The sequence below is a fragment of the Anastrepha ludens genome, chromosome 4, assembly GCF_028408465.1.
Source record: "Anastrepha ludens isolate Willacy chromosome 4, idAnaLude1.1, whole genome shotgun sequence".
Classification (NCBI taxonomy): Eukaryota; Metazoa; Arthropoda; class Insecta; order Diptera; family Tephritidae; genus Anastrepha; species Anastrepha ludens.
Window position 1 is genome coordinate 110,042,969 of NC_071500.1, and position 144,179 is coordinate 110,187,147.

General features: G+C 37.1%; 1 protein-coding gene across 1 annotated transcript; it reads left to right on the forward strand.

Annotated features, from left to right (window-relative positions):
* The first annotated feature begins 1,548 nt into the window (after positions 1–1,548).
* LOC128861954 (uncharacterized protein DDB_G0285291) lies at positions 1,549–113,064 on the forward strand. The gene is made up of 4 exons (XM_054100328.1): positions 1,549–1,801; positions 49,878–49,913; positions 112,601–113,017; positions 113,060–113,064. Exons 1-4 carry the CDS (start codon positions 1,549–1,551, stop codon positions 113,062–113,064), a joined length of 711 nt encoding a protein of 236 aa, XP_053956303.1.
* The last annotated feature ends 31,115 nt before the right edge of the window (positions 113,065–144,179 follow it).

The window sequence follows — 144,179 nt, forward strand, 5'->3', positions numbered from 1 at the left end:
AGTTTTTATTATCAATTTTTTATTTGTTCTTCCTTTTTTTAAATGCCTATTAACCCTAAAATATGTTCACTTAGCCTATAAGAATCTATTATATTAATTGGCTTAATAATAATAAATAAATAAATAAAATAAATATAGAAAAATCAGGCTTTACAGTTGCTTTCAATTAACCATTGTTCCCTAAGAAAAAAGTTCAATATATGCCGCTTATACCTATGTATCAGCGGTGCTCTTAGAATCACATCCTCGTATTCTCTGAATACTCTTTTTTTTTTACCCCCTAGCACAGTATGCAGGATTGCCGCAACTAATCAATGACGCGATTTAGGTGTTGAGCACTCAGCCATAATCCCGTTGACAGTCCAACTAACTCCGTTGACTATTGTTTGAATGAACCATATTTTAAAAGGTTATTTAGTACTTGAATTTCAGCTAGCCAGGAGTGGGTTGACAACACACCTGCTCGGAAAAACTGCTGATGGTTCTTTACTTGAACCTTCAGTACGATAGCCATCATCTTGACAATAGAGTTGGTTTTGGCGTCTACTGTAAGAAGCCAAAAGTAAGCATTTCGGCTCATCCTCCTAATCACTGCAGCGTATTTCAGGCAAAAATTTTAGCCATTAATGACATAGCTGTCCGGCTAGGCAAAAATGTGACCACCTTTGCAGAAATCTATATTTATTCTGATAGCCAAGTGATGATTTAACCTATTGGAGGAATTGTCACTAATTCCATCATTGCTCGCTAATGCCGAGCATCTCATAAAGAGATGTCGGAATATTTCTGTGTCCATTTGATGTGGGTGCCAGGGCAAAGAGACATACCAGTTAATTGTAAGTTAGACTAAATAGCGAGAGAGGGCATTACCACTCGCCTGCCTTTTGGCATGGAGCTAGTAAGTATACTCCTAGTAAGTATCCCCCTACAAACTGCGTGGTACAAATAGCATTGTTACTTCAGTCAAGACGAGCTGATATTTGATAGTCTGACGGTTCATGGTCGGACATGCTTCTCGCTAAAAAGAGAACTTGACCAAAATGGGACTTAACCCTTTCGCGATATTGTTCCCATATGGCAACAGTAAACTTTAAAAGGCCGGCAACACTCTCTTGTAAAAAATATCAACTTTTTTGTTACATATTTTCAAAAATTGAAGTTTAATGGATAAACAAAAATAAAATAAATCATAACCGCCCATTATATATCGGTAATACAATATTTTTGAAGAAAGCCTTCAGGCATATAGCAGTTCACTCTGAAATTTGTATTTTGCATTTTTAGATTTTTGAGGCATTTTGGGCAAATGTTTTCAACAATTTTTGAATGAAGTATATAAAAAAATGTTCAATCTGTCATTTGGCATATAAATATTTTTTTGCTCGCAGCTTTAAAAGCTGTGCTAATTTTTAAAACTAAGCTTGTTGCCGTATGGCAACAAATTTCTCGTAAGGTGTTAACTTGCATTAGATTGCAGAAGAAGTTTATTTGCGATTGAAACTGGTAGCAGAGAGACGTCTTGTTGTTTGCGGAATATTATTTTCAAATATGGCAAGAAAAACTAGCAACAGTGTTATAGAAAAGATTTTGGAGAATTTCGAGGACTCAAATCTCTCAGACCTTGAGAATTCGGAATCGGAAGAAATATTAAAGGATTTATTTGAGGCATTTGACAATAATGAAACTTTTGTGATGGAGGAGCTTAGTCGTCAAGGTCCGTATGATATAAGCATTACAAATATCAACGGGGAATGTAATGACGAACTAGTTTTGGATGAAAATGGCTCTAGCTCAGAAGCTGGTACTGCGAACTATCAACCAAAACAAGTTAATGAATTTCGATGGAAAAAGACTTCGTGGGCTCCTCCTCAAGCTGAATTTTCTGAGTATTATTCAAGTAACGCTGTAAAGCTTCCAGTGCAGTACTTTTTGGAATATTTTACTGTAGAATTTTTTGAAGAAGTAGTGCAGGCGACAAACCAAGCCTCTCTTTTAAAAGACGGTCGATCATTTAACTTAACGAAAGAAGAATTTTTTAAGTTTCTTGCTTTGGAGGTTATGATTGGGACAATTGGCTATCCCAGATTGTCTATGTACTGGACAGCGCCCACAGATATTCCGGCATTTCGTCAAAATATGACAAAGAATAGATTTCATTCCTTACAAAACAACTTGAAGTTCACAACAAGTGGTCCAGGCAATGACAAACTTTTCAGGATTCGTCCATTAATAAATATCTTTACAAAAAAGTTGTATACTATCCCCAAAGAAGAGAATCTTTGTGTGGATGAAATGATGGTACCTTTCAAAGGAAAGACTGTCCTTAGACAATACATGCCGAAAAAGCCAATAAAATGGGGAATTAAATTATTTTGTCTATGTAGTTCAAATGGCATGTTGTATGACTTTGAAATATATCAAGGAAAAAATACCGTTATATCTGGACCAAAACTTCTTGAAAGAGATATGAAACAGCACCATCAGTTTCTGTCCGATATGATGGAAATCAACATTGGGTGGAGTGCACTGAGAAAAAAAAACAGATGAAAATTAAAAGGATGTTCAGGATTATCCAGATACAAATGTTCAAAGTGTTCGGTTCACTTGTGTCTACCCAACAGAGATCGCGATTGCTTTAAGGATTATCACTGCAGCGACTAAATTCTTGGTAAGATACTTCTTTCCTTTGTATTATTTTAGGTAATTTTTATAGCTATAGTTTTCTATAATACTTTTTATGATAATATTTTATGTTTTTAGTTTATATCCTTGTTCACTTTTTAATATGTATGTACGTGTATATTTATATATTGAATGGATTTTTTTATTTTAAATATTTTGTTATTGTTGGAACTTTAGTTTAGAAATCTTGATTTATAAATATTGTAAATTGAAATTTTGATGTCAAACCAAATTTTAATAAATGTACGAACCTTTATGCAAAAACCAAAAATAAACTGTTTTTCTTTACCATACAAAACATTTGTTGCCATATGGCAACATTAAAAAAAAAGCACTTAACAAAAAAAATAAAAAAAAAAATTTATTTGTATTGTTATTGGTCCTAAAATAAATACTCAGACAAAAATTTGGATTTTTTGGATGGCGTAATAAAAAGATGTAGCGAAAGGGTTAAAGCTTTCAAGAGGCTGCTTAAAAGGTCAAGGAAAAACGTTTCTATATTAGTTGCGTTGATCAGAGGCCACTGTATCCTAGGTCGACATGATCAACGATTGAACGTACCTCATTTCGATTATTACAGAAGCTGCAAGAATGAGGAGCAGGAAGAATCTGTCAGACATCTTCACTCTTATTGTCCTGCGTTGCTTGCCATTATTAATTTGGCTCATTTTTCTTGAGCGATACATAAGTTTATGACCTTAGGGATATAAGTGTCAGTCAGATCAATGGGTTTGCACTTAAAATGAAATGGTTTAGCGAGGAGTAGCAGTTAAACTGTATTTATATTGATACAATTTTTCCATATAACGAATGGTTTAATGAGGAGTAGCAGGTAAACTGTAATTGAATTGACAGAACTTTCTCCATTTAACGCGTGCTCGACAATTTTTTTACATGAAAAAAAGCTAAGAAAAAATTTTGTAATAAACGCGATTCTTGGGCTGCTTGGAATTTACACTCGACATTTTTCTATTTATTAGCAACTTTTTAATATTTTAAAAATTTTTCTACAAGCGCTGCTTAAACATTTTGAAATTTTGATTAAAATTTGAGAAATTTTGTTTTTTGGATGTTTTTTATATGATTTTTTTAGAAGAAAATTACTCAAAGCTTCTTATAAATTAATAAAAAAAAAGAATTAATAGCCAAAGTATTGAATAAGTTCAATAAATATTTCAAACATGTAAGTCCAGAACTAAATATTAGATCCATAAAATTACACCGGCAGACGCGATTTTCAGGCTTGGCTGCTGAATATTAAATTTTGGTTTATTTTACGTTTTTTATAGAGTAGAATAATAATTTTTTTGATCAAACTTATTTTTATAGCAACCAGAGAACTTTTTCGAAAAAATTATTTGTCGGAAAAATTATGACTTCTTTTATAATTTCAATATAATACTAATTACAATCACATAAATTTTTGAGGAACATTGGAGTCTAATGTTTAAAAAAGCATGAAAGTTTGAAATAATAAGAGACTCAGAAATTCTCAGCGATTTTCTTATGTTGCATGGGACTTTCTCCCTAAACGACGTAAAATAGGCAAAAGCTACCTTTAAAAGCTAAGAATTGATAATTCCGTGCTTTCCGATGACTATCGTCAGAATTTATGTAATAAAAAATAATGCCCAAAAACACAGTTTTTTATTATAACCCTGTATCATCTATAAAATAAAGCTATTTTCATAAATATTAGCAATGTTTTCATTTCATTTAAACTGTCTAGTCTCTCTAAAAAATGCCTTCTAAATGGTTTGTAATAAGAGGTGTTATTTTGATATTCAAAGAAAAATGCTATTTTTTTAAATAAATGAGCGGAAAGCATTTTCTAGCAGAACATTTGCTTTGCGGTAGAGGCAAAATATCCTCCCATTGCTTTCGGCAACATTTGTGAAACTCAGTAAACTTTAACTTTTACTTTCATCCGGTTTTCGATATTTGGGCGCGCTTCTTCTATAATACTACTGTGGGTAAAAAGTAAGGTGAATTTATTTGTCAAACTTCGCGGGATTAAAATTTCGCTCTAGTTATTTTTTTCATGAGTTGGCAGCACTGTTAATAATATCTGGGCCAACTTTCTTGTGAATGTCATTATCAGTAATATATTTACGTTTGTGTTTACCAAACGACCAAGAGTGAATTTTTCGATTTTTACAATGTCTGATTTGATTGAGCAGAGAAGTGCCATCAAATTTTGTTTGCGGAATGAAATTTCGGCTGCGGAAACGTTTAGCATGTTGCAGAAGCCATTTGGTGATTCGACCATGTCGCAGAAAAATGTTTATAAGTGGTACAAAGACTTCAAAGAGCGTCGAGAACGTGTTGATGACTTGGAGCGCTCCGGACGACCATCGACGTCAACAGATGACTAACACGTCAATAAAGTGAAGGAGTTAGTGCTCAAAAATCGTCGGTTGACTGTTAAAGACCTTGATATGATCGGAATATCAGAAGTATCTGTGAAAACCATTTTGAAAGACCATTTGGGCCTACGAAAAGTCAAATCTCGTTTGGTACCGAAAACTCTCAATTTCTTGGAAAAAAGTCGTCGCGTTGATGTGTGTGAAACAATGCTTTCAGACTATCGGAACAAGCTCAAATGCATCATTACGGGAGATGAGACTTGGATTTATGCTTACGACTCTGAAACAACCGACCAATCAAGCGAATATCGTGCTAAAGGCGAGGCCAGACCGGAAAGAGCACGTCAAAGTCGTTCAAAAATAAAGGTCATGATGACAGTTTTTTTCGATTTTCGTGGTGTGGTGCACTATGAATTCCTTCCACCTGGCCAAACTGTTAATAAGGAATATTATTTGAGCGTTATGCGTCGTTTACGTGAAGCAATTCGTCTAAAAAGACCAGAATTGTGGGCCAACAACTCTTGGTTTTTGCATCACGATAATGCATTGTCTCAGACTGCACTCGTTCCTCGTGACCATTTCGCCAAAAATTCCACGCATATCGTTCCGCAACCACCGTATTCGCCTGATTTGGCTCCGTGTGACTTCTGGATATTCCCAAAACTCAAGAGACCACTCCGGGGAACGCGTTTCGAGTCGATTGAGGAGATAAAAGCTGAATCGAAGAAGGTGCTGATGGCTATACCGGAAATGGACTATTTGGCATTATTTTGAAGGAGATGAAGTTGATTTACAAGAATAAATAAAGATTTTTAATTTTACAACCAAATTCACCTTACTTTTTGCCCATAGTAATTTGGCGCGCGCCTTAATATTGCTTCACAATTGGAGTGACCTACACTTTTGTGCCGCCTTCGAACGGGAAGTAGGCTTTAGTAGAAGTATTTTGAGGGCTGAAATACTCTCGGAGATTTGCCTGCTGAGGGACGACCGGTTTCAGAAACTACTTTTTCAATTATTTATTGATTCATGCCCGTCAAAGGTTTTCATTTGAGGACCCACCAAATGGTAGTCCCGAACAATTCCGTACAGCTTTGACGGCTGCATTGCATGTATTTCAATTAAAAAGATAATCCTGATGGATCTTATAAAGCACTGAAACCAAGTCTGCTACCAATCCTAATTTTTATGACCGCAACTGTGTAAATACAAAATGTAAGAAAGTAAACTTTTGGAAAAAAAGTTGAAAAATTTCAAACAAAAAATCAAACAAGTACTTACATATCTATTTAACTTTTCTTTAAACACACGTAAAAATCTTTTTTCCAAACACACGCGAAGGTAAGAAATCTTCTTTGAGTTGTGACGCTTGCTTGCTGTGGGCAAAGAATAACTTTCAGTTTCAATGCTGTGCTCTGTAATGCGATAAGTCAACAAACACAAGCAGACGAGAACAAAATAAGGAAAACAAGACGATGCAAGGACAAATGGACACTTTGTGTGCCAGGAAAGTCTGAGCACGCACAACAACTCGCCACCGGATGAAAGGTAAGACACTTCGCAGCGACGAACAGCATTGGCGGCTGGACCAATTGTAAAGCACTTGAAGTGAGGTCCACATTACGGTGGGGCGGCCGTTGATGAGGATGAAGAAAAACAACAGTAGCAACATGTCAGATGCGAGAAATTGAAACTCGCACTGCGGCCGGGTCACAGATAGATAGCCACATACCATATGCATGTATGTATACATATTTCGAAGGAGAGGAAATCTGTGGTAGATGGATGGACGGACAGCTACAACTACGCGCTCACTTCAGTTAGTTTTTGTACCCATCTAGCCTCAGCGCACTACTACACACAACGGCCATGCAGACTACTTTGTTTGTCTTAATTTTTTCTTCTTCCTCTGCTTCTCCTTCTTAGGTAAAATGATAATGTTAAAGTTTTACAACTTAAGTCGTCAAAGTCAAATACACTCTGGGGAAATTACAAACGCATTCAGGGCAAAAGCACATCAACAAACAATTGCAGGAGGAGAAGTTGATGCAATGTAATGTGAGGATGCGACTGTGTGCGTGCGCGCGTGTATGTGAAGTGCAAAGCCACACTTGATGACTGACTATCACCGCGCAAACTGGAAGGCTGTGTGGTAGACGCACTTTTCGTGAAGGTTATAAATGTGAACGGGGAGCAGCTGGTGGAGGGAGCGAAAGTGGAATATAAGAGACATATAAACAAACGCACGCACACACACACACATACAGCAGGAGTAACAAACGAGCGCTGTGTTGCTAGTAAACGATCGCTGCTGAACGGTACTCATAAAACTCTGTAAGCAGAGAGTCAGTCAGCAGCTGACAGCTGCTTGGCGCATTAGAAAGATATTTCAAGATGTGCGGTCAGTCATAAATTGGCGTGCAATCTGATATATACAAATGTGTACATATAAATATTTATTTCACATAGTGCGTGGACCCTTTAACGCCGTGTTTGTGAGCAACTGCCCCTCCAGTACGCCAGCCCTCACTTTGGGCATTCAACTTTTCCACCTTAAGCTAAAAAATCAACTTGACTTTATACGCTTTGTAATACTTCGCGGTAGTATTAGTGCACTACATTCGCCTAATGTACTCCTAATACTGCCCCCGCTCATAACCGTCCATTACTTCTCTCCACTTTTCTTGTATGCATCAACTATTGTAATATTCTTTACTTTATTTCATTTGTTGCAAGAAAGCTGTGAAACTGCTCACATTAGCATAAATAAATTTTTATATGTGTCTGCGGGCATGTGCCGCCGCTTAGCCCCGCTGCCTTATGTTTCCATTAAATGCGGCAATAAAGGTGTAAATATCGCTAATATAATTTCCATATCCAATGGATGCCTTTTGCAGTCGCGTTGGCGGTCATAAAATTTTACACACCATTTGATAAGAATTTAAAAAGAAAAAGTACTTTAAATGGCTGTACTTTGTTGGTTTTTGATAGCTGCAGCAAATGTCCATTCATTGGTGTAGGAGCAGAAAGCCAATTAAAATTTTGTATTTTAAAAATGCACTTACAATTTCATTTCTCATCAGTTGAAATTCTTAGGTGGTTGATAGAATGTGAGTATATCCAAAAAACCTCACGGAAAAATATTGCTCTACCTTGAAGAAGAAGGTCACGTATGCAATGGTGCCCTCACTCCTTTCAAGATATGAAGCAAGTAACACGAGAGAGTTTTTATATTCCAAAAAAACCTCGCAACTCAAGGTACAATATACCACATCAGAAATCGCACCACAAGCAGCAAGTATGACACTTTTCTATCTTCAATGTGCCATATGCATATGCTTCTTCTTACTCTTGATTGGCGCGATAACCGCTTACGCGATTTATGCCGAGTTCAACAAAGCGTGCCAGTCGTTTCTTTCTTGTGCTAACCGACGCCAGCCAAGTCCTTCTCCACCTTTCAGTCCTTCTCCACCTTTCTTTCCAGTTCAGAGGAGGCCTTCCTCTTCCGCTGCTAACACCAGTTGATGGCATCCCCTTGTCAACTTAGCCCCTGGATCTTTATTCGGTGCGCTTTGTCTATGTCGTCGTGAATCTCATACAGCTCATTGTTCCATCGCTTGCGATATTTGCCGTCACCAACGTGCAAAGGTCCAAAACTCTTCAGCGGATGCGCTCCAGATCAACAAAATGAGGTATCGCTAGGTAGGTTAAGTTAGGTGTATCTGTTTGAACTGAATAGATCTCACATAGATCACAAGGGCGCGTAGTGTAACCAGTGTTGTTGGAGTCGTATTAAATATAGTTCGTCGCACATATCTTGGTGAGTTTTAATAAACAGTTTAAACTTTTGTCAATAATATCCTTCAGTGCTGAAAAGTATACCCATCACATACCCTGTAACGTGTTCCGCCCAGAGCAGGGCAGTGGCAAAGGAAGTGTTCTAACGTACTCCTTTCTCTTTCGCAAAAGTTGCATGCGCCGTTCTGAACTAAACCCATTCTGGCTTCGTGATGTGGGGTGAGACAGTGTCCCGTCAGTACTTCAATCAACATTTTGAAGTATTCTCTAGAGACCTATAAAATAAAGCTTGTAGTTTTCGTAGTCCTTAGCATAATTTTGGCAGTTTTGTACGAGTTTAAGCCCTCATATCGGCTGAGTTTCCAAAGCGAGTTCCTCATTTAGATCTGAGTGGACGAGGAGCTGGTAGCCTGTGGTCAGTAGGTATTTAATTAAAAAAAGTCATGGTTGCAGAAATGAAGTTGGGCTCACAGGACAAAGCAGCAGTCTTGGGTTTAGAATATAAGAAGCTACCATAAGTTTGTGTTACAACAAACCCAAATATAAAGAAAATATTGATTTGAAAATAAAAGAACTTCATGAAGAAACCGAATATTGCGGCTTGTGAGAGTTCAAGCCGCTAAAGTTGGGAAGTTTTATTAGTTCAAGAATATTTCCATCATATTATAAATTTTCTGTATTCTTAAATACGCCCATAAATGAGCCGATACACTAAACAGTGCAACAGCCGGAAGCGGCCATCAATTGAGCCGGATTTGGCATTTGTTGAGCGGAGGCATTCGAGCACAGCCACGCATCGACTATAGGTCGGAAATTTCAACTGAAAATACCTCTACAAATTTCAGCCAACCAGCCAACCACGGAAGTGACTGGGTAAATGAGCTGGTGGGCGTGATGCAACGGCAAATGCTTAGCTGACTAAATGCAGCAAATTTGTTAAGTGGAACAAGCTTTTTGTGGCAGTACCCGGCAGGTGGGGCACGAGCGGCTGTTTTGGGGAAGGAAATGCTTTATGTAAAACTGGCAGGTATATTTTTGCTCGTACACACCTACGTACACAACTATATTCATACATATGCAACATACCGTAAGCGGAGTAACATGCAACAGAACCTGTCAGACAACCGCAACGCTGTAAATGAGGGCGGCAAGTGGCGCATGCGGGTGGACGTGGCGATGGTTTATGGTTTTTTGGAGTATGTGCTTATGTGCTTATGTTGCATGCCCCACTCATGTGTGTGTGGCTTTTTGAGGTTAACATAATTTAAATGAACGTTTTATACTTATTTGCCAATGTGTTGCAACTGCTAAAGTTGTTTGCCTGCTACCTGCCAATGTTGCATGTTCCATTTATTACAGTTATTGTAGTTGTTGCTGCTGCTACTGCTGCTTGGTAGCTCGGCAGCTCGTCATGTTGCCTACACATAATGTTGAGGTTATTTTGGTTACCTACCACTGTTTTTGTTGTACTCCATTTTTGTTGTTGTTTGCTTTATTTTCGTTATTGTCGTTTACGTTGTTTTTGTTGTCGTTGTTGAAGCCACTGCTTTATGGTTGGCATACAAAGTTCGATTTGCAGGGTCGTTTATTTCCATGCACAGCAACATGCACCGATGCTAAGAGGCCAATAGATGGACAGGTTAACTGGCAGACCGACAGACAGACAGAGAAATTTTTGTGCATGCATGCGTCCGTATGTGCGCGTATGCGTGCTTGTTTAATATTGGCTGTGTGTAGTGATACCTTTTAATTTAGTTCGCGTAGGTGCTTGCGCTGCATTCTCTGCCGCCCTCGCCCTTTTCTGATTGCACCAGCCACAACCTCATCCTCATCCCCATCCACATGGCCTCACTTCACCTCACATTCCAAGCCAGACACACTTGGCAAACTATGCGCTGTAGTTTTTATTGTAGGGTTATTTGTAGTTGTTGTTATTGTTGCGGCTGTTGTTTGCATATTTGTTCGCATATTTGGCTAAGGTATGTTGTCAAGTCATGTTTGCCATGATATACGACTTAACATATCCTACACAAATGTCACCCCGCACTACACCTCCCGATTTCATCCATCCATCCATTCACTAATTGCTGCAAGTTTTTCCGAAAATGGATGGTTGTAGGAGTATTTTCGTTGCTTTAATGTGTGCTTGTTTGCTAGTTGCCATATTTTTCGGAAGTATCTGTAGCAGCCCAGTGGCCGAGAGGGCTTGTGACTCGCATATCAGTTGCAGGATTCAAAGATTATAGACTCAATTTCCCCTACTTGAAGATGAAATATAAAAAATGGGTTAATGAGAAATCCCCAAGTCAAAGGCTTGTTTTCTTAAGAGGTACCGAAAATAAAAAAATAAAAAGTCTTAGTATTTTTTTTAATTAATTCATCTTAGATTTCTTATATATAGATTCTTTATATATATATATATAATTGGCGCGTGCACCCTTTTTGGGTGTTTGGCCGAGCTCCTCCTCCTATTTGTGGTGGGCGTCATGATGTTGTTCCACAAATGGAGGGACCTACAGTTTCAAGCCGACTCCGAACGGCAGATATTTTTTTTATGAGGAGCTTTTTCATGGCAGAAATACACTCGGAGGTTTGCCTGCCGAGAGGCGACCGCTATTAGAAAAAATTTTTTCTTAATTTTGGTGTTTCACCGAGATTCGAACCAACGTCCTCTATTCCAAATGGTAATCACGCACCAACCCATTCGGCTAGGGCGGCCGCAGATTTATTATCTACTAAGTCGATAAATAGTTGCAAATTACTTGTGAGCTGATACGGCAAGGTCTTATCAACTTTATTAGTGCTTTTTTAATATCACAATTCGCAATACAACCTAAAAACGAAAAGAGTAATAAAAGTGTTGAGCCTGCTATTCGAACAAAAAATCCGCCTATTTCCGCTAATTCTGATCCATGGAGTTTAACAGTCTTAGAAAATTCAATGAATCTACTTTAAGCTTCCTCCTAGAGTATCAGAGCAATATTTGCTGTTACACTTCACGCTAATTGTACGAAGTCCTGAACAGCTGCAGAGGAGTTGACTCACAGTTTTTATGCGCCTTGTGAGTTAGAACCACTCCCGTACCAATCCGCTTGGATGAGCACTGAGTTCTTAAAGTTTCTGTAAAAACAGCACTAAGCTGGAAATATGTTACCTATCCATTTTAGTGAAGCTTGAAGCTCGCTTTGCGAAATAGAAAGACACAAACTTCGCCAGCTCCTACATAATTTAGGTTTTTTTCATTCAAAATTCACCGTGAAGAAATTCACCAAAATTAAGAAGCAGAAGAAGTTGCGTTGATTCTGATACATCTGGAATCGATTGGTGTTATGCCAGTTCAGCGATTTTGCCAACTGTACCTATAGTATGAGCTTTATAGGACCATATGCATAGTACATAGAATAAAGGTCCAACAACTTCGCTTGTTATTCATGCCAGTCAGAAGGACGCTAACGCTCCCGACTAGAATTACAGTGACGCATGCTGAAGAATCAGTTAGGTCCGAATTAGGCAGGCCTTACTGAGGCACGCCTCAATATTACCTTACCAGGCCCACGTTAGGCAAGGCAAATATTGGCATGCCAGAACAATACCAAATTTGGTTGTGGTCACGAAAATCTGTGGCAGTGTCTCACTTAGGCATAAATTGGAATCCCTGACTGATTTGTAGAAGGGCATCCGGAGTATTACCCAAGTTCGGTTTTTCGAGCCTGCGCTTAATGAGGTAGATGTGTGGCGATACCTTTCGGGACTTGGGCCTAGTTTGGCTGCCTTATGAGGCGCAAATTTGGAATGCGGTCTGCCTTATTTGCGCCTAATCACCGCGTTACCAAAATTTCTAGTCGGGCTCTGGCTCTGAAAGTATTCGGTGTGGTGCCCTGCTTCTGGCATAGAGGAAGAAGAAGCCCTATTCTGCGTTGGAAAAACAAATGCCGAAGGACTACACTGTAATGAAAGTGGTGTTTTCGGTGGGCAGTTGGTATTTCTAATTGGCGCTAACGAAAAAAATTACTGCCTCAAATTGGGATAGAGGCTCGGCCAAAATCTGCTAGAGGCGGTCTTATGCAGACACATACATCCTACTATTATATGTAACTCCTCTGGTACTTCTACTATGAAATTAAGTCCTGGTAATTAATTAAATTAAATTGAATTGACAGACATATTAATAACTAATAAATCCTCTCTGATTCATTCAAGCCTTAATCACACATCTATTGAAATCCCATATTGCATATTGCCCACCAGGCTAAAATAAGGCGCATTATGACTTCAAATCAAATGCAATTTTCAACAAAATTCATTACTTATTAAAATCCTTACTTTTGTCTTGCGCCAAAATTAAAACTTACTTTAAATATCTAATTGCAATAAAAGGCACAAAAATCACTTCAAAACTCCCTACATTTGCTAAAATCGGCATTCGAGTACATTGTAAGTAATTGCAACATCATATATACATACATACATACATGTTGCAATAATGCAGCTATGCTAAATCACTGTTCAATTCATGCACTTACACACACACAAACAAACACATTCACTCACATGCACTCCTCCGCATGCACTCATCTACGCCCACATACTCAAACATTTTCAACGAGCACAAAATTAATGCAACTGTCATGTTTTATGTGCCACTCGATGTGGCACTCATGAAACTTATTTAGCGTATAATGCAAATACACTTTTGAGTGCCAAAAGCTCAATAGGTTGTTGTTGGTATGACATGAAGGCAAAGTGTTAATTCAAAGCGAGCAAATTCATCGGACGGAGATTTCATGGAAACAAGTAAAGACTGAATTAATACTAGCCATAAGCTGTAGATCTGTTTGTAAATGGCGGTAGATTGAAAAGCAACCTGCAGGAAAAATGTGAATTAATTTAATTCTTATTTTTGAATGCAAGTTTTTATTCGGCGATTGAAAAAAGTTCTCGTGTTTGACCAGCTTATTTGGTAACAAGTGGAAACTATCAGACGAGGCATTAGAATCAGCAAGTTCTTGTAGTATCTGGTGTACTTTTAAACTGGCGTTGTCTTGATTTTGCACAACATCCTTCCTGCTCGCTAGATCTGGTCAAACACTCGCATAAATTTGGTAATTTGTTGAGTATGGAAGCAACTAACTAATAGTGAGCTACTCACTTCTACTCCCACCAAGCGCACAGCAAAGCCTTCCTGATCGTTAATCGATGCTTGGCAATCATGCGGGCTGGTTCACTGTGTTTTAATCAACACATTTTTCGACTGTGATTTGAGCATCACTTTTCATCACCAGGTACCACCCGCTTCAAGAATAGGTTGACTTTGTTACGTTTTAGCAAAGAATATCAGGTGACAGTTTAGAACAAAAGTTCCTCTGCATCTATTGGGGGTCGAGCTTCTTCTTGGGACCAATGTGCAAATTGTTCCAATCAGTTTTCTGCCCAATTCTCTTTTATTGGAAAATTTGAAAAGCGCTCCCGTCCCTATCTGACTCTACGATTTACATAATTTCATCGACATATTCGGCATGTCTTCTCTTCGTCGTCAATATTAGCAGAGTGAAGTCGTTGGTATCATCATTTTACTGTTACATTCAATATACTATTGGATACATAGTTAGGTTAGGTTAGCCAGGTTGCTTGTCTAAGACAAACTTCTCGGTGTCCCCAAATTCCATTGTGATACCTGCATTTGATTTCCATCCCCTAACTAAGGGTGCTAAACCACTCAGATTATTTTAAGACGGTAAGTCCAGTGAGACATTTGCAAATTTTCCCAGGTCTTCAAAGAAATAATCGCCAAGAAATTTTAAACGACTTATTTGAAGTGCCGCACATTCACAGGGGAGTCTTTGTACCGACTCTATTTCTTCTTCAATGCCCCATATCCTGCAGAAGTCATTGTACAGCCTTTGTGGTGCCTTTAGTGCAGTGACCGATTATGATACCTGTGAGGGCCCTGGTAGTTAAGCTGAACGGACATTTTGTCCTTTTATGATTAAGTTTTGCCCAGAACGCTTTGAAAACCCTGTAGTTAGTAGTCAGAAACCACCTGCTATTGGCTTCCGCGATTACGCTCAAGTCAGTCGGAATGTACAGTTCGTTTAGAGGAATACTTATGTCCTCTGCCACTCACTGAAGACCCAGCCCAGAGTCTTTTCTTGCACATCTTTTCGTCCGATCTTTCCTTTCCCTTCACTCCTTCACTTTAGAGTGGTGGGGACCCAGCAAAGTATAGTGTTGTGTTGTAGGATAAGCGAGAGCGACCTTTTAAAGCAGCACTCATTTTTATCTTTCTTCTCCTTTTTTCACTCTTGGGGTGGGGGTACTGAAAGCTTAATTGAATTTTTTTCTTTCTTATCGTTATTTTTGATATGTGTAATACATAACATGTTGCACTAAACACAGAACTGGCGAACAAATTTGTTTTAAGCTTAATATTTGCTTTGGCTTGATCTAGATATAATGACTCGATGGAATCTAGAAAAATGGTCATAACTTCTTTCTTCGCTTTATACGATTGCTATGGGAGAAGAAATCAGTGCCCTGATTTGAACTAAACAGATGCAAAGCTTTTTCTCGGTTCGTTAAATCAAACACTTATCGAAAAGTTTGTTGGAGACGGTTCTTTGGAACTCTTTTGTTTTAGAAATCGGACTGTAAATAAATTTTTTTGAAGAATCTCCTCTCCAGACATTCCAAAGAGTTTATGTCCTTCTGAAATCTATTGGCTAACTTAGCAACTATTAGGATGACGGCAGTTACATGAACTTAAGTCAAATCGTATTTTTCATAGATAGAATTCCTCTAGATTAGCGCAGGATCAGCAGCCACACAGAAGAAATGTAGAGTAAGACAATTAGGACTGCCTTGGTCATCGAACTCCAAAACTATCGAGTTGCTTGCAGGGAGAATAGAAGGAGGAAGTGAACTAATCATAGTACTAAATTCACTAGAAGTTCACAAGTTCGCTACCAATGGATTTTCCTACAGGACATCTAAGGCTCTTTGTATTAGTTTGTGTATTCACGTGTGTGTGTATTTCTACATTTAGTTTTACTACAACTGGCAACATTGACGTTGTCGAACTTTGCTTGCAGGCTTGTTAGCTTATCTGCAACACATCAATCACTTCATATTTAAAATCACAAAACTAGCATTAATTTCTACAAGTATTCCGAACTTTTTAGTATTGTATTTTAGTATTTATTGAAGCTGAAACACTTTGTCGCCAATTGGTGTAGTAATTGAGTTGAATTAACAGTCGATAAATGTAATAATTTAGATGCAGAGATTTGTTTGCATTATTTACCGGTATGGAGGGAATTTGTAGCCTTTATATGCACTAAAGGACCAATAAGGATCTTACTTTATATGAGAAAGGGACCTAACGGAGTATGAAATTTTTAAGGTATCAGCACTTCTTTTAACCAAAAATCGACTTTTTGAAGTTTTAGCATTGCCCTTACGGGTTTTTTTGTGGATGAGATAGGGTTAAAATACTTTCGTACTTACAGCGCCTGTTATCCACTGCGTCGAGTAGTGTAGCCACTAAAACAATCGCTCCTCCTCTTCTGGGGGACTCCTTTTCCCGATACAACCTTCTAAATTACTTCGGAAGTTCCCGAAATGACATCCATCAAATGGACCAGTTCTATTCAGCTCACCAGCTTTATGCTTTAGGCTCGCTTTCTTACGTCTCTGCCTGTTGTTTTGTTATACTACGTCGAGGTCTATCTTTTTTCTCCGTAAGACAACTTCGACGTATCTTTTAACCGAATTCCAGTTATCTTCGCGTTCATATTGGTCGGCGCAATATCGCCAATCTGCTCCCGCAGAGCATTTCTTTCCACGAGCCATCTGTTGCAACTAAAAACGTAGTAAATACACTTGCGGTCTCTTACCTTACCCATGCGGTATTGGTATTTCCAGAAGTATTCGTGGCCCGAGAGGAACTGAGTTATGAATCCATTTGCGTATTGTAGGAGTCAGCTTTGCCATCCAACTGAAACCCGATTCAGTGTCCCTTTGGTCTTGCCACCGCTGCATGGTTTGGCATCTCGTTCCACGGCGTTAGTGGTGGCGTGTTTCTTCTTGGAGTCCCACGCATCCATTCGCTCCCAAGGCAACAGGTCAACGGATATCTTCCCACTGATCACAAAAATGCTTGACATTGCGGTAGACTGAAAGGACTCTGGGTGCCGCTGTTCGTTGTACAGCCTCCAGTGCTTTGCGCTTGGTTTTGTAGTTTAGCGCATCTCCCTATATTTCGCTGCCGTACAGTAGTATTGCGTTTTTGGTCGCATCGATCAGCCTTCTTTTACTATGTGTTGGTTCACCGATTTTCGCCATGAGTCTGCTTAGTATTCCTGAGATCTTCGCTGTTTTAGTACAACGTAAGAATGCAATCAAGTTGAATGCCCAGGTATTTCACTGTTTTTTGAGTTACTAAGGACGTGTCCCCTAGTTGAATGCTGACTTCGAGTGGCATGCGAGCTCGTGTCATCAGGATGACGTTGGCCTGCCTGACTGCTTCAGGTACTTATGTTGGCTGTATAGAGAGTCCTAGTCAATGGTTTTGGATGCTTAGTTGCTTTTAGTCAAATTTGAAACCATCAGTCCTTCAGCAGCTAAAAACACATAAAAATGCTTATAAAATTTCAAACAAATTCAAAAAAAAAAAATATTGCAATAATTGCAACTAAATAACAGCGTCGCGTCCTGATTTCATACAGATCAACTTAATGAAGTACTAAATAAATTGTTTTCAATTGAATTGGTCTTGCATGTCGTTTAACCAGAAAAAACGCAATTGCGTAAGCTGCTGTTGAGTGTTTGTATGAAGGGTGTAGGGGAAAAAGATAGAACTCCTGAGTTAGCGATTGAAAGAGTGGTGCGTGAGTGCATAAATGTGCGTATGTAATGCCAAATTATTCACTAGCGAAGGGATGCAACACATACATACGCTCCCAATTACACACATACATACACATATACACACAGTTATTTGCATTTATGTGTGTATACTCAAATGTATGCGAACATGAACAAAGGCCTTCATGTATATTAAATATGTACACTAACATGCGAGTGCATTTGTGCCGGTGTTGGTGTGAAAAGCCGCAACAGCGAAATTCCATTGGTGACCAATGGAACGGATGAAGTGCTTTTCGAGTGGCCACCACTACTCACTCACTTATTCATTCCCCACTTTGGTTCGTCTACGGCAAGTGACAATCCAAAAATACGCCGAACCATAGCCGCTGCTTTAGCGCTTGTTATTGCTATTGTTATTGTTGTTGTTAACGAATTCAAACATGTTGCTGTAACGGCTGATTGCCGATTTCAAGTGACATTGGTCATTGTAATTGCGGCTATAAATGGGCGGTGCGGCCATGGAATGTAGATAAATTTGCGAGTAGTTGTTGTAATTGGTGTTCGGCGTTGAATATGTAAAGAGACATACTAGTGTTGTTGCTGCTTGAATATGCAACTGCGGTAGCATGACACATATGTATGCAAAAACAACAACAACAGTACATATAATTACAAAAACAAAGTGACGCTGTTACTCGACTATAGATTTTTTTTGTATGTGTATATATATGTAGAGCAGATAACAAGTGCATTGGTCAATGCTTGTTTTGCTCGCGCCAACGATTGAGTACGCAACAGTAGACGGCGTCGACTTTGAAAATCAATTAACAACATCAAACAGATGCGATGTTGCAACAATGACAAACACAATTTTGGGAAGGGTATACAGTTGTGTTATTGTTGTTGCATTTGTTAATGGACTAACAAGAACGGCGCAGGCGAGTGGCATGAGAGGCACGCAGGCAAGCGGGAAGGGGACAGGGGAAGTGTGCACAGTAGTGGTGTCGATAATGATGCGCGCTGATGAACGCGGCGACACAACGCAGCCATCAATTTCAGTAGAACACACCCAACAACGACCACCACAAAAAATGTGAGCTGCAACAAAAACAACAATTTAAAATAATTTCAAATGCGCGCGGCAACATCAAAATGGTTCAATGCAACTCGACTGCGCTTCACTTCACTTCGCTTCCCTGTCATTGCTTGTTATTTTGCCGCTGCTTTTGTGCTGTTGTTGTTGTTGTTGTTGCTTTTGCTACACTTTGCTGCACTTTACCAAAAACGAGACGTGCGCAAATTGCAAATGTAAATCAAATAGAACATCAAAAGCACGAAACACATGCACACACACACACACTCACACGTACAGATTCGCACAATCACATCGCTCACACACACGTACAAAAATATTTACATTCATTTGCAAGTCGGTTACAATCGATTCTCCGCCGGTCATTGTCCATTGCGCTGCTGCAATGCAATTGTATCAATTTAAATGTGCTGCGACAACAAAAACAAGCACTTCAATAGCAACAAAAACGCGCACAAAACGTGCAACAATAACGACAGCAGCAACAACAAGCTGATTTTAGTTGTAAGAGCCACGCAAATGACATCAACAGCAGCAATTATTGTCAACTGCTACTTGTTGTTGCTGCAATAGCTAGCAACTGGCAGCAAAGCGCCGCAAAGTGGATGCGTAGGGATGCGAGTTAGGGAGCCTTAATTCCCTTGTGTCATTGCAGCTCGTCTGCCCAGGTGATAATGCACTGCGCTGATTTAAATTCATATTTTTTTTAGAGGAGGATAGACGCAAGTTAATATAAAAGCGTTTGAGGAAAAAATACCAGAGAAAAAATGAAATGTTTCGAAAAAATTTAGTCTACACTGCTTTAAATCGATTCTCCAAATTTAGATAATTCTTTAGTGAAAAGTTTTCTTACACGCCATTAAAAACCCTTTTCTGCCTTTTGAGAGTTGTAGAGAGAGAATAAAATTTAGGGTCGACAGTTCTTGTAGTTGTTGTTGCTGTTTATGTTCATGTCTCAATATGCAAATGTGCCATAAATATTTAGGGGATTCTGGTGAAGTGACAGGACACAGCCAGTTTTAATTCTGGACATTAATTCTTATTTTAACAGAATTAGAGCGGCAGCCCTCGGTCGGGAAAAATCCGAATCATGCCTGTACGTAGAGCCAGCTGTCATTGAAATATCCAGGCTATTGCTATTGTTGTTATTATTGTTTTAGGTCATTACTCTCCAGCATTGCTCTACGACACTGCGGTTTTAAACTTAATTTTGGGGCTTTAAATTTAGGTAAAACCACTTTATTTTACTTTTGAAACTGTTGGCTATCAACTGCTGGCTCAAAATCACCGATCTCTTAACCACCTCAGATGCAATTTTCAAAATTAATTTTAAGCCAATTAATAAAAGCTTTGGCTATACATTCTGTCAAACAAGTAACGAGAATCAATACTTCCAAAGTTTTATCTCAAGGTTAAACTCAAAAAAGCGTAAAACGGACGCAGTACGGCGTCAAAAAAAGAAAAATTAGTAAGAAAAACTTCTGGACTTCATATCGCGATAATGCACCATCTAACAGGCCCATCATTTTGAACGAATTTCAGACCAAGAACTCAAAAACTATCATCGCGTAACCTGCGTATTTGTCTGATATTCCGTGCTCCGGATGAGTTTTTTCTCTTCCCAAAACTTAAATTATAACGCTGCTTTGCGTTTAAGTGGGTAGTGACTTGGTTTCACATGTTTCCTCACTCTAATTTTATTAAACGAAAGTACAGGGAGGCTCGATTTGATCACAGATTTTCTTCTATAAATAAAACACAATAACGTTTATCGAAGTGTTTCTTTTTTATTTCATCATCATATATTTTAATCTATAGCACTTAGGCATGAAATACAATATCTGTGAAATGGCAGCCGCGACTCCCACGGCAATTATTGGCATAGTTCGGGACGTATATCTTTTATAACGGAAGTGATTTCGTTCTCCAGCTTTGCCATCATCTCGTGCTTATTTTCACAGACCAAGCTCTTCACGTAGCTACAGGGAAATAAGTCTAATTGTGTTAAATTTCAAGTTCTCAGAGCACATGTGACTTTGTTATTTCGTTAAAATTTGAGTACTGGGAACTACATGCACGATAGATCTGTTGTCTAATTCGTTATGTGGCAAGGGTCATCGTTCTGTTGAAACCTCTTATTATTCACTTATTAACTAAGGCTATGAAAGGTTTTTTTTGAATGACATGTAGATTTTCAGCACCCCAAATGCAACAGTTTTTCTTATTAACGTATAGATTTTGTGAAAATTTGGTACATCGCCCATGACCAAAAAATAACGCAATGCGCGAAATTCACTTCTTCCAGAACGACCCTTTTCGCAAAACGTTTGGAACCAATTATCTGAAAAAACGTATCAATAATAGTTACTAGCAAAGATCTGCATCACCCTTGAATCACCCTATATTACTATAGACTATCTTGCATCTGCCCTTAGCCAAAGATCCGACATCTGTAAAAAGCAGTCCATATCTCTTGTGACAGGGACCTCAATGAGATAATAAATAGTAATTTCTATTTTAGGTTCATATGAACATTTTGAAGGGCCATCAGAGACTTTCAAATATGAGCTGCTGCATCTTATTCGAAGGACATGTTTGTTTACTGAGCTGCTATTTAAAGATTTCCATCTGTTCGCACCTTCTTGGGAACTGATTATTTATTATTCATGAGCCTTTACATAACAGTTTTGGTAGTATTCGTCTACTCACAATTAGCTGGTCTTTCACACATTGAGTTCCAAGTTTCACGTTCTTGTAATTTACTTTATATTTCCTATGGTGCCATACCGTACGAAAGCATACGACAGAGATTATTTCACATAAGTCCTATCCTGTGCTTTCATGCGACACTCCGTGCAAATTTTTATGTTTTCGGAGTAGGCTGATATTTGCAAAAACTTTTAATTCAATTTCTATAGCGTTTTGACGATTGTTACGGCTTCAGTTCCATCATACAGGACCATGTCAGCACAGAAGGACAAGAGACACATAAAAAACAGCTTGGCCTCCAGTGAAGATTTTCATCAAACCCACTTGGCACTCAATGTGTTAAATGAATTTAGTTTACAAAGAGAGGATTCTTAGACGAAATCTTTCGGTAAACGAGAGCTGTATGAATGGAGATGGTAATGGTTGTATGGGTTTGGCTAAGGCCTTTGTGCACTGCGACCAGATTGATCTATTGTGCGAGCTGTATGAATAGTTGAAAAACAATAAATAAATAAATAAATAATTGGCGCGTACACTTCTGTTAGGTGTTTGTTGAAAAACAATAGCTTCTGGAAATCTCAAAGAAATAGAAATCCTTACTCTACTCGCGTGAACTGCTGCGTGTGTTACGATCAAACTGGTGGTTCCTAATTTGAAAAATCCAGCTGTGTTCCAAATACTTATTTGAGAGTAAAATCTTCTTAGACGGCATTGATTCTTGGTTTTTTTAGTTCATAAAGAATAAGAAAGACACTTTAGAAACGTTAGCTGGCCGCAAGGAAAATAATTGCAGTACCCATACTGGTATTTACACTTTTGTAAGAATTTGTAAAAATGTATACCTGTTTCGAAAATCTCAGTCAATCAAAAATGTATTCAGTAACATTTTTTTATCACTGCCTGCATTTGCTTTTTTTAGCTTCCAATATTTGTTGACTAAAAGCCATCGAAACGAGATTTCAGCCGGCCAAGTAAATAAATAAATAAGCAAATAAATAAATAAATAAATGAAAAAAAAAAGAAAAAAATAAGTGCACAAAAACCTGAAACGATGCAACAGTCTGGAAACACAAACACTAACAAGCATAAATCAACATGGCTGCAAATAAATGTAAATACGCGTATGAATGAGAGTGTATATGTGTATGTATATGTTTTGCAACAAACTAAATAAATAAATACCAACAACAAAAATGTAACATGTAAGAGAAAATATGTTGCATGCGGCAAATGCCAACACTGTTGTAGTAGCAACACGTACACTAGCAAGTCATACAAATAAGTCAACAAATATGTAGAATAACACGTACAACAATAACACCAAGGAGAACATTAAACATATGCTGGGTTGCATGTAAAATGACAAATAAATAAAGCACGAGCAGCTGAGTAAGTTGGAGTCGTGGTTTTGAGCAGCAAGAACAAAAATCATAGTTAAGTGATACAAGTTAGTTGCAACATGACTTGCATATTGCAACATGCGCACGCACACGTAGCATCATTCGAAGAGTATGCGCATGATGAGGCAACTTTTATGTGGCACAGTTGAAGAAGATTTCTTGACGAGATTTTTGCTTTGCTTCAATTCAGGCCTTTTGGGTCTTTGTGTGGAGTTTCAAGTGTTGCTACTGCTCAAAAATGGGGGGAAAAGCGGGTTAAGAAGTAACTATTTATATATTTAGCTGTTAAGTGTGGCATAAAATGAAAGTGATGCGAATATTTTCTATGGGATCATAGTTTCTGGAGTGGTTGAAGAATTGTGTGATTATCATTATTACGCTTTTTGGAAATCCATTTGTGGAACAACATAGAAGCGCATGCCGCAAATAGGAGGAGGAGCTCAATCAAACACCCAATAAACGTGGAGTTTCTCTTTTAACCCTTTGCCCCCAATTTCTTTATTAGTCATCTAAAACAAAAAGGTACCATTTTTAAGATTATTTGGTTCAAAGTTTGAATAGAACTTAATCAGGGAAACGACCAAAAAAAACATAAAACACAATAAAAAAACCGAAAAAAAAATAAATAATATATATTACATTTTTTGGCCGGTCAAAGTTGTACCTACTATATATTTCGCGTCAAGTCTAGAGAAGAGTGATAATTTGTATGACGTTTTTGGTACTTTCCCGTTTTGAACTTTCTATGAAAAAATCATATTTTCAGATAAAATTTGCTTTTTGTTCTTAATTAATCCCCGGCTTTGAGAAGTCCATGAAAGGCCAGAGAGATGGCTCTACTGGCGCGTAAACATAAGTACAACCCTCTTCGTTTTGCCAAGCGTTAGCAAGTGGCAAAAAGATGAAGCAACTGGTATAAATAAACATATCTTGGCAACGCTGGAATAAAAATAAATGATTAATTGCGCGTACACTTCTGTCAGGTGTTTGGCCGTGCTCTTTCTCCTATTCTGGGTGTGGTTTTTGGTTGAGGCTTTTCCATGGCCCAAATACACTCGGAGGTTTGTCATTGCCTGCCGAGGGGCGACCGCTATTAGAAAAAACTTTTTAATTTTGCTTTTTCATGCATGGAGATTCACTAGAATAGATCCATAAAATAGTGAATTCTACCAGCTTTATAAGGTGTCCTCACTACCGGCGAACAGAGAGATAAATTGGATCTTAAGCAAAAAATGGATTTGGCCCAAATTTCTACCAAAATCTGCACTGCCATCGTGTCAAAATTGAAGATTTGCTAACTATTGACCATTATTGATGATGTTGTCTACTCAAAGTTCATGCCGTCACGCCAAATAGGCAAATGGGAATAGTGTGTGAACCTTTGTGAGACCGACATTTTTTCACTGCCATGATTTACTGGCTTAGATACCTCAACTTCAACGCAAATATAGTACTACAACCAGAAGTTATACTCATTAGGAAGATATCCCTGCAGGGTTTGTGGAATTATTTTCAAGTGCTAAATACCGACTTTTAGAGATAAGTGGAAATTAATTAAATGCGAAGCGCGACAAACATTTTCAAGAGCAACCGCAATGTCGACCTAAGCAGTTTCAAGTAAATACTGGGTGTATATGTGGGTGTGCGAAGGAGTGAATAGGGATACTGAAGTGGGAACGCACACATATATAGATTTATAAACGAGTGCTCATTATGTAGGAGTGTAGATGGGTGGTAATTGGGAGGGGAAATTATTTGGCATGTAGGTTTTCGAAGCGTTTCAGGTGGTAAAGAATTAACTGGAATCTCATAAAAAATATTAAAACAAAAAATTGTCGAAACTTGTAAATAAGTCCCTTGTATTATGGCACTGTTTTTAAGGATATTAAAATAAATAATGTGGATTTATATAGTTTGCCACGAAGTTCTAAACAAATCTAAAAGAAAATACAAACCAAGATACAAGTAGAAAGTATCTACTACAGTCTCATTTGATTAAGTTAAGATAAATTTTATAGGTGAGACATACAGTCAGCATCAGTTAGAAAGCACATACCACATATTGCTAAGCTTTGACTATTTATTTGTGTGTTCTGTAATTTCAATTATTTTTTATATAAAAAAGTAGTTCACGGCGGCCGCCGTGGCCGAATGGGTTGGTGCGTGACTACCGTTCGGAATTCACAGAGAGAACGTCGGTTCGAATCTCGGCGAAAGATCAAAAATTAAGAAAACAGTTTTTTCTAATAGCGGTCGCCCCTCGGCAGGCAATGGCCAACCTCCGAGTGTATTTCTGCCATGGAAAAGCTCGTCGTAAAACTATCTGCCGTTCGTAGTCGGCTTGAAACTGTAGGTGGAACAACATCAAGACGCACACCAGAAATAGGACCAAACACCCAAAAAAGGGTGTACGCGCCAATTATATATATATACATATATATATATAGTTCATACTACAACAAAAATCATATAAAGTTCGAATTTTGTATAAAACTAAAAAACAAAATCCTAAATTTTCTTCAAAAATGTAAACCTTTGACTACGAATTTTTAGAAAAATTTTATGTTAGTAGGTTTATAGATGATGGGCCACCAATAGCGGTCTCAGAGTCAACTCTGACAAAACGGAGTTGATGCTATTCACCAGAAAATACAAGCCTCCACCTTTTAAGCTTCCTAGACTTAACAACCAGTGTCTTACACTTTCATCGGAAGTCAAGTATCTTGGTGTAATACTTAACCCCAAGCTCCACTGGAAGCTGCACATAGAAAATCGAGTTAAGAAGGCTAATATAGCCTTCTACGCCTGTAAATCTATGTTCGGCAAAAAATGGGGCCTCAAGCCGCGTGTCGTACTTTGGATGTACAACTTAGTGGTTCTGCCAATTTTGACATACGGTTGCCTAGTTTGGTGGGTAGCTCTTCAGAAGGGCTACAACACCACTAAATTAGAGAGAGCGCAGAGAACTGCATGTGTGGGCATCACTGGTGCCTGTAGAACATGTCCCACCGCTGCGCTCAACGTTATTCTCCTCTTAATTCCTGTGGATCTGCAGGTTAAATCCATTGCTGCTCAGAGTGCTATTAGACTGAAGGAGTTTGGCCTTTGGAGACAACTCCCTGTTGGGCATAGCAGCATCTTGAAGCAGATCTCCCCTTCCTTCTCTGATATTCGCACCGACCTCTCCATCCGCAAACTGTGCTTTGAGGGTTGTGCTAGGACTATCTTTCCGAGCAGGCAAGATTGGAAAGAGGGGAGAGTTGTTGCGGATATAGATGCCTCTGTTTTCACTGACGGATCCAAAATGGAGTCTGGAGTGGGAGCGGGGGTCTACTCCAAATCAGCCAACATTTCGGTCTCCTATAAACTGCCGGAGACAAGCAGCGTCTTTCAAGCAGAGGTCTTCGCGATCCTGCAGGCATGCAAAATGCTTCGGAATCGCTGTTGGGAGGGAGACATAAATATTTTTTCCGACAGCCAAGCTGCAATCAAGGCACTGTCGTCGCCGTATTGCAGCTCTCTTCTCGTGAACTCCTGTAAGGAGGAACTTAAACGCCTCGAACGTGCAGGAAACATCTCCCTCATCTGGGTTCCTGGGCACAGGAATATAGAGGGAAATGAAATCGCCGATGAGCTTGCCAGGAAGGGGGCGGCAGAACCGAATCCAGCTGCCCTCTTCTCAGACATCGGTATCCCCTTGGCCGTCGTTAAAGGGAAACTACACAACTTCTTTCTAAGAAAAGCGCAAGACAGATGGAGGTCTGTCTCATCGTGTGCCATTTCAAAAGCACTATGGCCTCAATACGATATAAACAGAACGCTTAAGGTGATGGGAACCCCCCTCCATTCAATTTCCAAACTCATTGCGGTGATCACTGGTCACTGGGTGATCGGCACTCACGCGGAGAAGCTTGGAATTCCGTACAACTCCCATTGCAGAAGCTGTGGGGATCCTACAGAGAAAGAGACTGTGGAACATTTTCTCTGCAGATGTCCGACTTTGGCGGCTAGGCACTTGAGATTCCTCAGCGTCCCCTTTGGGGATAACTTGATGAAATTCTCCAGCCTAGATCCCTTTTCTCTCCTCCGCTACATCAACAGCACTGGATGGCTGTAGACGGTATTATCTCCTCCCTTAATCCTTTCACAGGTAGTGGTCCACTTTATGGTATCAAAACGGCACGTAAGTGCTACTTGTAGTGTACCTGGGGTACTCTTGCCATCTTACCTACCTACCTACCTAGGTTTATAGATTATTAAATTTTGGTACAATAAAATGCAAGTTTCAAGTGGCTAAAAAATAACGTTGAATTTTGGCGATTTTTTCTGACGGTGTTGGATGTTTTCTTCCATATTAAAAAAAAAGTGGAGTAGGCTTTAAATGGAGAAAATGTACAAGACCACGGGCAAAAAAAAATTCACTGAGCTACAAAATTGCATACTTGAGGTTCTGAGTAAATTTTTATAAAATTGAATACCTGAATTTTTCAATAAATTCTGAGTAAATTTTTATAAAATTGCATACCTGAAAATTTTCCGAAAATTCTGAGTAAAAATTTTGATGAAAATTAGCCGAATTTTTTTGAGACAGAAAATTTTACATTTTATCAAATTCTAAGTCATCTTTAAGTAACCAAATTTCAAGGTAACCAAATTTCAAAGTATTTTTCTAAACGAACTTAAATTCTTAAAACAAGAATAAATTTCCTCATACTAAAGCATATTTTTACCCTTTCAAACAACTCTCCCGCACAAAAACAGTTGATTCTGGTATGCCACATTTTAATTATTCCTGCTTGCGCTCTACCCCCACGTGAGCCTATTACAGATTTATTGTCACTGCAACATGTTGCAATTAACTCCTACTAAACAAAAGTCTATTAATTCACTTTCAAGCAATCGATAGTACAGCCTCCTGGGTTGTTTGATGTACAGCACCATTGTTGTTGTTGGTAACTTAAATAATCAATTATATGCTGGCAAGAAGAGATAAAGAGCGAGGCATAGCGTCTCTTGTATGCAGTGAATTTTTCGTATATCAAATTAATAACATCATAGTTCAGCAGTTCGAACTGTCTGCTTTCGGCTTTTGCATATTTGTATGCATGTATTTGTGTGTGTTTGTATAGTTACTCCTTGCGGTGCATTGCAACACTTTGCTATAGCTGTAAAAATGTCTGCAAGCCCTAAAGTGCAGTTGTGTGTATTTGTATGTGAATTGCCTAGCCATGTATAAATGCGTGTGAGTGTGTGTGTATAAAGTTCCTTCCTCTGTGCCATGCAACTGCAGCAGACAGAAATTGCAATGAAGTTGCTGTTGTCGTTTTAATTAATACAATAAATTGCCGATGCTGCACTGCCAACTGCTGTTTGCCGTCTGCTGGTTGTAGTTTTGTTGTATTTTATTGAAGGTTATTTGCATGCAGCCGATTCAAAGTCAATAAATTGTTGACAGTGACCTTACGTGCAATATTTGTTCGACATTCAGAAGTGGATTCAAGAACTTTTTTTGCGGAAAAAAAAATTCTTTAACAGACAACAGATACCTGATGCAGATCTGCTGGAGGAAAGAGTCTGAAGATTTAGTACATATATGCATTTTAACGACTTATTTCAAAGCAGTGATACAGCGATATGGATAGTGTTTGTGCTGTGACAAGAAGCAAGTAGATCAATTCTGTTTTGTTCTTTGTTCTCAATTTAAAAATTCAGCAGGCAGCCAAACGAAATTTCAGTTTCAGAAAATCAAAAAAAAAAAAAAGAAAATGAAATAAAAGAAATACAGGGTGGCTGATGAAAGCCGCTACCAAAACAAAATTGAATAACTTTTTTTCTTTTTAAGTTATCTGTTCCGTTTTTGTTTTAATTTGCAGATTGATCTTTAAAATTTATTAAAATGGATAACTGGGACACGCAAACAATAATTTGGATAGTCCGCCGCTATCACGCACTGGAGTCCGTAGTTTTGGTACGGAGAGAGTACAGGCGGATGTTTGGCGGCGATCCCCCGAGCAGATGGACCATAATGAGACTGGTGAATAATTTTGCTGAGCAAGGAACAGTCGCAAGAAGGCCTTATCATCGAAACCCACCAGTTCGGATGGAGGAAACGATCGCTGCTGTAGCTGCAGCTATATAAAGCAATCCAAGGGTTTCAACAAGAAGCTTATCTGCTCAACTTGGTGTCAGCCGACAGTCTTTGCAAACAATAATGCACAAAGATTTAGACTTATTTCCCTACAAAATTCAAATGGTTAACAAACTGAATGCAGCAGACTTGCCGATTCGCTTGGAATTTTGCCAGAAGATCCTGCGAATGGTGGAAGAAGACCAAAACATGTTAAACTGCCTTTTCATGTCTGATGATGCCCATTTCGATTTAAACGCCAATGTGAACAAACAAAATTGTCGAATATGGAGTACTTCTAACCCACAGATACTCCACGAGACGGAATTGCATCCTCTTCGCGTGACAGTGTGGTGTGCGGTTTCTTCACGCTGTATTGTCGGGCCTTATTTTTTTGAAGAAAATGGTCACACCGTTACGGTTACTGGAGACCGTTATTTGAAAATGCTGAAAGAATTTTTCTATCCCGAACTACGCCGAAAGAGAATTCCTTTCAACTCTGTGTGGTTTCAACAAGATGGGGCAACGTCTCACATAGCCCAGACTGTTATGACAGAGTTGCGACGAAAATTTCCCAATAAACTGATTTCAAGAAACTCCGAATTTCGTTGGCCCCCCAGGTCGCCTGACCTTACTGCACCTGACTTTTTCTTGTGGGGTTTATGTAAACAAGAAGTTTATAAAACAAAGCCAACAAATTTGGATGAACTAAAACAATCCATTCGGGCAACAATTGCGGCTATTCCTGTCGCAACTCTCAAAGCAGCAATGAACAACTTTTTACTAAGATGCCGCACTCGTGTCAACGAGCATGGGGGGCATTTAAATTCAATTATTTTTAAAACTAGTGAAGCTACATTTAATAAAATTTAATGACCTTCAACTTGAAAAAAAATAAATGAATTCCATACACTAAAAAAAAGTTATTTGAGTTTCTTAATGTAGCAAAATTCATCAGTCACCCTGTATATACCTCATATATGACAATCGCGCATATTTTACTTTTTTATCAACTATTACTTCCGCTCTTTGTTTCAACAGAAAGCATCTAAAATTGAGCCGCCATTACTAAAACTCTCACACGACACCCACTGTGTAGGAAAGCATTGACCCAAATATTTATTTATTTAATAATAACATTAACGAAATAAGCACTGGTTGCCAGGATTTTCGGGAGCCTTCGAATACTCCAAATATAAATCAGTTTCAGCACAGCACTGCCTTAAAAATACTCTGGTTTTGGCTCCGAGTAAAGCGAATATAAGGCAAGTGGCGAGTAAATGAGGAACTAAAAGAACTTAGAGCAGCAATGCCTTCAATTTTTCCCTATGATTTTAATTTCAATTAAATTTTACCATCTGATATTCCTTCTGCCTGTCGCTAATTAGCAATCAACTCTAAAAATGTAGTATCATCAGGCGACCGTAGCCTGATCGCAATTCTGTTATACACAAATATCGATTGAATAGTTTACAAAGACTTCCGAATTAATCCTACGAAACCAAGAAATGTTTATCCTCTGTTAACATTATTTATCTATCACGCGTGGTTAGAAGAAAATTTGAACAAAAATGACACTTTAAGCTTGCACTTAGATGTTCTACGCGTTGCAGATTCCAAGGAATTTCGTATTTTAGACCAGGCCATAACCCTGCCATTGTGTTATCTTATCATGGGATTTGGTTCTGAAAAAGAGGGTCAACTTAATGAAAGGCCTTTAGAAATTTATGCCATCAAGAAATATTTTCTTTGCAGATAATAATCAGAAAATCCTGTGAATCCGACAGTTAATTTACTTCTTAAGTCACTAATTTTGTTCCATATTTTTCTTTAAATTTCACACAACAGTTTCATTTTTACCTGTTTCGTTCATAAGTTCCATTACTAATTTTATTTTTAAACATAGTGCTTCAATTAGCGTTGAATTAATTGATCTATATGAAAATTTTTTAGAAGTGTATTATGTCTTAAAAAATTAGGAGAAATAAATTTGTATAAATCTTAAAAAAAAAAAAATTGAAGTATATTTTATCGTAAAAATATTAGAAAATGTATAAATGTTTAAAAGAACCGAAGACTTTTGTCTTTACAAAAAACACAAAATAAAAAAAAGTTTTAACAAAAATTTGTTGAACAAAAAAATTTTTTTTAACAAAATTTTTTTTTCTCGAAAAGAAATTTTGTTTGAAGTATAAGAAAATTCTGTCCTCAAAAATTAAAAGAAAACAATTTTCGTAGATGTAAAAATATTTTTTTTTGAGTATATGTACATTAGACTGGCCGCAGCTTGTATGGAAAAAAATAAAAATTGAAAACCCAAAAGTTTTCGGGTCGTAAAACATGAGGTTAGATGCAATAAAGAACGGTATATTTTTTTAGCCCGATCCGATGATGTCTAACCGTGCCCATTTGATCCCAAAGTATGGAAAATTTGAAAAAATCACAATTTTTACTAATTTTTTTTCGTTTCCAATTTTTTTGTTCGAATCTTATATTTATTGATGTGATGCGATTTTAATTAATGATCTTGTTTACTTTATTGCGGTATGGCCCAATTTATTTCGCGAAAGCCACCTGACAAAATGCGCTTTCAGCACACATAACTGATTAGTGATACGTGGAAAATATTTCACCGTCAGTTGACTAGTAGAAATTGTGTTTTATGAACGGTGTGTTGAGTCAGCTGCTAAATGAAATAATTATTTTTAAATTTTATGCAAAGGTACTTTTTAAATAATTTTTCACACTTCACTATAATAATAAAAATAAAAATTTGTTTCATAATCAACACTTTGGCGATCACTAAACAATTCATCAATTGTTGGGTTCGCTGAATACGCTAAAAGTTTTGAATTTTTACTCGACATTTGAATTAGTAGGCTTTAACATTGCATTCTTATTCAGTTTGAATTTTTTTCTCGATATTTGAATTGGTAGGCTATGGCATTGCATTTTTATTCAGTTTCAGTTGTCTTATGCGTTTAATAGTACAAAAGTAATTAGTTAGTGAAAATATGAGTTAAAAATCATTTTCAGGCATTCCGAAAAAAGATTACCTTCTGAGCAAAAAATATTTCTTGTGGGTGAATGTGAAAGTGTTATTTTGGGGGCCAAGTTGCCATCAATGAAACAGGTGCTCCAATTATTGAATTACAAAATGAGGCACGAAAACTTGACTTTGGAAAGCAGTATGAAATACACAATTGGTGCCACGATTGAATTTTGGAAAAAAGCTAAAATTCCCACGGCGCAAGAAAAAAATTGTATTAAAAAACTTAAAAATCTTTACTAGGAATTCAGAAATTTACAAAAACATTCCAAGACTCCTAACGAGAAGTGTCGTAAAAATGAAGCAGAGTTTAAGGATAAAATTGAAAACTTCATATTTGACATTGCAGCCATGGATGCCCTAGGTATAATGAAGGAGAGATTATCGTCGCAGACAAGCTCAAGAGATTATTAATGGATTCAATGTAATGGTTTTACTGAATATGTTTATAAGATTTTGGATTCTTGGCCTTTCTTTTTACTTGTTTGTAGATTCCCGACATTTTTGTCCTTCACTGGGATGGCAAGCTGCTTGTAGAAATCCAAAGCACAGAAAAGAATGATAGATTGTCTCTCGTTGTCACAGGAGAAAATATGGAAAAACTGCTGGGGATACCAAAAATTGAAAGTTCAACGGGAGATGCAATAGCTGCAGAAATACATAATTTTTTGTGCAAATTGTATAATTTGATACAACAGCTGCTAATACGGGAGTTAATAATGGAGCAGCGTTCTTGCTTGAAAAAAGGTTGGGCCGAAATCTACTTTTCTTTCCCTGTCGTCACCATGTTAGTAAGTTGCTAGTCAAAACAGTGTTCGAACTAAATTTTGGCAAATCATCAGCACCGGAAGCTCCCTGTCGTTGCTCTTTGTTGGGGAAGACGTACCAAATTTTTCCCAAGTACGGTCACCTGGTGCATCATCACACGCAAGGTTTATGTCGAAGTGCCTATATTGCTACAAAACGTTTCTGTTCCGCGAGCAATTCGTATTAACGACTTCAGAGATAAAGAGTCTAAGAAGCGTTTGTATTTTTTAACCTGCATCTACGTTCCATATTGGTTTCGTTGTGTGGATCCAATAGCTGCTCCACAAAATGACCTTAAGCTCATTCAAGATGTGATTGTATATTTCGGTAAGAATGTATCCAATGCCTTGCTACATAAAATTAAAAATCATTTATGGTATTTGTCGGAAGAGGCGGTTGTCCTTTCATTTTTTGATGATCAAATTCCTACACATTTTAAGCGAAAAATGGTGGAAGCAATTACTAGCGATAACCAAAAGGAAGATGCTGTTCCAAAGAGAGTTGTTGCAACAATGCCAGAAATAACGCTTTACAGCAGCAAGAATATAAATGATTTTATTTCATCAAGAACTAAAACATTCTTTACCCGCTTAGGAATTGAAACAAGTTTTTTGGAATCAGATCCTTCAACATGGTAAGAAAGTGAAGACTATATAGCAGGAAAACGAATTTGTCAGCATTTGTCTGTAGTTAATGACGCTGCAGAGAGAGCATTGAAATTGATCACAGACTACAACAGATCGCTTCCTTATAATGAGGAAGATAAACAGTACTTACTGCAAGTTGTTGAGCACTACAGGCAATTGTATCCGTCTTACACCAAAACATCTCTCATTAAATAGACAATCTAATTATTTAATTAAAATTTTATTAAATTAAATTAAATTATATAAATTGGAAACAAAAAAAAATTTTGTAAAAATTGTGATTTTTTGAAATCGTCCTTACTTTGGGATCAAATGGGCACGGTTAGGCATCATCGGATCGGGTTAAAAAATTACACCGTTTTTCATTACTCCTAACCTCATGTTTTGAGACCCGAAAATTTATGGATTTCCACAAAAAAAAAGTTACGGCCAGTCTAATGTACATATTTTGTCATAACATATTAGAAAACATTTAGAAATGTTTAAAATAACCGAAGATTTTTGCCTTTACGAAAAACAACAACAAAAAATTTAACAAACAATTTTTTTTCGAAAAGAAATTTTTTTCAAAGGCTAAGTAAATTCTGTCCTAAAAATTTGTTTCGAAAAGAAATTTTTGTCAAAGTAAAACTAAATTCTATCCTAAAAAATTAGAAGAAACAAATTTTCTAGATGTCAAAAAAAAAAAAATTATGTAGTTTGTATGTATCTTAAAATATTAAACAAAAATTTATAAATTTTTACAAGAACCGAGAAGTTAGCATGTCTCTCGGGGCGTGAGCTTCAGGGCTTACTTCGATTCACAAAGGACGCAGGCTTATTACAAGAACTCTACTGCAAAAAATGTAAAGGTCAAGGTCATCTGGTTGTACTAAGGACAAATAGGTCTAGGCCTTTCAGCGCGCATGGTCACTCTTGCCTGACTTTAGAACACTCACGCCTTTCAATAAATGAAAATAATTCTGAAAATTGAAAAACTATTCATGCGTCTCTAATTTGTAGCCGAATTTAATTCCAAAAGTAAGATGGGCCACAATATATATTGTAACAATTTCTTGTCGACTTTACAAATGTCGACATGATTTTGAGGAACTTCGCCACCAAATCGATCCAAAACAGTTGAGAATTTTTCATTTCTTTTTTTTTCGGAGGAATTTTCTTTTCCTTCCGTTTCAATGTATTCTTTTCATATTATTTCACTGCAATTCCTCCCTTTCTATTAATTTTTTTTTGCATATCTGTCCTATTTTTTTAATGAATTCTTATTGCATTCCATTTCATTTTAATTTGTTCGATATTCATTCAATTCCTTTAATTTCATTTCACCTCACTACTATAGGATTTATTAAAATTCGTACTCATATTCTTATTCAGTTAATTCCCTTTTGCAATATTTTTTGCCGTTTCAGCTCGAACTGTTCCATTTAATTCCTTTTTTGCATTTCACTTTATTCCATTTTTCTCCATTTTTTTTTTGTATCATTTTATTCCGTTTCTCTTCATATCACTTCATTTAAGATCATTTAATTTAATTTCGTTTCATTTTAGTTCATTTCATATAATTTTATTCTATTATTATTATTATTATTATTTATTAAAATATAATTAAAATTATAGATTAATCTAAGATAAAAGCTCTAGCTACCAGGGCTATCGGCTTTTATTCTATACTCACTTCATTTCATTTCCTTCCTTTCATTACATTTCACTTCAATCCGTTTCATTCCGTAATTCTCATTTTAGTTTTATTCGGCCTATTTTCCTTTTCGTACCTTAACTATCCTCCAATTTCAGTCCATTGCGTTGTCGAATGTGTCACTCAATCCTTTTTATATTCTACGTAGTAGTTAGTTAGTGACTGATTTCTGGGCTCATGAGCAATTTCATGCTTTCGTAGCTTTCCAAATTGCACTTTGTTTTCCCTCTTTTCCCCCTCCAATATTTTTTTGCCTTCCCTACCACTTCCTGTTAAGGGGTTTTCAACAATTTTTGCCTACACCATGTTGCAGCCATTGTTTTTATCTGAACTTTTCGCTTAGTCCACCCACCTCTCCCTCTCACCCGCTGCATATTCTCACTCTATTAGTGCATTGTTGTGTTTTGTTAATTGAAAGTGTTGGTTGGATGGCGCAAAGAAATAATAATGGAACGTAACAAGCAAATAATAAACTAGCAAACGACACAGCAAGTTGCTGAAGGACGGAAGGAAGACGGCCGGCGGAAAGGATGCGAGGAAGGAAGTGCAGAAAACTTGCGCTAAAAGCAATGGGTTCAAAAGGCTAGAATTGTTTTTGAACTCGCTTGACTTGCTTACTGCTTGCTTTGCCGCTTTATATTTTTCTAAGAGGCTATGGTTTGGTGGCTAACAATATAAAAGAGGATTAAAAAAAATTGGCAGTTGTTGCGACCCGCCTGACAGCCGCTCCGGAAGTTGACTTAACAATTGCAAAAGCTGTTGCTGCAACCGCTGCTCATTCAAGCCTTACCGTCGTGTTGGATTTTTGGATAAATACTGGCAAGCGCGCGCGTATTTGCTTTTTGCTTGAGTTTTACCTAAGTCAGCTGAGCGAGGGTTGTTGGTGCTTTTTCCCAAATGGTGCCCCATGATTATGCAAAATTGTTAGTTACAATTTAAAAAGTTTGCACAACTTGAAAGCTTAAACTCATTTCCGTTTCGAAACGTTATTCTTTCATGCGGTAGCTACAACAATATGTTGCAAGCAACTTATGTTAGAACTATTCTCAAATAGAATTATTAAATTAACACACAATGAAATAGGAGTGGCTTGAAATTGATATGCACGCAAGCGAAATGCGGCTAAGTTACAAATACTCGTAGCAATTTACGGTTAACTGATGACAAGAGCGATGCCTATAATCTTGATTTATATGAAAGGAGAACAAAAAACAAAAATTTAATAGGCTTCTGTTTCTGAGACAAGAGCAAAAGGCAGTAACAATTTTTATTAAAAAAAATTGTAATTTAAGGAAAATTTTAAGAATTATTTTTTTTTTTTCATTGAAAAGGAGAAATATAGCTTGAAAAGTCCACCTTCAAGTGCCTCTCCATAAGCTTTTGAGTACCACTATATAACTTCCGGCATACGTTGCGTATGAGTGACTTCTCATCACTCTGATCCCATTCAAAAATGAACAACCTAAAACAAATCGGTACTGGTTTTCAGCAGAACTATAAAATTCATTATATTTTAGAACTATCGCCAAAATATTGTACATATGTCGGAAACTTGAGTTTAAAAAAATTAAAACAAATTATGGTTCCTAAAAAAATGCGTTTTCTCTGTTTGAAATATTTGGAAAAAATTAATTAATCTTATGAACTCTAAGTAGCTTTTGGGGCGACGTCTTATATTTTCTTTTCCATTTATTTTTTAAATATTAAAAAAAAATCAATTTTGCTGATAAAATTATTTACTAAGGAATTGCTAGTTATTAGTTATTTATCGAAAAGAATTTTGATTTTTCATTTTTTTAAATTTATTTCATCTAGTTTAAGCTTAGAAAAACTAAAAAAAAATTTGATTTTTTTAATTGACGCCCACTTTGATTTTTTAGATATTTGGAAGAAAAATGAAATAATTTTTTAACTTCAAGTGGGTTTTTGGATGATGTTTTCACAATGTTTCCTTTTCCATTTATTTTTTAAGTATTAAAAAAATATACGGCGACCGCCGTATCCGAATGGGTTGGTGCGTGATTACCATTCGGAATTCACAGAGAGGTCGTTGGTTCGAATCTCGATGAAAGCAAAATTAATAAAAACATTTTTCTAATAGCGGTCGCCCCTCGGCAGGCAATGGCAAACCTCCGAGTGTATTTCTGCCATGAAAAAGCTCCTCATAAAAATATCTGCCGTTCGGAGTCGGCTTCAAACTGTAGGTCCCTCCATTTGTGGAACAACATCAAGACGCACACCAGAAATAGGAGGACGAGCTCGACCAAACACCTAACAGAAGTGTACGCGCCAATTATTTATTTATTTTTTTTTTTATTAAAAAAATATAAATTTTAAAGTAAAAGAAGTTAATAATTGTATTTAAATAATTTCAGCTAGTTTAAATTAAAAAAATTGTAAAAGAAAATATTTTTTTTGCGCAAAATTCCATCAATATTATTGACTATAAGATGTCAGTGGGCAAAAAAACAAATAAAATTGGAAATGTATTAAAACAAAAGACAAAACCTAGTCCCTATTGGGCTTTTAATTCAAAGCGCGATATTTTTTCACAATCAAACAAAGTTACTTCTGTGATAATTGAAAATAGAAGTCTACCAAAAAGAGAGACTACTTTTAATTTTGGTACGAGAAGAAGAAGAATAAACATTTTCCAAACACAAGCTGCAATAAAAAGAGGTTAAACAAGTATACACATTTCAAGAAGGCAGCCAATAATGAATTCAAAGCTTATAAAAACCTCCATTTTATCGCCAACATTGCCACCTACGCGAATGCCAAGTGCGTGAAATTGCAACGCGAATTGAGCGTATGCAAGCAGACTTCATGCACCACTTGCCACAACAGTGCGTTTATGTATGTACATGCACCCGAACGCACTTGCACCTGCATAGATGCACACAAACAAACAACAAATACATTCACTTCAGCGCACTTATAGGACTCACATTCCTATAGATATAGAATAGGTACAAATCAATTTCATGCTTAACAATTTCCGCTTGCACTGGCTGCTGGCTTTCGGTTTTATTTTTCAGTTTTTTTTTATACTTTCTTTTGCGCTCTACTAACGCCGCGTGTCTTACGCCTGCGATGTCCGTGGCGCACCTTTGCAGGAAAATCCATTTGTGGCTACTCGCGCGTACCGAATCAATTTATTGCCACAGAAATTATGTGATTGCAGTTTGGTTGCTACGCGTGTTGCAGGTGTTGCACAACAAAAATGAGTTTTGTTGTATTTTAGTTTGAAGAACGCGTGTTTGTTGCCCTTTGCGTTTAGTATCTGCTGCTGCTGTTGACGTAAATGGCGTTGAAATAATGGCGCTGTCAGTAGCTGTTGTTACCTTTGAAATTGTTTTTGTAACTATGCTAAGACATATGTATAAGTGCATAAATTTGTATGTAAGTGTTTGCATAGTAATTGCTATTTCTTTGGATATATTTTCACTCAGCTCTTAAATTGAGTGCAGGGAATTTGCTTTTAAATTGAGTGCAGGATGACTTTCCCACACGAGACAGAGCTATGTTCTTTGTGAGTCGTAGGAAGGCATACATTTCACAGATTAGAAAAAAGTGAAGGTACTAAAGTCGATTTTAAGCTACTTACTTTTCCAATTGCAATTATGGTGGTATTGCATCTCTACCCCTGTTATTCTGAGCAATTATTTGTACTTTTCATCCTTTTACTCCTGTGTTTAGCATATTTCTTGTTTTCCCGTTAGTCCCGATTTTGAGATGGTATTTTAACTCCGAGTTTTGTTCGTCTTTACCACCGCCGCCTCAATAACCCTTCTCCAAGTATTAGGCGCTCTTCCTCAGCGGCGGTTGCCCTGTGGCATAAACTACACTGAGAGAATTTTCGAGAGTACGCATTCGTAGGAATAATACACATTTGTTCAACACCAAACCAAAGCTTTTCTGCTTCTTTTCCATCTTATTGAAACGTTGGAGTCACTTCGATTAATTTACCAGCTATCAGTGTCCTAGATACCTCATCCAAGATACCTCATTGAAGATGCGCTGAGTACTTTGTTTAAGGGACGTGAATTTGTGATACTAAATATCTTTTAAGCCCCAGGGTACCTCTACCATTTGGTCCGAAACCCCAGAAACACCTACGAAAGACCAGGCAGGTTTCTAGGGAGAACACTTTGTGCGTAGCCTGTGCTTACCGGATACTATGGCCCTTATTATGAGCAACATTCGATCTTCGACTGTAGTCGAAAGTGCTGATCGAACGAATTTTCATTTGGTATTATGGTGCTCATTCGTTGAAGAATAGGACTATTGTGAATTTCGATCGCTCGACGCATTTACAATAGATAATTTTTTCTCAGCTGATACAGCAAATCAAAATAAAAGAACAACCGATTGTGTTGAAATTCTTTGCTAACAACATTTTTAAAGTTAAAAAAAGTATTTTTTGTGAAAATGAGTACAACGGAGTTGTGGTTCGACGATTCATCGGACGATGAAAGATTAGTGGAACTAGCTAGAAGTAGAAAACAGTTGAGGGCCGCATCCAACCCCCTAGAAATGGCTTCCATTGAGTAAGTTTAGAATTTTCAAAATGTGTTGACGTACTTAATATTACAGAAATTTCCTTACAGATTTTTAAAGAACTTTAGATTATTTAAAGAGGCGTTTATGAACCTACTGTCCAGTACAGAAAACCATTTGCAGCAGTGCACCCGAGCCAAATCCATTCCAAATATTTTAAAGCTAGCCAGAGTTCTGCGATTTTGTGCTCAGGGATCGTACCAATTGAGTATTGGTAATGAAGGTATGCTAGGACTTGCTCAATCCACTGTGTACGATGATGCTGAAGATATTGAAGTGAAGTCAAATAACGGAGAAGTAGAAAACATAAGAAATGAAATTTTGAGAAATCTAAAAAGTATTAAATAGAAACCTTTACGCCACAGTTTCTGTTTTATTTTTGTTATAAATTATTTTTTTTTTTTTTAATTTTATTTTATTTTATAAAGGTTTACATAACAATAAAATTATTATACAAACTAAAAGTAGTTCAGCGCTAGCATCGGAGGCTTTCGTCTGCGTTATAAATTTTCTTTATTCAATTATTCGACATTCGAAAAAAATATGTATTTCAGTTCCTGTACGTATTTCAGCCCATACCTACCAAGGGAAAATAAAAATTTATTTCATCACAAAAAAAAAACCATTATTAAGCTTAATCCATTTTGCTGCCGTTCTCACTAGTGCTCCCAAGCAATTCAGCTCCGTTGTAAACTCCTCCCATTTTCTTGCTGCTTGAACTTCGGTGCAAATCCCTTTGCGAATTGTGGATTCGTCTTTCTAATTGTTGTTTGGTACTCACGACTTTCGACCTGCATAAAATTAACAAAATTAGTATATATTTATTATTTGGTTACTATAAAACCATAAATAATCGCAAACAACTTACACTTTAACAAGTTTTCCCCCAATACGCTACACGATCGAAAGCAAAATTGCATTCGACTCTAAATTCGGTAAACAACGAAAATTTCGATAGGGTTGCACCGCTCATAATACCAAATTCACATTCGATTTTCGATCTTCGACAACCAACGAATATCGAAGATCGAATCTAACTCATAATAGGGGCCTATGATGTGTTTTGCGTGGTGAACTAAACCGTCTCTATCCAAGGTAAGGTGCAAAACCAACGAGGGACCAAAAGTTGAAACAGTGAATTGCGTCATTTAATGATTGGCAGCTGGACAAACGAACTCATCCCTAGCCTTGCTAAGTGATTACGTCGAAGGTACGAAGAAGTGGATTACTTCCCTCTCTCAGATGCTAAGTTGGCGTGGCTGCTTCCAATATTATCTGCATAGGTCTCTGCATATTAGTCTCTCCGCTTCACCACACTCTGCTACCTGCTCAGAGAAGTTTGAAGACGCACGACACGCTCTCTTATTCTATTCAAAGTTCGCAAAAGAACGTTAGGAGTAAGCCACATTCTTTGGAAGACAACCAACTGATACAACATTAACTGGCAGTATGTGCAATTCAATATATTGCTGGGATGCTACATGCAAGTTTGCTTAGCAAGTGTTGCATACGTTACGCAAGCAGGACGAAGAGAGGTGAACAATAAAGCTGTCTCAGCAGCGACAGTTTCAGCTAACTAATATCAACGCCCTAGCCCGTTTTAAAATATGTATGTCTGTGTCTGTATGCCAGAATGCTCCAAAACCTCATACAATTAATTCAAATTGCTATAAAATAAAAAAGACTCAACCCATTGGAGTACTTGTTTTTCGCTATAAAATCTTGAAATGTTTACTACTATTCCACATTAATCAAGTTTATTAACTATTTCGCATTGATATTAAAATTTTGAAAAACACGGAAGATGTTTTCAAAAAGCGCACGAAAAAAAAATAAATCGGTTTAGCAAAGATGAAAAATGTATGATCCAAGATTTCCTTATCGGCTGCTTTATTATTGCACTCTTTCGTATACATTTCGCTCTAACGTCAGATCAGTGCATGTCAGATATTTGCTGAGTTATTTATAAAGATTCCCATTAAAAAATATTCGTTACTAACAGCGAAAGAAATAGAAGTAATTACTGAAACCATTTTGCCATAACTGCCCAATTTCATCTGAACTATTTGCTCTCCTTTAGCTCCTAAGCCCTGCCCATTGTTATTGTTATTGTTAGTCGTGTGAATAAAGCTTTTGTTATCCTTCACCTTCAGCACCACTTGCACCTCGCACTTAAGCTCCTGCTTGTGTTTTAGTTACTGGTTGTTTGGACACCAACGTCGTCAGCGCTCATTCATATCCACAGACACACACACACACACACACACACAGTAGAATTCCTCACATACTCAGTAAATGTTCCGTGAAATTTATGACCCCGGCTTAAAGGTGATTTTAATTATACGAAATTAATTTGGATTAACATTTGATAGCCAGCCACGAAACCGTCGTTGTGAGGACGCTTCCATATGGTTTTGGCGTCGATGGCTATTAGTACACGCTTTTAAGGAAGGAAGGGAACTGTAGAAAGGGTAGGTAGCTAACTTTAATGTTCCTCTCTGCATATGTGTGAGCAGGTAATTGTGTTGATGCTATAAACATGACAGTGATTAATGGCCGGCCGCCTTCCAAGCACACACTAACTATTGGAATTTCGGCCGTGGCTCTATCAGTTGTGGCGACGGCAGTATAGAATTTATAGGTATGTGGAAAACGCTTTCAGTGTCATATGCCAGTTATATGCACCGGCTAGAAAGGAATTTGGGGGTTCATAACAGTCAGAGACTTTAATGACTGATGCTGGATTGAAAATAATTTTTAAGTGGAAAAATTATAAAATAGGTGAAAACTTCACCTTTATAGAAGACCATAGAATTTGCATACAGCTCTCGTTTTTCGAACTATTGTCAACTTGACTCGCCTTTTTCGGACTTAGACTTCGTAATGTTGCTGCTTCGAATTTATTAAGAAGCGCTCCGATTTTGACCAGCCTCGGTAAAGGAGGAGAAAACTGACTTCTCCCTACCATCACCATTCGAATTTTCGGAGACCTAGACTAGTGAAAAGGTTATTAACTTGGCCGTCTGGTATAACATTAACTTTGGCTATGGTTGCAGCCCATGAGGGGAGTGCTTCTTAGGTATCTGAAGATAGGAAAGATTCTTTAACTTCTTTACAGTTGTTTACCATTACTTCACAGGTCCTCTCAACCCATTACGAAGATGATAGTGAAGTTAGGTTGTACTTCAAAAAATATTCTCCCTTCTTTCACTAACTTTTTGTAACAATCGGCATATATGGTAATGCAATTAGTGTGAGTCCTCTTTAGTTCGTGCAACTTGGATCCCGCGCGACAACTCAATCTCTAATTTCGCAATAGGCGTCTCTTGAGCACCGCTGACGGCACCTCATGAAGCGCGAGCTGGTAGCTGTCAGTTGTCTATTAATGAAAATGGTTTACATTCAGCATAAAGAACTTTTGCACCCATGAGTTATTTGCCTATTATTTTAACTGGCTATTCAATTTAAATGGCTTTTGTATGACCTTCACCAAATTCAGCACAATTTGAGGACACAAATCGTTGCTTTGAAATTCGCAGAGTATTTTACAAGGCAAATAGGTTTCCTAATTTCTAATTTGATCAGATAAAGTCAGATGAAACTATCAGTAAGTCCGATTGACAGGAAAGAGATCTACGCACTTCGTCGATTAGGTCTGTTGAGTCCTCTAAGTAAGAATACTTTGGCCGACATTTTTTTGTAGAATTTACAAGGCTTTGGAATGACTGAAGAGAAGCAGAATATTAACAAATCAGGTTCTCTGCTCATTGAAATTTCTGGTTTCAACTGGAGACGAATTAAATTAAAAAAATTGTACTAAAAAACTCAATAAAAACAGAGAGAGATGTCCCTTTAAATTTTACAGCAGTAAATATTTTATCCTCAATCTCTTTATTCCACACTGGTATTTAATTAATTTTTTTTTCTAAATAAAATCGCTTACACGTCTTCTTCAACTCAACTGTGACGACATTCATCTTCAGCCGCATTGTCACAGTTAAGCGACTACGAAAATTTTGTTGCTTTTTGTACTGCTAGCTGGCGACGAAAATTATTCCATTCAATTTTAATTCGTTAACGAAGTTTTCAACAGCGCAACAACAACAAAATACGCTAAAACAAAGGCATTTTTGCGCAACAATAACAATAACAAAGCACACATAAAACATAACACAGCGATGTTGATGGTACAAAAGTGCTGCAGCAGCAGACTGAGCAACCAAGCAGCGACAGCGTAAAAGGTTGGTTGGCAACTCTGCGGCAGCACTGTTCGGTTTCCTGCTGCCTGAGCTAGTATTGTCACGGCATGAGCGCATAAAATATGGAAGCGAAAATTTTATTTACAAACAACAAAATCCAAAATAAAAAGGTTCAGGAAAGTGGAGAAAAAACGCAGCATCGCGCAAAAAGTCAGGGTTGCCGTGCAGTGAGGCTGAAGGCTTTAAAATAACAAATACAAAGGATAAATTGACGCATGAGAAAGGTGAGGGGCTGTGAGCGATGGGGAGTGTGGTGCCGTGGTGGCAGCAATTGTTGTCACAAAAATTAAAATGCAAATTAGCCAGTGTTGCTAAATATTGGCATGTTGCTAATGAAGTTGTTCCTGTTGCTGCAACAGCGCAGACGATGGCGGCGGTGGCAGCGGCGGAGCTGTAAAAAACAAAAAGGATTTGAAGAAATGTTGCCTTTCCGTTCAAGCTGTTCAAACCCGTGTTTCCGTTGTTGGAAATTCGCTTTGCTGTAGTCAGTTGCGTTAAATCGAGTGAGGCTGATTTTGTTGTTATAGTTGTGGAATTTCATGTTTTCTCTAGTGCTTGGTAGGGCTTTTCAAACTTTTCAAAAATATTTTTCTTTAATTTCATGTGGCGGCATAAGGCGTGCGGACCTTGAAATGCTGCTTGAAGAGAAGGAAAAGGTAGAGAAAAATATTAAAGTAATTATAAAATTAATTTTTTAGAAAAATATTGCAGCTCGGCACATTTTTTATATGCAGAAAATGCACAGCATCGTTAAAGAAAAAGTTATAAAGATTCAAATGGAAATTTATATATTATTAAAACAAAATTTATTTATTTATTTCTGCCATGAAAAAAGCTCCTCATAAAAAATATCTGCCGTTCGGAGTCGGCTTGAAACTGTAGGTCCCTCCATTTGTGGAACAACATCAAGACGCACACCACAAAGATGAGGAGGAGCTCGGCCAAATACCCAAAAATGGGTGTACGCCCCAATTACATATACAACAATTATGGCCTTCGGCTAAAAAAAAAAAAAAATTTTAATATTTTTATATTAACAAAATTTAAATGCTATGAAACTACAAACCAAATAATTTTTCTAGAGACTGGAATTGGCATGAAAAGTTTGTATAGTTTCAATAATTTTTGAAATTAGAGATACCCCACAAATCAATTATTCTTTCCAAGATTGATACTAGTAATCTTGGCCTATAACTATGGTGGAAAACAAAATTGTGAGGGGAACTTCGGCTGCCACGTCACGTGGAGATTAGCCAGCTCTTCCAATGAGTCGTTGTTCAGGCGGCGGATTTTTTCGAATATCACTAACACATTCTTAGTTTTTTCGTACACAAACCGATTCATTACCCCTGCTATGTCCGTCCATCAACTGATTCTGTCAAATTCACTGAGAGCCGGCTAACGGTCTGATATTGGCACCATCATTAAAAAATCGCTTTCTTCTTTTTCTCAATTTACCACTTGAATCTTTCTTGTTGTTGTCTTTTTTAGTACAGTATTTTTTAAATTTAACCCTGCTCCGCAGATAACTACGGCTAGCAAACTCAAAAATGTCGGCGACTTTTTCTGAAAAATAATTTATGTTCGCTTACCTTGCTTTCGCTTCTGCTTTATTGCTCCCACAATTCGCACTTTAATTCGTGGATAGTAGCCAGTGTCAAAATGCTTTTGTGAGATGGTGCATTGTCCAGGTGAAAAATAGTTTTTTTCTGTTGCAAATTGGTCATTTTTTCGTAATATTTTTTCCTTCAGCTGGTCTAAAAAGTCCCAATAATAATCTGAATGTATTGCTTCACCAGTTTGCAAATAATGCACAAAAAACTGATGCCAACATCATCTTGGGTGGTTTCTGGACACGAACTCGTTTCGGAGCCGAAGAGTCAGGTTTCCCACCGCTTTTTAGGTTCCTATTTTGATTTAGGATCATGGTGATAGACCCAAGTCGCATCCATAGTCATGAATCGACGCACAAAATCCACTTTACCCTTCCGAAAACGCTCTAAATGTTACTGGGAAAGTCGCATTCGAATGTGTTTTTGTTCCATTGCTGTCGAATGCGGCATCAATTGAGTACACGGATTTCTAAAATCCAATACTTGAGTAAAAATGTTCCTTACACTACCCAGTTAGATGCTTAGGACTTCTACTAAATCTCTTTTAGTCACTCCACAATTTTCCCATCAAATTTCCTGTATTTTTTCTACGATTTCTGGTTGCTGTTTTTGAACATCTTTGACGTGGATCGTCTTCAAGGCTTGTATGTATTTGCATATATGTATGTATTTATAGCTGTAATTTATTAAAAAAAAAAAAGAAACAAGCCAGCAATGCAGTAATACCAAATCGCCTTTGAACGGCTTATCACAAACCTTTTCCAACCGCAATTTCATGAAAGATATCCCCAAAATTACATATCTTCTGCCACAGCCCGTAATATTCGCTCTTTTCATTATGTGTGTATATGTAGGTGCATGTAAATATATGTAAGGCATGCACATATTCCTAAGTAATACCAAACTTTCTGCTTCAGCAATTTGGCAACCAAAAATATTTCATATATAAATACTGACTCACATCCTCACACTTTGCCTTTACACTTCCACGTACATTATTTACTTTGCCACACTTTCCTTTACATTTTAGTAACATAATAAATTATGACATTTGCCATTAAATCATTAAAATATACCTTTACGTATTTTTCATTCAAATATTTGCTTATATAAAAACTAATACCTCAGCAAAACACCTTCGCAAAAGCCAGAGCCAGTTTCACATTTCAGTTTATGTGGCAAAATTTAATGAGTGCATTGGGTTATGTCCTTTAACCGAGCAGTGAGCTCGAGATTTTCTGGGTTCATTTTCTAACTATTTTAACAGCCCCACTCTCCCGCCTACACATCTCTCCGGCCTTTTTAAGCGATAATAATATGCAAATGATGTCTGTGGGCAAATACTGTTACACTGTAGGTGCGTGGGTGTATGTGGAGCCTTATATTATACATAAAAGTAGCAGGAGCTTCAGTTTGGTAAATGCCGAGTTACTGCCAAAAATACATAAATTCTCTCAATGAATTTCTTTTTCGTTTTTTGCGTGGCTGTGAAGTTTCTGAGGCACTTTATGTTTCACTGTAACGATCAAACAAGATGGCAGATTAAGTTCCCTTGAAGTGCTAATCATACTTTTATGGGAAATTTTATGAGTTGTTTTGTATAAATTAAGTACTTTAGTTGGTTATTCTGTGCGAGTGGAAGCATAGACTTGTAAATATGTAGGCCAAGTAGTAATATTTAATACATTGTATTTTGTGTGTTTAAAGTAATAACTGAATTTGGTGACTGTCATGCTGTGAAAAATCCATAAAGATTCTGACTTACTTTATAACTTTTTCGAGCGCTGTTTGATTCCAAAGGTCACATGCGTGACTTTACGCTAACAAAAGGCGCTCGTACATCAGCTTTTCAGATATCCTAGAAGAGCCTTTAACGAATCAAAGAAAATGTAGAAATAATCATGGCATACCTCAACTATTAGGACGTATAATAAAGAAATTAGTATGGTGAAAAGTGATGGAATTTTGACTAAGATGAACTAAATACATTTATCAATATCAGATTCAGAAGAAAAGCTAATCCGTATGGAGGAGAACGAATATCAGAAATATGTAATATCTTCGACGCTGTAGAGGGTTATAATTTTGAAGTATTAATTGATTTCTTTTACTTGCAAAGTAATTACCCAGTATTGTAAAACCCTATAGGGAATACCGCCTTGATGAAACAGTTCCTGGAATATATTGAGAAAATTCAAAATACAAGTTTATTCCTCAAAAGTGATATTATCGCCGTCAAAAAAATCACCCATCAACTGCAACGCACTTTTGCCAGCATTTGATCCAGCTCTCGAAACATTTCTGAAACTATATATTCGGTATAGCCATCGGAGCCGTCTTCCTCGTAGTGGTTTTTTGACTCGATCAAACAGAGATACATCGCAGGAAGCCACATCAGTGGAATTCGATTGCTGGTGAACGGTATTCGTTCGTTCATTGGTAATACTGGCATTGTGCGACGGTGCGTTGTCGTGGTGAAAAATCCACGAGTTTATTTCCCAGAAATAATTTCTTTTTAAGCAACTTGCTTCTCGTAAACGTCTCATAACGCAAAAATAACAGTCCTTATTATTGGGCTGACCTCCTAGCAAAAATTCGTGGTATAAATAGTTCATAAAAGCCTACAGTATCTTTTTTTACTGAAAACGACGTTTTTTTTTATCTGGGTTCATGCAACGCTCTCCACTCACTCGCTTGAAGTCTGGATTTAGTGTAACACTCATAAGCCTATGTATCGTCCCCAGTAATGATGCGTTTGACGAATGTTGTAAATCATGTCTTTGGCCATATCAACGCGGTAATTTTTTGCATGAAATTTTGTTCCCAAACGACCTACAGCAACCCGGCACAGACGCAAATCATTAACTACACTGTAATGAACGGATCCACAAGCAATGCTCAAGTCAACTCTTTGATGGTTTCTTTGCGGTTATTGAGAAACTTTTTTTTTCTCTATATTGATATTTTAGTTTGAACTTGGCCGAAATCGTCTTAAGGGGTTACATGGGTTTCGTGGGCTCAAAAAATCGATTTTGTTTTTTTTTTGGTAGAAATTAATCTACAACATCTCAAGAACATTATCCTAAATGTTCAAGTCGATCCGAATGATAGTTTCGGAAATACAGCCTTTGACACTACAAGCCACTTTTATTGTTACTCAAAACTTGAAACGCGTTTTTCTCGGAACCGTGTTTTCAAAGTCGTTTGTCAAATGTTCTCGAAAACTACTCAACACATCTTCATGAAATATTACACAGGTGTTCGAGATACAATTTACTCGGGCTTGAACGACGGATTTTGTTTTTTTTTTCAATTACAACTACTTAAAAAAAAAACAAAATGTCAAGCAAATTTGACCGAAATTTTCATTTATTTGGAAAAATTCCAATTTTTACTTTTTTTTCTTTCCTTCGTTCAAGCACGAGTTTATGGTCTTAACTAAAACACTTATTTTTGATTTTTCATTTTTGATGATCAGGAGTTATGCTAGTAACACGGATGCACCTTGTTTTCGAGGGGTCACCGGAAATGACGTCACAATGGAGGAGTTTGAATTTTTTTTTTTGTTTTGAAAATTTCAGAAATTATTCTTTAAATATGTATATATAAGGCAGAAAAAAGTTTGAATTAAATAAATAATTTTTACATAGAAAAAAAAATATTGGAAATAGGCACTTTTTTACCCGACGAAACCCATTTAACCCCTTAATGGGCATTCTATATATTATAGAGAATTGTGCACCGACCTCGCGGGATTTGATTCTGCTTGACTATTTGTTCTTAATAAAAGTCAACTTAACCAGATCGTGGCATAAATTTAACCAGTTTTAGCAAAGTCATTGAAATTTTGTCGCTTCAGATCCGTTTCACCAGGCGAACAGGTAATAGAAAACCTTTCATGTGCCTTTAAAGTAAAACAAAAAAAAAACAGTTTTTAAAAACCTTGTTACAGCTTGTTTTATTCCATTTCATCAACGTCTCGAGTTTATTGGACAAAGGCACAATTTCTGTCAATTAATATTTTTAATTAAATTATATTAAATTGATTATATTTATTCTAATATACATCACAAAAGCCTTTCGGTTGAACTATTTTGAACTATTCGAAATTTATTACTACATAATTCGAAAACGAAAATTCCCATATTTACATTTCCCAAAAGCTGCATTAAAAATAATCAAAAACTACTTTCCTTTGTTTTCCAGGCATTAAGGATCCCAATTTGGAGAGGCATACTAAAGGTAGGCAAATATTTTTGTTCAATCCCTGTCCAATTTTTGTTTAGCTCGTGGTTTGCTAATTTAAGCAAATTCTTACAAATTTATTAAAAGTAATAAAATTACAAATTGAAAAATTAATTAAAAAGCCACTTAAACCATTCGAGTGGAGCTCAAGAGCGACGAAGTAAAAGAATCAAATGAAAGTGGGGGTATTGGTAGGGGATAGGTGTACGAGAAGTGGTAGTGGCAGTGCATGTGAAGAGGTGGTGAAAATTTAAGAGGCAACAAATTTAGATAGGAAAACAACAAAGATACAATAAAAAGGATAATGCATGCGTGGTACAAGGCATTGAAAAGGGGGTATTGTGGGCGAGAAATATTTATATGCACAACAAAACAGATATGTGTGGCTAAGTTCATTCGAGCAGAACCAGCAGCTACATTGCCTCGTTGTATTTTTGTCAGACAACAAAGCAAGCCACAATAACTATAAATTCCGAGTGCGCCAAGTTAGTGGCTTACTTACCAGAGAGGCCACTAAATACCAAATAACCACTGCAGCAGTGCAAGGCATGCGGGGGAATTAGTGAAAGGGCTTCCTCTCATACGTACGCATTTATGTGCATTTGTACGTCTGTGCACGTTGCGTAGCGTTTTAAATGCAATCAAGCTAAAAATTAATTAAATTTGCCTTCGAAAAAGCTAAACAGCCAAAATAAGAGGGGTGAATCTTGTAGTAGCGACGGACGCTTGTATGATGAAATTAATTCGAACGTGCAAAATTAAATTGAAACATTTAAAACAAGAAAATGCGTGCATAAACGACATAAACGACGTATCCTTGCCAACATCAACTGCTACTGCGAAGGATATTCTTTTACACATTCGCACACATACACACATTTACTCGTAGAGGTTTAACCCTTTTACGAACGAAAACACATTTAATGCCACAGGAGCATCATATTGTCGTGGCGGTGGGGGTAGAAGAAAAAGAAATTATTGTGCGAATTTTATTGGTATGCCACCTCGCACCACCCGCACTTCACCTCATCTCATCTCACCTCAAGTCAAGTATGCTCGTATGCTTGCCCTTTTAATAACCTGATAAAGTGATACTTGAAGACAGACAGTCAAGCGCTTACTTGGGTGAGGGGTGAGATTTAATTTTTGAGCAACCATGAAAATATTTACCTACATAGAAGCCAGCAAAGTTATGGACTGGTGGTTGGGCGAAATGAACGCGCAGTGAAGATCAGCTGTGAGCACTTGAAAAGGGCGTAGGGGCGCTGCAAATATGTTTGGTAAAAATCATGACTTTAAATTTATTTTCTTGAATTATGACGGATATAGGATGCGTGACGCCTGCGGATAGGCTGCATTTTTTATCCTTGCAGATGTACAATAATATTTTGAACTGGAGGAAGTTAGTTGTTTGAATTATATTGCGGAAACTCTCGGAGAGATAAGAGACACCTGCTGACAGGCCACATTTTTTATCTTTTCAGATATATATTTTTAAATTGGAGAAATTTAGCTGTTTCTTTCATAGTGTGAAAGCTCTCAGAAAGATAAGAGACGCCAGTGGATAGGCTTCATTTTTTATCTTTTCAGATATGTTTTTTTTAATGGGAGAAAGTTAGCTGTTTCTTCCATTTTGGGGAAGCTATAGAGATGGGGGGAAATATAAGAGACGCCTGGGGATAGGCTACATTTTTTTCCTTTCCATGATTTATAAAATAAAATGATAGATACAATTTTTTTGAACTGGAAAACCTTCTCTATTTGAATGATTATTTGGAAACTCTCGGGAAGATAATTTATAATATAATTTTTTTTTTCAATGATATATAAAATAAATGATAAATACATTTTTTTTTAACTGGAAAACTTTCTTTATTTCAATAAATATTTGGAAACTAACGGAACAATAAGAGACGCCTGCAGATGGCTAAATTTTTTTATCGTTGCGGCCAAATCTTAGTTGCTTTATTAATTTTATGGGAACTCTCGAAAAGATAAAATCCACCTGTGGATAGGCTACATTTTTCTTTACAGAAACTATTTTTTGAACTGGAAAAAGTTAGTTTTTGATTTATTTTGTGGAAGCTCGCGTATTCTGCGTGCTAGAAGAGAAGAGACGCCTTTGTAGTTACTAAATTTTTCTTGAATAGATATTATTTTTTAAGAAAAGTTAGCCTTGATTCACATTTAAGCATTTTTGGTGGCTGAAAGAAAGGGACAAGCTAATTTGTTCGTTCTATTTTGACTGTGAAATCTTATGAATTTTCTTTTAATGTTACTCAGGGTTTTAAAGGGAACTGAGTAACAGAAGTTAAAAAAAAAAAATAAAAAATTTCAGATATGCGACAACATGATAAATTGGTTAATTTGGTTTTTTCATCCCATAACTCTTCCATTTTCATTTAAAGTTATCACGTTGTTTTTAAATAAATAAACGGCGATTAATCAGTGTGTGACGCCTTTGCATAGGCAACATATTTCTTTATCCTGCTGGTGGATGCTTTTTATTGGCAGGAAATGCCACGGCAATCGAGAGAAACGGTTATCAAAAGAAATTTTAAGAGTAAAAGTCCTATTTATGTCATAACGTAAGTAGGCATATGTCATAAATATAATGGCATACCATATTAAAGTTTTTATTAACTACTCCACACTTTAAATTCTTATAAAGTGAATCTAAGGTTTCAATTACATGTCTGCGTATTTCGTTCTACGTATGTATGCCACGCAGATATATTTGTTTGTCCATACCTATTTTCGCTGAAACTGAAAACATTTGCCTCTAAATGCATTGCCAATAAATCAAAGTGAATATTGCAGTCTGAAGAGAAAATATCGACTAAATTAGGCAATAAATAGTTAGCGGTAAAAGAGCAAAGCAAATATCGACAAACAAAGCGCACACAAATAATGTATCTAGCCCAACTAGCTGCTACATCAACTCAACACTAAGGCTCCTGCGGATTTCTGGTACTTTAAGAAAACTTCAAAATTGCAACGATTGCAAAATTGCTAGAAAACTATTTTGTTGCCAAAACCAAAGCAAAATAAGTGCTTGAGAATTCATTGTTTGTTTAACAACGTTACGACAAACAAAATACAAAGAGAAGCTATCGAAGCATCGCAGAGCACTTGGGGGAGGGCAGGTGTAATAACAAAACTGGCAGGCAAAGTCTAAAAGACGCCGCAACCGCAGGCGCCAACTTGAATACTGCAATCTTTCGATGTGTATGTGAGTTTATTGTAAATAGAGGCATATGTGTATGGGTGTGTGGGTGGAAATTTTTGATGCATCCACAGCACCGCCTGCGCCGACAAGATTCCACACAAAAGAAACACGAAAACTTCAAAATACGTCTTCTTCGTCTACGTCTCCCATCCCCTCACTGCAGTTTTTCTCAACTTTTTGTTTGCTAAGTTAAAGTAAAACCAAAGGAATTCAACTAATAAAAATCATCCACTCAAGTGCGAAAAAATCGCGAAAAGCATCATCAAATAATGCTAACGTTCAACACACGCCCCACCCCCTCTGATGCTCACGCTCGGGCTCGTCGGCTACTGTGGTTGCTGCCAGCGCCTTTTAGTCGAATTTAAGTTACAAAGACAAATAGAAAAACGAAAAACTTTTGTAATGCTGAAAATCAAAATGTTGGTGTGGCAAAATGGAAAATGAAATGAGTTGGTAGGTAACTACAGCAGTCAACCAGCAGGGCCAGCATAGAGCGATCGAAGATGCTGGAAAAAGTGTGAGTGGCGGCTGGAATTTAAACATATAAAAGTATGTGGCATTTCGATTATGGGACCGACAATATAACGAAGCAGCCATTGAGACTGAGTACACATCTACACACGCACACACATGCACTTGCAGAAGCGCTGCCACTGCTTACCAATATCTTCTCGATTTACTTGATATGCCATATTCGACTGAATCTTCGCTGTGCTTACTTGTCCTCGCCGCACGCGCCTTATTCGACCACACACATGGCCGTGCAACCTCTCTCTGCGCTGGTCGTTGGAGCGGGTGCAAGGCACTCGTGCTTGCATCACATGTACGCGTTGCGTTGGAAGAAAGCAATTTTCTCCCATTGTCGTTTGCTTTGCGTCGTCTGCCGTTTGCAGCACTCCTCTGCTTCTTTTTTTGCATTTACTTCTTTTTATTTTATTCATTTTTTCGGTAGTCTGGAAATTTGGCACAATGTGATGTGCGTGTGTATGTGTGTATGCGTGTGGTTGCATATCTACTGATGAACTCTCGTAAACACTTTATTAAATGCACTGGAATAATATTGTAATACTCGTACTTTATTTGTTGTACAACAAAAGGAATGATTTGATTAAGGCGCGGTGAGTAGTCGCACTTTGGAATCGATTGGTCAGACAAGCACTTACTTGAACTCACTTATTTAGCGGGTTATGCGAGATGTCTGTGCGAGATCTTACGCATCGTTGAGCGAAGTGATTGCTTCAGAGCATCTAACGAGTTTTATTAAGATGTTAGAATAATTTTCAATAGTGAGTACGCTGGCAAAATATTTGGGTAAGTGGACACAGGCTATGCATTTTTATGAGTTAAAGTAAAACAGAACGGAACGAACCTTAAAATAGCTAAATTCAGAGTTTTGGAATATTAGTAAATATCTGCTTATCAACAGCTAAGTTCCCGAGGTTTAAGCCACACTAATGTGAGGCCATTGATATAATGAGTGCAGACTTAAAATTCAAATTTTAAAATTTTCAATTTTGGTTTTTTTTTTTGTTCTAGACAACTAGCAGTACTCAGACAACATTAAGTATATTGTACTGCACTCGGGTTCCCTTTTCAATTTTCTTTAAATCTATCCTACTTTCAAAGAAATCTGTGTAGAGCTTGTTGTGCCAAGGAACCAAGGTGATTGCTTCTTAACACATCGGTGCCAAAGACCTGAAGCCGGGTTCGAGCGAAGGCCAGGTAGATGCACAGAAAGTGGCCCGCCGTCTCATGCTCCTCTCCATATGCTGAGCAGAGTGCACTGTTAGCTGCCTACCTTTTCCCTATGCTTAACTTATAGAAAGTGGCCCGTCACCAGTCCAACCAGTTGCCTACAGTCCCTTCTGTTTAATGACAGGAGTAGCTGCGATAGTCAGTCGGACATGACAGGCAACATTCCATCTGCCGCCTCTGTCAGCTCGCACAAGCTCGCACAAGCTCGCTTGTGGGTTGAAGTAGCACCTTTCCTAACCATGGCTGCAGAAGGGAGTGGCAGAACGGGTTCCAGGCCAAAGAAGTTGGCCTTAGAGCCCATCCTTTTTCACTCAATACTAAAATTTTTGTACTTCTAACAAAGCAAGGCCTGTACCTCGCATACTGCAGTACTTTTTGAAATGAAAAACAAAAAAATGCCGGGCCACCGTAGCCGAATGGTTTAGTACGCGACTATTATTCGGAACTGTCCGGGCACGAATCTCCGTGCATAAAACACCAAATGGTAGAAAACGTTTTTTCTAATAGCGGTTGCCCCTCGGCAGGCAGTGGCAAACCTATGAGTGTATTTCTGCCATCAAAAAGCTTCTCATAAAAATCATTTGTTGTTTGGAGTCAGTGTAGAATTGTAGGCGCCTCGAATTGTGGAACAACATCAAGACGCACATCACAAGTAGGAGGAGAAGCTCGTCTAAAAACCCGAAAAGGGTGGATACCTGTGTGAAATATGATGGAATACATTTTTTGGCGCATATTTTTTGAAATTTTACTAACATACACGAGACTGAGACTAAATTGCTTGAGGAGCTGCACTCCAGGTGTCAAGTCATTTACTTTTCAGATGACTTTCCACTTATTGTTAAAGAAAAGTGTTTGTGTACTCTGTACGAGTTAACGTAAGTCAATCAGTTCTCTAACTATTCAACCCAAAGTGCATTACTAGCGCTTTTTGGGAAGCTGAATCTTATCCGAGATATAAAGCTGTCGTGAAGACTAGATAGAAGACTTAAGACCATTAGATATATTTTATAGCCGTAGAAGGCCATAGGTAACCATCGCATCTACCGCTAATATTGACTTTATCTAAATACCAATATGTTGGAGGGATTAATATGGAAAATATCGACGCTATAGGCCACTTCTAGAACAAATATTGTACCTATAGAGCTACAAGTGTAGTTCAAACTGTGGACAATCCATTACATTAAGAGTCTTCGAGTTCCTGCCGCTACGTTGATTCAAGTGGGCCCTTCTGCAGCGGCACCCACTTAATGAGGAACTGAGTACGGTATTTTGGCATAGGGCATTAATTTGGCTAGTAGAGCATTTGAAAACAAAACCCTGTGAGCCGGATTACAGAGTGTTCAAAGTTGGACGGAAATCATTGTGAATGCGGCTTCTGTAAAGATCTTCAATTATAATTATTCTTCGATTTCAGATTATCGTAGTATTTCTTAGAGAAAAGTAATCGTTATCAAAGTGGTATTTCATTAGCGGAAGACCTTTAAGAAGACAAATATTCATTCCAGTAACCATGTGGTAAAAACAGTTATAGGCGCTGCAATAATGAGGTCAAAAATATTCGGCTTTCCTTTAATTAGGTCCACAGAGACTTCGCGACAATCTGCAGCAGTCTAGTTAGGAAAGCTTTGAGGTAGTATTTCGCCGCAAAGAGAGAGCGAGTTTGCCCTTGAATGCCTGTAGTCTTCTCTTTGAGAAGTGCGCCTCGAGCGCTGGGCAAGAAAATACACTTGCAGAGTTGTAAATTTATTTTGTGTTTAGGTGCGGGATGGAGGGAAGGGGACAAGCTTGTGAAGCTGCATTCTCCGGAGCCCACCGCTGCACCATTCATTAGTGGTAGGTGTCTTAATCACACACAACCAGTTGAGAAGCCATGTGACAGGATCCCATGAGTGACTTCTTCAGTTTTTCCATCGGTTGTTTCTTAGGCTATTTGGTTGATGATGAGATGTAAAAAATTCAGCATCTACTTTTCTGCTGACTTAGTTTGAAGAGGCTAAATAGCAGATGTGTTCCACCCCCACTCTATTTTTTCCGGTTTCTATTCATGTCTGAAAACCTTTATAGTTATAAAATTTATATTTATCCTTTCGAAATATTTATTACAGTACTCATCAGCTAACTATCTCCAATCGTTCATCATTTGAGGATATTTCTCATTCCTATTTGCTTGTCTGATTCTAACTGCTGTTTAAATTTTAATATCACTCTAGAAAGTGGTTACCTAATTATTTAAGTCAGCCCCTTACGACAAGCCTTCTACTCCAAACTAACACCAGACCCATTTTTTTCCCACCTTTAGCTGCATCTTAGATTATGCCAGATCTTTGAATTGTGTTTTGTAATTGGACTTACGGGCTTTTAAAGCACTCAATCCACAATAGATGCCTCAAAGCTTTTTGAGGTCTTGAATCTGTTACTTTTATAGCAAACATTTGTAATTTTGTGTTACCTAAATACTTCAATAAGTTCTTCGAGCTCCGACTTATCATAAGGGCATCCCCAGAACATGTTTTCTCTTATCGCAGGCTTTATATTCACCCACACCAGTCCATGCAATTTATTTAATTATGAAACCATAGAGTCCACCTGCATAATCATTTTAGACTCAGAGTTCAATGGCAATGCAAAATCCTAATAATTGGCCTCCATTCGCTGCTTAAAGCTTTTGATAATACAAAGCCTACTAATTCAACTCTTCACATTTTCGCACAGTCAATAGCCTCAAAATAATATTACGTGAACTGTTTGATTTATGTATTGTAGAAGCCCGACGACCAGCCGCAATTATTTGAGGTAGCGCAACAACCTTGCGACCCGTCAAAAGTTCAATGCATTCGGCATAGATTGTTGAGCTGAAAAATCAAATAAAACTCCACACGTACAAAAAACAACATACATTTCTGTTGCAAAATTATTGCTGTGCCACTTGGCAATAAGCCCGAATTGCAGAAAAAATTATTCTCTTTCACAGGAGTTTTGGTGGCCGGACGCAATCAATTACAATTACAACAACACCAACTGCTAATAGTCGTATTTGAAGAATGCTTCATAGTTCAATTGCAGCTCTGGCTGGAATTGCAATAGTAACCATTTTGCGTTTTATGCCCAATATTCCTTTGAATGCGAATGTAAGCAAAAACATAAAATTACAAAAAGTGACCCACTTTGTGGTAGCAACCGAGAGCCCGAAGAAACACCAATAAATTTTTCAATCAATACTTCAATTTCGCATTATCCCGGCGCTTCATATATTGATGATTAAGTGCTGCAAATGGGATAAAGCAAAATCCAGTTAGCACGGCGGGTACTAGGAAAGGAAGCCCAAGCTGGGGTACCCCACATAATGTCAAAGCATTCAAGCCACTATTGGTTGCGCTGTTGTCCTTGTTGCTTGATTGCTTGGACGTACATACATATATTGCTGTTGTTGTTGTCACCTTGTGGCGTTGCAGTCCAATAAAATAATCTAATTATCCCATAATAATTTGCCTGCAGCCAATCGAGAGCGGTTTTTGCCTGAATGACGTTGACGGTAACTGTACCAACGGTAGCGGCGCAGCAGCAGCAGCAGAAGCAGCAGTCATTGTAGGGCCCAAAGCGCTGCTGGTAGCAAGCGCAACAATAACAACAACATAGAATTTGCTGGCAAACTTCAATAATAGTCGATAATAGCGACACTCGATGTTTAATTTCCTTTCAATTTATGCTGGAGAATGGAAGGTAGCGCAGGATAAGGAGGACAAAAAATGTGGAGGAAGGGAAAGAAGCTGCGAGTAAGGTACTACAGGGTTTTACAACAACAAACTTCAGAGAGTTGCATGTAAATGTTGCGGCGTGGCAATGCACTGATAAGGACCGGCAAGCAGCGAGTGTTGCTGACACATATTGCTGTAAACCTACCTATACACACGCATATACACACACAAACGAGGGGAGTAAGTAGTAGTTGAGACGTAGCTACTTTAAGGTAATTTGTGGAGTAGTGTCAATAGCAAAAACAATTCAACAATAAAATGCAAGAAAAATCTAATTTCCTGCAGCTTTCAATAGCAGTGCTCAGGTGGGCAGCAAAAGGTTAGTGGTGAGGTGATTATTTTCACAAAGTAATTGATTATTAATGTTTATTATTTAATTTTTTTTTTTAATAGTGGATTAGGTTAGGTTAGGTTGAAACGGTTGTCCTGTGGGACACACTCAGGCTCATATCCCATTGTGATGCCGCGTGGGGAGCTTGTCCCTATCTCTCCTAAAACCAGTGTGTGTGTCAAAAATTTTTAAATATCTCTGATTTCTATAGAACTGAGGTTTCCTAACTCATTAAAAAATTGTCTACCCAGAATAGTAAACCTGCTTCTGGATAGAGCAGGGCAGTGGCACAGTAGGTGCGAGATTGTCTCTTCCTCGTTCTCATCTAGACAACTTCTACAGAAGTCATGTGTTTGCACACCGATCCTTTGGGCGTGTCTACCTATTAGGCAGTGCCCCGTTATGACTGAGATCAATGTGCTAAGACTGTGTTTATATTGGCTTAGCAGGAATTCTGTGCGTTTAGGATTTAGAATCGGGCATAGTTGACGGGCGATTTTGCAGGTTGCTTCATTTCGCCATCTTCCGTGGATGCATGCAGAAATTATGTCAATTGTTTAAACAGATGCATTGATTAGTACGTCTATCGCAGAGTTCTCTTTAGGAAATGCCTCCATTTCTTCTCTTAAGAACAAAAAACAAAAACCTCGATGCGGCTTGACATCGCGTCTGTAAGACATCGCGAATGGATTTTGAAAGCCAAAACCCCCTCAACTGATTAAAAATTCTACAATGGTATCCAACTGCTCCCAGAACTTACCACGAGTATTCTCTTTTCAAAGGTTCGAAAGGACTTCCATTTGCATCCGAGATGACTACTATTTTTATTACAGTTGAATGCAAAAGGAGAAATTTCACCATTTAAAAGAGAGAACTTGTGACGCTAGACTTTTTTTATTATCTTGTTTTTTATTTTAGTCCAAAGCATAAAAGGACTCACTGAATATAGAAGACTGATATATATTTCGAGCCAAGTAGCAGCCTACATTTGCTAAAAATTTTTGATCTGTCGCATCCAGACAAAGTCTAAGGGACATATAAAAATATTTCTACGTATAAAAATAAGGTAAAAGGGAGAAAAGTTGCACAATAAGTGGTGCTAGGTGTTTGATCGTGCGCCTTGATGTTTTCCACAAATGGAGTGACCTACAGTTTCATGCCGACCTCGGAAGACAGATGCTTTTATTATGAGAAGATTTCCCATGGCAGCAATGCAATCGGAGGTTTGCCGTTGTCTGTTTAGAGACAACCACTGTGTGGGAAAACCTGTTCTACCATTCGGCTTTCATGCACACAGTGGGTTTCGAGCCCGGGCCCTAAAGAATGGTAGTCACACACAAGTCCATTCGGCTACAGCGAACGAATCCTTAAGTAAAACTCCTAATATATCCAAAAATCTTGATTTTTGCCATACATCTACTATTCTGAGGTCAGATTCGTGCTCAGCACGTCAAAAGCCTTCACTTGTAATTTGATTGAGTCCAGAAGTTCAATCAAATTTTGTTTGCCTGTGTAATTAAAGAATATCAAAATAATTCTAAATGATTTATGATCTGCAACTGTCGACCACGTATTGCTACGTATATATCTTTAAATCTAAACATGCCAGGCACATATCTTATGCGAGTATACTCGTGTGAATATTCTTAAGTAAGTCTTGCAGTGTGCATTTCTATGGTCCTATCAATCAGTTCAGCTGTGTGGAGCTGTAAGTCATATTTGAATTTTCTATAACTACATATGGATAACATATTTATATATACACACACACATATAAGCATGCATATATGTACATATGTACAAAAGCAATCATAGATAATCTCATAAGCACTCGGTTTCGATTAGTTGTTTCGGGGTGAAATGTGTGTTGATGTGTTGATTGGCCTCAAGGTAAAATTGCCGCAATGTCCTCACACACAGATTAGGATTGTATTAAAATGCATGCATACATACATAAATATGTCTGCTTAAAAAAGGTGATAAGCAAAATGTTACAATGACTGCAGATAATGAACTTGCGCATCCTAGTAAGCAGCCCTGCAGCTAGAGTTGACCATTGGCTGGTTGGTCGAAATGGAAGTATATTTTTGGAAATGAAATAAAAAAATAAAAAATACAGGCTTGAAAGAAAGCGTATACTATTTATTTGCTTTATTTATGGAACACAATTTCATTCAAATGGTTGCCTCGTCTGTGCCCACAGCGGCGCCTCTTCTCAAATCCCATTTCCAAAGACGCTGTTCAGGATTTGTTGGTTTATCTCACGAATAACTCGAGTTGTATTCACGTTATGAGTCTAGATATTTTTCTGATTGCTTCCATAAGATGATATTAAACTGATATTTAAGAAGAAGTTGAAAGGTGTAAAATCTAAGCTTTTTTGCAGTCCATTGGCACCTCCAACAGTACTGATAACAGTGCGCAAACAATCGATTTCTGGATGAAATGCCACCCTGCTGAAACCAAAGATTTCTAGGGCTTATATCTTCAATTTTTGCTAACGAGTGGTAGCTACTCATGGAACTGTAGTGACCACTTTTTGTCTTTAAAGAACAGCCTTTACCAAAAATGGGCCAATATAAACCAAAACTCCAAATGTGCGTTGGCCTCTTCACAGCCTAGCGCGGGCTTATCGATTTGGTATCGTATTATATTACATTAAGCGAATATTTTGGTCCACACAGCACTGACTTTGGAAAGCACTTCGCAGTATTTAGTAATGAGTTCACGATTGATTTAAGGAAGGATTGATTTCGTTTCACGCCGATATAAAATTAAGTGGCAGTCAAGATTTTCAGCTACCTGGTTATGCTAAGAAAGTATACGATTAAAAAAGATATCTGTTTATAGAAAGCAATTGTGCGTATGTAAATATTAGAATATTAGAATATTTTAGGGAGCTGTACTTTTTTTAACCTGATAATATTGGCGGCAAACTAAATACTATAAATCCATACGTAGCCGATTATAGCATTTAAAAAAAATATCAATTTCTTTTAAGTAGCTGTGGAACTAGCAATCAAATGGATATCTTCATGAGAACACGAGATCTCCATTACATTTGATTTTCCCTGCAGGGATGCTGCGTTCACACGAATCCATACAAATCGTTCGTTTTCAAGTATCTGTTAATTTATCCGCATACATGCACGTATGTCTGTATGTGCACTGTACATAGCAATTCTCATCAATATCCTTGTTATTTATGTATATTAGTCTACTTCAGTGGCTACGTCTGTGCCAGTGTTGATTGCATAGCATTTTATGTGTCATACATTAAAATTGAATAAAAAATCAATTTCACTTCTAGCCTAATTTGATTGCTTTTTTGCCTTTCGCTTTTACTCCGAGCTTATCGTACTTGCTTGGCTTTTACATGGATGGTACATATATTATACATACTTGCTTATAAGCATACCTTACTTACATGCATATGAGTATGACAAGGTGAGATTTCGGTCGATATTTTGTGCGATTTGAGTATCAACACAGTAGAGATATATTAATATATAATTTTGGAATTTGATGAGTAAATAAGGAAATTAATGGTGATCGGTGGATGATGAAGCGAAGAAGCGAAACAACTATTCTATTTTTGAGCTTATTTCAGCAGATTAATAAAAGTCGCAAAAACGAAAAACTTCGAATTTGAAAAATTTATAAATATTGTTAGAAAATTCGTTGGCAAATATACATTAGATTTATTTGAATTTAGTAGCTTATAGTCCATTTCCAGTAAGAACTTAACTGCTATTTATAGCTCTGTTAAGTTTCGGATGTATCAAGCACTTCCACTTTCAGGGAGTCCACTCAAACAGCAGTATAAGTATAAATTTAATGCTTGTTGCCTAGAGATGGCAACAGAATTTTTTTTCATTTTTTTTTTTATGAGGAGGAAGCATCGAAATCCTAACCCCGTCAGTGTGGGACTTTAACCCGAACTAATCCTCCTACCGTCAAAGTACCGATCCCCCCGGTACAACCGTTAAGTATTCGACGGGAGGCGGTTTAAGCACTAAGCTCAATGTCCGTTATTGTCCTGATGCAATACGTCGAAAGTAGCATCTGCTTGTTACCACCCACTGTTTAGGTCATCTGATGAGAGAGCCACCCCTGTCATAACAGTACTCCCCCACCCACCATGTCTCTGTCCATACGACAGAAACGTAAGTTTCCATGTCTGGTATCGTCAGTTTACCTGCATCCAAATAAATTTATCTAGCAAGTGGTCCTACAGCACAACCATAAGTTACTAAATCTACTACTACAGGAAAAGTTATTACATCTACTACTATGGAATTTCAGCTATTGCTATGCTTTCGCTTTTTCGCCTTCTCTCCATTTGTCTCAAATCATTGAGTACGAACGCTGACAAATTTTTGATACCATCTCATACTTCTTTAGATTGTAGCATATGTGGAACAACATTGTCCGGTGTTATTCTTTCTGCTACTTGGTTCTCCAAAAACTCTCGTTCTTTACTATATCTTTGGCAGTGAAAGAAAATATGCTCCGCATTTTCATTAGCCTTGGCACAAAATGAGCATATAACTCCATCATCATGGCCATATTTATGGAGGTACTCTCTAAAGCAACCATGTCCTGTCAGGAATTGCGTCATATAAAAGTCGACATTACCGTGTTTTCTATCAACCCATGCCTGCACATCACTATTGAGTCGGTGTGTCTTTGCGCTCCTCAGCTATTAACGACCTGCCAAGGCTTCGGCTTTTGTCATATCGCACCCTAAATACAAAAGAGGCACAACTCAAAATTTTCCACACTCGAGCTTGACTTGTTTACAGTAGCACAGAAAACAAACTATGTGACATATCACGCTGAAATTTGCCATGTAAGCTTATAACAGTCCTACCAAAAAACAAAAAATTTATTTTTGCCATATGTCATCCGCGGACCGTTTTATTGATAACGTCTCGTTCATATTTGAGCTTCTGCTCATTTTGAGTTGTGACCCTTTTGTATTTAGGGTGCGATATATTCTCTTACTTTCCAGAGCCATCATATCTGGGGACATTATGCCAGAGATGACCCCAATAGCTTCATGGGATACAGTGCGAAAAGCGCGTGCGACTCTAATAGCGCTCAGTCGAAATAGAGATTTTGTACTCTTGCCGTATGTTTCGTATTTTAGCGCTTGTCCCCATACCGGTGCAGCATACATTACAATGGATTGGGTAACTTTTGCCAGTAGTAGCCTTCTGTTCTGGCTTGGCCCGAGATAGCGTCGTGTTTACCCGTGCTGCTTTCTCACAAGCTTTTTCAATGTGCACTTTGAAGTTTAAGCGTGCATCAATCATGACTCCCAAGTATTTCAGGTACGGTTGGGTGTTGATGTTATGTCCGTCTATGCTTAGTGTGATGTTCTCAATTTTTGCCTACTTGTGATCAAAACTGCTTCAGTTTTTTGGCTCGCAAGCTGTAGGTTTGACGATGTTAGCCAGTTTTTTAGTTTGTGAACTGTCGCACTACATAAAGTCTTGATTTGATGAAGCTCTTTTGCCACTATTGCCAACGCAATATCATCCGCGTATCCGATTAATTGGGCTGCTTTTGGTATGGGGATGCGGAGGATTCCATCGTAGAGCACATTCCACAACAGAGGGCCCAGCACAGAGCCTTGCGGTACTCCCCCAGCTACTCTATATTGCTTAACTCTTTCGTCTGTGTCATAGAGTAGTATTCTATCTGACAGGTAGCTTTTTACCCAACGCAATAGATATGGTGGCGTGTCCAGGTTCCCTAAAGCTTGCATAATGTGGGACCAGCATGCAGAGTTAAAAGAATTTTTTACGTCCAATGTTATGACGGCGCAATACTCCTTGGTACCATGCATCCATCTTGTTCCTTCAATGGCATTTTCCGCTATTGATGTAAGCTTTTTTATTGCATCAATTCTCGAGCGCCCCCTGCGAAAACCATATTGGTTGTCGGACAAACCTTCTTTTTCAATAAGGTGCTGCTCCAAACGATCAGCAATAAGCCGTTCTAAAATTTTGCGCATCGTATCAATCATACAGAGGGGTCGATGCGAGCTTGGTTGACCCGGCGCCTTATTAGGTTTCGGCAAAAGGACAAGTCGTTGCTGTTTCCAAATTTTTGGGAAGACACCATCTCGAAAAGGCTTTTGATATGTCTCCGTGAAGGGTTTTTCATCTTCTTTCAGTGCGAGTTTAAGAGCTCCGTTAGGTATTCCATCTAATCCTGGAGCTTTAGTGTTTCCAAAACGACCCAAGGCTGTATTTACCTCTGTTTCCGTGACAGTAGGTATATCTGTAATAAAAGATGCGTCTGCTGGTAGTCGGTATTTTTACTCATCTTCTTGTCTTGGCAACAGAGCTGTCCGAATATATACGTAAGGCAGTCGTTTCCAATCTCATATCTTTAGTTTGCTTTTCGGGTATTTTTAACTTCCAAACAATTAGAGTATTTACTCAACTTATTAGAAAAAATATATATAATTATGCGAAAAATAAAAGAAAACTGGTTTTTCTGCACCAAAATTCTAGCACAGCCAACTCTATCAGTGATGCCAATCTTGTTCGTGTAGTTAGGGGATAGATTTTGCCTGTAGGCGTCTCCCAAAAAAGGTTACATTCGTTAAACAGCAGACAATGTTAACAGATAACATTTCGTGTTAAGTTAGTAACTTATTCCTCTCTTTTACATAAACATAACATTTTCTGTTAAGCTGGCGAAGAATGCGCTGTAATGTAAACTGCATTGATAAAAAACAATTTTGAAAATATTTGTACATTTTGAGGTTATGTTGAATTATAGTTCAGTACAGCTAAAGAATTGCTGGAAGCTGATAAATATTTGTTATACATACAAAATAATACAAATTTTAAAATAATTTAATAATAATTGTAAAATAATTCGAAATATTCCTAGAAAATAAGTGTAAAAAATATGCGTTATTAAAACTCAAGGAGTCTCCTTAAAGGCTTATTTCTTACCACACGATTAGGTATTTGACATTATCACTAAATCTTCAGTTTCTTGGTGTTTTATTTATCCGCTTAGTGCAATATTATTTAGTGTACTATGCGCAACCTTGGTCTTAAGTAAAGCTAACCTAAGTTAGGTGAACCGCTCTGTGAAAGAGTTCAACCAGTAGTTACGGATACCCATTGTAATGCCCTGAAAAAATTTTCTCAGAATTATCTTTAAATTTTCTTAAACCATTTCGGCCTTTTCGCGCATTCCATCAGCTCTTGCAGACCTTCGAATAGGTGGTCTCCCCGAATTCTCAAACTCATTCCACGAAATGCGATACACTTAAAATGGAATTTCGCCTGATGTCTTTTTCAGCGCTGTAGCTCTTGCAAAGTTTTCAGCCGTATATGGTCTACCATAATAAACTTACGCTTGCCAATTGATTCGATTGGTTGGTTTGAGCACAGTGGTCAGAGAATTATAGGATCAAAACGTTCTTTATGCAGGTGCCACTTGGGCGATAGGTTCATCGTCGATAAGTTCTTTGACATTCAAAATATATGAAAAATATTCAAATTCGAGTGGAAAGCTTTCTAAAAAGCAAATAAAAAATCTATGATACCAATCCCAAAAACCGCCAATTAAGTGCAAATTCGGTAAACACTTTCACATGCATACGTACATTTATTACACATGCAATGTATGTGGCATTTGCAACTTTTACTCAAATAAGCCAGAAATGTTCAAACTACCACTAACAGCGTGTCTACATTGAGGTTTCTGCGGCAGGATTCAGGTTCGATCCAAGCCAAGCGAAACAAAAAACTCAAAAACCCTCAAGCGAAAAACGCGAAAGAGCAGAAAAGAAGCAAAGAAAAGTAATGAAAGAAATAAAACTTAATTTGAATATTTTTCCAATTCTAATTGTGTTTGCTAATATTATGAGATTCTGACAAATCAAATGGATATAGGAGAGATTAGACAGGCAGGGAAGAAGAAACTCGTGAAAAACTAGGCAAGCCTTAGAACAACGAAACGCAGAGCAGAGAAAACTTTCGCTACCCAGGAATGGACGGATGCTCTGTATATTTTTATTAAAGCGCAAATTAAACCGCAAGCGTCTACAATGCGAGGGATGCGCTGGTGCGCATTGTGAATGACGTGTTGTCGGTTAGGCGGAAGCACACAGACGCGGGCAAGATTAGACGGGTGGCTGACTCGATTGGACTGCGCCGCTTGACAGTTGCTGGCTGTAGAGTCGCTGCTCTCGACCGAACAACCAACCGACCGACAGGCCAACTGTTGGTAAAGCAGGGCTCTTTTGACGGACACATTTGATATGGCTTGGTTGTCGCTGCTTTTTGGTAGAGCAAGCGATTTTCGCTTCCAACACACTTTCGGTCAGACGAAAATAAAATGAATTTGAATAATTTGCATTGGCTGCTGTTTCTTAATGCAAAATGAATCAAAGCGTGTGGTTTTGGAGCGATTTTATGGCGAGGCGTGGGCATGGGACGCCAGCTACTGAATAGTCATCAACGTTGAATGGGGCAAAGTTGGCGCTTTTGCTGATGTTTGTCACCGCACCGTGTTGTTGTTGTAGAATGTCGCAACAGCTGTGCATGCGAGTGGCGGCGGGAAAGTGTGGCTAAGTTTTAGGTGGCAGCCATTTCCACCACTCCTTCCATTTGCCGCACACCAGCAGCCACTGTTTGCTTACCACCGCTCGCTGCTGTTGAGCCAACACTCAGCCAATTCATTCGCCACTTGGCGCGTAAAGTTTTATTAAAAATTCAAATACTTCGCTTATCGTTTTAGCCACAGCTTAAGGTTTTTCTCGCCCGTCGCTTGCTAGCTCATCAGTTTCGCTTACGCGGTGTAACCACCTTTTCGACGCTGAAACCTGCTTAAATATTCCGCTTGATTTTTTTCCATTTCTCCATTTATTTCTTTTATTTTTCCCTTGCTGCGCCCTCAGCCCCGATTGCTGTCTCTTACTGCATTTATTATGCGATTTTGGTGCGTTTAAAAAAAAAGCAACAAAAATACGTACCTACATATAAATGTAGTTTGCTCCTCTCCATTGCCAAGGTTTTGTGTTCACAGTGCAAAGCAAATACCCGTACCTTAGTGCTTTGAAGGGAAAAATTATGCTGCCAGCTTCCGTCGTCTTCATTCCAATAATTTGCTGCTTTGCAATTCAGTAATTCATCTGCGTAGGCCAACCAAGCGTGCGAGGAGAAAAAAGAATTCCGGACGAACGAAAAAAAAGCAAATGCTCTGAAAGCAAATGAAAATTAAGTAAAAATTATAATCTGAAGTGCCTTCTTCACCGTCATCACCACCACCGCCAGCTACCATCACCAACTGCCGGCAAATATGTACTTACCTTAATTCACTTCGCACTCATACCGAGCTTAGCCTCCCTCCTGTAGGAATCTGCCTGTTTTCCATTTTTTCACTGCTACTACTTCTCCCCGCTTCTCTTCGATGCCACAAGTTGGGTTTGCTTTGCAAATAAATGATAAGCATTACATTTGATATTCATTATTTGATAACGTAATAAGAAATAAAAATAAAACGGAAACGGAAATGAAAATGTTGCGAATGTTGGCTAACGCTCACCTTACATGAGATAAACGTGGGTATGTATTGCTTCTCCCCGGGGGCACCACAGCAGACACACTTAAATGCGTGTGAAGCATTGGCTTTGTGCAACGCTAAGTCTCTCCGTCGCCCGCATTCCGTCCGCGCCCACTCTTTCAGCTACCTGCCACTTTATATGGGGCACAGAACAAGTTGCTGGATTAAACGTTTACTTAAGCAAAATATGTTTATCGTTATTATGAAAATGCTGTTGTCAGTGTATGACTTACGCGACTATTATGATTATGATTCTGCTACAATTATCCATGAAGGGAAGTGAGGCTGGAAAAATATTAGATGAGGCTGCATATTTGATATTCCTACAAATGTGGCTGGAGCTAAAGTGTGTTAAGCTCAATTGGTTGCGGTTGTATCGAATTGTTGAGAAAGAAAATTTAAAACTAGGGTAGTTCGTTATAAGTCGAAGCGCTGAATATTTTGTACGACACTCATCAGACTCTATAGTTTGAACATTTGAGAAGAAAAATATCACTTGGCCATTAAAGAGTTTGTTTTTGTAGCGATTGCGAATGAAACTGGAAAAGAAAATTTATCGTGAGTGCGATCCACTTAAAGTAGAATCACTGAGTATTTCTTACGGTACACTATCTTAGATGGACTACAATCGTATGTCGCTTTCGGCCGAATCTAAAACATTGCGCCATCTAGCTGTGTTCGCTGCTTGCTGGGCGCCACTTGATTAGGTCTTCCTCTTCTTCGTTATCCACCAGCGGGAACACTTCCTTCGTCTTCGAGACATGACCAAACCAGCGCAGCCGCTGTATTTTAATACGATTTGCTCTGTCCACTTCTCGGTAGAGCCATACAGCTCGCTGTTCCGTCGGATATGTAACTCAGGACCATAGGTTTTTCGTAGAATTTATCTCTCAAACACTCCCAGTGCTCTCTCATCATTGCTATTGAAGGTCTGGTCAATAGTAGACTTACCAGGCCAGAAGCCGCACTGATAAGGTCCAATCAGTTCTTTACCGATGGGCTTCAGTCTCTCACATAATAGGCTCCATAAGACCATATACGCGATGTTAATAAGACTAATCGCATGGTAATTTACGCAGTTTCTAGGATCACCCTTTGTGAGGATTAAGGAGAGAACGCTTAGGTCCCAGTCGTTCGGCATGTATTCATCCGACCATATTTTGCAGAACAGCTGGTGCATGCGTTGTGGGAGCTCTTCGTCTCCAGCTTTGTTTAGCTCTGCCAGTAGAATTTCGGCTCTTGCGGATTTATTGTTCTTTAGACGCGATATAGCTATTTGATCCTCTCCTGTCCTGGGTGGGGTTACGACTATTGCATCGTTCACGACTAAGGTATCGGTCTCAACTTCGTTGTCCAAACTGCTACGGCCACCGTTTAGCAGTTGTGTGAAGTGCTTCCTCCATTCCTGTACATCTGTCATCACATTGCAGTTTACGTTTTACAAGAACTGGCCCCGGCCTTGAAATCTTCACAAACCACCCGGCATCGTTCAACGGAGGCGGCAATGAGGAATTTGAATAAGACTCGGAATGGGCTTAGAGCCCTTGTGTTTGATGGGAATGAGGAGTTTCTCACGTCCTATGCTTGATCTAGGATTCAAGGGATCTCATACTTATAAGTGTATTGTAGACAATTTGTGAAAATGAGACCACATCATGAAGTTCCATCTAATGAAGTTCTGCTCAGAGAGTCATCCTATAAGCTTGAGGCTAGAGACGCTCTCACACTTGTAGCTTATAGCTACTGGGACTTTGCAGACATAAAATCAGTCTGTGGTGACGGCTAAGCTGGTCTAAAGATCTTTGAAACCACTTGCATCTCTTCAAAACTAGTCTAAACATATATGTTGAAGCTAAGTTTTGTTCCGAGGCGAAATGAACTTAAGCTTAGAGTACCAAGAGCCAACTTAGACCATGTAGGTTCATTGTGGTACCACTGCGTAATATGAGAACCTCAGTTCTTATTCATCATGGAACCATTTAGATGTTCTTATGAAGCATAGGATAGGTTTAATCCCAACACCAGGTAGTTCCGTTAGGAAGCCAAAAGAGTATTTTCCTAACAACCTTACTTTACTCCTAGCTAAGGCTAGATAATTAGAGAGGAAGTGTTCTACTGTTTCATCCCCTTCCTCGTATCTACAGTATTCATGAGACAATAGTCTTATCTGAGAAGAATGCCTACTCCTCTGAATATTACTTTTTACCATCAATTTGCAAGTTGCCATAGGAATTCCAATATTGCCTCTGTTTTCGAGCAGTGAAAGTTTAGTACCCTTTCTGGCTAGCTCAATTTCCTTCAATATCTCTATGTCGCGGAACCCAGATAAGGCCGACCTTGAATACATGGCTAATATTATTTAGAACTGTGAGGCATTCCTGAGTATCATTTGATCTTAGTATAGCTGCCTCCATTGACTTGATAGCCCGGTAGACCATTGAGACTTCCGCCTGGTAGACACTTCCAAATATCTAATTGACTGATGAATTGGCGCAGGCCTGCTTTGACCAGGTCAATTTTAAATCAAAGCACAACCGGCACAGTCAGCTACATAGAGTCTGTCATAACTAAAGATCGTGACATCTTTTGGAGCAGTAATAAGAAAGCCATGGCCAAATTCCTTCTCATATGGGCTTGAAAAACTTCTGATTATACAGAATTTCACTAAAATCCAAGCCTAACTCACAAATCTTTATTCAGCCGTCAATGAATCAAATATAAACAAATTTGCCGCTGATCTCCAATTTATTAAGTTCGTGACTTCCTCAGGCCATTAATTTCTGCATATTCTCAAAAACTTACAATAAATAAGCCATTTACCAGCAATTAAGCTAATCTAACGACACTCACTGACAGCAGGCGAAAAAAAAACGCAAAAACAAAAGCAATTTAGCTGAGTTGGCAGACGACTGTGCTTATATAATGAGAGAATTAGTGAGTTATGATTCATGATGGGCATAATTACTTTGTTAAGGCAAACGGATGCGAACTGTAAGTTGAGTGGAAGCGCTGGCAAAAAAATGTGAGAAAAGGAAATTAATGACTGTTAGAAAAATGCTAAGGTAGAGAGAGCAATGAAATGAGAAAAACGAATAGAAAACAATGAAAGCAGAAATTATATAAAAACAGGGGGGAAAATTACAAAATATATTTACAATAAAAAAATATGTCACTAACAAATTTTTTTTATGATATAAAGGGATGAAAGCAAAAAATTTTCACAAATGCATTAAAACCCCAATGCTACGCTGCCGCAAAAGCAAAAACTTAAATAAAACACCAGGAAAAGCGAGTAAAGCCAATTAAAGCAAACGTTCGGTTGAGCGCGAAAGGGAAAACTTGACGAATTATTGCGAGGTGCAACCAGGATCATCAAATTTCCGCTTGGATTGCTGCAATAATTTGAAAATGTTACAAATGCCACACAAAGCAAGTGAAACGGTAAAAAGAGACAACTATAAAAGAACATGAGGCGGAAAATAGAAAGCGAAGGGAAATGCGAAAATCGGGAATAGAGCATTTAGAGGGAAAAATAGTAGGGAAGCAAACAATAAAGAAAATAATAGGGTGAAGTTTAGTAAAAGTAAAAAATAAAAATAAAAAAAAATAAAAAAAATTAAAAAGGGAATATCAAAAAGTGGCAAAGGTATAGCCCGCTGTTTCAAAATGTAGTCAAGATTACTTGTAGCCTGTAACTGGGCAAACATTTCTATTTCGCTGCTTTATAGCAAAGCAATTAATTGTGGCGCTTACTGTAGTTCTTATGGCGTTTGAGAAATTTGTTGCTGTCTTATTTTTAACTTTGTAGTTATTTTGTGGCACTTCTTCGATATTCTTTCAAAATTTCATAGAAAATACTGCAAAGTCCACAAAGATTCACTCAAGCACATCAAAATGTCGACTTTCAATTTTTTGAGTGACTTAAATAGATTAAAATGTGTCGGAATTGTTGTAAATTATTAGGATTATTCATACATACAAGTCTTGGCAATTTATTATTAAATTATTAACATTATTTATATAAGTATAAGTCTTTACAATTTACGATCTTATTTAATATCAGGTCAGCCCATCATTTGTGCGTTTTTAAAGGTGGTTTTGAAATTAATAAAATATATGTTTAAAGTATTTATTAATCAATAATATATTTTCCTTCATTATTTACAATGTCTTCCTAATGTTTAGGCAAATTCGATATCCCTTTTTATATAGCTTCTTTTGAGAGGTAGTTCTTGTTACTCATATGGGATTGAAGTCCACGGAAAAGTTGATAATCACAAGGTGCAATATCCGGCGAGTATGGTGGATGCGGCATTAGCTCCCATCCGAGCTCGTTCAGCTTGCCTAATGTTTGCCTCACGGTATGAGGTCTTGCGTTGTCGTAGTGAAACAAAACTTTGGGTCTATTCAATAAAGACGGTCGATTTTTGTTAAGTGCCTCATTCAGGTTTGATAGCTGATGGCAATAATAGAGAGCAGGTATCGTCTGGGTTGGTTCCAGACGTTCATAATAAACAATACCGGCCATATCCCACCAAATAGACAGGAGAATCTTCTTGGGGTGAAGGCCGTCTCTCATAGATATATCTCGTTTGAGGTTAGTAAAAATCTACCGAAACCTAAGCCTGGTAGAAATATCAGGAAAACAGACTGGAAAAAGCATGTAGATTGTAGCGGGGTTACCCTAGGAACATGCCCATCTGTGGTACCACAAAGCATAGGAGGACTAGAAAATTTGCTTGACAAGATTACCTACAACATGAATGCTGCCTTGGCGGAAGCCTGTCCCATAAGAAGACTGAGGGGTAAACCCAAGCTTAAGTGGTGGACGGTTGAACTAAGCAAGCTTCAAAAAACAAGCAGAAGCGCTTTTAATGAGGCAAATAAAACACGTCTCGATAAAGATTGGAAAGGCTATAAAGATGCTCTGAGCATCTACAAGAAGGAAATCAGAAATGCCCAAAGGCAATCTTGGAAATCCTTTTGTGAAGAGGTTGAGGGGGCAACTGAGGCCTCCACATCTCGTAAGATTTTAGCGGGAAGCCCTCAAAATTAGGAACTGCTACAGAAAAGTGATGGTACTTTCACTACAACCAGTAAAGAGTCTCTAGAACTTTTACTCGACACTCATTTTCCAGGCTGCTCAGACATTACTGGGCATGACATGGAAGATACAGTACACTGTCGTGAAGTCAGAATAGACGCTATATCTGAGAAGCGGCTCTTATGGGCGATTGAAAGTTTCAAACCTTTTAAATCACCGGGCCCAGATGGTATTTACCCGGTGGAACTGCAAAAGGCCGCCGGATATCTAGCACATGGGCTACTAGTAATCTTCAAAGGTTGCTTTCTCTACGGTCATATACCTCTTAAGTGGAGATAAGTCAAAATTGTTTTCATTCCAAAAGCTGGCAGAAACTCACATACCCATCCAAAAGACTTAAGATCGATATCTCTTTCTATTGACAACTTTGGAGAGGCTGATAGAATTTCACTTAAGCCTAACTATAGATAGAAATCTTATCTCTACGTCACAACATGCCTACACGAAAGGGAAATCGGTAGAGACAGCTCTACATAACCTTGTTTACACGACAGAGAGTTCACTGCACAAACAAGAATTTACTTTAGCCGGTCTCCTTGATATTGAAGGGGCCTTTAACAATGTTGAAGGGGGGGGGGCAATTACTGCAGCACTCACTGATCTTAGGGTAGAACCGGGCTTCATTGGCAAAATGCTAAATAGCAGAATCATGGAAACGGAACTAGGAGAATCGGTGCTCAGGAGATTGGTAAGTAGAGGTACACCGCAAGGTGGAGTCCTATCACCGTTTTTGTGGAACGCAGTTGTAAATAAACTTCTGTTAATACTGGAATCGGTAGGCTGTAAGGTGATAGCTTACGCCGATGACGTTGTTATTGCCTTCTCTGGTAAGTTTGTATCTACATTAAGAGACCTAATAAAAAATGCTCTAGATATAATTTCTAGGTGGGCAGAAAAGTGTGGTCTAGGAGTCAACCCAGACAAAACGCAATTGTTCACTAGAAAACACAGAATCCCTCAGCTAAGTCCAATTATGTTCAAAGGGGAAGCTCTTGTGATTTCGGAAGAAACCAAGTACTTGGGACTAAACATAGATAGGAAATTGACTTGGAAGTCAAACATCTTAGAAAAAGTCAGTAAAGCGAACATAGCTTTTTAAGCCTGTAAGAGAGCTTTAGGTAAGACCTGGGGAGTTAAACCTAAGGTTGCTCATTGGCTTTGCACTGCTAGCGTCAGACCCATTCTTCTATATGGAAATGTTGTCTGGTGGTGTGCTATGCTAAAAAACCTATTCTAATTTATTGAATAGGAGCAGAGATCAGCGGAATTAGCAATATGTGGCGCTATGAAAACCACGCCATTCATTGCTTTGGATATCATGCTACATCTGCCACCCCTAGATCTCTTCTGCAAATACTCAGCGGTCTGCTCCGCTTTAAGGCTCAAAGCGAGCTCTCAATGGAGAGCTGTCACACATGGACATTCAACCATTTTAGACTCCTACACGGATATACCCAGTGACTGTGATTATCATCCTCCCATTCTGTGCTTCGAAAGGAATTTCCTAATGAAAATCTCTTGTAGACTGAAATGGCTTGAAGAAGATCAAACACCCAACATACCCGTTAATATCTACACGGACGGATCCAAAATGGACACCGGTGTAGGATCAGGGGTCTTTTGCGAATAGCTCTATTAGTGAATCCTTTAAATTACCGGATCACTGTAGCGTTTTTCAAACGGAAATAAACGCAATTCAAGAAGCCTTAAAATGGTAAAAGATAAACAGAATATCATCAATGGATATCTGCATTCTATCAGGCAGCCAATCTGCCCTACGAGCCCTGGATGCATTCCAAACAACTTCAAGGAGTGTCTTACGTTGTCGCCAATCTCTAAATGAGATGGCCAAGCAATATCTATGCCACAGAGATATACTAGGGAACTGTAGGGCAGACCAACTTGCAAGAGAAGGTACCTGTTAGCCAGATATAAGTAATTTTATGGAGATACCTCTCTCAACTTGTAAGCTTCTCATTAAGGACGCACTAATCAATTCTGCAAATCAAAGATGGATTAGCGCTAGCACCTACGAAATTGCTAGGCAAACATGGCCAAGGCTAAATTTACATCTGTCCAAGAGTATTATAAAACTGCGTAGACATGAAATCAGGTCCTTAGTAGGGGTCCTCATAGGACATTGTCTCATAGGAAATCATGCAAAGAGATTAGGCGCTTACACGCATGATTTCTGTCGTAGCTGCAGATATGAGGAAGAATTGGAAACAATTCAACACCTTTTTTGCACATGCCCGGCTGTAGCCAGAAGCAGAAACCGATTTTTAAAATCCTACTTCTTAACGAATATAGATAATCTATACACTTTAGGTATCAACAACCTTTTACGCTTTGTCAAAAGCTCAGGATGGTTCATTTATTGAGAGGGAAATATAGCCCAGCCCGCTCACAACGGACCCGTGGTCTAAGTGGCATCGTTGTCTCTATGTGCGATGCGGCTGCCAAACCTAACTTAACCTAACCGTTGCAGCAGCTTAGAACACACATTCACTCTCTGCTGAAGGTTGGCGGTGGAAAGTCTACCGGTACCCATTTTCCCAGCTTTGAAACCTTTCCCAACTGAATCAGGTGCCTGTGAACTGTGCCATGCGATGAATTTAATCTCTGGGCTACCATATCGACTGTGAAATTTGGCTCAGCTTCCACGAGTTCGAGCAAGGCGTCGAAGTTAAAGACGACCAGCGCGCGGGGCATCCTCCACGTCGCAGTTATTGTACCACTTCGGAATTTTGAAAATCACTTTTGCGCAGCCCTTACACTCACGGTGTCCTCTCCGTGAACAGTGTTTATTTCTGCAGCAGCAGTTGTTGCATTTTTACTACATTTATAAAAAAAATACAAAATATGCCTCTTATACGCATTCGAAGATTCCATTTTATTTTTTAACAACACGTGCTTATACCCGCGATTAAAATCACTTGTTGAATGCACAATATATCAGAGAAAATATAAATAGTTCCGTTGCAATCGCGAATAATTTTTTGTATGCAAAAATCGTACAAAAGTGAAATTATGGGTAAAATACGCTCGAACTTATTGACGCACCTGATATTAATAATTTTTGTGTGAAAATGGATTGCATTCTCCTTCAAGAACCATATAAATCCAAATTTCAAACTGTGCAAATATATAAAAAATTCAACATATTTTCATCAAATGTTCACACTTTTAAATAATTGTTTTTTTTTTTTTTGCAACGGACTTGCCTAATTTCTCCAACTAACGAATGCTCACCTTATTTATATGGAAGAAAACATCCAACACTGCCAGCAAAAAACAAAAAAAAATACCAGTCTAACGGTTAGACGCGATAGAAGTGAAACCTTCCGTAAAACAAACTGAGAGAGAATGAGACGAAAGCAGCATTAGGAGCGGGATAATTATAGGTTCATTATAATGTTACTATAAAGTTCATATTTTATTTTCTTCATTTTATTATTATTCATCCTCAATGTTTTCAATTGGAATAAATGATACGAGTGGCTTATGATAGCTAAAATATGATACAAATGCTTTGGTTTCGATGCTGTCAACATATCTTTGAAATACCGCGTCAATTGTTGTTTTTGATCGTGTTGTCGATTCAGTGCGATTGTTACACATTTCTAAATTGAATGTTGTACTGAGAAAGTCAATTAAAGGAACCGCTGTGTCCAATGCAAAATTTACGTTAAAATCGCCACTTAAAATCATTGGAACTTTATCGTAATCTTTTCTAAGTATCCGCGATACTTCTGGTGTATACTTTATTAAATTTTCGAGAATGAATTCTGTGATGCTATTTATTTTTTCTGTCGATATTCACGACGCTTTTCTGCATTATTTTTCGGCATAATTGCGGTAAATATTTAAAAATGAAAATATTTACGAATATGGAAATACGGACGCAATACAGCAATATAGCACACGCGGTTGCTATTGTGAGCGTCGTAACGCATATATTACACAGACGTACTAACATACACACAAACAATCGTAGGACGCTTGGTCAAAGCAAGTATTAGGTAGTGTAGTATAGGTATACATAATGCCTTCTCGCTCACCGTGGCTCCGTAATACGCAGGCGCGCACACATACGTACTAGCATACATACAAACATACATACGTATGACGCTTGAACTAAACACCAAAGCAAGTAATAGGCAGTGTAGTATACATACTACAATACTCACTATACTAGCGTGGCTCAGCAGTACGCAACCACACACATACCTATACGTATATCAACATATAACGCTTCGTAGCCAAGAATGGGGAGGCTACGAAGCACCGCACAAAGAGGAGACGGAGAATAGGGAACGCTGTATAACTGTGTTCTATCTCATTCTCTCGCAGGCTATATACTATAAGATCTATATGTATGTCTCTTTTTAGTGTCGCTTTTTCGTTTCATCGAGTCTCAAATCACTCCCAACGATTCTAAAGAAGTTTTCACTTCAAAAAAAATTTGTCAAAAATCAACGCCCTCTCCGAGCCACTTCGAACCTACACTTGGTTTTTTATTTTATATATATTTATGTTAAAATTCAATAGGCTATAAAACTGAAAACATGAATTTTCGCTAAAAATTATGATTAAAAAATTTTAAATTTTTTTGAAAATTTGTCGAACATTTTGTGAATTTGCACAAAGCTTAAAATTAGTTTTTAATTTCATAAAAAATTATTAGAATTGCAATAGAAAAATTCGAAAAATGCAAATAAATTCCAGTGTTATAGTTTTCGAGCAGCCAGCAGCCCGAACGTCCTAACAAACCTGTAAGTCACTGTTTTCGCTTTGCGCTCGCTGAGTAGACTCTAGGCTTGGCTATCGAAGAGCAAAATGTAGTAGGTAGTCTGAGAGAGCGCTAGTCACGCTGTACATGAAGAAACCTTTTCAAGGCTGGCCTGCCATCTAGCATTCAATGCCGTCTTCTGTAAAATTACTGTGGCTTGACGTTCATACAAATTTAACTGCGAAATATTCGGATGCGAGCAAAAGAAATCTCAGGCAACCACTTCCAGTTTCGATTGCACAGACAGCAAGCCTAAGATCTTGGTTATCGCTAGGCTATTAGAATAAATATTAATCTTACTAGCTAGCAATACTAATCAATTATTCCTATAAAAACGGCTACCTACCTTGGAAAGCGTTGCAGTGATACGGGAATCCGCAAATACGCTTAGTGGAGATTGCCTCGCAGAAGATTCTTCCGCCAATCTTGCAACACAACTTGAAAACCCATGTGAATAGTTTAACTGGATGCCTTGTTTCCGTTGCAGTTATTTTTTCTGCAGCAGTGGATCTGAACAGAAATGAAAATGAAGCTAACGAAAGCTTTAGAATACCTGAAGCTTTGGGTAACCTAATTGCAGCACAGTCAGCGTTCGCTCTGCCTGCGGCTGCAGGGTCAACAACGAAGCACTAAAAATGTTTCATGTAAATTTCTCCCATACAGAAATAAAGATTGAAAGCTATTTCTAATGTTAATTATTATTTCCAAGTACTTATGTGCTACACCCATAAATGCAAATACTTACGTAACTGCATCTTTAATTGTCACATTTCCACACATAACGCATGCGTGCGCACCAACACACGCCGAATCGCCTAAAGCGAGTCGCAGCTGGGGAAAATCGTTCCGCCGGCCACCCTTTCACACGAAAATATTTCACCAAAAACCATTTGAATTTCTGATGTGCTACCTTTTGCCCATGTTTGTTGTTGTTAATCTTGTTGACTGTTACAGAGCACCCGTTTGTCTGTATTGTGCAGCTGCCAACTGCGTTCATTTCAAATTAAAACGCAATTATTTGCAATCCACGAAGCGCAAAATACGCAAATATTTATTAGTGTCTGCAAAGTGTGGCTGGGAAAATTTTGAGCCATAAATCGCAATGATTGGAAAAGAAAACCAAACGCGTTGTATGGCATTGTATCGAATGCGCTTGAGCCAACATTTCATTCGGCCAGTGTGAATCGGAAAGGTGCACCCGCGGCAAGCTGGGTGGTAGTTAATCGGTTAGAAAACAAAGCATTTGATTTGTAGCAAATGCGACATTTTCAAGTGGTTGCATGCACTGGGAGAAATTCTAAGTAGTAAGGTTCTTTTTTGGCTATTTTGAAGCAAAGAAACGGTAAAAGGAGTTCGCCTAGAGTTGATTGACGAATATCCGCATTTAACAGTAGATTTTTCAAACTATTTAAACGAGTTGTGCTTAGATAATCTCTAGTTTATACTAGGCATTTAAAAACGGAAAGAAGTGAATGCTGACATGCACAAAGAAGTTGTGGTTCATTTCAGATATGCAACCTGTAATTTGATTCCTCTTCTATGAATCTACGATCTTACATTGTGTGAATCGATGCAAGCTTCGCCGAGTTAATTTTTTTCCAAATCAATAAATTGAAATATTGTAATGACTTGGAAACTGACTCAAAAGTAGTGGTCCAGTGAAGTCTAAGCTACCAGCAATAGCAAGGAGTTGCCGAGTTTGTCCGATTGGCTCAGCTATAGTAAGAATAATAACAACCATACAAGTGCATCTGTTCTGCTAGAATTTAGAATCGCCAGTTTTATCTTTTATATATACATATAATTAGCTCGTACATCCTTTGTTGGCTCTTTGTGTGAGTTTCTCTTCCAATATTCAGGTTGCACCACAATGTTGTTTCACAAACGAAGGAGCTTACCGTTTTATACCGGCTCCGTATGGCAGTTGGTTTTTGTGAGAATCCTTTCCATTACGGAACATCTCTCCTTTCGAAGGTTCGCCTTTGCCTGCTTTCTCCTCTGCAAGCAGAAAATTGATTTCTAGCGCGGCACTCTGCTAGCAAAGAACCTTTCTCGTCGCCAGAGCTGAGCAAGCTGATAGATTCAGTTCATATTCATTTAAAGTTGCTCTCATAGTAGTAATAAAGATAAGGCTCTTTCCCAGTTATTGAAATACGTAAAAAGATCAAAGGTAGGTGATTAAGTACGATAGTTTTTACTTCGAGCCCTATAGAGTAAGCAATAATTAGTAGCGCCACTATTATTTCAGATCATTCCTATCAGCGTACAGCTTTTGAGCAATTTTTCCAAGGAACTTTCACCCGTCGTAGTGATTAATCAGGGCGGCAATGAGACTCCAATGAACTCAGAGGGAAAGAGAAACAGAATGCGAGGCGTCAGCCATAGAATAAGGCACTTTTTAGTTGAATTTTGTTCCCTCAAAGAACCTTCAGATATCGTAGTGGTTAATCAGAGCGCACATTGCCGCACACAAGAAACACAGAGAAAGCGTGTCGTCTGCCATACAAGAAGGCACTACTTCTTCGTTAATTTTGGCCGCCAGCTATCGGTTTCTTTATTTCCTTTCGACTCTTCTCGGTAAGGCACTTCATAGTAATGAAAGCTCCTTGTCAACGAGCTGTAATGCGACTATGATCCCCTGAAGATATTCAGAATGAGTTTATAATAAAACTGGGCTGACGAATGAGACCTCCAGAATTCAAACACCTGCTATCAAAACGAGTGTTTTTCCAAAGTGGTCAATAAAATCAACCATACCCTTCAGCGAAGCAGTGAATTTGGAACCCTGTGACTTCAAAGCGTATGCGACTGGCAATGTTTTCCCCACTTTCTGAGCTACCTTTGACTGTGGTCCGCAATTTTTTCCAGTGCACTTCGCATTCACACACACGACTAATTATTCACACTGCAACTGTCATTTGTACAGCAGCACCGCCGGGACACACAAAGCAAGTCAGCGAAAGAAAAGGCGAAATTCTAAACGACATTTGACATATTCTGCTCATTACACACGCATTCAAAAGCAAAAAAGTTGAAATGTCAGACAATGGCAAACGACACCAGGCACAGCGCACTGGGACGTCAAAGGCGCGTGTGTGTGCAAATGAGTGAATAAGTGTGCGTGTGTGTGGGTTTTTGCAAGAAATCAAGCTAATAATAAACAAAAATAACAAAGCAGCCGAAAACGAATACGAAAAAGTGAAGCGGTAAAAAAATATCACGCAAATGATGAATGCGATTTCGAAGTGCGCGGTTGGGCGAGCAGATAGAGGGGCGAGTTGGCGAAACACGGGTTTAGGTGGGCATGAAAATACAATGACAAAGAAAACGGCAGCGGATTTCCAAACAAAACAACAAATAGTAACAGGAGCAGTGGTGTAGTGTAGTAAAGTAGGCAGGGTAACAGGAAGGTAGACAAGCGGGCTGGGTTAGGCAATTGAAAAGTTGGTCGTCTGCTCAACCGATCATGCGGCCGTGGTGCGGGATGGAAAGGCAAGATAATTTTTGCGCAAATGATGAAAGAACCAAATTGGATGGTTGGTTGGCTAGCTGGTCGGCCGGTTGGTTGTTTTCTTCCCAAGCACAAAGCGGAAGAGGACAGCCACGCACAGGCCGCTACAAGCATTTGTTGTACCATTTCTGAGGGAATTGAGTGCAGTTGAGGGTTCATTAAAACTAAGCCATCAACCCCTATGTGCAACCACATACTCACCCCACTGGCAGAGGTGGAACGTACGCACGTACGATGTGCGTCTTTGATACATCAAAGTTACAATGAGCAACATTAGAAATGTAATAGTTGAAGAAGCAGCAGCAGCCTACCCGCCAGAGTTGACATTGTGTCAAGCACGAAACTTCGAAAAAAATGCGTATTCGATTGAAGCGTTGCGTAATTATTGCATTTGAATTGTCGTCGTGCTGTCAACACCCCGTCGGGCCACATTGCGCTGTACGCAGCGTGTTGCATGGTGTTGTTAATCATGTTGTACAAACACAACGGGGGAGAGAAGGGTGAGTGATGCTGCGGTGGTCATTATTGCGGGAGTTTTTTTTGTTTTGTTTTTTTTTTGTGCTGAATCCGAATTGACATTACACAGCCGCAGGCTAAAGAAAAAATGAATAATAAAAGAAAAAACATAAAATATCAAACCGAAAAACTGCCCATTGCGCACATATCCTTCACGCTGATGGCCTGTAATGATGTGCGAATGTTGGCAAGTAATACCCATTGCTGCTTTTGTATTCGTGCGCTCACCCCCCACTCTTCCACAGTGTCAGCCTCAGCTTCGGTCGGACGGAAGTTGGTCATTATTTTTATTTGGTATTTTTATGATGCGGTTTTTAGCACCTTCGATAATTTACGGCAACGATATGAGTTGATATGATTTCACACATACATCCATACTTAATCATACAGAATGAAAGCATATGTGTAAGTTCATGCTCACATCCTAGGCCACATCCTGCCCAGCGTGAGTTGCCTGTGTTGTTAATCTTTTTGCCATATTTTATTAGTTTGATGCTTCACAGCTGCTACGAGGGGATATGCCACATACAAGCGCATATTTTTTATGTCTGCTTGCCTGTATGCTTGTGAGTTTGTTATTTCTGCATTTTTCATAAACTTCTGTCAAACTTCACTACATCAAATGCTGGATTGTTAACATTTAACAGACCTTAATGAGTTGCTGTGCTTGACAAGTTGTCTTCGTCACTGATACTCTATTTTTCTCGACTGCTGCAAAATTAATGATGACACAAGGAGAGGTGTGGGAAAGTTTAGTAGCGTTGGAGTGAAGTATCAAAGGACATAGAAATTGTGCCCGCGGGAAGAAATAAATAATGCAATTGGGTAGATAATTTGGAACTCGTTATCCATTTTGTAGCATTGGAAAGCAATTGATAAATTTTAAGTTAAGTTTAGGCGGATGAGCTAGTCAGACATGGGACATGTGAGGTCTTTTTCCCACTAAAGTAGGGGATTGGGATCCCCTTGACTACTGCGGTCTGCTCCTGGAAAGATGGACTTCGAACCAACTCAGCGAGCGTTGCGCAAGTACCCAAACTTGTAAGGACGCGAAATATTTCTGGCCACTTGTGGATCGGTAGCGCTCGACCGAGCGCTCAGCTCTCAAACTTCGTGTGTTTTCTCACTAGGGGTGCATGCTATGAGATTTGGAACTACCCTGAGTCTTTTTTGCGACGGATATATGGAGGATAAAGTGGAATCATCTCAGCACATTATCCTCTCGCGAGGCTAAAAATTAGGCATATTGGCTCGTATTTCTTTGTTACGTCTGCTGATTTAGTAGGAGTTGACATTAAAAAACTGCTGATCTTCATCAGTAGCATAAAACGGTTTACGTAACCGCAGCACAGTCATCGTTCATAATCCACACACGCTAAACCCATCCCCGTAACCATCCCACGGCCGCATATCTCAGCCCTTTTCTTTCGTTCCATCGGTGTTCCTTCACTATGGTATCACGAAAGGCGAATTCGTTTTCTTCGTCGAAGTATGCCCACTCCTTGGGCAACCATTTTAACCTAACCTTACCTGAGTTAAGTTTAAAGATTAAATATTTTTCTAGTGCTTTTTTGAAAGGAGGCTTAAATCAAAATTTCAGAAACAACATTAAAGACGTCGTCGCACTAGTGGTATGTGGGACATACTCCCAATAATACTATAGCAATCCTAAATTCTACTCCGGGACCAAAAGGCATTTCGTCAGAGTTGAGTCGCGTTTATAACTGCTGAAACAATAGGTACCTACGTCCAGGTTCCTCTCGCGTATGGCGACTTTACACCTTCGATAATATCCATTTCTTACTCAGTGTTTTTAATGGTATTTACATCGAAAATTTTGTGATAGCTTGAAATTTACAAGTTATCGTCTTGTCACGTGTCTGATATTGTAGTGAGTGCTTATCTCAATCGTCTCTTCGATTGGTTGTTTGTCTAAAGCACTTCATTACCTGTGGTATACTGCTGCTGTTGTCGCCATTGAGCTTTGCTTTCCCAATCAATTTGTTGCAGTTGCGTCATGATTGAGACCACAAAGGCTCTGACGCTGAATGAATACATGTCCCGCGCAAGTTAAATCTCTGTCGACGGGTGTTCTAAGACCCTCGCGTGCAAGGCCCGATCTCCGCTAAAGCGAATACAGTGGAAGGTCACATGCTGTGCGCTCTCTATTCAATTTGGGCAGCTGGGGCAAGAGGGGTTGTCTGTAAGCTGGAAGTGATGTAGATATTCCAGAAAATAGACGCGGGAGTTGATTAGTTGGGTGAGCTAATAGTTAGTGTCGCCGTGTCTTCCATTCATCCACTTATCCAAGTTCAGGATAAATCTGTACTTCCAAAGGCGTTTGGTAGACTCTTCCCATCTTCCTTGCCACTCGGTCATAGACCATGCTCGTTCCGTAGCTTTTTCGCTCTCGTGTGTGGATATCTGCCGATATCTTTCCGGCAATAAAACAATATGGTGTCGTCCGAGACCATGTTAGTTAAACTAAGTTTTTGTTAACTTTTAAGATCCTAGGGAAGAGTCGAATGGATGAACCTAACACCTTTCGAAGCCGTATTGGGGGGCATCAGAATTCGTTTTAGAGGTATGGTTCCTTCGGCAAAGTTTCTTATTTTGATCCCTAGAATACGATTTTCACAGAGCAATGAGCGATTTTTAAATCTACCCGCCCTAATACATATATATGCTCACTTTAGTCGGAGAGAGCCAGATGTCGAACGTTCCCAAACGAGGGGGCCGATTGTGCCTCTTTGTCATTCGTTCCGCGCTCTTGCTTGCAGTTCAAGCAAGGTCACGACGTATGAGCAAGATAACGACGCATTTTTTAGTGCGTGTAGCCGGCTACATCGAATCACGCCAATAATCCAAATAAATGGCTTAAAGGTATTGAGTTTACTATGCCTCCTTATAAAAGTGCTGTTAACTGATATCACCTAGCATTTCTTACAGTATAAAATAAGAGCTGGTGGTCATTTCTGCATATTAATTAAAAAAAATTTTTTCGAGCTAAGCCGTAATACCAGCACACAAGCGATGTGCATTTCATCGAAATATTTTGTAACTTAGCTCACCTTCAATTATTAGGAATGAAGCTACAATCTATTTATTTCTACGCGCTTTCTACGAAAAGTTAACTTTTTTATCCTCCCACATTTACTTTCGCTCCTGTAGCATCTCATTCAGGCCAAAAATCAAATCAAAATATATATGAACTAAATATAATTTCAACGGTCTGAAATAGAAATTTTTAACTTTCCCTAGCAATATGAAAATAAAAGTTTATGAAAATTAGTCCAAAAAGTTTTCTAGCAGAACAAAAATATGCCTTTTCTTTACTTTCAATCGTCATACAAAACAAACGGCGGCACGCAATATAAAAGCAAATGAGTTGGGAAGTGCGTTAATATTCGCAATGAAATGGCATGCAAATTGACCACTCCACTTTCGAGGAAGCAAAACTTCTACCAGAAAGAAGTTTAAATTGTAATCGCTGTTCGGTTTCTGCACTGAAGTTCGCAAGTAGACATGGTCGCACAGCGCTTGTTAGGCTTGTTTTGTTTGCCACACGCGCATGAATTGAGTGGGTCCCCAGGGCCCCATGTTTACCGCCAAATATGAATGCCGTTATTAATGCTATTGTTCCAGCAGCCAAGGGAGCAGCAAGCAGACAATTGATTTGCCTTGGTGAGGCGAAAAAGGGGAAATTCAAATACTCAGGTAACTTGAGTGCTCATTTTTTTAACCGAAAAAACAGAACCACTTGAGAGTTTTTCGGAAGCAAATTAAGCAAGAAAACTTTTTCGTTTGCAAATTATTTTTATTGGCTGTTTAGTGTATTTAAATGTATATTTTAGATATTACCTTAAGGTTTTGTGAATCAAGTTTTATTATGTAAATGCATATTTGTGTAGAAAAGTTTTAATGAAGCAAAAATATTTCTATAGAAATTTGTATGTGAAAGGTATGAAGATTTTCCTGTGGTATATAAGTGGCGGTAAGTGGCGAAAGGGGGCACCAATTTTGGTGGATAACTCCCTGTTTTACTTCAAAATAAGCACTGTAAAGACATACTCATGATTTTTAAGTTTAAATTTCGGTTAGGCCGTTAAGATCAGGTATTATGTTATACAGAAAATGCTGAAAGTAGCTGAAACCACATTTGCTTGAATTGCTGTTTCATGGCTATACAACTGGTAGTTAAGCGTCCCCCTACTTTAAATACCTCCAGAAATCTGTCAATAACTGCAAATACATTCAGAAACTAGAATCTGATCTCAAATTCCAGCGAAAACAAGTTTTATTTACTAACTGGAGCGATGAGTACATTTTTTTTTTGTCCAAAAAAGACTGGAAAAGAAGAAAGCAAAATCACGAAACGACCAAATTCGACATGCAACAAAAATATATTTTTGGTAGCCACTATTTTTTTAATTAACTTTCCTTGAATTACAATGCAACGCAGCGGCTGAGTGATGCCGAGTGGTCGAGATGACGTGACAGCATTAAAACGGCCTCGATTTGCTGCACTTCACATCACCCCGCCACTTATCGATTATCTGCCAATTCGATCACCACAGCAACCGCACTAAATTGTCTCCCAACTCAAGTAAAGTCAACGAACCGAACATTCGAATATTGACGGACCATTGTAATATCGCTGTTCTCATTCAAAAGCAACCGCAAGCAAGGCTGCAGGAAAAAAGTCACCGCTAATTCCCAAAGATGAAATGAAAGGAGAGAAGAAAACAAAACTTGGAAAAATCTAAGCGCAAAATCCTGCATAGTAGATATATCACATTTTGGGTGCAGCGCTGCGCCGCACAGTGTTGCGATTTTGTATAACGAGTAGCCAAATATAGAAAACGTTTTCGTAGAGAATCGAGATTCGAAACAGAGCATTTAATGCTTAAACGACGAAAAACTCATATTGAGATAAAGAACACTCCCATCGCCCATGTGCCAGAGAACGAAAAGTTTTTACAAAATACGTAAAAATCAGATGCTTGCGATAAATAAAAATTTTAATATGTTATACGTACCTCCTCATATCGCACTAAAAAATTGTAAATGAATTATTATATTAACATTACCTTTTGTTATTTTTGGCTACTGGCGCCACACTGTGCACCGTCAACCATACGGCCTGCCAAACGTCCAACACTTATGACGGATTTTATATTGACAATTGGGACAGTGGAACGCAGCGTTGTCTAGTCTGTCTTATGGGCCGCTTTTTGTTTTGCTTCTGCCGAGAGCACCCAGCAAATTGACTACGCTCTTCTCCCTCATCTCCCCTCCTCCGCCCTACACAATTTGATGTCGTTTTGCGGTTAAATGAATAAATCGAAAAATTCCATTTTGCAATGCAATAAATCAGATTTGTGTTGCATCGTTATATGGTTTTCTATGCCGCCTTTGAGCTGCAATAAAGTGAAAAGTCGACAAAAGGATTGTGTGGAGTGAACAATGACTGAGTTATTGATCCCTGACCAGGCATTCCGAGTGAAGTGTGTTACCTCATGTTACTGTTGTTGGTAAGTTATAATTGAAGCCGCTTTATAATCATGACAGAATGATTGTCGCTCAAGTGGAGGTGGCTGGCTAATCCGCTTGTGCAGTTCCAATTAGAGTTCGAGTGGAGCGTAGTGGGGAGGGGCGATTGAAGATTGAAGAGGGTGAAAATAGCTATCGAAAATAAGTGTTAGGCTGTAAAGGGAGTAGCGCTGGTATAAGGGATATAAATGCAAAAATAGTAGTAAATAAATAAATTTATACACAGCCACTAGTCATTTGGGGTCTGAAAATAAAATTTGCGATATGGAATATAACAAATCTTTTCAGTCTATTGTATTACAAAACAACTTAAATACAATAGAGTCGAACAAATTTAGGATACGAAAAAACGCATTTTTCTAAAATTTATCAAAAAAGCAAAACCAAACAAAAAACCATAAATCAATTTATCTCTTTTTACCTGACTAGGAGTATTTTGCAGGTTTGTTAAGCAATTTTTTACTTACCAGTTAAGCAGCATATTAGCTCAAGGGGTAGCAGTAGAATTTCTGAGGAAGGAGCATTCCGTGGTTCGTACGGGACAGATCGTACGAATTTTTACAGTTTACAACCTTAATTATAGACAAACCATAACTTTCTAAAACGAGTTACTAATAATATTAACAAGAAAACGAAAATGACATTTCATTGTGATTGTATTAGAGTTTATTAACACAACAAAAACATTTAAAACATATTTAGTTTAAATGACTTATAGTGTAAAAATGAAAATGTTCGTACGGGACAAATTGTGTTCGTACGAGACGCGTACGAAATTCAGCACTTAAATTTTGATTTTAACGTTCTCTAAAGGGAAAATTTGATGCTGTTGTTATCTTGAGCATGGCTTTTAGATGTAACTTTGCGCCCATTTGCTAATATTTCGTGAAATTTGGATATTCCGGGTATAGGCTTGGACGATTCCCAGGGACGAACATCCCGAATTTTGTCAGCTATTTCGGATGCAGAAATATAAAAAATGAATGTTGAAGGAACTAATGTGGCAGCAACTTTTGCGAAATCATTCGCGTTTTGGATTACAGTATTGCTTCTTTGGCTACGGGCTTTTTGATTAACAAGTCTATTTATATTGCCACCGACTCCGTCTACAACTCCCTTACCATGGGAAGTGGCAAAATACTTCCATTCAAATTGTTTGCTATATCTTTCAGAGAGATATACGAATGACGAGACCATATAACGGCTTTTGAATTGAGAAGAAGGACCATCACTCCATATAACTTCTTTAATTCTTTCGCCATGATCTGCTGCAAAAATTGTATCATACAAATATGTCGCGAAGGCGAATATACTGTCTTTATCTTTTTGCTTTGTATCAGAGCATATCACAAAAGTTTTACATTGTGCCATGAAAAATGAAGCAGCGGTAAAAAGAGTAACAGTTTTCCTGCTCCATAAAGCTGACTGCACCTCGTTTTGATATGCGCAAGAATAAGACATAGCAAAATCAATTTGAAGTATTCTTGCATGTTCATTATTTTTATCGCTTTGGAATGCTTGTGCTTGTACACTTTTTATATAATATTTATGTGATACATGACATATGGTAAGTCGGATATAAGGTTTTCGTGTAACTCTCCACAACTGATTTCTTCTGTCTTCTAAATAAATTATATTTTTTCCTGGGTCATAAGGTATTACTATTTTACTTTCATTTTTACATGTATCGCACACATTTCTCCAACAGCTTGAATCAAGGGCCGTATCACAGAGAATGTTGCCCCAGTAGGAGCTATTGTAACTTATTTTCAAACACTTCAATTTTAGAATAAAATTCTCGTGAATCATACATTTGCACTGTTCTGATGGCGTGTCTTTTAATAACAAAACATTTTTCGGTCGTAGTGCACAAAATCCAGAAAACTCTATTTTAATGTCCGGAAACTCTTCCTTAAATATATAAAAAGCTTCTTTTAAAAATAAGGTGAGGTAGTGCTTTTGTAATGTAAGTTTTTTACCGTTAGTCCGACAGACCATTGTGTCGTTCATGCCCGGGCATGTATAAACAATGTCTGGACGAAAGTAAAAATCTTTCACCATTTTGGGGGTTTCGTCATCGTTAATTGGTTCATTTATAGATTTATTCCTAACGTTACCAATACTAAGTCCAAGTTTTTTTGCCACACCCGCTACAACAGCCTTTTTTTTAGTGGGTGAACTGGGTAGACTTCGCATACATTTCTGTACAGCCTTAGCATACGTTTGCTTACATTTGTATGGAAAACATTCAGATTCGCAATCACCAACAATATTTGAACCGCCTCCCTGTCTTGGGTTTGGATCAACTTTTTGGCTCTTTGGACTCTCTTTTTTTCTTTTTCGTACTTCTTCCTCTTCTGTATTTCTTCCTGGGTTATGGCTTCAGTTTTTCTTTTCCTCCACTGTTTCACTCTTTCTTTTTCGTTGTTTTTGAAATCTGGACCTTTTTTCCGTTTCTTGTCTCTCCATTTTTTATAACGTGACACGCTATGGTTGTTATTATTTTCACTAATTTTCTCCATTTTTTAGTTAAAAGAAAAACTTATATGCCGTCTTCGTACGGGACAAAATTTAATGACTGAATATTGAACTTGTTTGCGATGCAAACTGAAATCAATGCTTTACAAGTAAAAAGAGCACCAATAGTTTGCTTTAAATGTAAAGTAATCGAAAGAAATAAGTTACTCGGATGAGCACAAAAATTACTGTACAGTGTTAAGTGCGTTCGTACGGGACATCATCGAACCATTTTTTTAAAAGAGCATATCTGCGTTGTTCATAAATAAACTTTTTTCTTAATGTTACGTTTCAAAACGAAAAAGTTTGTTCTTTTAACACCAATTATCAGTTTCACGCTATATGTCACACATAATGAGAACTAAGCGCTTAAATTTGACCAAATTTCGATAGAAGAAACTAAAATTTTTATGAGTTGTTTTTGTTGTAAAAAAAGATACTTCAAACTGAGGTCAAGTAAAAGGTCGATGTTTATAATGAAGATTGATATATTTTAAATACATTAACACTAATATAATCATCCGGAAATGAAATTTGTTGGGCGGTCGAAATTTACCATTTTCCATGGAATGCTCCGGAAACTAATTTTTTACCAAATAATGATTTTATAACATACAAAGTGTAAGCTCAATCCAAATTTCTAATCCTATTTAGTGTTTTTGTCACAGCTTTTCGCAATTTGATGCATGTTGTACTGACCAAACCTTGAACGTATTTGACCGGTGGGCAGTTGCATGAAACTTTTTAATACGAAATAAAAGTTTTTAGGAAAGTAATCGGTACGCAGTTTTCAAGCTTATGAAATATTAGTAAGGGGTTCTGCACTCGAAGTGTAACCTATTAAAAAGGCCATCAATTTAGCTTGGAAAATTACTTTTATTTAATCCACAAAAAAAAAAAAAATTATGAAAATAATATAAAATTAATAATAAATTTACTTTTGCTCTATATGACCACCATAGGTGGGCACACTGCATTATAAATTTACTGCATTACAAATAGCAGTAAGCAGTAAAATTTTACTGATTACTGAAAAAAATTTGCATTACCAGTACACTTTTACTGATTACTGAAAAAAATTACAGTAAAAATATTTTTTTACTGATTACTGAAAAAAAATTGCAGTAAAAATATTTCTTTACTGATTACTGAAAAAAATTACAGTAAAAATATTTTTTTACTCATTACTGAAAAAAATGGCAGTAAAAATATTTTTTTACTGATTACTGAAAAAAATTACAGTAAAAATATTTTTTTACTGATTACTGAAAAAAATTGCAGTAAAAATATTTTTTTACTGATTACTGAAAAAATTGCAGTAAAATTACTGATAATATAATTTGATTTGCATTATCAGTATAATATTTACTGTTTATGGGAAGTCAAAATGTAATACACTCTCATCACGAAATTCAATCATTTATGTAAAATATATATATCAGATACACGCATTTATTCCCAGTCAATATATTGAATTAATGATTTACAATGTTTAGGATCTATAAATGAACATGACAGTGATGAGGAAACTTACACTGACTCCGATTCAGATGACTCGACAATTGTTTCAGGTCCTCAATTTCGATCTGTAACTCCACGTCTGTCGAAACATTTTCCTTGTGCGAGCCACACTCTAAATCTTTTGGCTTCAACCGATTTCAACAAAATTATGAATTCTTCAAGTCAGGATATAAAAGATATTCACAAAAGATCTTTCCAAAGGCAAAAAATCCTTCAATTTAATTGAAATTTTTTATATTTACATATTTTCTTACTGCACAGATGCACCCAACTTTGGAATAAATGCAATAGACCGAAATCTGCAGAAATAGTTAATGGAGTGATGAATGCGAATTTAATAACTCCATGCATAACAAGGTGGAACTCGCTTTATGATTCCGTAAATAAGTTATTGGAGCACAAAACCAATTTAGCGGAATTGTGTTTCCGTTTAAAAATTCCTACCATTCTCAGTGGTGAGCTTGAGTACTTAGAGGAATACGTAAAGCTTATGAGACCTATTGCAGAAGCAATCGACTTCCTTCAGGGTGAAAAGACCATGTATTTTGGTTATTTCATACCCACTATAGTGTCCTTAAGAATAAAAATGCGTCGTTTGGAGCCTAAAAGTTTTAAGTATTTAACCGAAAGTAGCAAAAAAATGCATGAAGCTTTGCTTAAAGGATTTGAAAAGTACTTCCTGATTCAGCCTGACGCTTGGGATGCTGTTATTGCCGCTATTTCTGTCCCTGATATTAAGTTGTGATTTGTGAAAGCTCTTTTAGAAACAGCTAAAACGCAAACAGAAGAGGAAGTTAAAAAAATGTTCAACATGTATGTGGTCAAGTATGGAAAAGTAGCCTGTGCCAAAACTCGTATTCTACCTCAACCCCCTCAAAAAACATTTTTTGACTTCGGGGATGAAAGTAATGGTAAACTTTTTACACTTGGTTTTCAATTAAATATTTGTTTTATGCATATATTTACTTAAATAGATATAAGCATACAATGTGGTTCCACTGACTCGGAAAATTATCTTCAAGAAACGCTCTTATGCCTGGCCGAACGAGAAGAAACAACAAGTTGCCTAAATAAATATCAGGCTATTAAAAACGTATTTTTAAAATATAATACCCCGTTACCGTCATCTGCACCTGTAGAACGGTTGTTTTCATTCGCTGGAATTGTAAATCAGTCTAGAAGGCAAAAACTCAGCGATGCAAATTTTGAAATGCTTGTGTTAAGAAAGGCTAATAGCTAATAGCAAATCAACAGTATTTTTACTGCATTTTTTTCAGTAATCAGTAAAAAAATATTTTTACTGCAATTTTTTTCAGTAATCAGTAAAACAATATTTTTACTGCAATTTTTTTCAGTAATCAGTAAAACAATATTTTTACTGCAATTTTTTTTCAGTAATCAGTAAAAAAATATTTTTACTGCAATATTTTTCAGTAATCAGTAAAAGTGTACTGGTAATGAAAATTTTTTTCAGTAATCAGTAAAAGTTTACTGGTAATGAAAATTAAATTGCAATATCAGTAAAATATTATATTTACTGCATTCTTACTGTTACTGCAAAGTGCCCACCTATGATGACCACCCTTTGCCTTGACTATGGCCTTGAGACGCTCCAGAAATGAGTCCCAAGCTGCCCGAGTGGGACTTGCAGGTATTTTGACCTACTCACGGACAATTGCTTTTCTTAGCACCCCGAAACTGGTGAGTCTTTTAGTTTTGGACCTTGCTCTCCAAAATGGCCCAAAGAGAATAATCCATCGGATTCGCGTCCGGTGAATTTGAGAGCCGTTGTGCGGACGTTATAAAGTTGGGAGCGTTATTTTTTAGCCATTCTTGGTTCACTCGAGCTTTGTGAGGTGGTGCCGAGTCCAGTTGAAACGTCCGTGGCCTGCCACCGAAATGTTTATCTGCCTACGGCCTCAAAGCAACCACCAGAATACTTTCCCGGCAATATTTCGCATTTATCTTGGCACCAGGCTCGATGAAAACGATTGGAGAGCGCCCATCTGCGGTTACAGCAGCTCAAACCATTACCTGTGGCGGGTGCTGTCTCCGGTCGGTCAAATAAACCCTATCGTTTTGGGAGTTTACGAATTGCTCAATTTGAAAAATTTTCTCGTCAGAAAACATAATGTTTGAAAATTGACGGTTTTCGGCCAAGCGAAGCAACTCCTTCGCCCTCTGAAGTCTGACTTGTTGTTGCATTGATGTGAGATCATGCCCCTTTTGTACCTTATAAGGCTTGGCCTTGAGTTCATTTTCCTGTTTGCGAAAGACTAAAGTCACTTAAAATTTGACACACTGATATTTGACAAATTTTTTTGCGTACCTTGTCGAAAATTTTCTTCCTTATAAAATGCCTCCGAACCATATAAAGCATATGGAAGAAGTTTCTTTATGCAAATGAAAAAAAGAAATATCACAAATCGAAGCTATTTCTAAAGGACTTCAAACTAGTACTCTAACTTTAATTTCAGGGGTATAACACTGCGTACCGAAAAGTTCTCTAAAGGCGCATTAAAAAATTTAAAATTCGTATAAGAATTTTTTCCGATAGCCAAGCCACAATCAAGGCTCTGACAAAGTCATGGTGCAGATCCAAACTAGTCAACTTGTAGGTAAGGTTAGGTTAGGTTAAGTTAGAATGGTTGTCCAAGGAGTGGACACACTTAGACGAGGAGATCAAATATCGGATCTGGGTTCCAGGAATTATTAACATAGAGGGAAATGAAGTTGCTGATGAGCTTGCCAAGAAGGGCTCGACTGAATTCGTCTCAGTGGTTCGTAATTCGGTCATAGGCATCCCTGTGACTGTTGTTAAAGGAAAATCGCATAACATATTTCTTAGAAATGTGGAGAGGAGATGGAGCTCCATTTCTTCATGAGCTGTTTCTAAATTCTGTGGACTCAGTACAATGGTCGTAGAGCACACAGAGTCCAAGGGACTCGGCGCCATTAATTTTCCAAACTCGTGGCAGTGTTTGACGGTCATTGGGTGATGGGCACACACGCGGAAAAGCTAGGTTTACCATTTAACCCCCATTGCAGACGCTGTGGGCGGAGAAGGAGACTGTACTTTCTTTGTAAATGTCCAGTTTTGGTAGGTAGAGATTAAGGTCACTGGGTGCTACTTTCTTCAACAGCCTGCGGAGGCGTGCCAACCTAAATCCCATCAATCTTCTCCATTACATCAGCAGCTCTGGCTGGCTGTGCATATCCGGGCACATATTTGCATCCTAATTTTTATAAGAGGTAAATATTTATGATTAGACAGATTGCCCTGTTCACCTTAGCTCAAATGTTGCCTCGTGATTTCAGTTATAACTAGCAATAAATGGTATTTTACTTTGACGTCTTCAAGTTGTAAAGCAGTACTTCCAGTTTGTGTTTACTTAACTGAATTTTTCATTTACTCTTTAGGAAGTTTCTTTACCACAAATTCTTCTATTCACCACAAACTTTAATTAAACTTCCAACCCTTCTGCATGTGGCATCAATAGGAACTCCTTTGAACATAGAAACCCAATAAACTTTATTCAATTGAACACCTTTTTTCCCAATAGATGAATTGAAAAGACGCAAAAAATGAAAGGCGCTGACATAAAAACACCAGTGAAATAAAATCACTGGTGTATCAACCAACTTAATGCCGAACGACTAATGACAGCTCGGATTACGCAGCCACCCGTTGCTGAGGTGCTTCAACAGATTGAACGAGTACACGAAACAAGCGAAACGACGGCCAACCAGCAGAAACAAAACAGCTGACAAAAGTAAAATTAAATAGAAAAAACTAGAAAAAAAGTTGAAAAGGAAATGACACAGGAGTTAGGGTTCGTGTTGAGAGAAAATTGCGCATTAGCATGGCACTTGAACAGATGTCCTTGCATTTGAAATTCACAAAACTAAAAGCATTCAATGACTAACGGTGAGTCAACGCGTTAAATGGAAATAGATGGAATAGAAATAGCACCAGCAGACAGGAGCTAGCAGTCATAAGTATGCAGCAGACTAGTGGCCAGAACTGAGTACTGTCTAGGTATCGATGTATATTAGGGTGGCCCAAAAAAGAAATTTGTTCTTGGTGCTAACCACTAACTTTGTTCTATGGCCAATAAAATTAGTCACGCAGACATATATATATACATTAGGGCGGGTCGATTTGTGGGGAGGCAAAAAAATCGCCCATTGCTCTGTGAAAATCATATTCTAGGGATCAAAATAAGAAACTTTGCCGAAGGAAACATACCTCTAAAACGAATTCTGACGTCCCCCAATTTGGGTCGAACTTTTTAGTTTCTTTTCTATATGTGCTCATAGGCTATTATTTTTTTATTGAATTTTTGGATTCTCCATCGTAGGCTTTTGAGCACATAGGCTATTATTTTTTTATTGAATTTTTGGATTCTCCATCGTCGATTTTATATGTGGTCAAAATTTTGACAAATTCTAGTTCCACAAAGTGGGTCAAAACGTCAGTCAAAAAATATTAAATATTTACAGACATAACGAGATTTGAGTGAGAGCTACTTTCGACAAAAAGTTTGAAATTCATTTTCTCAAAACATCAAAAAAATTTATAGACTATTTTAATACTAAGGGGACGATATGTTCTGACTAAATAAATTTCTTAAGAGAAAAAATAGATATTATTATAAATAAATAAAAATAAAGAAAAAACATAGCCATTTAGCTGATTTTTTCATGTAAAGGCCAAAAATGGTGATATTTTGAAATTAGGGGACATCAGAATTTTAGAGGTATGGTTCCTTCGGCAAAGTTTCTTATTTTGATCACTAGAATACGATTTTCACAGAGCAATGAGCGATTTTTAAATCGATCCGCCCTAATATACATATATATTTAAATTTTATATTTACGGAATTCGCCAAGGCTGTGAAAATTACCATGAAAAAAATTCACTTTTCCATAAATTTTAAATAAAATGCTTGCATATCGAATTATTTGAGCTGCTCTTTTAATTTCTAATTTCTCTTTATAAATCTCGGAAATTTCATACCCTAGGCTTTATTTAAAAAAAGAGTCACCCTAATGCATATGTAAGTGGTGGTGACTGCAGCCAAATTCTCAATCGAATGACAGAAATGGCATACAAGTACTCCAAGGTGGATAAGGCGGACGTAAGAAATGTGTTTTCTGTGAGACGCGTGGATAGGCAGAGTGGAAGTTATTCGATAGTGGCTGGCAGCTGGTAGTTTTGTCACCCTCAACGCTGCCGGTGAATTGAAAAGAGGTAAAAGGCGCTGCGTGCTAATGCTGATGATGGTGATGAGAGTTAGAATGGAGATGAGCACAAGGATGCCCTTGCTGCTAAGAATTGCGAATTGCGTTGGTGGTGCGAGGATGCTGCTGTTACCGCTGATGGTGTGTGGTAGCTACGGCAGCCACCGCAAGTGGCATTAGTAGCGAAGAATATGCGACAATCACCAGCAACCACTGGAATAACCAAGCAACTGGCTTGACTTGAGTGATTGGCTGGCTCACTGACTCACTGACTGTCTGAGTGCCGGTTAAGCGGATTGGTGGCATACGAAATTTCACAGAATTTGAACTTATGGAGATTTGGACAGAGCAAGCGACTAGTGAGAGTAGAGGAAATAGAAGCAACAGCAGGTGAAGTGGTAGCATTGGATTTAACACTTTCGGTTTGACGCTTATAGTTTTGTGTTTTTTTTTTTGTTTTGTTTTATTCCTCTTTTTTATTTTACATCACTGTTGCTCGCATTTTGTTGTGTATTCAAATCGACTAAATCGCGTGAAAAGCTGCATGCGCGTGCGTTTTCAATTTGCGGTCCCTTTAATTTTCGGCCACACAATGCGCCCTAATACAAGTACCTCCCTGTGTGTGTGTGTGTGTAAGCGCGTATCAGCGGTAGCACAAAAGCGCCATCGCATATCGATTTCAATCGCGCACGTTTGCAATTTTTGCGGTGACTTTTTTAATGAAATTTCATTCAATGATGAAAAGCGCGCTTACAATGGACGCGCAACAACAGCAAAAAAATAGAAGAAAAGAAATGTGCTGCCGCGAATATAGGCGGCGCCAAGGGTTGATCTGATTGCTAGGCGTACCACAGAATAGCTGAAGTGGATCTGCACACACACACACAGACATAAACGCAAGTATATTAAACATTTGGTTGTATGTCAAATCGTAATAAAAATTTGTCATCAGCTTAAAGTAGCAACAACAAGCGCAGCAAAATTCCCACATTCATCCCAAGTGGCATGCACCGTTGCAGAGCGCACATTCATACATGCAACACTCGCTCACACTCACATGCATTTCATTCATATTGTCAAACATGTCAAACCAATCGCAAATATTTGGTCGCATTAATTCATCACAATTGAAATCAGTCAAGCCGATCGATTGGCAGACCATGCAAGGACAAATGCATGCTTACACACACACATACACGAACTATGCCTATATACTTATGTAGGTAAGCATGCGCGTGCTGTGCGTTGCATTTACGTGGCTCACCCTCCATGTGAACATTTGTGAGTTGCGGTTTTTTCATTGCTGCTGCAAATTAAGTCAAGTTGAAAGATAAATTACCGGCTGTTGAGTGCTGCTGCTGTTCTTCAATGTTGAAACGTTGCATTGACGTGTATTGCAAATAGAATTAATTTGGGCAAACAAAAAAAATTAAAATAAAAAAAAAACAGAAAGAAAAAAATTAAAGAAAGAAACATTAAAAAACAAATCATCACTAGCATAAAAGCGGGAGAATCTGTGAAAAACTCGAATTGCATGTGTCGCAAACAATGCGTACCAATTACGCACACATACGCACTGATTGTGCGTAGTCGAGCGTAATAAAGGGCTGCCTGAACTGCTCTGGTTACTTTGTTGCGCTCGCTGACTATGAATTCGGGTATTCTGTTTTCTTGCTTATGCCATTCTGAGGCAAACAAATTACGCTTGTAACAGTGTAAACAAATACCAGAGCTATCCAAATAGTCGCACGGAAGAGTCAGCTATTTTTTAAGGCTTGCCAGGGAGTTGTAGGCCACAGAGATGAAAAGTTTCCGTTGATGAACTCGCTAAGATACAAATATTTCACCAAGAACTCGAATAAACTCAGAAGGAAGTGTGATAAACAAGTCTCGTAGCAAATCTCTATGAGCTGAAGCGATGTAGATATGGCTGATCAATCTGGTAGTCGGTATCGTGACGTTCTTGTTTTTTTACCGGCCACACTAAACTCTGTCATGGTTGGTATACCTCTAAGTGTTGCCATCGAGGTACTTCAACGGTATGGCGATAGCTATATTCGGTTTGTGTGCTTGCTTGCCGGTCTCGAAGACGGTCTGGTGCTAGTTTGGTTCGCGTGATGGTCGATTCGGTATATTTGATGATTTACGTATTTGCTCTGTCAGTCTGTTACTCAATGTGGCCTGCTTAATCAGATGATTGGATGCTTTTGTGTTCAGATTGGTGGTTTCTTATGTCCCTGTCACTGTATCACTAGAATAGGGAGTAGTAGTTGTTGGGCCTGGTTATTGTTGTTGTTTGATCAGCATAACCAATCCCCATACTTGTACGGGGAATGCTGATGGAGTGACAGTCCTTGGCCAGATATACATCCGGCTCGTTCCGATAACGTAAAACAGGCTTTCGTGGGGACGAGTAGTTTGATTGTAATGCTTGCTATCTGGTCCATCTGGCCTACTTGTGTGGCAGGCTGCTCGCAGTCTAACTACATCGTTCTGGTCCGTTTTACACATCCGGACTGGCTGGTTTACTTGCTAGTAAGTTTACTGGTATAATACTTGGTGCTCTGTCGTCGTTCTGGGGTTAACCTGGCCTGTATGCAACTCTGTTGCGCCTCTGATAAGTTTGCTGGTGCCCTTGGGCGGTGTTCTACCTGTTTTCTTGGTTCCGATGGCTTAATGTTTACCTGGTCGGTGTGATGGTAGCTTGGTGGTAGGTTGATTGGTTTGATCAGTTTGATGCTCTGTCTGGACGCTCTAGTAACTTAGGTAGTATGAGTGAAATATTCGTTACTTTGCGTGATGGATAGGGAAGGAGTTTGATACATTTTGTCCATTTTGTGGTAGATTTCCTGATATGTTTCGTGAATTTGGTGCTCAGTCTGTTCGCCCTCTGATGGGTCTTAGCGGCTTGGCACTCTAAATGTTCTGTTGTCAGTTTAGTAGTCTATAAGTAGTCTAGTCTGCTCGACGCTTTACAGGGGTAATCTGCTACTCTGATTCCTCAGTTTGGTTGTGAGTCTCTAGGCAGTGTAGTCAATATATTTCCTTGTCTGGCCGGTGTGTCGGTAAGTTGGTTGATATGGTTCGCTATGCAGTCTGTGTATAGGTCAGTTGGTTCACTTTAATTAGTTCGGTGGTCTAACCAGTACATTTGGTAAGCTTTTTCGATATTTACAAGTGGATGGTTTGGTAATCGGTTTGATGGTCACTTGGTAAGCTTAGGTAGGTTCTTGGAATTCTATTAGATCTGGAGGTTTGTATTGTCGTTTTCTTAATGTTATGGAGGTAGTTGGGTTGTTATAATAGTTTGTTTTCTGAGTCTACTAGCGTTTTCTGTATGGAAGACCTTTTCTGTCACGTAGGCTGCGTGTACCTCAGTTTTTACGTATACAATATTTGCGGGATTGTATATGAAACATTTTCGTGAGTCAAAACTTCGAAGAATTGAACAAGAGAGGACAATTTGTATCTTAAAAATATCTACTTAGTTACATAGTTAAAGTTGTTTTGCTACAATAGATTTTTCTATTTACAAAACTTTAATTCCCATAAATGGAATTAAAAGTATTTAAGTTAAATTCCGAACAATTTTCAATAAATAAAAGAATTTTAAAAATGTCTGTATTTTGGCTGGCAGCTTTCAACCCATAAACCAAATTATATAGCATTAGGCCGCCTCGAAGTTTTCATATAAAAAAGCGCAAATTTGCCATAAATAAATTTGCTAAATTTGCGCATTGCCATTGTAGCTACAGGAACAAAATATGTGCATGCATATGCATGTTTATGTGTCTGTGTCTCGCACATAAGCATTCACTGCAAATTACGCTATTTACGCAAATTTTATTGCGATCATTTTTTGACACCCTTCCTGCTTTATTTTGGTTATTTTTGTTATTTAGAAGACTCGAACGAAGAGTACAAAGCCAAGACATTTTAACCCTTTTAGAGCATTTATTTTTAAGTAAAAAAATTGCCAAAATAAATGTGCGAAAATAGTCGGCAAACGGCCAAACAAATACGAACGGTCACACATGGCGCTAAATGCGCCTGGGGATATGCTTGTGCATTTGGCTAAATGTATGCTAATCTCGCTGTCGTTGTGTGTGATGTGGCATTGTATTGGCATGCTGAAGCATTTTTTCTGCACATGAATTTTCCGAATTCGTGTGTGCGCCTTGGGATTTTCAATTTCCGCACTAAATCAGCCAATTTTTGAAAATATTTTTTTCTTTCGATATTTTACACATTTCTTTTAACCTTCTTTCGCCCTTCTTACACATGTGTTTCATGTGTTTATAGCTTATTTTTAGCTGTTTATAGCAGCTTTCTTCTGTCTTTCATGGCCTGCTTTGCTTGTGTTTATGTTATATTTTATTTAATAGCTTCCTTTGCTCCAAAACAATTCGCTTTTCACCCTTTTATTCACCCTCGGGCCATTTATTTGTCGCTTTGTCTATTTTGTGTAACTTTTTTCTCTGCCTTTGTGTATATAAATACATACACATATTCGGCTCTATGTCTTTACAATTTTATTTGTTTTTCTTTATGCGCCTTTGTCAGTCACAATTTGACGCCATTATCTACGCTAAACGACCTCTCGCCTCAATAAGCAATCACTGTGATTGAACAGCGCATCCCGTTGCTCACCATTCCTCCCGGCTACTTCATGTTTACACACATACAGACATTCATTGATGAGTATGTACAAGCGTTCTTCTAAATAAAGTTGTAAACTCACAGACGTGCGACTTTATCGAAGACATGTGTGCATTTCTGAATGAAGACAGCAATTCCGTGGCGGAACCAAAATAAAAACAAATACACACTTATTTTGAAAATTTATCCATGTCACGCTTACGGCCGCGGATTTCTTTGCAAAAATTGTTTAAGTGGATTTGCACGAGATTTTTAGGCTTTACAGCGGTGCAAAATACTTCCTTCAGAGATTTGACAGCAGCAGAAATTTGACAAAAGTTTAAAAATTTGCGCATCCGGATTAAAGATTTTACTAAATTTGTACTAGGGTAGTTTGAATAGAAAATATGAAGAAGAAATAAATTTCAGTAGTTAACTCTCACTCTTAAGAATCTATATGAATCGAAAAAAAAGTTGGAAATATTCGTTTGCTTAAAAAATCTTCATTTAGAAGTGACATACTTTTTATATGGAAAAATACACTTTTTCGTAGATTTGGTGGAAAAATCAAAAAACAATATGTATTTAAAAAGGGTTTTCCAATAACAGGTGTTATTTTGAATAGCCCGCTATTTCGGTAGATGTCACTTTTGAAACTGTCATTTTTTGATACTTGACAAGTAGAAACTACGCCATTAATAAAAATGGAACGATACACACTTAAACAATGCATTGAAATTATTAAAATTCACTATAAAAATGGTGAAAATTTGGCAGACATGGTTTGTAAAACTCGAACATTTTTGGGTCATCGTGAAGCACCTTGGCGGACCGCAATACAGAAAGCAGGAATAGAACCCGTGCACGTCGCTCAAGAACAGCTGAAAATATTGCTGTTGTAGCCGAAAGTGTTGAAGAAAACCCAGGATTGTACATTCCTCGTCGTTCTTTGGAATTCCACACATTCTACAAAAGTCATAACACCGTATTATGCATAAAGATTTGGGTCTTAAGGCTCCAGTTAACACAAGCATTCAAGCCACCCGATCATCAGCAACGACGTATCTTGGCTGATTGGGTCATTGAAATGCATGAAAATTATGCGGAATTTATATGGCCGGAATTGGATGGTATTGATCTGGACAACGTTCATTTTCAACAAGACGACGCTACAAGCCACACAAGCTAAGAAACCATTGATCTTTTATCAAAATAACGGCTCTTAGTTGCCTTATTTTTTTTTTCCAAGATTTCAATTCACAATACTCAGGAATTATCTTTTGATTTTCTATACAGTTTAATACTTAATTATACAATTTGTTGCATAAAATTTGGGGAAAAAATTATAATGCTCCCAAAAGTTCCACAAAATGTAGAAACGCGAAAAATCGTTCGTTGAAATTGTTCGATTTGACTTAGTTCCCCATAAATTTGACACAACCCTGGCTGCAGTGATGATAAATGTAGGGAAAATTCCCTACATGTAGGGATTTTTGTCGAAAAATGTGGGTGTAGGGAAAAGAAGGACAGATTTTTTTAAATTCTGTAAATGTAGGGAATTTTCAAGAAGGACAGAAACAATTTTTAAATAGCGGGGTAAAATTAAAAAAGTTCATTTAAAATAAAAATCCGCAGTAAGATTTCATGCCAGACTTCTTTTCCTTATGGCACATACTTTAAAAAGTGTTAATATGGCAACTTTGCCGTTTTTTTCTTCGTTAACGCTAGCACGATTTTTTCTTTGCGCGGAAATTGTTAGTTGTCCCACGTTTTCTGGTGCTTTTCACTTTTGAAGTAAATTTACAATTATTTTAGTTTTGGCTTTCTTTATATTTAAAATGCATATATTTTACAGAAATGACCTCTTCGATTGACTCTCCGGAGGAACACCAGGAAAAACAATGCAAGTATCGGAAACAAAAGTTCAATAACAAGTGGCTTGACGACGAAATTTTAGTGGCTAGTTTGAAGCTGTGGCTAACGAGCAAGTCTGATTAACAGAAGCACGCCGAAACAAAAATGCACCAAAAAATATGAAGGCAATTAAAAAGCCATCTAAAATAGACAGCTTTTTTTAGAAAAGGCGAGTAAACCAAATGGTTCCAGAAATTTCGAAATAAGACTTAGCATGTTCTTCGCTGAGCATAATGTTGCGCACCAGCATAATAAAAAATGAAGTGCACCAGCATAATAAAAAATGAATTGGCAAAAGAAGAAAAAGACAATTTAGTTAAAAAATTAAAAGTAAACAAATTTTCCATAATGATCGATGAGAGCACAGACATCGGACTCAATAAGATTATGTGTCTCATGGTGAGATTTTTCGGCGAGGAAAGCGCGCGGCTTGTGGTTAATCTGCTGGATCTAATTCCAATAAGAACTGAATGCACTGCAGAAGCTCTGTACGGAATTTTTAAAAAATCTTAAGCAAACAATTCAATTTTGACTTTGCAATTGCCTCATTATAGTGTAAACACAGGAGAAAAAAATGTAGGGAATTTCGTAGGTAAAATTTGTTGTAAGCGTAGGGAAAAGTGGGGAATTTTTTTGGGTTGTGTAGGGATTTTTCAAAAAACCATTTACCATCACTGCCCTGCCTTCATTCCTGGTAAATCGATTGTTTCAAATGTGGCTGTTATCAGATTGCATATCAGCTTTTGACAAAGATTGTTGTAGGAAAAGTTTTATTTGATCTGTATTATCTAAAAAGTAAAAAAAAAAACCAAAAATCAAAAAGAAACAAATAGTTCTGAACTTCACTCAAGTGTAATTAATGCTTTTTCAACAGCCAACTGCGCTGAAAGTTTCCAACTACATACATAATTATATACCAGAAAGCATATATTTTAACTGAAAGTAAGGCACTCTTATTTGCTCTCACTTTTAATGTAATTACTTTGTGGATATGTGCATTTCGATACGAACGCCTCAAATGGTATGGAAAAACTGCCACTTGTGTGGTATAATCGTTGGTTTTCTCAATGGCGTTCTGGTTTCTTGCTGAGAGTCAGGGGAAAGATCATTGGAAGTAGTATTGGTAATTGTGTGGCAAAATACAAGTAAAATTATGTAGAGGTACGCAATCGGTTTGAAACAATTGAAACCCAATTGGGTATCATTACGCGGAAGAGACTTTTACTTAGTAGAAGTGGAAGATTTTGGCTGCATGCGATGAAAATTTAAAATTAATAATAAGGAAAAAGCCGTAAACTTTTATGTAGAATTATAGCATAGCCTCAGTCATTATTAAAATAAAAGTAAGGAGAAAATCTGAGTTGCGGCAATTTTCAAAATTAGAAAACCAAATTTCGTTAAAATTTTACGTAAAGTTTTTTTCCTAATTGAATTATTAATAATGAAAGAATTATGAAAAAAAAATGTCCCCAAAAAAACTTTTCCTAAACTAAGTTTCCTAAGCATTTTTTTATAAAGTATATTTTATCTTAAAAGTACTCTTCCTCTAGTCTCAGCTATTATTGAAATATTTTGAAAAAATTTTAGGGGAGGAAGATTTTCAAAAAAAACAAGATTTTTTCCAAAAATGTTGCATAAAAAATAGTTTTTTTTCCTAAAAAATGTTTTACATTAAAAACATAACACATTTCTACAAAGTTATTTTTTCCTTAAAAGTGTTCCTAAAATAAGTTTCCTAAAAACCTTTTCTAAAGCTTATTTTGTCTTAATAATACCCTTTCCCTATCTCAGCTATTATTAAGAAAAATTTGAAAAAAAGAAAATGAGGGGAGAGTGAAGAAAAAATTTAACAAATTTTCCCAAAAATTTTGAATAAGAGAAAATTATTATTTTCCTAAAAAGTGTTTTCATTTTAAAAAATGAAGGAAACCATTTTTTAAAGCAATTTAGCATAATTTAAGGAAATAATTTTTTCCAAAATATTTTTTTTAAGTATATTTTATTTTAAAAGCTTTCTTCCTTAGTCTTATATATTATTAAGAAAAAATCAGAAAAAAAATTTGAGGGGAGGGTGATTTTCAAAAATTAAAAAATAATTATTTCCCAAAAATTCTGAATAACAAAAATTATTAATATATTTTCCTAAAAAAAGTCTTAATTTTCGAAAATGATGAAAATAAATTTTTTCTCCTAAAAAATGTTCCTAAATAAGGTTCTTAAAAACTTTTTTTTAAGTATATTTTACCTTAAAAGTACTCTTTCTCTAGTCTCCTATATTATTAAAACATTTGGTAAGTGATTTTCAATTTATTATAAACAATAATTTTTTCATAAATACGTTTTTCTAAAATAAGTTTCCTTAAGGGGGGAGCCTGGTTTATAAGGTCAAAAAAATCATTTTTTTTTTTCGTTTTAAGCGATTCCTAATATATTTCAGAATATTCACACAAAGTTACAGGGCCTAATTCTCAATATTTCCGTAGATACAAAGCCAAAGGTAGGCGAGCGTTAGGTAGTTACGCTGTGACCGGACAGCTATAGTACAAACTTTATCTTCTTTTCTCGACTTTTCATTATTATGATTTCTTTGAATTGGCGTGCATGAATGAAAAAAAAACTAATGAACCTTTTGAAATGAATCATATATTAGCTTGTTCCCTTCAGTATTAAATTCTCTTCTATTTGAACTAACAAAATAGATAAAAAAAAATTTTTTCAAGATTTTTATACCAAGTTGAAGTGAATTTTTTTTTATAGAAAGGTATTTTTTTCTTTAAAACCTAGAAAAAGTTGAAATTTTGGAATTTCTCTCAGTTTTCTTGGTACATCTAGAATACAAAAATCATGATAATTAGAAATCCATTTAAATTTTTTGCTTTAGATAATAATTACGAGCTGTATCTTGTACGCCAGTTGGAAACTCCAGCGTTGCAGCGCTCTACTAATTTCTATGTTAAACATTTTTTTCAACTTATTCTAACCAGTACAAAAATTGTTTATACTTTTTAAATGTTCATTAAAAGATAGAAAAACTTTGAAGTGCTAAATTAATTTTTTCCTTAAAAAAAAATCGCAAAGAGATGCAATTTTTAGACCTCATAAACCAGGCTCCCCCCTTAAAGAAGTATATTTTAACTTATATATTTTAATTTTATTTATTTGTTAAAACGTACCCTTTTCCCTAGTATTTCTCTTTAGAATTCTATACCAGAATTTATTCAATACCTAAAAATTACTAAATTTTTTTCAAACTTTCTTCGAGTTACTTCGTATTATACTCAAGCCCACAAATTTACCAATGTTTAGAAGAATTAACGACTTTGTACAAAATACTTGAATCACTTGACATGGAATCGTTCACTCCACACTTAGTCCTTCATTGCTTCTTAAGGGGTCCGGTGGTCTAGAGCTCGAAAATTTAGGGTATTTTCAGAAGTTTGTTTTACAAACACAAAAAAAAATTAAAAACGATATTTAAATTTTTTAGGCTTAAAGGCTTTTAAGTTAAATAAACTTCTTTTATATATATTACAAAAATGAAAAAAAAATGTTTGTTTAATTTTAATAATTTTAAAAATGGCGCTGAAGTTAAATCTCCCAAAAAATTAGTTCTGGGCGGTGTTATCCATTTTGGCTCTTCTATTTATCTGAAATACAAAAACCAAAAATATTATTAATCAGTATGACTGCAGCTATGTCCGGTACTAGAATGAAAAAAAAAAATTTGCAAAATGGCGCGATTTTAAGTTTGACACTCTAAAACTCAGGCTTTTCCAGTTTTTTAATCAAAAAAGTTCGAAATAATTGAAACAAATTATGATTCTAGTACGAACGATAGCCATTGATGATGTGAACAACATATTAAAATTTCAGAAGACTCTGTTGAATAGTTTTTTTTTTTTCAACAACACCAGGCCGAAAAAATTAGTTTTGAGAGAATTGAGTTTAAAGTTTTAAGAGTGGATATTTTCCATTGATGCCGCCGCGTGACGAATCTGACTCTAACTGCTAAAACGGCTGTAGAATCAAAATTACTGGGAATATCCTTCCAAAAATTTCACAGTAGATTCTTGAAAGGTTGTACTTTCGAAATATTAAAAAAATCGATTTTTTGAAAATTCTAGACCACCGGGACCCTTTAAGTAAAACTTTACAGCAGGAGTTTAATGTGTCAATGAAAAATTCTAAAGGTAATGTAAATTCAAGGTGGTGTAAAATTATTCATCCAAAATATTCGTAATATTAAAAATATAAAATTCAAATAAAATAGCGTTTGGAGAAAAAAATGTTTGATAACATTTGCACTCAAAAAACCCAATACTGATTAACTAAACAACAGTATCCCCTTTTAAACTCGTCATCTGCTCAGTTTCACTAAAAGCGAGCCGTAATATTTTTAAATATGCAACAACAAAATGAATTTCTCTGAACTTTAAATTGTAACACTCCACCTTTTCAATTACGCCAGCTCATAAACCACAAATCATCGTTGGATCGCTCATTTTATCGCACACATTCCCTGCCCGTCCCTCACCTTCATTTCTTCGTTTGTTGAAAACAAAAAAAGCCCCAGCTTTTGTTGCACGTGCGCGAGAGTGCGCCAAATATTTTTGCTTAGTGGCAAATTAAAAATGCAAACAATGTGTTGATGCTTCACACCCAACATGACCGCCAACATATCTGCATATTCATACATACTCAAACATACTCACACATATGCATAACTTAACATTTTCCAACTGCCACAACAGCTTCTGCCTAACTCATAAGCATAATTAATATGCAAAAACAACAAAAGTGCAAATGCTGCTAACAAGCGGTGTCTCATACACAGTGATATACATACATACCAGTTCAGATATATTTTTATATATAAAGGTTCACTTATCTGTTCGGGTTAGCGAAGAAAAGAGCTATGAAAAGCTAACTGCAAGGCGGTGAAAACTGTTGCTGCCAACAGCGCTTGACTTGTCGCTGATGGGTTGTGTGTTGGTTGGGTCGCCTGGTGGCGTTAATGGTGGAGACTGTGGAAAGTGGATTTGTGGGTCTGCTGCTGTCGTCTCCTTCAGTTTGTTTGACCAAAAAAAGCATACATTTGAAGCTTCATTATCACTGCTTCCGCGTCATCCCTTCCGGGGAACTCGCTTTTTATTTTATTGCATTATGAATATCCATATAAAACTTTGCATAATTCATTCATTCGCTCGTTTGTTCATTCAAAGGCGATTTTGGTTAAAGGTACGCACATACATAAACATATTTGAGTAGACACATGGGTTAATGAAGGTACATACAAAAATACATATGGGAGTGCATAAGGGTGCATCACTTTCATACAAACAAAAAACAAAAAAAAAGTCGGATCTATTTTCTGGTGGGAATTTTAGAATCCTGTATATTTTAAGACATTTGCTAACATATTTCGAAAAAATATTAAGTTTTATGTGAGAAAGAGCATATGGAGAGTTATAAGAGCATTTCATTTGTTGTTGCTCCTTTGATACAAATTTTAAGCAAATTTCTTTAGCGTAAACTCGTCTATCTGTCATCTGAGGAGATAAAATCATTTTATAAATTATTGTTAAATTTTAATTTACATAACAAAAAAAAACCGATTTTACAGGTATTTTGAAGTCTTCCAATTCATGGAAATCTTAATAATTTTGCGAAATATTTTTGTGGAATGATAAATTTTATAAGAACCAATTATTTTTTGACGCACCCTAATACACATATTTGCATATAAGTTCGTATGTGTTTTGTTAGCTTTGAAAGTACTGCTATTTACATATATTTAATAATAATGCGGTATCTTTCTGTTAGAAGCCAGCAAAAGCCACTATATCCGCGTTTTAATTCTATCAAAACCTTTTAATCGTAAAAATGTATGTAGACCTCGGCATTCATTCGCGTATGTGGACTCTCAAATGGTGTGTTTGCGAAGGGGTTGCCTTTGGGCTATAAAGCCCCAAATAATTTATGGTTATTGTCAAGTGCCTGAGATGCTGATAGTAACTCTAGCATTTCCTATCTCCTGTTGAAATGAAATAATAAGAAAAAATCCCAGCAAAGGTTCAAAAAATCAGAGGCACATCTGAGAAAAGGTCAGGGTTTGCACTTAGAAAATAACAGCCTTTTCAAATGCGAATTTCCATTATTTTCCAAACACCTTGCAATTATTTTAAAACAATAAACGGAAGCCTTTAAAAATTCAGGGCGTCAGCAACATAAGCCTGATTAAGCATGAACTGGATCCTCTTCAAGGGGAATTTTCCGGTACATATCAATTATCTTAGATATCCACTAGAGACTGTGCGTAATTGTTCTCGAAAAAGATGGTCTCTAAAATTGTAAAACGCATTTGCTGAAATGCGGGATATCCATAATGGAAGCACTGAGAAAATTATACCTATTCCTCCTCTGCCAAATATTCAAAGAAACGCAATAATCTGCGGGTGACCAGATTAGTCCAGCAACTCAAGCTTCTACTTGTGAAAACATCAAATCTAGAGGCGTTTACATAATGGAATCTATTCTCCAAGTCTTTTCTGACCCTTTTTGCTATTACATTTTGCATTTTTGTCTGTGTTCTCAGTCGTTTTTTTCTTGTGCTAAACGGTGCTAGTTGGAAAGACCAAGTGAAACCAAGTTCTTCTCTACCAGATCTTCCCAACGCAGAGGAGGCCTCCCTCTTCCTCTGCTACCATCACTTTGTAAAAAATTAAAAAACCAAAAAAAAAAAAACAAAAAAATCCACAAATTAAACAAATTATCAAAATTTCAAAATGTTTAATCAGAATTCTTAATCAAAATTGTGATACACAGTTTTATGGCCTATTGAATTCAAATACAATAGAATAAAGTTTTAAATGGCTCGCAAATCGTGCTGATTTTTGTAATTTTTTGCTAGTGGTGTCATACATTTTCTCCATATAAAAGAAATATCGAGCATTTGTTGTATGGAAGAAATGCTATAGTTAAAAGAAGACCTCAGATGCTGTTTCAAGGTTAATTTTTCATTCTTGGGTGAAGATTGGACTCTTTCTGTAGCCTGAAATGAAGGTTTTTGACCACAGTCAATAATTTAATTTGTTAGTCACAGCTTCGCTTTGATCCTCCTTAAGATAAAGGCGTGGCCTTTGTCTACCATCCGTATTCAATCCTTATACCATCACCTAGGCATCCCTTAAGCATAAGTGCTATTTTTGCTGCCGAGCGAAACATTTCATTACTAAAGATAGAATGTTCAGGAGCGTTAGCCTTAAAGTTTTTCTTATTTTCTTTATTGTATATAAAAATTGTAAAAAAATATCAAGAAAATTTTAGCAAATTCAAATGTGTTCATACATTTTTTATTTATACCAAACAAACAATGAATTATTATTATTTTGTTGTAACAGAAGCAAACCGTTCGAGACCTCAGGCGGCACTGGAGATGGATAAAAAAATATTAAATCATATTTTCTGCCCTTCAGAATGTTTCTGGATCCGCCTGTGCGTTTGCACATTTTCAGCAGTAGTTATAATTTCATAAATTTATGTACGTGTATGTGTGTGTGTGTGATGAAAGCTATGAAAGGTTCATGCCAATTGTTTTAATTGAAGCCGCATTAACATATTTTCATTGCCACATCGCCTTCCTTTTTCAATTAGTCACGTGAAAGGGGCAGTTGCTCTCCGTACTTTCCTTTGTATTTCATGCAATCAGCGCAGACTGTAGCGCTTAAGGCCGGCGGGCCAATTAGATGTCCTAAATTCAGTAGTTTTCGCGAAGCGTTGTAGGATGAGAAAAAAAACAATTAGCCAAATGAAGTTTAGGGGATAGTTTAATATATATTTGAACAAAAAAAAAAAAATTTGTACAATCTCCAACAATATATTGTAAGCCGAGTTATCAATAGATTCCCAGAGCGTCTGTATCCAACTTCTGTACAAGATACAACTTGCAATTTTCATCTGAAAACAAAAAAAAAAAGATTATTAATTTTGATGTAATTATCTTCGATGTGAACTAAGAAACATGTAAAATTCGAATTTTTGGGGAAGGTATATTAGAAAAAAAAAGTGGTTTTTCAAGGAAAAAAAAACTCTTCAACTGGGTAAAATAGTCGCTTAAAAAAGTTGTTGGATGTTTTTTAGTTCACGTAGAAGAGTTTAGTACAAAATTTCCCAATTTTGTTTTATATTTTCGAACTATTTAGTCTTAAATTTGAATGGGCACAAAACTCGGTTTCTGCCAGCGCCTGCTTCAAAAGCCGATGGAGTAAATCTTAAGATTCTAGACTCGACTTTTGAAAAAGACAAGAAACTGTTCAGTTTTACTTAAAAGAAAAACTTTACTTTAAGTAAAAATGTAATCATTTAAGCTTTAGTAAAATTGAAAGAGATACTGTAGATGCTGCTGAGTTTCCTTTTCTTCATTTTTTATGGAATTCACAATGAACGGTATTTTTTGTTACATCTCTCTTTTGTTGACAAAAAGGTGCCAGAAAATTAGTTTGTTAGACATTTTGATTCATTAACAAACTTTTTTTTTTTAATCAGCGTCTAAGTTTCATAAGCGAAGCGTGCAATGTTAATTAAAAATTTTACAAAATAATCCATACAAGCGAAAACAAACCCAACTACAAAAGTTAATCACAAAAACAAATTTTTACTACAATTTTCTGACTAACTCCCATTCCCTACTGTTTTTTTGTAGGTAAATCGCGTCATTTTACGGTGAATGGTTTTAATACGCATGCACAGCAACAACAACAATCGCAACAGCAAAGCCAGAGTGACGTGCGTAACATTTACAATAATCCTTACATACCACCATCAGCACCAACAAGCACACCAAACCAACAACAACAACAGCAAACACATCGCTTACAGCAGCAACAGCAACAACAATTGTTATATAAATCTATCGCCAGCGGCGTTGTTGGAGGTGTTGGAAATAGCGGTGCCAATCAATACGATTACCCACCAACAACCTCCACTGAACTTCAACATCAGCAGCAACTGCAGCAACAACAACTACAGCAACATCAGCAGCTTCAACTACAGCAACAACAACAGCAATTGAGCAGCGTCTTGGAGGCAGAGAACAGCACCTTCCCCAGTCATAATAAAGGTAGGATCCTTAAATTTTTTCTTCAACACTTTTTATTTTTAGTTTGAATTTCGGATAAGCATTTCAGATTTTTTGAGCAAAAATGCAAATTGTAGGTCATAAATTTAGATGTTTGATTATTTTTCGGAACTATGTTTGAAAAAGTTAAAAACTTCTGGCTAGTATCTCCAAGTTATTGATTGTCTTTGAAGTTTCATGTGTCCAAAAAGATGTGGGAGGATTCTGAACAAAATATGCTGAAAATCTCAAGAGGAAACCTTAATTATGCCAAATGCTTTTAGATAAGAAGTTTCTGGTTTTAAGAATGTGTCAGACTAAGAGTAAGAGTAATGCGTTATTTTAATAATCATTGGAGGCAAAGACTATGGAGGCAGGAAACTGACGAAAAACTGAAATCTTCGGGTCAATATCTCCAAGGAAAACAGTGTACGTACTACAAATATTTTCTTTAATTTTTTCTGGAAATTTTGTATTTAAATTAGATTACAGTTTCTAACACTGAATTTTTTTTTTAACAATCCAGTTGAAAAATGAAGTATACGTCAAGTTTGAGGGCTAAATATATCTCGAAATTCTTCACAACCCGGAAGCTCAAGCGTACAAAAGCCCACACAAATAATTTAGCATTTTAAAATTTGTAAATAAAGTAAATTTACTTATAGGAAAGAGAAATTTGCAACAAGCTATTGCTATACTTTTAGATGTTTGTTATAGACGCTTAATTCGATAATTTAAGTAAGAAAAAAAGTTCAAAAATATTTCTATAAAGTTTCGTAAACATTTGTCTTATGTCTTATGTCTTATGTCTTATGTCTTATGTCTTATGTCTTATGTCTTATGTCTTATGTCTTATGTCTTATGTCTTATGTCTTATGTCTTATGTCTTATGTCTTATGTCTTATGTCTTATGTCTTATGTCTTATGTCTTATGTCTTATGTCTTATGTCTTATGTCTTATGTCTTATGTCTTATGTCTTATGTCTTATGTCTTATGTCTTATGTCTTATGTCTTATGTCTTATGTCTTATGTCTTATGTCTTATGTCTTATGTCTTATGGCTTAAGTCTTATGTCTTATGTCTTTTTTATGTTTGTGTTTTATGTCTTATACGTTAAGTTTTATGTCTCATTTTTATGTTTCATGTTTTATATTTTAAGTTCCTTGTCTTTTTTTGGGCTGTCACTTTCGCGGTGTGATTAGTGGCCAACAGCTTTCATGGGTTTTTTACCTCTAAAAATTAAATATTCCCCTTAGCAACTTTAACTGCAAAATGACACTGAAATATGTGCAGCATTGACAAGAAGTTAAATTAAACCCTAAATCATAATGCAATTAAATGTGAAGAAAACCTGGAGTGGGCAGATTAAGAAGAATTTTTCCCCTAGAAAGTACCGTCACTACCATATTTAGCCATTCCTAGCATAGTTTAGTGTCGGCCGAATTAGAAAGGACAGCAATAAAGGGATAACAAAAGTTGACAACAGCGGGATAACAATTGGAGCAACCAGACGCAAGAAACTCAGGTGGGCAAATGCCCGAGAAGGACTACTAACAACGGCAATCAGCGAGGATATAAAAAAATTATGGCAGCCGAGCTATTCAAAGAGGCAGCCAAGTAGCTAGCCGACAGTGGCATTAACAACAAATCACACCACTGGGGGCAGGAGTGTTGCGGATAACTGCAAGGGCGAGACTGGCTATAAAATGTGGCCAAGTGCAATTGCCTCATTGAGGCAGTCAGCTATGGCAGCAGCAACATCAGCGGTGATGATGAAGCCGATGGTGCCAGCGAGCGACTTTGAAGACGCTGAGCAGCAACAGTGAAATAAAAATTTCAACAGAGATACCAAAGAGACGGGGAAAGGAGCGAGAAAGAATAAACTGTGTATAAAAGCCTGAACTGCAGACAATTTAACAAGCAGCAAAGCAGCAAGGCAGCAAGCACCACAAATACAACACAGAGAAGTGAGTATGAGGAAGCCAGTGTAAAGAGGTTAAGACGGTATAGACAAGAGAAAGGAAATAAAAAAGTAAAACAAAAACACACGTGCACAACGACGCGTATGTATGGGTCTGACATCGAAGCGTAAGGCTCTGCATCGTCTAGCTGACTGTGTGAATGCTTGTGGCAAGTCTTGCTTGCAATAAACTTAAATCACGATTAAAAGTGTGATTATCCTTGCGGCGTGCAACAAATCGCTTGTTGCAACAGAGCACAACAGCCTGCTGCCAACTGGCGCACACACAGCCAAAAACATACACTGAAGATAAGAGCGTGGGTGTTTGTGTTGGCAACTGGATTATGCCGCCTATGCGCTGTTGCAAGCGAAAGTTGCGCTGTATTTTTATGTTCTACTGGCTTCGCATTCCAGCAGAAGCAATGCACAGAGACGCATACACGCACGTGACTTTTGTATAATGCATTGCAACAACACTTGTTGGCAGTGCCTGTGATTTCTGGTCTTGCAACGCGCAACAGCTCAAATGACACATCATAAAATCGTATGCCTTACGATTATACTGTTGTTGCATGTAGGAGAGGCTGTTTGTGTAAGCAATGTGCGTGTTGGTGTTAATGTTTGATACTTATCATGCGGATGATCCTGTTTGTGGAAACGAACTTTGCAGATGCCAGCTATACTATTTTGAATTTATGCGATCCCTTCGGACTCATTGGCCAGAAAATGCGAAGTGTGTGTTGGGGACTTTTGCTGCCCTTTGATGGTGTGATTTTCTTGTAGAGTATAGCAATTGAAAGATTTTGGGTAAACCGGAACTGAGGACTCAAAATTATCTGACCAAAAGGCTCACGTATCATCTCAAAAAATAGTTGAGCGGTTTTAATTGACACGAACTCAGAGTCCAGTTTCCGCGAACTTCTAGTCCAATAAATTCAATGTTTCTATGCAATACAGTAAGTGGCGCTAGTCCATTGGAGTCACATACTGATGAGATCTAAAATATCTGTCACAGTCCACAAGAATCCGATATCCGTCACACTCCACTTGCGCACCTTTAAAGAAATGCTGAGCGAGAGTGTTTTTCAGGCTGTAGAGACATTTGGAGACTATGGGTACGTTCGCGAAAATGTATAACTGCAGCAATACAGCAACCCTGTTGCTTATTTTGCACTACACTGCTGATACTCAGCATTAAATACATAACAATTACGCTTACCTTTCTTTTTCCATTGCATTTGTGTTAAGCTTGCAGACAAAAATTTTGTGTTGCCGGTTATTGAGGTTATTTGCGCGCGTGATGAGTAAATAGAACGTTTGACTTTTGCAAGTGTTGCCACAGATTCAAGAAGAACGTGATACTTTGCAAAATTTGCAACACTGCTGTTCTGATTCCCATCGCGAACGTACCCTATTCCATTACTTAACGAATCCCTTTTAGAAATTAGTCTCATTACTTAAGAAAATTTCCGTCAAAAAGGCAGGGCCAGCCTTTATAAATTAGTTCTTGGGTAAATTAAACTTTGTATAGATAAATGCCGAAGTCTCAACACACAGTCCACCTGGTTGATAGACAAACTCTTGCACCCCGCGTGGAATGGGATGCCTTGATTTTTTTGTGCAATCTATAAAACGCTAAAATTATTCTCAAATGGTATATTCACTCCTTCATCTATCCCTTATACGTTGATTTGAAATTTCTGGATTTAACGATGGGATGTGCTTCTGCGCGTTGTCGAAGCTCGAGTGTACCTACTGAAAATCGTTCCTTAGAGTTTAAGTAAAAAGGTACACAATTATAAAACCAATTTATTTGTAGGAAGTCCATGTCTTGTGGAACTCGCTGAAAAGAGTGATATCGGTTAAGAAGCTGGAGAGGGTCCAAAGGTCTTGCCTCGTTGGAATCAGGGGACCGATTGGAACCACTCCTACTCCAGCGCTCAACGCTATGCTGAATATAGCACCTGTAGACAAGAAGAAAAAGTAGAAAAAAAAAACAAAAAACTGCCGTCGCAATCAGTTTGAGGTATTCGGGCCAGAAGTTAGACTTAAGCTACAGACACTTTCGTATTCTTAAAAACTTTGTGTTTATCCCAATGGTGTTGGATCATTGTACACCCTCTCTAAGTTTGAGCGCATCTTTTTCCACTCACATCCCCTCAAGGGAAGAGTGAGCGGAGTGTTGGAGGTGTTGGAGGTAAGGCATGACCAACCTGTTTACAGATGGCTCGAAGTTGGACGGAAGAGTTAGTGGAGCAGTATTCTGCGAGGAGCTCCTCAACAAGCTCAAATTTAGATTCGGGACCATTGTACAATAGTATTTTGAAAGCGGAAGTAGTCGCAATGCAGGAAGCAATGGATTAGTTGTTTGCTACCGCAATTACTGTAAAGCATGTAAATATCTACTTCGACAGCCAAGCGGCAATAAGAGCCTTGAGCTCGTTGTTTGTGCGTTCGAAATTAGTTGGGGAATTTGATTCCCGGTCACAGCAGCATAGAGGGAAACTGCTGGGCTGTTGAACTACTTAGGCAGAGGACAGTGGAGATGGTTTCATTGCAAAATAAGAGGATTGGGGTTAACTTGAGAACCTGTGGCCTGCTCCTGAAAGATCTGCCTAGTGTCATTTCAGCGAGCGCGGGGCTAGTGCGCAAACGTACAAAGTAGGCCACGGTAGATCGATGGCGCTTGAGAGAACTTCTAAGACTAACAAAGCCGCAGCTCTGGAATTTGGTGGACGAGGTGGAATCATCTCAGCTACCTTGCTCCCGTCAGGTTTAGACATCTAGGGTTTCACTTTTTCGCTACACTTGTGTATTGTTGGTCGTTATCCTCTAATCCAAAGCCCTTTCTTACTTTTTTCCACCTGTCTGGTTCCTTCCCCTTTCCATTTCCCCTCCCCTTGAGTGGGCGCCTCGCAAGGGCAGCCATTTATCTTAATCTACCATGAGTACCCTTGCCTTTGCAGTGACCCTTGCTAGATATTTATATTGTGGCGACAAAATGCTTTTCTAGGGGTATAGGCAACGAGGAGTTCTCATAAGCCGGGCTTGTTATAAACTGAATAAACACTTAGAGAATTGCATACCGTGTAATATCTAAAGAACAAGAGTGCTGGATTGCAGGTGTGAGACCTTATGAATATATACTAAGTGGACCTCCTACTCCATGATATGCGATTCCGATTATTGAGTGGAGCGAAAGAAATCCTAAACATGTCGACCCTCAATTAAATTCAGACAGGAAAGCAAGGGTAATAAAACAGGAGGAATTTATTTATAGGCGATAAAAATATAATATCAGTATGCATAAAAGTACAGCCAGGGCGCTCTGTGTGCTGTAATCTACACAGATATGCGTATGTACAAAATTTACAATAAAAGCGCTTTGGTGGGGTAGCAAAGAAACATTTTGCGAATTTTCTAAATTTGCAATGCAGTGCAAATAAGCAGATAACAGGCAGATGACACTGCCACATACATGAAATACACCTCCGCAATGCTGCAAATAACAAATGTATGGGCTGTGGGTCAAAAGCCAGACAGACATATTTCAAAGCAAGTAGATGGGCAAATAAACTCAACTGTTGGGGCGCAAATGAACTACACCGTTCAGCGATGCTCACCCATGGCTGAGGGTGCAGGCGCTTGTCAGTTGTTTCTTCATGTAATTTCTACAAGCGCACTGACACATAGATGTGCACAGTTAAATAAACATACGCATGGGTCCATAAAACCCCTCCGTTAATTTCCACATGTCGGCCTCTTCTGCCAATGGCCGCAACGAATTTCCCTATTGCCAATATTTACATTGTCATTTAAGATTATCCAAATTGAGAATCTCGGCGGAAATTTGCACTGTAAAATGCACATAAACGCACAAGCACACAAATGAGTAAACAAACTTGCAGGACATCGCCTATGCACAAAGGAAATGCCTATTTATAGTTACTCTGTGAGACGCTAGAGGACACGAGGGACTAGCAATTTGAGTTTCGTGTCCATTTGACTGAATTTGTTGTACCCATCCACAGTCGCATGTATGTGATTGCATATCCAAGTATTTGTTTATATGTTTACATGTATGCCCTATGCATGCTTTGTTGTTGTTGCGCGCAATTTAAACAATACGCATGAAAAGGCAATCAATTGATTAGAGAGCGGCCATCTACTCGACTCGGCTTGACTCGAATTCGTTACACCCAACCGATAGTGGGAAAGAAACGGCCGAGGGTACGAAAATATGGTGCACGTTGGCTATTTATTTTTGCGTATTAAGGATTGGCTTGACTGACTGGTCATTGGGTGTCAATTGTATATTTAAGAAGAAACTGTTGACTAGATTTGGCAAAACAAAAAGGAGTGAGTGGGCTGGGTGGGGAGCTTACTAAAATGCAGTGGAGTAGAAAATAGGATTTTCATAAGATAGAATAGGCTGGCGACTTAATTTATTGGGGTTATTTTGTTTGTTACAATCGGAATGACAATACAAATTTTAATGCCAAAAGCAAAGATTTCAACTATAGCTTTTTGACATTTATTGTAAAGGCTAAAAGCACTGATTGTCAAATGAGAACCTAGTACTACTTTGTCGTGAGCTACATACGAAGTTTCACGCATATTTCGTGGCACTGCAGTTTGTATGGATTTCTACAGCCATTTCACGTAGAGCGCAAACTTAATACTATGGGTATATTTTTAATACTTTTAAAAAAATGCTGTGTGAGAAAATAAAAAATTTTAAGTTTTAACTAAATTTGTTGAAAATATGAGGAAATGGATTCTAAAATAGTAAAAATACTAAATTAAATAAATACATTTTTAAATTGATAATTTTATACATTCTTTCGTGAATTTAAGACACAATAAAAATGTAAAAAAATTGTTAATGTGAAGTATTTTGTCATATTTTTTTAATAAACTGAGATTTTTTTTTAATTATGACATTTTTAAGTAACTAAAGGGTGATTTTTTAGCTATTATCTTTTTAAACAGTTGGCTTAAACAGCTGACGCACGTTTCGTGTTTTGTTTCACTGTCAAACATCTTCAGTTTGGTTTATAATTTAACCATGAATCGTCTTACAAACGAACAACGCTTGCAAATCATTGAATTTTATTATAAAAATGCGTATTCTGTTAAGAAAGTTTAAGATCCACTTTTTTATCGAAAAATTGTGTTCAGCGACGAAGCTCATTTTTGGATCAATGTTTACGTAAATAAGCAGAATTGTCAATTTTGGAGTGAAGATCAGCCAGAAGAATTTCAATAGCTACCAATGTATCCAGAAAAGGTCACAGTTTGGTGCGGTTTATGGGCGGAGGTATGGAGGTATCATTGAACCGTACTTCTTCAAAGATGCTGCGAATCGTAACGTAACTGTGAATGGTGAGCGCTACCGTGAAGTGATATCCAACTTTTTTTTGCCCAAAATGCAAGAGCTTGATTTGCTTGACATGTGGTTTCAGCAAGAGGGTGCCACATGCTACACAGCACGCGTAACAATGGACTTGTTGAGAGGTGAGTTCGGTGAACATTTTATATCACGTTCGGGACCTGTCAATTGGCCACCCAGATCGATGGATATAACGCCTTTAGATTATTTTTTGTGGGGCTACGTTGAAGCCTATTTCAATTAACGCATAGGAATACAACATTAAAGCATTTATGTAGAGTATGCCAAAATTGGACTAAGCGGATGGACTATTTGAAGCGCAGTGGTGGTCAACATTTGCATGAAATAATCTTCAAACACTAAATTATATGGACTGTACTATCGATTTAAATAAAAATTTCATGAATTTTTCTGAATTTTAGTGTGTTTTTTTGAAAAACTTTCCTATAGCTCTTAAAAAATCACCCTTTATATGTATTTTTGTATGTACAAAATTTTTTCTTCGTTTGAAATTTAAACAATTTCAGTTTTTTGTTTTTTTTAAGCTATATTTTTAATTCTTATTGATATATTGTATAATATATTTATATTTAAAAATTGTATGTAATTATATTTTATTACAATTTTTTAAATCCTTTCGTTTCTTTTGGGAGTTTCAATTTTCAATTATTTAAAAGTAATTTTTTTAGATTTTTGTAGGTATTGAAACATATTTTTTTTTAATTTAAATATTTTTGGTTTGAAAATGTCTTGAAATTTTAAGTTTTCAGTGATTTACAAGTATTTTAAAATTTTCTTTGGTGATCAACATCAAGACGCACCCCATAGAATGAGAGGAGAAGTGCGGCCAAACATCTAACGGAAGTGTACGCGCCAATTATTTATTTAGTTTTTTAATTTTCTAGATTTTATATTTTACATGTATAATCTAGTATTAAAATATGTCGGTTTTTTTTTGAGAATTTAAATTTTCAATTATTGATAAAAATGTTTTAATCCAAAAATTTTATAGGAATTTAATACTCATTTTCATAGAAATTTAAATATTAATTTAATTCATGTAAAATAAATTTAGTTTCAAATTGCTTTGGAATTTAAAATTTTTATTTCTCAACCAAAATTTTTGAAATCTTTTCAGTTTTCTTTTTTGAAATTTTCAGTTTTCAGTTACCTACAAATTTTTAAAAATAGTCTAAATATGTTTTTTAGTCTCCAAAGCTTAGACAAATTTTTTATATTTAATATTTAATTTTAATATTGTATTTTTTGATTTAAAAAATATTTTAAAATATTTTAAATATTTGAATATTTTTTTTTTTCAAATATTGTATAGTAATATAAATTTGCGTGATTAGAAAACTTAAAGATTTGAAACTGATTATTTCTGTAAAGTTTTGCAAAGGTATATCTGGCTGATCCGAATGACCTCAAATAGACCAAAGGGTCCGTAAAGAAACAATTTCGGAATCTAAAATTTTCAGTTTTTCATGGCACTTTAAATTTTCTTCTTCGTGTATATTGACATAGAATTTTAAGTTCAAAATTATGCAAAATTTTTTAATTTATAACTTTTGAAATGTTTATCATAATAAAATTAAAGTTAAGCCTTTTTAAAAAATGTTTATTTAAAATTTGTGTAAGAATAATAAGATTTAAATTTAAAATTATGAAAAAAATTAAATTGATAATTTTTTGGAAAATTTCCATAGCAAAACAAAACAAAAAAGGATTGTAGTGGAAATCATGTTTTTACATAAGATCCTTTTAAATTTTGAGTTTTCAGTTATTCTACAAATATTTTAAAATCTATCTGTCTAATAAAATTTAATTTTAAAAATATTAAAATTTTCTAAATTTATAATTTTTTGGAAAATATCCAGAGCAAGAACAAAAAGCAGCAATGAAGTGAAAATAGGTTTTTTTTAATCAAACAATTTTTAATTTTTCATTTTAAAATTTTATGTCTGCAGTTTCATAGTATTCATCATATTTTAAAGTATTTTTTTTCTTATTTTTTTTTTATTTTAAATTTGAGAAATTTAAGAGAAGTGAGCTTAAAAGTATTAAGAGTTTTAACATAGGTAATTTTTTCGCAATATTCCACAGCAAAGTATAAAACAGCAATGAAGTGAAAATAGTTCTTTTTTATTTTTTCTTAAAATCTTCTCAGTGTTTTCGTGGAAATTTTGAGTTTTCAGTTATTTAAAAAATTTTAAAATTTGGTAATAAATTTTTTTAATTAATGTGGAATAATACAGATTTGGAAAAAAATTAGTAACCGTAAGAAATTTGAATACATATATGTTTTTTTTTTTAAATACGTACCCTCAAATGTATAGTAACTTAAAAATTAACTCTTATACGCTACCATATTCTAATATTTTTTTAAATGTAGCAACACCTTGCCCTTTTCCCCGTCTTTTGAATATTATTTCAAGCGACAGACAGGTTTTCGTTATACGATAAGAGAGTAAAGGGTCACTTTTCCCTTCCACAAAATCAAAAGAAATTTGCACGAAATTGTCACAATTCGGCAGCTGTTCACTTGTTAAGAAGTCTATAATCTTCTGTTATTTGAAAACTTCTAATGAACTTTGTTTAGCCTTGCGCTGTCAGCAACAAGCAGCAAAAGGGTCAATGTATGTCCGACAATGCAAAGATAATACAGCAAAAGAGGATTACTTATCGCATATTTTGACATAAGTTAGGCTGGCTGAAGGAAAACACAAACAGTGGAAAGAGTTTTAGGGCCGTAAGGTGGAGGCCAATTGCTAGTTCTTAGTATACTAAAACAAATAAGAAGTACACATAAAGGCCAAATGAACTCATTCCGAGCAAATATTGCTTGGGGTGGAGAAGACCCGGTGGTTCAGCAGATTCGCACTTTTTGAAAGTTTTTACGGCGAAGGAAATAATTTTTGCTTGAGAATGTTTCAAATTAAGTGCAACCACTCACTGAATTCATGTCGCTTAGTGTAAATCTACAGATTTTCAATGACCATTTGTCCGTCTCCTATTTGCCTTTCCACCCCAGTTCAGAGGCTCAGTGGCATTGAATAAAAATCTAAAAGGCCGATGGGTCAGCTGTGATAAGTCAATGCATTTGGATTCGTTTATCTACTGTGCAATGCCGAGTCAAGTCTGCTCGCATTATTTTGCCTTTTTTATTTATTTTTATGTTCATAATTGTTGTTGCGTTCAATGTATGACTTTCCATTTTTGTTGTTATAAATTCAGTCAACTTATTTACCCAACCGGTCGGCTTGAAGGCTTTTGATTATTGTTATTGCTTACATATACATACATATGTTTACACACACACATATATACATACGTAAGTATATCCAATGCCATGCCTCACTTGTCGGCTCAATCGCTTAATTTTAGTTGCTGCCCGGTTGTCCTTTTCACCAATATGTCTACCTTCTACTCAGCTACCCTTCACTCTTGCTTTCAGTGTCCTTTTTAAATATCGCATATCTTCTTCCCCCATTGCCGCTTTAGCGAAAACAATTGACGGTCCTGTGCTGCAATTGAACGTATGTATGGCCAATTCTACTATTTGTTTCATTGTGTTTTCAGAATATTGGTTGTTTTGCCTGACTTGGAAAGGGGTAATCGAAAAAATGGTCATCGAAAAAATTATGCCATACTCTGTTTGCTTACTCAACTCACACTGCCCCACATTCCGCCCTTTACTATCCCTTCGTCATTTTCGCAAAAGCTAAGCTTTTGTTTTTATTTGCATTCCATTCAAGGATATACGGTCAATCCTTTACGAACAAATAATGCAAAATTATTTGCGCCTTTGCTGACCCTTTCTCTCCCAAATTCTTGATTCCTGCTTATTTACTTGATTAGCACTTGTCGGTATTGTCAGACAAAGATTTTTTCGGCTCAATAAATGTTAGTTGGAAATTTGATCGTTAAACACAAAATTTTATTTAATCCTTTTCGATCCTTTGGTTCACAGAAAAGATTTATTTTAGTTTTTTGTTGCCTTAGTTAAGTTGAAGGTAAGTTAAAATTACGTTGCTCAAAAAAACGCTTTCTTCGGCAGCCTGAGGCTTCTCACTAAATACCATTAACCTTATCCGTTACGTCAGCAGCTCTGGTTGGCAGTAGATATATGCCTGTTGGAGTTCCTATAATGGTATCAAAACGGCGATTTAGTGCCGGTCTGGTACAATCATCATTTCACCTACTTACCTGCCTTTGTTAAACTGGAATAAAAATGTTCAGCCACATCAATAAGTCGGTTTTGCATAAATTTCGAAACCAAATTCTCCATTTAGAAGTTCGGATAAACGAGCTCCTAAATCTGGAATTCCGATATGTACTTATACATTAGTTGCCTGTGAATGACTACAAAACTCGACTGAACTATTCGACTACCCATTATTAGGTGAAATCGCGGGGAATTCTTTATCAGAAAGGCTTTAAACGTAACAAAAGAGCTGTCGGTGTCGCAAAAAAAGCTACCAAACGATGCCTGCATGGTCGAGAGCTTTTCAGCAGAGCATCTAAAGAATATCCTCAAAGACTATTAACCCATTTGATCCCATTGTACTCGCTTGAGTACAGAAAAAGCATCTTTTTCGAAACGACGTCAAAAGCCAACGCTTACAAATTTTTAAATGTACTCGCCACTTTATAATACAGCTCAATGTCGAAAAGGAATACACATGTTTCTCCTTCTTTTTTTTGAGTCCCGTTATCCGTTATTCACTTGTCTTTGCGTGCACGTTTGCTATTTTTCTTCTTTTCATGGTTTAGTTTGCAATAAGCTCTCTGTTTGACAAAATCTAAGTTATCACGGAAAAAGTTCAGTGTTGAAATATTCATAATACATATAATTTGTATACTTTATAACAAAAATACGGAAAAAGTTGTGGAAAAGTGCATTTCGGTAGGTTTAAATTCCAGTGTACTCGCATGGGTACAGTGGGAACATTAATATATATTTTGTGTGCATATTTCATGTAGATTTGGTAATTGATGTAAAAAAATTTTACGGAAAGAGGTTTCACAACCTTTCTGCGGCCACCGACTATATTGACTCAAGCGACCGTAGTCACTTCGACTTCGCTATTATACCGCCAAATACCCACTGGGACACAGATGAGGAGGACATTGAAGAGGATAATATATTGCGTGATGATATTCCAAGGGATGTTCCGGGCGAAGTTGACTTATTTTTGAGCAGTGACAATGACAGTGATGATGATATTCCACTTGCAAGCTTACAAAAAAGGCAAAAGTTGTCAAAAGATCTAAATCCAAAATGGAGAAAGAGTATAACAAGTACGGAAATTCCAGAAACGCATTTTAATGAACAATCCCAACTTGTTGCGTGTTCTTTATTGGTAACTAAGAACCCAGTTGAAATTTTTGAAACTATTTTTGACGATGAGGTGGTAAAATTAATAATCGATCAAACGAAAATATATGCCTTGCAGCATAACAAACATGATTTTTGTTTCAATGAGGAGGATCTTAAGAGGATCAGTAAGAAAGTCTCCCATTAGGTTCAAGGGTCGTCTTTGATCTTTTGGCAAACATTCCACATCCGACCGATCACATCGTATTTTTCGGCAACTTCTTTACGTTATATGACCTTCTTAGAATTTTGAAAGAACAAGGATTTAAGGCTACTGGGACTGTTCGTGAACGGCGGTCCCAAAAATGTCCTCTGAAAACGAACAAAGAACTACAAAAGAAGCAACGGGGGAGTTTGATTTTATGTAAGTTTATCATAATGATTTATTTGAATAGTTGTTTTGTATCAAATTTTGTAGGTGTTCTGACTCAGGAATACTTTTTGTGAAGTGGAATGACAATAGCGTTGTGACAGTGGCAACAAACTTTGATAGAATTAAACCTTTACATACCGTCAAACGATGGTCAAGACAAGAGAGGCGCAAGGTGAATGCCCATCAGCCGAAGTTGATAGCGGAATACAACTCAGGAATGGGAGGAGTTGACCTCCACGAACAAGCTTTGAATACTTACTATATAAAATTTAGAGGAAAGAAATGGTGGTGGCCTCTTTTCACCACAGTGATAAGCTCGTGCGTAGTAAACGCATGGAAGCTTTATAAAATGGCAAGTAAGAGTCAATGCGACTTGTTGCAATACCAACGTGAAATTGTGCGATTTTATTTACGCAATTATAATATCCGAGACATATCTTCAAAACGATCGACAACGGCATCAAAAGATGGTTCCTCATATAACCATTTTCCCAAAAGGATATCGAATCAGCTGAGATGCAGGGAGTGTCACCAAAGAATTCGATGGATTTGCGAGTTATGCAATGTAGCCCTTTGCGTGGCGAGAGAATGTTTCAAAAACTTCCATACTGTTAACCGAACTATTGTAATAACCAAGGAAGTCTTTGAAAGTGTATTTTTATTTAATACTCCATATTTTCATATACAGGCAATGTATATACATATTATCCCATTGTACTCGATTGGGTACAGCCCAAAAAATGCATTTCTTTGATTTTTTTCGTGTTTTTCTTTTTTAAGGAGCTTAATTACACTATTTCAATAAACGTTTTATAAACGCATTTAAAAAAAAATTGTTTTATATAAGGTTGGGATTTAATGGGTTTAGAGCAGAACAAGGATATCATCTCAGTTTGCGGCCCATTGGATCAGGTCAAAGTGATAAGGACAGTCAAAGAACTAATTTCCTCCTTCTCGGATGGTACAATGTCCACGAATGAACTCGAATCATAAGAATATGGATACTGAGACAAATAATAATATTTTTTATTTGGTATGAATTAGTCATACCAATACCTTCATATTCGACGCCTTTTTATGGCGGGATCCAGTGACAAGCCTAATTGTTAGCACTCTGAACGTTGTATTTGGGTTATGACAGTGAATACAACATAAGCATTTTTGACATTTACGAAGATTTCCGCAAATGCTTCTATCAATTCAATTTGGTTAACAGCTTGGATGGTCTTGGACAGCTGAGAGGTTTTTTTACTGCATCTTTGCCGCTGTCGTCATAGAAATTTGGATTGCAAGACGACATTGATAGATATTATTAGAAATATAAATGAAGCTCCATAATTATGAAAAGAGGTGTCTTCTTCAAGTAACTCACATTGAAAAAAGTTCAGACTGGCCGAGATTTTTCCAACTGGTATTCGCTTTTTTAAAGCAAGCCTCCTTTATACAGGTAGACCTGGTAAGAACTCCAAAATAATGACTAGCTCCAAATGTGTTCAAAGATGTTGAAAACCACTACAATCTTTTTAAGATCTCTACCATCTCTTCGACAGCTAAGGGCTAATCTGTACAGGGTCGAGGACGTGCTGAGAAAGGAAGCTGTAAAATGCAACTATCTAGGAGAGGGCCTGGTCACAGACCAAGGGAATATTCAGCATGAAAAGGATAGCATCCATTCAGCTTCCCCTGTGCAATCGCGATACAATGCCAAGAATTCGCCTTAGATTTCTAGGCTCGTCTCGTGTATTTGGTACGGATCTGCTCGAAGAGATGATTCGATAGCAAAACTCCGATATTGCTTCGGAATATATAAGCATAATTAGAAACGCGACTGAGCAGTTCTTTCCTGAGAAAAACTACTGATATGCTTACGTAGAACAACCTTCTAAACATCATTTAAACTAAGTATTGGAAATTTAATGTCTATGTTACACGGAAGTCCTCAGAAATGAAACTACATCTCGAATAGAGATCGATCACGAAATTACCTAAATTGCGTTAGAAGTAAAGAAAAAATGCAGATTTATTCAAGCAGAAGATTTCGTTTAGGTATAATACTCCTGGGAGAGATGGTTGGATTCGCTTGCTTAAGTAAAGGAATCGAAAGAGAAGACGGGAAATTCATTCAGTTGAAACCACTGAAAAGACAACAGGAAGGGAAAGACAATTTTTTTACTATGAAAATAAATAATCCAAAAACAAATAAATAATTGGAGCGTACACTTCTGTTAGGTGTTTGGCCAAGCTCCTCCTCCTATTTATGGCATGTGTCTTGATGTTGTTCCACAATTGGAAGCCGAACTTGAATGTCAAATGGTAGGTATATGCCTGCCAAGAAGTGACCGGAGACTCGAACTTACGCACTCCCGAATGGTAGTCACACATCAACCCTTTCAGCTGCGATGACCGCCGTAAATTTATGATGAAAAATTATGAAAAAAATGTATCTGATTATAAAATTCCCGGATTAAGAAACCGGTATTACATTATTAAAGCAATTGTAGCACCCTCGTAAAGGTCAATATTTTTAGTCATTGTTTAATACGAGTGTCTAAAAATGTATTTCATTGCTTTTCTAATCCACAATTTACATAAAATATGAAATTAAAGTAACATAAGTGAAAGTGATAAATTCCCCTGAAATGGCAAAAATTGGCTGAAAATTGGTCGTGACAGAATAGTGCGGCGCTGGGGTAAAGCGCCACTGCCACATGGTCAGTCAGAAATTTGCGACAACAAAAAAGTTAAAATTGCCTTGTATCTGTAGTTACCAGAAAATGAGATTTGACCCAGTTAGTAAAAGCAACAGCAGTGAAATGGTTAGAGAAATGTATGACAAAAACTTAACTGCTTTGCAACAGCAGATAAACCGAGCGACCAGCCAACAGAGGAACTGACAGCCGGGCAGCCTGAAATGAGCGTCATGGGAGTCACTTGTTTGCCGGACAACAAAAACCTGACCAAAAAGAGGCAAAGATGTAAAGTAAGTGAAACAAGTAAGAGTGAATGAAATGAGGCTGAGTCGGGGTCGGAGTAAGTAAGTTGGAAAGTGTTGTTGTTGGGCGACGAAGCAAGACGAGCAAGAGAATTGGCGAGTAGTTGGGAAAAGTTGCAGACAATGCCAAATTAAATTTAGCACTACATATAAATAATACAAGAGCAATAATATGCGGAGCTGGTGGCAAACGTTGTGTGTATGCGCCTTAAGACATGCAACGCCACTTTACACACACACACACACACGCATGTATGCAAATCTCTGGCTTGGCTTTTTGCAGTTGTTTTGCTGTTGGGTTTTATCACTGCATTGCAATATTTTCGCAATAATTCATAATTTATTGCACAAAACGACATGCAGCAGGCGCTGAGGATGCACAAGCACACACACACACACACACACACAAATTGCACATACACACGCACATGCCAGCTCACATATTATATTTCTGCTTTGACCGACTTAAAAGCGAGTGTTGGCCAGTTTATCGCATTGTTGCATGCAAATGGTCAGTCGTTTTGATTTTGTTGCCTTCGTTTTTCATTTCTGCCTGCTTGTTGTTGCTAGGCAGTGCTCATGCAAGCATACTGTACATGTGTATGTGCTGTGCAATCAAGCGCTTGTCTGCCACTTGAAGATTGTTGTATACAACAAGTTTTGGCACTTTAACAGCAACAAGCGACATAGTGTGTTGTTGTTATATATGTATGCGAGCGCATGTGTATGTGTGTATATAAGCGAATTCTTTTGTCGCCTGCGTTGTAAACCAGAAATTTGAAATATTTTACATTTACCCACGAGTGCAAAAGCAGCCTTGAACGCAAGGGCGTATTTCCAAATGTAGATTTGTGTGTGCGAAAATACGATTTTTGGCCTATTTGCGTCGCACCATTGTCCGTCTGTTTGATCATTGTGTGGCTCACATAAGTTGACCGCACTTACTTATACATAGATAAGTCGTAAATGTATGCCCTACACAGTAAATATATTGGGCCAGCCTAACCAGAGAAAATTTGAGGTAAATTAAGACATCTGCTAGTGAGCTTTTCTTACTTCAATGAAGTTGAAAAAAAAATATAAACAGTTATTTCTTTCAATGGGCTTAGCAATACCTGAGCTTGCATAGTAGGTAATCAAAAAAGCCCCGAATCTATTTGAAACTATCTGTTGAGTTTATTATATTTTTTTTCTTTTAACATTTTTTTTGTTAATTTTATTTTGTCTCTTTATTTGAAATTTTTTACTGTACTTCATTTTGTTTTATTTTAAATTTTTATTTCATTTTATTTTATTATATGCCTCTTATATAGGGTTTTCCAAACAGTGGATCCCGTAGAAGCCTCTTATATGGTCCAAATAAGCATAAATAAAATCTCCAAATGGCTCCGGAGCTGGCGGTTGAAAGTAAACGAACATAAATCCCAACACGTAACCTTTACCACAAAAAGAACCACCTGCCCACAAATCAACTTAAACCATATTCCAATTCCGCAATGTGATAGTGCTAAATATCTAGGCATTCATTTGGATAAACGGCTTACGTGGAAAACGCATATCTTTACAAAAAGGAAAGCTCTAGGTTTAATGTTGCGTAATATGTACTGGCTGCTAAACCGCAAATCCACCCTCTCAATGGACAACAAACTTATCCTCTACAAATCTGTGATAAAACCAGTCTGGACTTACGGAAACCAACTGTGGGGTACTGCGTCAAATTCAAACTTGGAAATCCTGCAGCGTCTCCTGTCCAAGACTCTACGCACCCTAGTCAACGCTCCGTGGTACGTGACAAATGCCCAAATTCATCGGGACTTAGACATCCCTTCAATAAAAGAGGAAATACAAAATGTAACCAGTAAATACCGAAATCGACTTCAATCGCACCCAAATGAACTGGCCTCCACCCTCATGTCACCATCATGTGCCTTTTTAAGGTTGAAAACAAAAACACCAATTCAGCTCGTCTAAGAGCCATCTATAAAATATTGAATTTATTTATTAGAAAAGATATTTCACTGTAAATATTCCTTTAATACTAAAATCAAAGCCACTCTTAAATGAAACCAAATATTTGTAAACTGTCTTCTAAGAATTGTAAGTATAGACAGAATACAAAATAAAGTTTAAAAAAAAAAAAAAAAAAATTTTTGATATTTAAAGAAAAATTATATTTCTTAATATAAATTATCGATTGTTTGTTGCATTATAAAGAGGAAGGTATACCGTTAACAGTGGAAAATAACATCAGGCAAATGACCACCAGGGCAATATCCTTTTCATGAAATTTTTCATAACCGAAGTGCAAAGTGGCTGCCCTATGTCCTCGATAGCCTCACGAATTCCATCTTTGAGGTCTTGAATCGACCCCGCGCTGTTGGCGTAGACCTTCTCTTTCACGTGGCCCTAAAGAAAAAAGTCACAAGTTGTTAAATCACAAGATCTCGGCGGCCAATTGTGATCACCTCTTCAGAGATAACACGGTCCGGAAACTTTTCCCATAAAAGATCAATGGTTTCGTTGCTCGTGTGGCACGTAGCGCCGTCGCCGTCTTGTTGAAAATAAACATTGTCCAGATAATAACAGGTGGCGCTAAAGTAATCGTCCTATCAGAAAATGCTATACCTTTTGCGATTGGCCTCTAATGTCAGTTCTGTTTTGACATTTGTGTAGTAAACACATGCGAAATACACGTTAATAAACAATGTTACGCTACACTGACTATTTATTTGACCAATAATCGGTCGGTGACTTTGGCACAACGTGAATTTCGTCGCAGATTTCCTCGCCGTCCGGCGCCTACTGGTGAAACACTGCGACATTTAGTCGCTTATCGGGTACGTAAATAAGCAAAATTTACGCTTCTGGGGCACTGAAAATCCGCGTGTAAACCACGAAGAGCCATTACACCCGCTCAAAGTCACTGTATGGTGTGCGGTCTTCGCTGGAGGAGTCATCGGACCTTTTTTCTTCGAAGACGTCGCGGGCCAAACGGTTACTGTGAATGGTGAGCGCTACAATGATCAACGAATTATTTTTGCCGCAACTTGATGAATTGGGATTGGAAAACATGTGGTTCCAACAGGACGGTGCAACGGTACACACTGCACGTGCCACAACCCATATGCTGAAGGATGCATTTCCCGGGCGCTTAATCTCCCGTTTTGGCGATTTGCACTGGCATGATCGCCTGATTTGACCGCTCCAGACTTCTTTTTGTGGGGCTTTTTGAAGTCGCGGGTTTATGTCAACAAGCCTCAGACTCTTGCAGCTCTTAAAGACAATATCCGTGAAGAATGTGAGGACCTATCGCCGGAAGTTTTGGCCAAAGTGATGGAAAATGCCATAAAAAGGGCTCAAATGGCAATCAACTGTGACGACGGCCATTTACATTTTACATCATATTTTCGACTTGATGTAAAAAACTAAAAGACCAAATAAAAATGATCCACAAGAAGAATCAAAGTTTTTCATTTTTTTTTTAATTACAGCCAAAAAACATCGCAAGGTTACTTTTGCGCCACCTGTTACCATCCAATTCCGGCCATAAAAAATCGTTAATCATCTCTGCTGTTTAACACCTAACACCTGTTAGTGGAAAACCCTTTATTTTGGATTTTTTTGCAATTGTTTTTTTAATGTCATATTTTTGGATTTCCTTTTTTAATTTCAATAGTGATTTATTCTATTTAAATCAGAATTCTACATTCAGAGCTAATTGCTGAAATTCACGCACGTGGATCCGAATACCAAGGGTTGACTAATTCATTTCAAGGGGTAAGGGATAGTCAGAATTTTCAAAAAAATAGATTTTTTGCATTTTCTTAAAGTATAATATCTTAAAAATATTGTGCGAAAATTTGAAGTGAATCCAACAAATACTTTCCGAGTTATTCAACAATTAACAAACGGCGCTCGGGCGCTCCGGCAACCGATAGCAAAACTTTAAATAAGTTTTTCTCAAAACTATATTTTTTGAAATGGTAATCACTGTAATTTAAAACCCGCTTGGTAGATAGAAAAAACTCGGCATGGAAGGATTTGTTTTTTCCGAAAATTTAGATTTTTTTAAACATTTAATTGTCGGTTTTAATTTGCGAAACTCTGGAAAATATTTCCTGAGGCCGCCATAATGTTTTTTTCAAAAAAATAAGCTTTGAGCAGGCGCAAGATTATCTATTAGTAAAACTAATTTCTTGAAATCAATCTCCAAGGACTTGTGATGATCACTGCAAGGGACTTCCGGATAAACGGGCTCCACACAAACAGCGATAACTTTTACAATTATTATTATTTTTTTTTTTTCATTTGAAATTTTGCTAAAGTTAAGTCAAAACATGATTTACTAATGTTATTTTTTTATTTTTACATTTTTTTTATTACTATTGCAATCAAGTTAGCAAAACTAATAAGCAATTCATTTTATATATATATAATTAAATTAAAACATCTCAAGTAAAGACAAAATTCTATGAAAAGAGATCATGCGGTTTCGTCCTTTTTAATCTTCTCGTGAGGTCTTCAGCTAAAAGTAGTTTGGCTGGTTCATCATTGATGTGCTGCTGAAGTCTCTCTTTATGTTTATTTGCGAATTTTTTTATGATATCCGTAATGGTGTCTATATTAAGATCCTTATGTAGATTGCAATTACGAATGTACCACGGCACTCTAACGATGTCGCGTAATACTTTATTTTGGAATCGTTGAATGATGTTTTTTTTGCTTTTACTGGTGCAGCCCCAGAGCTGTATGCCATATGACCACACTGGTTTCAGTATTTGGTTGTATAAAAGTATTTTGTTATAAATAGAGAGTTTAGAATGTCGGCCTAACAGCCAATACATTTTCTTGTATTTAAGAATTAACTCCTCGTGTTTTTTCTGGACATGTGCTTTCCATCCCAGCTTAGCATCTAAGGTCATTCCTAGATAATTTGCCGTATTTGCATGCGGTATTGCCGTATTATTGATAAATATTGGTTTATAATTTATATTTCTATTAGCGAAGTCAACATGCACAGACTTGGTTTCGTTTAACTTGACACGCCATTTTTTGGTCCAATTTTGAATTGCATTTACTGATGCTTGTAACTTCTGCATTGCTTCTAAGTGTTTTTCATCAGTTGCTAATACTGCAGTATCATCGGCAAATGTTGCAGTTGTTGTATTGCTGCATGTCGGTATATCGTTAGTATACCAGAGATACAAAACTGGCCCGAGTACACTGCCTTGCGGCACACCTGCATTAATATCTTTCAGTTCTGAATAGACATCTGCTTGGTTTATTCTAAAGTATCTGCTCGTTAAGTAGGATTTTAAAATGTTTGAGTAATGGATTGGTAGAACTGCTTGAAGTTTATGGATTAGTCCTTTTGAAAATGAAAATCATGATTTTTTCGGGCCATTTACTACCATTAGTTAACATTATATATACATATTTGATACACTTCATTTTGTTGTATAATGTTTTATTAAAACAAAAATTGTTCTTGTTTTTTGGACTTCTCTCTTCTTAATTTTTTCTGATATTTCTTTTATCTCAGTTTATTTATTTTTGTTTCAGTTCAAGTTAATTTTCATTTATTCACTTAATTTTATTTCATACCGCTTCGTTAAATTGGCATTCCATTTCATTTCATTCCATTCCGTTTCATTGAATTTTTTAAATTTCATTTTGCGTTTTGACCTTCCTTCATTGTTTTCGTATTTATTACAATCAATTTGGTGTCCTCATCGGCCCATTTCTTGTATCGTAATTTCATTCGGCCTCATTTTTGTTCACTTCATTCCATTTTGTGCCGGTAAATTCCATTATATTCCTTGTCATTTTATAAGATTTAATTTCATCAGCTGCATCTAAGTAATTCCATTTCGCCTTTTTAATTTCTTTGACTGCACTCAATCTTTGCGTCACTCAATTTATAAAAAGAGAAGACTGTTTACATGTTTTCTACATTCATTAGGAAATATAATAAATACTTAATTCAATCAATAGACGAGACAGGTGAACCGGGCAAATGACCTGTGGAATATTTAATTTTGACTCACGGACTCACTTTTGGCAACTTGAGAGTGCTCAGCGGTTCTTTGTTGAATTATAAAATAACTGTTTGATAGAAAATAATTCGTAAAACGTAAAAGGCCATTGGAAGAAGAAAACCCGTAAAAAATAGGCACCGAAGCAAACTGAATAAATGTGTAAAAAGTAAAGCTCTCAAGCAGCGCATACAAACGACTGAAGGAACAAATTTTGTTAGTTAAAACTATATTTTTATTGCTTGGTAAGTCAAAGTTTTCTCACCCGTTTCCTTGCAAAAAATTACTCTTTCCTATGATTGCTTCAAAACAACTTGCAACCTCTTCCGCTCCGCCTAATGTGCATTCATTTCCTGTCGCTTTAGAAAGCCAATACTGCCTTCTCTTCACCTCTTTCTCCTCACTTCGTTTGCAATTCACTCAGAATCAAAATTTATTGCGTTTTTATTGAGACACCATTTATTGGCAATTTGGAATTGTTGCCAGAAACTGCGCTCGCGAAACTTGCTTGCCTGTTTGAAATAAGCCAATAGACTCGCTGTCGTCATCGTAGCTGTTCATTTAAGCGTTGAGGCCACAAGAAGTGACTTAAGGCAATCAAAAAATAGGAAAAAACAAAGCCATTTGTGGTTCCAAAGCGTATTTTTATCGTAGTTTCAATTCGTTTGCAAAAATCGGTTGCGCCTAAAAGGCGACTTTTTTTGCCGTTTTCATAAGTGCAGTTAAAACTTAAAAAGTTTGTATAAGGAAAGAAAATTCGTAAGATTTTTATTTTCGCAATAGTAAGTGTTTTTTATGCTTTTTTTAATAGAAAATAGTCAAAGAATTTTTTTGATTTTCAGGCTCAAAATGATTTGAAAGAAAAACAAAAAAAAATATTCATGCAGTTTAAAGGGGTTCTGTAACTGGTGAATGACTATTAATAGTGTAATGGAGTCCATAAGCATCCACCAGCTGCTTGTCTGTTATTGTTGTTGTTGTAACAAGCTTGTCTGTTGTTAATGATTATGCTGCTAGTGCTTCTTCCTTTATTGCCCGCCACGTAGGCTGCTATTTAGAGAATGGGGTTCAACCTGACTTAAAGGATCGACTCTCAATACATAAAAAAAATAAATAAATATTTTTATTAAAAGCACATTCTCATAAAAGTCCGTTTAAATTCTAAAATCCGGAAAGAATGCGCAATATCCAATTCGGTATTCAAATCAGATGCCTTCACTAAAAAAAATAGTGCGGTATTATTTTGTGGAAGATATGCAACATTGATAGCCGAAAAGGTTTGTCTTTGTCTCGATTCGTTTAATCTAAGCTTTATTGCCACTCTGGGTAATATAAAATAATAAAACTAATTGTTCCTAATAGCGCTTCGAAATCGACAGGCAAAGGCAAGCTTCTGTGTATATTTTTGCTAAGAGAAAGCTTCTCATAAATACCATTAGCGATTTGTTTCAGTATAAATGGTATTCAGCAGATGATGGTCTCAGGGATCAATTTCGTTTAAATGAAATCTCAAGCTACAGTGTCTAGTTAGAAGTCTTAAGTCTACTCTGCTGAGTGAAAGTAGCTTATCAGAAATTAATCTGACCGGGGTTAGAAATTGTTTTGCTATCGCTAACCGATAGAATTTCGGCTGTGTTCAACGAACTTCTGAGTAGGTGGGAGGAGAAGAAGATGTGGCCCTTTGCATGTCCACCGAAAGGCTTAGGACCACTATTTCATTTCCCTCATGTTATTTGTGTTCAGGAACCCAACCTAATAATAATGTGCTGAAGTTCCTTAACATATTGAGAGGATTCGAGGTAGTCATATACCATTTTTGAGGTGATTGCAGTTAATAGAAGGACTTTGAAAATCGCCTGACTATCTGAAAATATATAAATGTGGATTCCTCTTCTTTTTCTTCAGATACATTCCCTCACACATATTTCAATGGTATGAATTTTTAACTGGAAAATTGTTGGGTAGAGACCCATTGGAATCGATATTTTGAATTTAGACCAGCGTTTTTAACCCCTGTTCTATAATTTTGCCTCCTCAGTGCACCATATCAGAGATCCGGGCTTGAAGATGAGAAAACTATGAATGAGATGATATACGAAATCACAAAATCTTTACCTCTGATGTACGAGACACATTTCACAATTTTATGTAAAATACTGCCAGGATAATTTATATTTTCTTGTACATTAAGTTTTTGGGTTTGTTTTAGGTCTTTCAGAAAAAAGGAAAAAGCTTACAAAACTGTATATGAAGCCTTAAAAATGGTGCACGAGTTTTTACATAAAATATTTTCTATAGTTTTTTATATATTATATTTTGTATATTCCCATGAAATACCAAATATTTTACATACAATATTTTGTCGGTGAAATATTTTATTTTGAAGAAAAATTTAGTTTGTGCGATGTCTTAACCTCCTTTTTCGTGTTGAAATGATATACTTGTACCCAAAAATATATAATAAACTATAAGATGTACACTTAGAAAAATAAATAAATAATTGGCGTGTAAACATCTGCCCTTCTCCTCTTATTTCTGGCATGCGTCTTGATGTTGTTCCACGAATGGAGGGACCTACAGTTTTAAGCCGACTCGAACGGCAAATTGATTTTTATGAGGAGCTTTTTCATGGCAGAAATACACTCGGATGTTTGCCATTTTCTGCCGAGGGGCGCTCGCTAATAAAAACAACTGTTTCTATGATTTTGGTGTTTCATGCGTGGAGATTTGAGCGGCAGTTACGCGCCAACCCATTCGGTTACGGCGCCTGAAGATGAACACTTATCTTAAATGTAAATGACCTCCGGAGATCGATCGTAAGATTTTCAACAAATGCTGAAAGACAAACTCACAATATGACTATGACCTTTATAAAAAAATAAATTCTTGGTTAAACGTAGTTAATTTTTTTCGCTTATTCCTTGCTCTATTCGGCAGATCTTTGTAACAGATCATTTTTGCCAAGCAACTGTTTCATTACTTAAGCGGCTATCTACGTAGCCACATACAGAAAAGCGCCTTTGTGACAAATACTTTTACTTTCTAAATCTCGTTAGAGTGAAGAGTAAAAGCAAATAGCAGCAAAGCCAACATTTGTGTGCATACATATTTTCTATCTCTCATGCGAGTACGCAGCACTGCACATGTGCATGTGTATGTGTCTCCCACCTGTGAATATTCCAAGGCGAGCAGATGCTACTGATGGTTAGCTCAAAAATTTATACTCGTAGCAGCTACTTAACGCCTCACCAATTTATGTTGTCGCACTCACGGGGTGTAATCAAGAAGGAAGGAGTTAACAAGCGCGTAGTAAATAATTGTCAAATGAGCGAAGAAAAAAAACTGAGGAATGTAAAGAATGGGTCACATGAGCCAACAGGCGACAGCAGCGCGGACGGCAACAAATGGGCAGCAATTTAATGGGGTGTCATTTATAAGAAGAGGAAATCGCAAGGAAAGGAGTAGTGGGTTTTGTTATTGTTAGAACAGTTAAAAGTCAAAGCAAAGATATCTATAAAACGTACGAGTGTATGCAAAGAAAGCCATGTATTTGCTGCTAAGTATGCGAGTGTGTTAGTGCATGTGTGGCTGTTAGCTGACAGAGGTTAGCATAACTGAAGGCGCACGCTGGAATAAGACGAGAGCGCATGTGTGCATATATGATGCTGTATGTGCGGGTGTTTATGTACTATATTACTCACATGCACACATGCACACGCACGCTTACTTATTTACACACACTTGCAAATGAGTTTGTGAGATTCGAGCAATAAGTGGCGTTGGCCATAAAAATGGCTTAAAATGATCATCATAAACGTTGAGTGAGCAAATATTGCAATAAAAATAAATGACTGAAGGACGTCGTAAAATATTTATACGTGATGCTGTGAGCACGGCAGTGACGGCAGCAACATTTTGCCGCATATTGTGTGTGCGAGCCCCGAGAGTAAGGCAAGAGAATGTTGAAGCTGAAGCGGTTACAACAGCGGTGGTGTGGGCTGAACGTAGTAAGAAAGTAGTAACAAAGCGCTGGCAAATTATCCGTTAGACGAAGTGCCGGATGACTTCTCTTTGCTTTGTGGTGTGTGCTGCAACTGTGTGAACAGCACCTCAAGGCAACAAAGTGGCAAAAAGTCAGATGGTCAAAAATTTGTAGAGGGATGTGTGATGAGCTTCAAGGCCTGTGTATATAAAACGTTTTATGTGAATTTCTTTTTTTACTTTTATACTAACAGATTCCCATAGGACCACACATGAGTATATATATATATATATATATAAACTATGTGGATAAATAGGCGCATATATCTTTTGTTAGCTGACACGCCGAGCATCTACTCCAAATCATATTATCGATTCTGAAAAGGCTATACAAATTTAGGAATGCGAAACTGAACATTTTTTTTTTGCCCTCTTTTATTTTTTTTGTCTTTTAGTTTTTTCGTTTTTTTTTATTACATTTTTCTTTCGGATGTGTTTTAATGAATAAATACATTTTTCGAAGGTTCTCAATAAATTTTTTTATTTTATTTTTTTTCAAAGGTTCGAAAACAATTGTTTTTGTTTTGTTTTGCTTTTTGTGTTTTATTTTTTTTGTCTTTTTTTATAACTTTTTTAATTTGTTTTGAGAAGTTTTTTCATAAACAGAAAAGATTTCTTTCGAAGATTTTTGATAAATAAATAAGTAAATCTTTCAGAAGTGCGCAGTTTCGACTACTCCGGGAGAATAATTTACACAGAAACCCGGAACCAATGAACGAACCAAAGTCACGCGCAAACCCAATCAACTACGGCGATCAATAACAGGATTAGTCACGAAACCGAAAATGCACCTCATCCACAATTTTGGCCCCCTTTGTTGATATTTGGCCCAGCTTCTCCTTCTATTTGTGGCAAGCGTCTTGATGTTTTTCCCATAAATACCGTGTAGCTGAAAACAATAAGCAGGATCTTCTCAAAGATTATAAGAAACAGAACACACGAATCCTAATAAATAGATTTACTTCCGCACTACTTAAATCATTATTTCTAAAAGCTTAGCATTATCGGTGCAAGGCCCTGAAAACAACCTGAACCTATTTGAGCCACAATCTCTATGCATCTGACTCTACAATAAAAGCCGCCGTCGTACTAAATTTGTTGCTTTCAGCTTTAGATCAAATGTCTATTCATAATAGAGAAATTTGTCAAAAAATTTTAACATTCTTAGCCCTAATTTGATGCCCAGTTATAATTTTTTTTATGACAATAACAATAAATGGCCTACATAAATTGTAAGGCTGCGCCACTAAAAAGGGTGAAACAAAAATAATAAAAAAGTTATGTGTGATAACTATAAATAGTCGTCTAATAATAGTTGCCTAATTTACCTGATTTACACAAAATACCTCCACCCTATTCCCTTCTGTCATTCATATATAGAAAGCGGAAAGTTTTATAACGACCTTTCCACTTCGTCAACGCAATTCACTTCTTTCATTGCAACTATTTTTTATTACGCTTTTTTTCTTCTTATTATGTTTTATACCCATTTTATGTGTACATTGGCTTTTTACTCCCGTGTGACAGGCAATGATTTTTTGTGTTTGCCTTTCGCATAGCAAACATTCCGGGGGTATTGAACAAAAAGGGAGAGGTACTAAATTCTGCTTTTCAAAATTCTTTTGGATGAAAATTCTGTAAAAATCAAAAAAAAAAAAAAAAAAATTCTGTCCAGCCTAAATTCTTTTGGTTCAATATTCTGTATTTAAAATTCTGTATAATCAAAATGATGGTGAACTGAAATTCTGTATATTAAAATTCTGGAAGCAAAATTATTTTCGATCAAAATGCTGTAAAAATATAACCCAATAAGCAGATAACCTGATAAGCACGCTTACCTGAATAGCACATTTATTTTATGAATAATGGAATTCTGATTTCATAGAAACAATGGTATATATACATACTTCAGTTAAAGAAAAATTAAAAAAATGCATTCAAAACAAAAGTTATTACATTATAATGGCGAAACAATTATTATATTATTAAATTTTTAGCAATTCGCTTTAGAAAAGAAACATGCCTTAATATAAGCCTTTTTTTGTTATTCTTTTAATTCTGTTGTTTGCTTTTACAGCCTTCTTCGTTTGACTAATTTTGTGACCATTTTGAATTTTAGCTAATTGTGCTTTCGCAGAAACCAGCTCGCCTTTAGGACATTAATTAGTTTGTACAACCCTGAGTTTCTTTTCCCAACAATAACTTTTAGCCGTCGATGCCAAGCCTCAATACTGTTTTGCGTTCTGGGGAAAGCGATATTGGACTCATCGTGCACTGACCAAAATTTTGGTGGGTATTTTGGTATACAATGAAAGAATGAGAATTGATTAAAACAGTTAGGTATTTGAACGAAGTGTACAGAAAATATTGCAATTATTCTACAATATTTTTTAGCACGGTTGCTCGATTTTCATTCACATTGTTTCTGAAGCTATAAATACATACAAATATATGTACATTTGCTTTATGTAAATCTGTTTTGATAATATAGGAAACCATATGGGTCAAAACAAGTCATGTATTGGCAGTATTTTGTTTTGCAAAATTCTGTATTGAAAAATCGGAAGAGAATATGGAAAAATAAAAAAAGTGCGCACTTTTTGACAATACATAATTTTGCTTTACAAAATTTAAAATTACAGTGTTCCGCAATACAGAATTTCAACATTACAGAATTTTGCATTACAGATTTTTGAATACAGAATATTGAATACAGAATTTTAAATACAGAATTTTGAACCAAAATTATATTGTACCCAACCCGAACAAAAATTATGCCTCAATATTCCTTTGTGTGTGTGCATAAAAATATTTTTACATGTAAGTGTATTAAGTACTTGCCGCACACGAGTAGCTCAATGGTGTACGCAGTTCTTGCAAGAAAAATTAAGCTCGGCAGAGGTACCAAAGAAAATTTGGTTTCACCTGAAGTTTAGTGTGTAAGTACTTGCACCTTTCCAAAATGCGAATTACATACTTAAAAAAATTTAGTAATTATTTTTCCCAAATTTTTTTCTTATTTTATAATTCAATCAAGTCATAAAAAATTTATGTTTGAGCTGTGCGCTAATATAACATGAATTGCTATGCTGGTTAGAACCAATCATGTTTTCGCCCGACTTTTTGAGCAGCATTTTTTTCATATCGTAGCACATGGAAGCTTTTACTATCCCTAAAAACTTCATTTGAAAAGCTCCTAAACTGTTCCCTCTGCTGTACAATTGCAGCCATTTGTGTTTGCATTACTTACAACAGATGCCGTTACATGTAACAAGCGCGCACCTCCAACATTCTTGGGGAGAAATTCCCTACAGCTCTGATGTGTGCAACAAAAACGAAAAATGTTTGCATTGCTTTGCTGTAAACGACCTAAAACGGATTGGCTTGGTTTTACTCGTATGCTCCCATTTTACTGCTGCTAAATTCCAACACAATTCAAAATCATTCACATTCGTATGGGAGCCAACAGCGTAATGAGCTGACAGTGCGGTCGCTGCAACCCCTGTTAGGTATACGAAGCTCACCAGAAAAGGATTGGCAAGGCAGCGCAGAAAAAGGAATGAGCGAAAAAAGCGAGAGAGAGAGAGCGCTTACTTGAGAGTAAACATTAGCGCCATATTGAGAGGATGCGAAAAAGTGCTGAATGTTTCGTTGACTTTATCTTCTGCTTAACAGATAACGATTAGAGTTTGAATTTTGCATTTTAGCAGCTGTTATGGAGAAGCTGTTATGTTATGATTAGCATAAATGTTATTTGCAGCGGTTATGCGGAAGTGACTGTTGAAGTAGGGGTTGGTAAAAGCTTCGTTAAATTAGCAACTGCTTATCTGAGTACGAGTAATAGGGGTGAGCGATGTAAATTCCAGCGAAATAAATTGAAATATCGCTTAAGTGTAGGCAACACAACTGTTAGCGGTTTAGCTGCTGGATATCTGTTGAAGTAACAGGAATGTAAATGTGGGTTCATAAGCGAGTTGGTTGGTGAAGTATTGTTAAGAAAAGAGCGCTCAATAGATTTTTAAAAGGCACATTTTAAATGAATTTAAAGACACATTTTAAATGAATTTAAAGACACATTTTACTAATAATTAAAATCACATTTTTCAGTTATTAGCGAGCAGTATTTAAAACAGCATAACATATTTTACTATGTATTTACATTAATGTTGATTTATCAGAGGCATATTTTTCTAGATAATTTCGTTCGTTAAGTTACCCCAATTTGGGGAATATTTTGCACGAACTTTATAGTTCTGAGTTTAACAGATAAAAAGTTCTAAGTTTAAATTTAGTAAAGGCTTGGAAATAAGTTTATGACTCGAAGAGAACTTTGAAATTTTTCATCGATACCAACCAAATACTGTCACTTCAACAATATTCCCAAAACTGTTCTCAGAATTTGTTTATGCATCTACAACAACAAAAACTTAATATGTCTTTGCCATGGCAAAGCTTTTCATAAGAAGCAATGTCTGATAGAAGTAAACAAATTTAAAACCACAGCTTTGCATTTTCAGCTTCGACAAACATATTTTCAGATACAGCCAAGAATTTCTGAAGATGACTTCTAATTGAGATCAACATATCGAAGTCAAAATATTTGAGATCAATTTCGACAAATAAATAATAGCAAAAACATAATTTGCTGTTTTCGTGTTAAGCCAGCTTTGAGCTCACAAGATAAAAAAAACGGAAACTGAATATTTGGAGACCTTTAAAATAGTTTAAATCAGATAAAAAAAAAAATAAATACAAAAGTCCGTATCACCAATCTTTAAAAGGTGCACTAAATGACCTAGATGAAGGAAATATTGAAATACTATTAAACATATTAATATTAAAATGTTATTCTTTGCCCCACACAAAGTCGCGGCAGAATAATCTAAAATTTGTAAGCATCTTGATTTTTGCTATTAGGAAACTTGTACATTATCTTAGGCTTCAAAGCAGCCCCTTTACACAGATAGAAAGCTTCCAAGTGAGCTTTCAAG

Bases quoted from the DNA above. Each gene is read 5' to 3' on its own strand.
- LOC128861954 (XM_054100328.1), top strand. From the start codon at position 1,549: ATGGCAAGAAAAACTAGCAACAGTGTTATAGAAAAGATTTTGGAGAAT. The intron at 1,802-49,877 runs GTACTGCGAACT...TTTGTTTTCCAG, and splicing joins TGGCTCTAGCTCAGAAGCTG to GCATTAAGGATCCCAATTTG. The intron at 49,914-112,600 runs GTAGGCAAATAT...GTTTTTTTGTAG, and splicing joins TTTGGAGAGGCATACTAAAG to GTAAATCGCGTCATTTTACG.